We start from the raw sequence: 118,123 nt of genomic DNA, 5'->3' as shown, positions 1-118,123 counted from the left end.
TTACTTGACTTTTCCTCATTTGGGGGGACCTATCTATGAGTATTTTTTTTTTTCTGTTATGCGTTTACTTTTTGCAACACGCCGATTTGTACACTTGTCGTGTTCGGGTCACAGTGACCCGGCATCATTTTTTACAGCTGTGAGGCCATATTTTCAGTGAAATAAAGGAGTTATAACCTCAGTTGGGTCTATTTATTGCATCTACTATTGTATATCAGTTTATTTATTTCCTAAATTATTTAAATGGGGTCGTACACGCGCTCTGCCAGGTGTATGCATTGAGATCTGCGCACCATAAATATGGCTTTATATTGATTATTTTTGGTGCACAGTCTATACTAAAATGTAGAGCGCATCCAGAGACATCACTAGGTGTGCACTACATGTGTATATTCTGCGCAGAACGGACTGCGCAGAACGCGCTGTGTAAGAGGGCCTTATATTGTAAAGCTGAGCTCTAAAGGCCAGCAAATGATTTTTTTGGCTAAGTAAGTCTGTCTTCCTGGCTCATCTCCTTGTTTTCAGAATGGAAGGAGCAGCAGGCCTTGTACAGAGCATCCAGCAACATGCTCAGGAAAGTGAAACCATGGCCTCCACAAGCACTTCTACCCCCCTGGCCTCTACCAGCGGTGCTTCCAGAATAAAAAGAAAAAGGTGCAGCTATTGCCCTTATTCTTGTGAAAATAAATCAAGTATTACATGTTCTGGATGCAAAAAATTCTTATGCAAAGCCCATGTTTATTGTTCTTCATGCAAGAATACATAAATTTATATTACCATGTAAATATGTTCAAATTGAAGTGTTTACTGTATAATCTTTATTTTTTTTTCACAACATGTTTGATTTGCTTGTTTTAGTTTTTTTTTTTTTTACCACATATGTGTAGTTTGCTATTTCTCGTTTTGCTTATTACTAAGGTTTTTTTGAATAAAAAAAAATAAATAAAGATTTCAATTTCATTTTTCTTTTTTATTTCCAAACATGTTCCCATATAATCTAGTAAGCAAAAGGTATAAAAATAATTGAGTTCGAGTATCTAAAATCAAGATTTAATAAACCGGGTCATAGTGACCCAGGAGCAATACAAGTGTATAGTACATGGGAACAGAACAGCAGGGTTTTAATGAGTGGTACCACGTGACCGCTGAACACAGGAAGAAGCTGCGGGCGCCGGAGAAGCAGGAACGTGCAGAGACGCGTCGGAGCAGGTAAGTATGATTTGACAGATGCCACTCCCCCTCCCCCGCCGACCCCTGGGACAATGACTCGAGTATAAGCCGAGGGGGGCACTTTCAGCCAAAAAAAATGGGCTGAAAATCTCGGCTTATACTAGAGTATATATGGTAGGTAACCAAGACACTAAGTAGTGTTTGCTTTTTCCAGTTTTTGATGATTTTTTTGATTACTCATCAGTCAGCCGGGCATCCTGAGAAGTTGAACTCACCTGCCTATCTAGTCTAGACCCTAGCCATATTGTACATGGGAGATTATAATGTGAGGGATTATTTGGTGGCAGGAATAGGTGTTCTGGTGCCAAAGACACATAGGAAAAATGGCGTCCCTCCAGCATGTTCAATCAGGGTAGTAGCGGAGCACTTCTCTATAGCTGGCCATACACAAGAGACACAGTAGCTGTAGACCGGACAGTCATTCAGCAGACATCATATATTCCGCCATCCATACACCATTATACATCATCACTACTTATGGAATGATTATGATTATTTTTTCGACCAATGTCTCCTGATGACCCCAGACTGTAGAGGGGGAAACATGTAGACAATTGAATTAATTCATGTAGACGTATGAATTGGGCTAAGTGAGGGACACATGTAAATTATTCTGGAGGAATTCTGTATCTGTTTTACTATTAGCTAACCAAGATGCTAAGTAGTTGGGCTCCTTCTATCTGAGAAATGTCTTATGTTACTTAACTATTCCTAGCAATTTTCTTTTGGTTCTATACCATCCTGCGCCCTACTGTATAGTTCTGTGCATTTCTGCTGGTACTAGACACGACTGGAGATGCTACTTTGACATCTTTTTGCAGGTGATCTTTCTGCTTTCCGCATTGCTGGGTCGCTGTCTTTTCATTGTGAGAACACAATAAACTTGCTTCCTCACTACTTGTTGTGCCATCTTTGTGTGAATTTTACAGATTGTTTTATATGCAATAATTTTATATGTAGTTTTATTTTTGTGTTAAAAAACATAAATTATCAGCTATCCACTAAACATGTAATAACTGTATGACTGACAGGTCCCTGAAGTGCCATGAGAGATCAACATGTGCATGGTGATCTTTACCCTGGGCCTTCTCTATGGCCAGCCTACCTAACACCCATTATTACAAGAAGCCACAGTCTGTATCTCACCTTCTTATCTATGAAGCAGCTGAACCAAGTTTCTACCAAAGTGTCACCCAGGAAAGGCTGCAGATAGCTGTGAGGGAAAGGAGGCACCAAGGAAACCTCATGATTGCCAACTTTCCCAGATACCATCTATAGTCGAGCAGAGACACAATCAGCTCCCTGCTTCATCTTTGGCTAGACTACGGTAGGCCATAGTATACTTTTGGCCTATGTTCTGCCTGGCATGCACAGTGGGATTTGGACATGAGGCTGCACAATGCAGGAATATAGAAGACACTATGAACATGCACAGGTGGTCCTGTGGAGTGATGTTAATCCTCAGACTGCAGGGAGCAAGAAGATAGGAGACAACACCAGGGTGAAGTCAGTTTAAGGTTTTTCAATTGCAGTAAACACGAGAAGGCTATGTGGGATGCCATTGGGGAGCATTACTAATTGTCAGCACAAATAGGAGAATTTTACTAAGTGGGGCACAAATGGTAACATTTGCCACCGCACCATATTAATAATGCTCTTTGTGCTCCCACATAGTAATGTCTCCTGGTTGAGCCCTGTAGTGCAGCGGGGTTGGTGCAGTGTGACAGACAGGCAGTGACCCAGGAAGATCCTAAACAAAGTCTCTTTTAATAGTCAGCTTTTTCACAAAACAGAAAGTAAATAGAATCCTCCGGATCGCAGCCGGTAAACAAGATAGTCTGTAACCGTGACCTGTTACCGTGGGCGACTGCACAGCAGTGTACGCTGAGGGGTGTCAGGCTTTTGATTCTGCTTGGCTCCATGTTGCTTCACACAGGCTGAATTAATGGCAGAGCCTTCTGCAGAACAACACTGACAGACCCAACATGGAAAATCCAGCCGGGAAGGAAAACCACCGCCCCACTACCATCCTTTAGTCTGTTTCAAAATTTAAAAGCCCATGGCAGGTTTTCCTAAATCTGTCTTGGACAAATAGCTCACCCAAAACCAACACTTACTTTTATTTTGCATTGCAATCACAGCTATACCCTGTGACCAGGGCTGCCACTAGGAATTTCAGGGCCACATACTGGCAAATGTTCGGGGATCCCTTGAGACTCTGCCTAGGTTCCACCCCAGGCCCGTCTCCACCCCTTGAACCTTCCACAGTCATACCACCCACTCATAGAAAAACTCCTTATCTGCACCACGTCCTCACCAATCACACCTTAACAGTTCCCATCACCAGATCACATACATAGCCAGCAGCTTTTGTTTTGGCAAAAATATTTTTTAAGCCGCCACCACAAGGTAGACTCTTTTGGCTGGGTCCTACTCTACTCTAACCTATTTAAGATTTGTTTAAATATGCAATACAATTTAGGTGTATTTTTTACTTATTTTTAAATTTTTAAAATGACCAATAATATCACGTACAAGGGACAAATACCATCGCACCATGACCAGATCAAAAATGTATATGCAAGGAAAAAAGGAAGGGAAAATATTCAGCTCACCAGTTTGAAGTAGAAGTCCTGGTGTGCAAGCTTGCAGAGGAACAAATGTCTTGATTGACTCAGAATGAAATTCAGAGGCGTTGTCCACAACAGAAGAAAAACAGAAGTAAATCACCAGACGAAACACCTGACAGATGATCGGAAGACCACTGTGGAGAAGATGGCTCCTCCAACAACTCCAAAGGGGCTACAAGCTTTCCTTGGTCTAGTTTCGTATTGCAGAGCCTGGATCCCTGATGCCTCAGTCCTAATGCAACCCCTGTATGACTGCGTCAACGCAACCCCGTTCCTGCTAACAGATGTGGCCTTCAGTTCGTTCAAAAAGCTAAAAGACTCTGTAGTCTCAGCGCCAGCACTAGGCCTACCTGACTACAAAAAGCTATTCCGTCTCTACCTGATGGAGAAAGAAGGCCATGCTACTGGAGTCCTGACACAGACTCACGGGGGAAGACAGAGACCTCTAGGCTACTTCTCAGCTCGCCTGGATCCAGTTGCAAGGGGAGCCCCCTCCTGCATGAGAGCAGTATTTGCAGCACACGCCCTCCTGGACAAGACTGCTGACATCATTCTTGGACATCCACTGGAAATCCTGGCTCCACATGACATTTCAGCAATTCTCAACCAAACCCAGCCAAAACATCTATCCACCACAAGACATCTTCGCCTGCAGTGCTCCCTACTACTGCCCGATAATGTCACTATTTCCAGATGTACAGTCCTCAATCCGGCCACTCTACTCCCACTCCCAAGGGGGGATACGAATACGGACCCCTCAGATCAAAATCTGCGCGATACCTTCCACAAGGATCTGGATTTGCTCCGGACAGATGACCATGACTGCTTCAGCATCATGCAACAGGAAACAGCAGGACTACCCAATGTGGCAGAAGAGCCGCTGACCAACCCAGAGTTGATCCTCTCCGTAGATGGCTCCAGATTTGCAGATGATGAGAAAAGATTCCACACGGGATGTGCAGTGACCAGCAATCAAGAAATCCTGTGGTCCAGAAGTCTGCCGCCTAGCCTGTCAGCCCAGGAAGCAGAACTAATAGCACTGACGAAGGCCTGCCGGATGGCAGAGGGCAAGACTGCGAACATATACACCGATTCAAGGTACTCGCATGGCATAGCACACGACTTTGGACCCATCTGGGCTGCAAGAGACTTCATCACAGCAAGCGGAACAACCGTGAAGCATCATGGAGCCATTAAGGACCTGCTGAGCGCACTTCAGCTTCCAAAAATGGTGGCCGTACTGAAAGTCAAAGCGCATGGAAAACTGAACACAGTAGAGGCATGGGGCAACAACATGGCCGATATGGCAGTCAAAGAAGCCGCCAAAGGAAGACAATGCGGAGAAGTGGGAGAGGTCGTAGAGCCGGACGGCTACTACGTGGCAACTGAGGACAAGACACCAGATGAGATGACGTCCTGGAATCTATTCAAGAAGTTGCAAGAGCAAGCTCCAAAGGAGGAGAAAGAGAGTTGGATGCGGAAGGGTGCAACAAATCAAGAAGGAAGGGTATACTCAATGGACTATAAACCCTGTTTACCCCGAAGCATGTACCCTACGGTGGTCCAGTGGGCACATGGGCCCACCCACAGATCAAAGACACAGATGAATGATCTGATTGGTGCTTACTGGTTCGCTCCAGGGATCTCCACCCTAACAGCCAAGTTCGCAAGCAGCTGTCTGACCTGCGGCAAATGCAACCCTGGAAGAATGGAGAAAGTTCCCACCCATCATCTTGCCAGACCACTATACCCCTTCCAGAGGATCCAGATAGACCACATCCAGATGCCGCCAAGTGGAGGATTCGAATATGCCCTTGTGGTCGTGGACGTGTTTTCAGGATGGCCAGAAGCTTTCCCAGTGAGGAATCAGTCAGCAAAGACTACTGCAAAGAAGCTGCTTTCAGAGATCGTGTGCAGATACGGGGTCCCAGAAGTGATAGAGAGTGATCAGGGTCCCGCATTTACAGCAAACCTCACAAGGGAGATCTGGTCAGCAGTAGGGTCAGACTTAGGCCTACACACTCCCTATCACCCTCAGAGTAGCGGGAAAGTAGAAAGACTAAATGGGACACTTAAGAACAGGATGTTGAAAGTTGCCCAAGAGGCACGCAAACCATGGCACGAAACCCTTCCCATTGCACTGTTTAGTGTAAGGCACACTCTCCGGGGCCCAGAAAAGCTGTCGCCACATGAGATTCTGTTTGGGTCCAGCCCTAGGTTAGGGGTATTCTTCCCTCAGCAGTTGGCAATGCAATATGATACTTTGTCTGCTTATGTAATTCAACTGTCCAAAAAACTAGCTGATGTCCATTCTCAAGTTTTCTCTTCATTACCAGATCCAGGAGCGGTACCCGGTACGCACTCCCTGAAACCAGGAGACTGGGTGTTGGTAAAGAAGTTCGTGAGGAGAACACTTGACCCCAGATTTGACGGTCCCTTCCAAGTGCTGTTGACGACACAAACCTCTGTGAAACTAGAGGGAAAACCCACTTGGATCCACGCATCGCATTGCAAGAAGGCTCCCGTACCAGAAGATACGCCAAAGCCAGAATGATCCTGTATATCCTCTGTGTGATACACATTCTGTGGGGCAGAAGCTCCACGTGCCCCACCTCTGGGAGGGGAGATCACCAAGGATGGGGACTACACCATTTTCTGGTTCGATACGTCAGCACACATAATTACATACCTGTTTGATTACTGCGATGTGGTACACTGCCCACCCACACTGCTGGACAGCTTGGGGCATGGGACTCAGTATATTTGTGTCGCAGATAAATATTGGGGAGACAAATGTGAATACTGGGGAGCAGCAGCATGGAACACTGGTGACAGTTGGGGGTACAAACCCCCATCAGCCCTAAACAGAAAAGATAAAGATGGCAAGTCCTTAATTGACCGTATGCGCCTAACAAAGCAGGCCTTCAGGAAAGGGTGCAGCACCAGGGGGGAATGCAACCGACTCATACTTAGCATTGAAAACCCCCTCCCCAGGTGATGCCGATACTTATATAATGAGCAGTACACCTCCAAGTGGTGAACGCAAACCCCCTGTGCAGTACTCAGGAAAATTCAAGCTGGCAAATGTAGCTGACAAGCCCAATGTGACTCAGGAGACCCCTAGTAACGTAATGGTACTGACAGACCCGACCTATGAGGAGACTTTAGCAGTAGAGACTGGGTTCTCTGAAACCAATTACTGGCTAGAGTGGGTAAGATACACAGCCCAACAGCATAATGGGAGTGGCTGTTATGCATGTGCTGGAGCCAGACCCCATCTGGGCACAGTGCCACTTGACATCCCAGAATCCCAGCAGGCCTGTTTCCTCAGCATATACACTAACTCATCTCATTCTGCATCCTGTGAACACTGGAAGTCTAAGTACCCACTCATGACTAAAGACACCCCTCCAGGGACTGGGATAACAATATACTCTGGTAATTACACCTGTTACACACGCACAGGGGCTGGCAGGGATGTAAAAAACTTCACTAAGGCTAGGTTCACATTGCGTTAGTGGGTGATCGCTAACGGACAGCGTTGCACGGCGAAAATGTCGCAATTAACGCCGTGCAATGGGTCCGTTAGCGCACCCATTGACAGCAATGTAAATTTCGCCTGCAGCGCATCACTAGCGCGTGCCTTTTTCGGCTCGCGCTAGTGATGTGCCGTTCTTCTGTGACGCGCCTCGGACGCTGCTTGCAGCGTCCGCGGCGCGCCCGAGGTCCGTTCCCCGCTCTCGCAGATCGGGGATCTGCGAGAGCGGGGACGTTAACGCGACCCCTGAACGCGGCCCCTAAATAAACATTGCATTAGCGCAATCCGCTAGCGCTAGCGCTAAACGGATTGCCCTAACGCAATGTGAACCTAGCCTAAGGGGTTCTGCTCAGAGTACAGTACCACCACTGACAACTTAATTAATCATGTGGTTTCCCTAGGTGACATATACTGGATCTGTGGTGATATGAAGATACGTAGTAGACTGGAAGGTGTTTGGGTAGGCCAATGTGCACTGGCGAAAATTCTGATGCCCTTCCACATGTTTCCCTACACCCATGAGTCCTCACCCAGTACTGCAGTTAGCAGACCAAAGCGGGCAAAAGGCAGTTTTGATCCACATGTTTATATAGACAACGTAGGTGTGCCTAGGGGGGTACCTGATGAATTTAAAGCCAGGGACCAGGTCAAGGCAGGATTTGAGTCATTATTGCCAATAATAACTGTGAACAAAAATGTTGATTGGATAAATTATGTGTATTACAACCAGCAGAGATTTGTTAACTACACCCGAGATGCTCTAAAAGGTCTGCCAGACCAGTTGGGCCCCACTTCCATCATGGCATTCCAAAACAGGATGGCCCTAGACATGATTCTAGCTGAAAAAGGAGGTGTTTGTAAAATGATCAAAGACACCTGTTGCACCTACATCCCAGACAATACTGGTCCCAATGGTAAAGTCACGGTGGCGATACAGAAACTCACCGAGCTATCAGAGGAATTGAAACAAAACTCAGGAGTGAAAGATCCTTGGGACCAGTACTTTGGATGGATGAATGGGTGGCAAAGGTTGTTAGCACAGATTGGGGCAGCCATACTTGTTATTTTTGTTCTTGTGATAATTTCTGGTTGCTGCGTGATCCCTTGTATCCGCAGGATGATGGAAAAGACGGTCAAGGAAACCACAAACCTGATGCCACATCTCCTCCTGGACGAACCTATCCGAATCCAGATTCACCCACCTGATGGCTCCTCCAACCCCGATGAGGATGAATATGTGGAACTGATTGGAGAACTTCGCCAATATGAGACTATGCATGCTTCTACCCCCCTTTAGGGACAGATCTCCTGACCGCCCATTTGCGAAAAGTCTGTACGGTGTAGGGCATGTGCGTTAGGTATATGTCAGTTCGCCGACAGCACAAAAGAGTTGCAGCGCTTTGGGACAGGAGGCTAGGATTAGGGCAAGTGATATCTAAGGGGGGCTTGTGATAGAAATATATATATATTTCTATCACACTATGACCAACGCGTTTTGACCTGTTAAGGTCTTAATTAGTGATGAGCGAGTATACTCCTTGCTGGGGTTTTCCAGAGCATGCTCGGGTGATCTCTGAGTGTTTGTTAGTGCTCGGAGATTTAGTTTTTGTCAATGCAGCTTCATGATTTATGGCTGGTAGACAGCTTGAATACATGCAGGGATTCCCTAGCAACCAGGCAACTCCGACATGTACTCGGGCTGGCTAGCAGCCATAAATCATGCAGCTGAGTTGACAAAAACTAAATCTCCAAGCACTAACAAATACTCAGAGACCACCCGAGCAACGAGTATACTCACTCATCGCTAGTCTTAATCATACCATGACATCACTGCAGTAATAACATAGCCCCTATGATAATAATATCCCCCATCCTGGCCCCCAAGTGTCTCATTCCTGGCTTCATCCATATGTTCTGCCATCCTGCCCTCATGAGTATCCATTCTGTCCCCATGTGATATCACATCATGTCCCGTCTGTGCTATGAGCCTGCCCCATCTTTCCCATGATCCTGCCGCATCTTTCCCATGATCCTGCCCCATCTGTCCCATGATCCTGCCTCCTCTGTCCCATGATCCTGCCCCATCTGTCCAATGATCCTACCCCATCTGTCCCATGATTCTGTCCCATCTGTCTCCATCGTATCCATCCTGCCCCATATTCCTGCAGCTTCTGTCTCCATCCTGCCCCGTGTTTCCATCCTGCCCTCTGTGTTTCCATCCTTGCCTCTGTGTCTCCATCTTGCCACATGTCTTCATCCCGCCACCTGTGTCTCCATCCTGCCCTGTGTCTCCATTTTGCCCCGTGTTTCTATTCTGCCCGTGTCTCCACCCTGCCCCATGTCTCCATTATGCCCGCTGTGTCTCCATTATGCCCCCTGTGCCTCCATCCTGCCCCCTGTGTCTCCATCCTGCCCCGTGTCTCCATCCTGCCCCCTGTGTCTCCATCCTGCCCCCTGTGCCTCCATTCTGTCCCATGTCTCTATCCTGCCCCCTGTGTCTCCATTCTGCCCCATGTCTTCATTCTGCACCGTGTCTCTATTTTGCCGCGGGCTTGCTGCTTTCAATTAAAAAAAACAAAACACACTTTCTACTTACCTGGCCACTCTCCAGTGCCGATGTTCCACCCCAGGCATTTCAAGCGCGTACTCGCCGGTGAATGACAATGTCGTCATATGCCGGCAACATGCGCTGACGTCAGCTGCAAGCCTTTGATTGGCTGACGGCTTTTAACTGTTGCCGTGCTGGCCTGCACGGCAATAGAGTTTAACTGAACCTGTGCCTCATACACAGGTTCAGTTCCTGCACCCACAGAAGCCTGATGCTGGGGCCCGATCAGCAGAATGCTCATCGGGTACCATATGCCAGTCAGGGCAGTAATGCCCTGATGGCGGCTCTGAACACATACATACCCTCTGATCCCGGTTCAGAAACCGGCGAATCCCCACAGTGCGAGTGCTGGGGGATTAATAAGTCTGCAGTCACAAAGTGTGACTTGGTGTGATTTGGACACATCCCCTTCAATTTTTCTCTTTGCTCTACGTAGAAACAGGAAGTCTCTTGTTCCTGCATTTATCATTCCCTTCTTCAGTCTCTGACGCTGTTCCCTTCTCGCCCTGCCAGGGACTTTTGCAGTAACTCATGACTCGTACAGGGAAAATTGACCTTCTGTTTTTACATAGAGGTAAGAAGGATTCAGCTAGTCTGCTTTTAATTATGGAATTTCAGAGACTTATTGGAAAATAGAAGAAATAACTGGGTAGAAAGGCAAAATGAACAATTGTAAGTACACAGTGCTATAAATTAAGAGAATAAAACTTTGATGGGAGGAGTGCTTCTTTACTGTCATGTAAAGTCATGAGAAATAGTTAAAGGGAACCTGTCACCCGGTTTTTTTCATTATGAGATAAAAATACCATTAAATAGGGCCTGAGCTGTGCTGGACAATAGTGTATTTTGTGTACCCTGATTCCCCACCTATGCTGCCGAAATACCTTACAGAAGTCGCCGTTTTTGCCTGTCAATCAAGGTGGTCTGGTCAAATGGGCGTGGTGAAATCACTTCTTCTTCCCCAGATCTTGCTTATCTTTCCGTTGGTGGCGTAGTGGTTTGCGCATGCCCAACAGCGGAATGCACTGCGCAGGTGAAGAAAAAGAGCGCGATCTGCGCTATTCTCCGCTTTTTCGCTGGCGGCGGCCATCTTCTTGAGGAAGCGAGTTCGCCTCTCGGCTTCAGGAAAATGGCCGCCGCGATCCCCATCTGCGCACGCGCAGCATCCCAGGGCCATTTTCCTGAAGCCCAGGGCAGCAGAGCGCTCCATCTGCGCACGCGCGGCCTCAGGAAGATGGCTGTCGCCAGCGAAAAAGCGGAGAATAACGCAGATCGCGCTCTTTTTCTTCACCTGCGCAGTGCATTCCGCTGTTGGGCATGCGCAAATCACTACGCCACCAACGGAAAGATAAGCAAGATCTGGGGGAGAAGAAGCGATTTCACCACGCCCATTTGGCCAGACCACCTTGATTGACAGGAGAAAATGGCGACTTTGGTAAGGTATTTCGGCAGCATAGGTGGGGAATCAGGGTAAACAAAATACACTATTGTCCAGCACAGCTCAGGCCCTGTTTAAAGGGACACTGTCACCCCCTCCAGCCGTTATAAACTAAAAGAGCCACCTTGTGCAGCAGTAATGCTGCAGTCTAACAAGGTGACTCTTTTAGTTTTTGTTGCTGTTATTCCCACAATAAAGGTATTTATAAAGTAGCTCAAATACCTGTCTTTGTACCTGGAGGCGGGTCTGAAGCCTCCTCTTTGAAGCGCCCAACCGCCGTCAGTCATCTCTTCTGTGTTGATTTTCGCCGCCCCCTCAGCGCTGTTATTGTCTGAAATCCTGCGCCTGCGCTCTGCTCTTCTGCCTTGCGGGGGACCTGTGGAGCGTCTGACAAGCACAGTGCACATGCCCAGGAATCCCAGCCCCGCACTGTGCATAATGCATAACACAGTGCGGGGCGGGGATTCAGAAACAGGGTGGCCACACTGCCCGCACAGGCGCAGAACGGAACCCGGCACCAGCGCTAGGACGGCAAATGCTCTATGCGCCTGCGCAAGGCAGAAGAGCAGAGCGCAGGCGCAGGATTTCAGACAATAACAGTGCTGAGGGGGCGGCGAAAATCAACACAGAAGAGATGACTGACGGCGGTTGGGCGCTTCAAAGAGGAGGCTTCAGACCCGCATCCAGGTACTAAGAGAGGTATTTGAGCTAATTTATAAATACCTTAATTGTGGGAATAACAGCAACAAAAACTAAAAGAGTCACCTTGTTAGACTGCAGCATTACTGCTGCACAAGGTGGCTCTTTTAGTTTATAACGGCTGGAGGGGGTGACAGTGTCCCTTTAATGGTATTTTTATCTCATACTGAAAAAACGGGGTGACAGGTTCCCTTTAATTGAATAACAACATATTTAGTGAACACCTTCGTATCCTGGGCACGTGGTGTCGGTGCTTCACATGTAGGGAACATCTGCTATAGAGTTTTACTCTGTCATTGTGTCTCCTAAACACATTTATTAAGTTTTCATTAAATTTTTCTATGGCTTCCTATCATTGGCCCTTTGCTTGATTCCTGACAATGAAGATTTTATTGTGATTTAGACCTTTCACTTTTCTTTGCCCTAAAATCTGTGTATGTGGCCATGTGTAATAGGTGTCATTGAGGAAGCTTTTGGTAAGTGACATGACTTTGAAAAATCCTGTATCTCTTTTAAGGGGTCCTAGATGACAACCCCGAAAATCGGTACATTTGCCAAATAAATTAATCACAAATCACTGGTGGGTTGTGTGGATTTTCCATTTCTTTTATAATTAGATGTGAAAAAAAATCAACTGGCTTGTCAAGGCAATGAAAAATTTGACTGTCATTTAAGATCAGTGGATGACAGGTCAAGGATTAGTCATATTACAGGAGAATCTCCAAAACCCTGAATGCCTCCAAATTGCACCCTTGTAGGTTTCTGTCTGTTGCCATCACTCGGCAGGGCTGCCACTAGGAATTTTGGGGCCCTATACTGGCAACATTTTTGGGCTCCCTTGAGACTCCGCCCAGGCTCCCCCCCAGCCCCGCCTCCACCTCTCGAACCTTTAACAGTCCCACCACCCACTCATAGAAAAAGTCCACATCTGCACCACGTCCTCACCGATCACACATTAACTGTTCCCATCACCAGATCACATACATAGCTAGCAGCTTTTGATTTGGCCAAAAGATGTTTTAAGATGCCACCACAACAAGGTAGACTGTTTTGGATGGGCACTACTATACTCTAACTTATTAAACATTTGTTAAAATATGAAATACAATTTAGGCATATTTTTATTGATTTTTCAACTTTTAAAATGACCAATAATATCACATACAAAGGAAAAATACCATCACACTATTACCAGATCACATTTTACCACGACAGTGACTGGATATTACATACAAGGGACAAATACCACAGCACCATGTCCAGGCCACATATTACCACCACATGGTGACCAAATAACAGCACATACAAGGAAAAAATGCTGACACACCATGACCAGACAACGTATTATCACCACTTAGTGAATGAATACTACAATACTGATCATTAATACTTACATAGGTTACCTAACAAGGTACGAAGTGACACATAGAAAAGTGAATAAAAGTATGTTTGTCTCTATTGAAACAATATTTTAAAATCATGAATCATGATGTGAGGGGATTAATATATTCTGCTGTTTATTACAATAATGTTTTACCCCTTTTGGATATAAGACTGCCGAGGGTTTGTTTTAAAAAGAGACGCCTTAGGTCCACCCACATGCAAGTCTATATAATTGCCCTATAGGGATACTTTATAAGCACAGTTAGATTACATATATTTAAAAAAAAATCCATCTTTTTCTTTGTGTCACACCCTGACTTTTTTGGAGGTCCAATTTTTTCCATCTTCCTGTCTTTTAACGTTATGTGATTTTAAAATATTGTTTCAATAAAGACAAAAATACTTTTATTCACTTTTCTATGTGTCACTTCGCACCTTGTTAGGTAACCTATGTAGGTATCTATGACTGAAGTGCTGTTTAACTGCCTACACAATTTTGGATTATGGGATTAATACTGATCATTAATAAAAAAAACACAATACTAATATCACTATAAGTGCCATCATACATAGGAGATCTGTATATAGTGTATAGTGTACACTATATCCCCATATATACAAATCGTCCCCGCTGGATGATTTGCAGCTACTGGACAGCTTGATTACATGTGGGGATTTCCTACCAACCAGGCAACCCCCACATGTACTCAGCCTGGCTAGCAGCCGTAAATCATCCAGCTGAGGCACGGAAAGCTAAATCTCTGAGCAGTCATAAATACTCGGAGACCACCCGAGCGTGCTCGGGAAAACCCCAGCAACGAGCATACTCGCTCATCACTAGCTACAACCTCATGAACAAAGGAAACAAAGACTTGAAAACCATAGACAGGCTCAACAGAAGCACAGACAAGAGATAGTGAATCAGCGTAGAACACTACTGCAAGAGCACTGTATTGATTTAGTTCCACCTGATTACTTCCTGAGTCTACAAGACATCTGTGCAAGGAGGTGCCAACATTCACTTCCAAAGACATACTGTTGTGCTCGCTTATTACCGTATATACTCGAGTATAAGCCGAGATTTTCAGCCCAAATTTTTGGGCTGAAAGTGCCCCTCTCGGCTTATACTTGAGTCACGGCAGGGTCGGCGGGTGAGGGGGAGAGGGCGCTGAGGCATACTTACCTGCTTCCGGGGCTCCTGGCGCTGTCCCTGCAGTCCCACGGTCTCCGGGTGCCGCAGCTCTTCCCCTGTTCAGCGGTCACGTGGGACCGCTCATTAGAGAAATGAATATGGACTCCACTCCCATAGGGGTGGAGCCGCATATTCATTTCTCTAATGAGCGGTAATGGTGACCGCTGATAGAGGAAGAGGCTGCGGCACCGAAGACCAGCTGTCCGGGGGAAGGAGCGGGACGACAGGAGCAGGTAAGTATTACATATTCACCTGTCCGCGTTCCACACGCCGGGCGCCGCTCCGTCTTCCCGGCGTCTCTCCGCACTGACTGTGCAGGTCAGAGGGCGCGATGACGCATATAGTGTGCGCGCCGCCCTCTGCCTGATCAGTCAGTGCAGAGAGACGCCGGGACGGGACGCTGAGGAGCAACAAGCAAGAGAGGTGAGCATGTCATTTTTTTTTAATTGCAGCAGCAGCAATGGCACAGCTTTCTATGGTACATCTATGGGGCAATAATGAACGGTGCAGAGCACTATATGGCACAGCTATGGGGCAATAATGAATGGTGCAGAGCACTATATGGCACAGCTATGGGGCAATAATGAACGGTGCAGAGCACTATATGGCACAGCTATGGGGCAATAATGAACGGTGCAGAGCACTATATGGCACAGCTTTCTATGGTACAGCTATGGGGCAATAATGAACGGTGCAGAGCACTATATGGCACAGCTTTCTATGGTACAGCTATGGGGCAATAATGAACGGTGCAGAGCACTATATGGCACAGCTATGGGGCAATAATGAACGGTATGGAGCATTATATGTGGCACAGCTTTATATGGAGCATCTATGGGGCCATAATGAACGGTATGGAGCATCTATTTTTATTTTTGAAATTCACCGGTAGCTGCTGCATTTTCCACTCTAGGCTTATACTCGAGTCAATAAGTTTTCCCAGTTTTTTGTGGCAAAATTAGGGGGGTCGGCTTATACTCGGGTCGACTTATACTCGAGTACATACGGTACTTCCAGACAATGAAGTTAAAACCCACAGTGTTGGGAGTATGGATAAGGTATGTCCACATTGTTCAGCAAAGCTCTATTTAGGTGGTCGGTCGTGACCAATCTGCTTCCATCTGTTGCCACAAGGGAAAGGTTCAATTACATGCCATTACTGTTTGTAAAGAACTTCAGACACTTATTGAAAAGAATGGTCACGTAGCTCAAAACTATCTGCAAAATATACGGCAATTTAATAATGCTTTGGCTTTTGCTTCAGTTCAAGTGAACTCTGTCAATATTCCTGGCAGGGGGCCGTATTGTTTCAAAATACATGGCCAGGTTTATGACATGGTGGGAAGTTTACAACCACCTGAAGGGGTTAACCCAACTTACGCAGGCCTTTTCATTCGAGACTGACATCATCACCCCCTATGTTGCGTTTAAGGAGGTTTTATAACAGCAATATTTTATTTTGCTAAGACATTTTTTGGCCTCTACTTATCAAACCAATTTTTTGTATTAACAATCTACATATATAAATACCTGACTGTGTTCATCATGTCATTAAATACATTTACATTTGACCAGCTTACTTTTTTGGATATTGCCTGGGCCCCCGACGACCAATGTGCGAAATTTTGCACGGGCCAATTAGCTTAATCAATTATTGATAATACTAGATGGTGGCCCGATTCTAACGCATCGGGAATTCTAGAATATGCATGTCCACGTAGTATATTGCACAGCCCACGTAGTATACAGCACAGCCCACGTAGTATATTGCACAGTCCAAGTAGTATATTGCCCAGCCACATAGTATATTGCCCAGCCACGTAGTATATTGCCCAGTGACGTAGTATATTGCCCAGTGACGTAGTATACAGCACAGAGCCACGTAGTATATTGCCCAGTGAAGTAGTATACAGCACAGAGCCACGTAGTATATTGCCCAGTGACGTAGTATACAGCACAGAGCCACGTAGTATATTGCCCAGTGTATACAGCTCAGAGCCACGTAGTATATTGCACAGTGAAGTAGTATACAGCACAGAGCCATGTAGTATATTGCACAGTGAAGTAGTATACAGCACAGAGCCACGTAGTATATTGCCCAGTGAAGTAGTATACAGCACAGAGCCACGTAGTATATTGCCCAGTGAAGTAGTATACAGCACAGAGCCACGTAGTATATTGCACAGTGAAGTAGTATACAGCACAGAGCCACGTAGTATATTGCAGTGAAGTAGTATAGAGCACAGAGCCACGTAGTATATTGCCCAGTGACGTAGTATATTGCACAGTGAAGTAGTACACAGCACAGAGCCACGTAGTATATTGCACAGCGAAGTAGTATACAGCACAGAGCCATGTAGTATATTGCCCAGCCACGTACTATATTGCCCAGCTACGTAGTTTATTGTCCAGCCACAGGTTAAAAAATAAAAAATAAACATATACTCACCTTCCTTGTAGTTCTGTTGCCTGTGTGCAGTGCAGGCGGCAGCTTCCGGTCCCAGGGTGTGATAACGTCGCGGTCACATGACCGTGACGTCATGGCAGGTCCTTCTTGCGCAGGCGCGCAGGACCTGTGATGACGTCGCGGTCACATGACCGTGAAGTCATGGAAGGTCCTTCTCGTCATGGAAGATCCTTGCCACCGGAACGTGCCGCTTGCATGGAGCGGTCACCGGAGCGACGCGAGGAGCGGGAAAGGCGGCGTAGGTGAGTACATAATGATTTTTTTTTAATTATCATTATTTTTAACATTTGATGTTTTTACTATTGACGCCGCATCAATAGTAAAAACTTGGTCACACAGGGTTAATAGCGGCGGTAACGGAGTGAGTTACCCGCGGCATAACGCGGTCCGTTACCGCTGGCATTAACTCTGTTTGAGCGGTGACTGCGGGGAGTATGGAGCGGGCGCCGGGCACTGACTGCAGGGGAGTAGTAAGGGACTAATCGGACTGTGGCCGTCGCTGATTGGTCGCGGCAGCCACGACAGGCAGCTGGCGAGACCAATCAGCGACTTGGATTCCATGACAGACAGAGGCTGCGACCAATGAATATCCGTGACAGACAGAAGGACAGACAGAAGGACAGACAAAGACGGAAGTACCTCTTAGACAATTATATACCGTATATACTCGAGTATAAGCCGAGATTTTCAGCCCAAATTTTTGGGCTGAAAGTGCCCCTCTCGGCTTATACTCGAGTCATGATCGGTGGTGGGGTCGGCGGGTGAGGACTGTCATATACTCACCTAGTTCCGGCGTTCCTGTCGCTCCCCCTGCCCGTCCCACGGTCTCCAGGTGCCGCAGCTGTTCCCCTGAACGGTCACGTGGGACCGCTCATTAGAGAAATGAATAGGCTGCTCCACCTCCCATAGGGGCGGAGCCTGCTATTCATTTCTCTAATGATGGTGCCGGTGACCGCTGATAGAGGAAGAGGCTGCGGCACCGAAGACCAGCTGTCCGGGGGAAGGAGCGGGACGCCGGGAGCAGGTAAGTATGTCATATTTACCATCCCTCGTTCCACACGCCGGGCGCCGCGCCATCTTCCCGGCGTCTCTCCGCACTGACTGTCAGGTCAGAGGGCGCGATGACGCATATAGTGACGGGACGCTGAGGAGCTGCAAGCAAGAGAGGTGAGTATGTGTTTTTTTTTTTTTACTCAAAGTGGCCCTCGGGCGTATTAAATGCGGTTTTCCACTCATCCCCCTGCTTAATTCGCACCAAATTATACGCCCCACGGAGATCAATCTTAGAGAACCACTTGGCCCCCTTTATGCGAGCAAACAAATCAGTCAGCAGTGGCAACGGATATTGATATTTAACCGTGATTTTATTCAAAAGCCGATAATCAATGCACGGCCTCAAAGAGCCATCTTTCTTAGCCACAAAGAAAAAACCGGCTCCTAAGGGAGATGACGAAGGACGAATATGTCCCTTTTCCAAGGACTCCTTTATATATTCTCACATAGCAGCATGTTCAGGCACAGACAGATTAAATAAACGACCCTTAGGGTATTTACTGTTATGACCCCAATGGCGAGGGTCTCAGAGGAACGTGGAAATCTGCAGAATACAAAAATCCAGCTCATAGGGCAGTGGTAACTGGGTTGACCATATATCTACTCCTAACGCCAACACTAGAAGTAGCCGGGGATCATTCCTACGTTGATTCTAGATGACACGCGCCAGCCGGAGAATCTAGCTACCCCTAGTAGAGGAAAACAAAGACCTTTCTTGCCTCCAGAGAAGGGGACCCCAAAGCTGGATAGAAGCCCCCCACAAATAATGACGGTGAGGTAAGAGGAAATGACAAACACAGAAATGAACCAGGTTTAGCACAGAGAGGCCCGCTTACTGATAGCAGAATAAAGAAAGGTAACTTATATGGTTAACAAAAACCCTATTAAAATCCACACTGGAAATTCAAGAACCCCCGAACCGTCTAACGGTCCGGGGGGAGAACACCAGCCCCCCTAGAGCTTCCAGCAAAGGTCAGGATATAGATTTGGAACAAGCTGGACAAAAATACAAAACCAAAACAAATAGCAAAAAGCAAAAGGCAGACTTAGCTGATATAACTGGAACCAGGATCAGTAGACAAGAGCACAGCAGACTAGCTCTGATAACTACGTTGCCAGGCATTGAACTGAAGGTCCAGGGAGCTTATATAGCAACACCCCTAAGTAACGACCCAGGTGCGGATAAAAGGAATGACAGAAAAACCAGAGTCAAAAAACTAGTAACCACTAGAGGGAGCAAAAAGCAAATTCACAACAGTACCCCCCCCTTAGTGAGGGGTCACCGAACCCTCACCACGACCACCAGGGCGATCAGGATGAGCGGCATGAAAGGCACGAACTAAATCGGCCGCATGAACATCAGAGGCGACCACCCAGGAATTATCCTCCTGACCATAGCCCTTCCACTTGACCAGGTACTGAAGCCTCCGCCTGGAGAGGCGAGAATCCAAGATCTTCTCCACCACGTACTCCAACTCGCCCTCAACCAACACCGGAGCAGGAGGCTCAGCAGAAGGAACTACAGGCACAATGTACCGCCGCAACAAGGACCTATGAAATACATTGTGAATAGCAAACGACACAGGAAGATCCAGACGAAAAGATACAGGATTAAGGATTTCCAATATCTTGTAAGGCCCAATAAAACGAGGTTTAAATTTGGGAGAGGAGACCTTCATAGGAACAAAGCGGGAAGAAAGCCATACCAAATCCCCAACGCGTAGTCGGGGACCCACACCGCGGCGGCGGTTGGCAAAGCGCTGAGCCTTCTCCTGTGACAACTTCAAGTTGTCCACCACATGATTCCAGATCTGCTGCAACCTATCCACCACAGAATCCACCCCAGGACAGTCGGAAGGCTCCACATGACCCGAAGAAAAGCGAGGATGGAAACCAGAGTTGCAGAAAAAAGGCGAAACCAAGGTGGCGGAACTAGCCCGATTATTAAGGGCAAACTCAGCCAACGGCAAGAATGTCACCCAATCGTCCTGATCAGCAGAGACAAAACACCTCAAATAAGCCTCCAAAGTCTGATTGGTTCGCTCCGTCTGTCCATTAGTCTGAGGATGGAAAGCAGACGAAAACGACAAATCAATGCCCATCCTACTACAAAAGGATCGCCAGAACCTGGAAACGAACTGGGATCCTCTGTCTGACACAATATTCTCAGGGATGCCGTGCAAACGAACCACGTTCGGGAAAAACACAGGAACCAGATCGGAAGAGGAAGGCAGCTTAGGCAAAGGAACCAAATGGACCATCTTGGAGAAGCGATCACATATCACCCAGATAACAGACATGCCCTGAGATAGCGGAAGATCAGAAATGAAATCCATGGAGATATGTGTCCAAGGTCTCTTCGGGACAGGCAAGGGCAAGAGCAAACCGCTGGCACGAGAACAGCAAGGCTTAGCTCGAGCACAAGTCCCACAGGACTGCACAAATAACCGCACATCCCTTGACAAGGAAGGCCACCAAAAGGACCTGGCCACCAGATCTCTGGTGCCAAAAATTCCCGGGTGACCTGCCAACACCGAGGAATGAACCTCGGAAATGACTCTGCTGGTCCACTTATCCGGGACAAACAGTCTGTCAGGTGGACAAGACTCAGGCCTATCAGCCTGAAATCTCTGCAACACACGTCGCAGATCCGGAGAAATAGCTGACAAGATAACTCCATCTTTAAGAATACCAACAGGATCAGCGACTCCAGGAGCATCAGGCACAAAGCTCCTAGAAAGAGCATCGGCCTTCACATTCTTTGAACCTGGTAAATACGAGACAACAAAATCAAAGCGGGAGAAAAACAATGACCAGCGGGCCTGTCTCGGATTAAGGCGTTTAGCAGACTCGAGATACATCAGATTTTTGTGATCAGTCAAGACCACCACACGATGCTTAGCACCCTCGAGCCAATGACGCCACTCCTCAAATGCCCATTTCATGGCCAACAACTCCCGATTGCCCACATCATAATTTCGCTCGGCAGGCGAAAACTTCCTAGAGAAAAAGGCACAAGGTTTCATAACAGAGCAACCAGGGCCTCTCTGCGACAAAACGGCCCCTGCCCCAATCTCCGAAGCATCCACCTCAACCTGAAAGGGAAGTGAGACGTCAGGCTGGCACAAAACAGGCGCCGAAGTAAACCGGCGTTTCAACTCCTGGAAAGCCTCCACGGCAGCAGGAGCCCAGTTAGCTACATCGGAGCCCTTCTTGGTCATATCCGTCAAAGGTTTCACAATGCTAGAAAAATTAGCGATAAAACGACGGTAGAAGTTAGCGAAGCCCAAGAACTTCTGAAGACTCTTAACTGACGAGGGCTGAGTCCAATCAAGAATAGCTCGGACCTTGACTGGGTCCATCTCCACAGCAGAAGGGGAAAAAATGAACCCCAAAAAGGGAACCTTCTGCACACCAAAGAGACACTTTGAGCCCTTGACAAACAAAGAATTTTCACGCAAAATTTTAAAGACCAACCTGACCTGCTCCACATGCGAATCCCAATTGTCAGAAAAAACCAAAATATCATCCAGATAAACAATCAAAAATTTATCCAGATACTTCCGGAAAATGTCATGCATAAAGGACTGAAAAACTGAAGGCGCATTGGAGAGCCCAAAAGGCATCACCAAGTACTCAAAATGACCTTCGGGCGTATTGAATGCGGTTTTCCATTCATCACCTTGCTTAATGCGCACAAGGTTGTACGCACCACGAAGGTCTATCTTGGTGAACCACTTGGCACCCTTAATCCGGGCAAACAAGTCAGACAACAGCGGTAAAGGATACTGAAATTTGACAGTGATCTTATTTAAAAGTCGATAATCAATACAAGGTCTCAAAGATCCGTCCTTTTTTGCCACAAAAAAGAATCCCGCACCAAGAGGGGAAGAAGACGGACGAATATGTCCTTTCTCCAGAGACTCCTTGATATATGAACGCATAGCGGTATGTTCAGGTACCGACAGATTAAACAGTCTTCCCTTAGGAAATTTACTGCCTGGGATCAAATCTATAGCACAGTCACAGTCCCTATGAGGAGGCAGTGCACTGGACTCAGACTCACTGAAGACATCCTGATAATCAGACAAATACTCCGGAACTTCCGAAGGCGTAGAAGAAGCAATAGACACAGGCAGGGAATCCCCATGAATACCACGACAGCCCCAACTTGAGACTGACATAGCCTTCCAGTCCAGGACTGGATTATGGGTCTGTAACCATGGCAGCCCTAAAACAACCAAATCATGCATTTTATGTAAAACCAGGAAACGTATCACCTCGCGGTGTTCAGGAGTCATGCACATGGTAACCTGTGTCCAATACTGCGGTTTATTTGCTGCCAATGGTGTAGCATCAATACCCCTAAGAGGAATAGGATTTTCTAATGGTTCAAGAGTAAAACCACAGCGCTTAGCAAATGAGAGATCCATGAGACTCAGGGCAGCACCTGAATCTACAAACGCCATGACAGGATAAGATGACAGTGAGCAAATCAAAGTTACAGACAGAATAAATTTAGGTTGCAAATTACCAACGGTGACAGGACTAACAACCTTAGCTATACGTTTAGAGCATGCTGAGATAACATGTGTAGAATCACCACAGTAGTAGCACAAGCCATTCCGGCGTCTATGAATTTTCCGCTCATTTCTAGTCAGGATTCTATCACATTGCATTAAATCAGGTGTCTGTTCAGACAACACCATGAGGGAATTTGCGGTTTTTCTATCACATTGCACCGAATTAGGTGTCTGTTCAGACAACACCATGAGGGAATTTGCGGTTTTGCGCTCCCGCAACCGCCGGTCAATTTGAATAGCCAGTGCCATAGTATCATTCAGACCTGTGGGAATGGGAAAACCCACCATAACATTCTTAATGGCTTCAGAAAGGCCATTTCTAAAATTAGCGGCCAGAGCACACTCATTCCACTGAGTAAGCACGGACCATTTCCGAAATTTTTGGCAATACACTTCAGCCTCGTCTTGCCCCTGAGACATAGCCAGCAAGGCCTTTTCTGCCTGAATCTCAAGATTGGGTTCCTCATAAAGTAAACCGAGCGCCAGAAAAAACGCATCAAGATCAGCCAATGCCGGATCTCCTGGCGCCAGCGAAAAAGCCCAATCCTGAGGGTCACCCCGTAAGAACGAAATAACAATTTTTACTTGCTGAGCAGAATCTCCAGATGAACAGGGTCTCAGGGACAAAAACAATTTACAATTATTCACGAAATTCCTAAACTTAAACCTGTCTCCGGAAAACAGTTCAGGAATCGGTATTTTAGGTTCTGACCTAGGATTTCTGATAACATAGTCTTGTATGCCCTGCACACGAGTAGCCAGCTGGTCCACACTTGTAATCAAGGTCTGGACATTCATGTCTGCAGCAAGCATAGCCACTCTGAGGTAAAGGGGAAGAAGAAAAAAAAAAAAAACTCAGAATCTTCTTTCTTATAATCCCTCTTCTGCAATGCATTAAACATTTAATACTGGCCTGGCAAACTGTTATGACCCCAATGGCGAGGGTCTCAGAGGAACGTGGAAATCTGCAGAATACAAAAATCCAGCTCATAGGGCAGTGGTAACTGGGTTGACCATATATCTACTCCTAACGCCAACACTAGAAGTAGCCGGGGATCATTCCTACGTTGATTCTAGATGACACGCGCCAGCCGGAGAATCTAGCTACCCCTAGTAGAGGAAAACAAAGACCTTTCTTGCCTCCAGAGAAGGGGACCCCAAAGCTGGATAGAAGCCCCCCACAAATAATGACGGTGAGGTAAGAGGAAATGACAAACACAGAAATGAACCAGGTTTAGCACAGAGAGGCCCGCTTACTGATAGCAGAATAAAGAAAGGTAACTTATATGGTTAACAAAAACCCTATTAAAATCCACACTGGAAATTCAAGAACCCCCGAACCGTCTAACGGTCCGGGGGGAGAACACCAGCCCCCCTAGAGCTTCCAGCAAAGGTCAGGATATAGATTTGGAACAAGCTGGACAAAAATACAAAACCAAAACAAATAGCAAAAAGCAAAAGGCAGACTTAGCTGATATAACTGGAACCAGGATCAGTAGACAAGAGCACAGCAGACTAGCTCTGATAACTACGTTGCCAGGCATTGAACTGAAGGTCCAGGGAGCTTATATAGCAACACCCCTAAGTAACGACCCAGGTGCGGATAAAAGGAATGACAGAAAAACCAGAGTCAAAAAACTAGTAACCACTAGAGGGAGCAAAAAGCAAATTCACAACAATTTACTACCCGGAATCAAATCTATGGCACAATCGCACTCCCGGTGCGGAGGTAATAAACCAAGCTTAGGTTCTTCAAAAACGTCACGATATTCAGTCAAGAATTCAGGAATCTCAGAGGGAATAGATGATGAAATGGAAACCACAGGTACGTCCCCATGTGTCCCCTTACATCCCCAGCTTAACACAGACATAGCTTTCCAGTCAAGGACTGGGTTATGAGATTGCAGCCATGGCAATCCAAGCACCAACACATCATGTAGGTTATACAGCACAAGAAAGCGAATAATCTCCTGGTGATCCGGATTAATCCGCATAGTTACTTGTGTCCAGTATTGTGGTTTATTGCTAGCCAATGGGGTGGAGTCAATCCCCTTCAGGGGTATAGGAGTTTCAAGAGGCTCTAAATCATACCCACAGCGTTTGGCAAAGGACCAATCCATAAGACTCAAAGCGGCGCCAGAGTCGACATAGGCATCCGCGGTAACAGATGATAAGGAACAAATCAGGGTCACAGATAGAATAAACTTAGACTGTAAAGTGCCAATTGAAACAGACTTATCAAGCTTCTTAGTACGCTTAGAGCATGCTGATATAACATGAGTTGAATCACCGCAATAGAAGCACAACCCATTTTTTCGTCTAAAATTCTGCCGTTCACTTCTGGACAGAATTCTATCACATTGCATATTCTCTGGCGTCTTCTCAGTAGACACCGCCAAATGGTGCACAGGTTTGCGCTCCCGCAGACGCCTATCGATCTGGATAGCCATTGTCATGGACTCATTCAGACCCGCAGGCACAGGGAACCCCACCATAACATCCTTAATGGCATCAGAGAGACCCTCTCTGAAATTCGCCGCCAGGGCGCACTCATTCCACTGAGTAAGCACAGCCCATTTACGGAATTTCTGGCAATATATTTCAGCTTCGTCTTGCCCCTGAGATAGGGACATCAAGGTCTTTTCCGCCTGAAGTTCTAACTGAGGTTCCTCATAAAGCAACCCCAAGGCCAGAAAAAACGCATCCACATTGAGCAACGCAGGATCCCCTGGAGCCAATGCAAAAGCCCAATCCTGAGGGTCGCCCCGGAGCAAGGAAATCACAATCCTGACCTGCTGAGCAGGATCTCCAGCAGAGCGAGATTTCAGGGACAAAAACAACTTGCAATTATTTTTGAAATTTTGAAAGCAAGATCTATTCCCCGAGAAAAATTCAGGCAAAGGAATTCTGGGTTCAGATATAGGAACATGAACAACAAAATCTTGTAAATTTTGAACTTTCGTGGTGAGATTATTCAAACCTGCAGCTAAACTCTGAATATCCATTTTAAACAGGTGAACACAGAGCCATTCCAGGATTAGAAGGAGAGAGAGAGAGAAAGGCTGCAATATAGGCAGACTTGCAAGAGATTCAATTACAAGCACACTAGAACTGGAAAAAAAAAAAAAAAAATCTTCAGCAGACTTCTCTTTTCTCTCCTTTCTCTGTCAATTAATTTAACCCTTTTTTGGCCGGTCAAACTGTTATGGTTCTCAATGGCAAGAGAACATAGCCCAGCAAACATAAGAACTAGCTCTTGGAAGGATGGAAACTAAACTGACCATGAACTAAACCTGCCGCACAACTAACAGTAGCCGGGTAGCGTAGCCTGCGGTTTATCCCTAGACGCCCAGCGCCGGCCGGAGGACTAACTAATCCTGGCAGAGGAAAATATAGTCCTGGCTCACCTCTAGAGAAATTTCCCCGAAAGGCAGACAGAGGCCCCCACAAATATTGGCGGTGATTTTAGATGAAATGACAAACGTAGTATGAAAATAGGTTTAGCAAAATTGAGGTCCGCTTACTAGATAGCAGGAAGACAGAAAGGGCACTTTCATGGTCAGCTGAAAACCCTATCAAAACACCATCCTGAAATTACTTTAAGACTCTAGTATTAACTCATAACATCAGAGTGGCAATTTCAGATCACAAGAGCTTTCCAGACACAGAAACGAAACTACAGCTGTGAACTGGAACAAAATGCAAAAACAAACAAGGACTAAAGTCCAACTTAGCTGGGAGTTGTCTAGCAGCAGGAACATGCACAGAAAGGCTTCTGATTACAATGTTGACCGGCATGGAAGTGACAGAGGAGCAAGGCTAAATAGCGACTCCCACATCCTGATGGAAACAGGTGAACAGAGAGGATGATGCACACCAGTTCAATTCCACCAGTGGCCACCGGGGGAGCCCAAAATCCAATTTCACAACAGAACATGTAAGGGATATTCTTGCGGCCAAGGAGTACACTGATTCATCACTATTAAAAACGATCCCTAAACATTTTTGGCTTAACCATAACTGTGATGCTTCCCTCTTTCGGGCAAGGGGCATTGATTCCTTGGACAATAATATCCGTGGTGGCAGGATGTCCCAAAGACTTGCCCAGATGGAATCACGTTGGATCTGGTCTCTAAATACTATCCACCCCAATGGTCTAAATGAACAAATGAGCTTTGCCCCTTTTCTTTAGCTGGTGTCTGGCAGTCTCTGTTCCATCTTACGTTGTTTATCTTACATGTTTTATTTTGTTTTTTAATCCTATTTTAATATTGTAGGGTAATCCGTAACCCCACTTGATTCCTGGAATATCTTAAAGTACTAGTCCCCTTGGCTCAAGATAAATGAAGTGAATCTATTTTTCGTTTACCTGTTCACATCATCAGTGGTCCAGTGGATGGATTCATTTACCAATATTGTATACATCCTTGATTGTATCAACTATATGTTCTATATTATATAACGTTTGTGGATGTTCTTTATTATATTGGTATCATAATTGTCGCATTGTATAACTGCAGTTTGTATTTGAGGTTGCTTCAAGCATTTGCTGTGACTTCCTCACGTTATATCTAGATTCACCCTCTTCTCTGGTCCTCAAGGGGATCCCGTCTTCTGGCCCATCGCTCAGTACGCCTGCGCGCCGTGCCCGTCTGTGTCTCCTGGCTCCCGGTGTCTTCTTGGGGTCACGTGAGCCGGGTCATTTGTGTCCCGGCTCCGCCTCCCCATGACGCCGACTCCATCTGACAGAGCCCGGTTTTTGGCGGCGCATGCGTCGCTTAGTAGAGATGGACTACATAGGTTATTTATTTTACCGAAATATATACGCTGTTGCCGTATTTCATACTGTGATATATTTGACACATTTGGCCATATTTTGTTGTATCGGCCGTAAACAGCACAGCGTTTCTATGGTGACGGTTTAATACTTCCGGGCACTTACTGACTGGTTCCGGTTCTCTATTTAAACGTGCACCACGAGTTTTAACTATGCCCCCTGACGAAGGCTCCGCCGAAACGCGCGTCGGGGTGACGTGGACTTCTTTGTCGGCCCCCTCTTGCAATATCCCGGTGGTCCTTGGTTATTAACACAGGTATGCCATATCTCTTAATTATTTGTGTCTATATTATTTCTATTTTGTATTGGTGACACCACTATATTTTCCACTTGCTTCCTGTGGGATGTCCTTGGTGCTTCCACTGACTTATTACAATGCGTATTGCCAGGAGGGTTACAATTGTTAAATATTCAATATTAACTATGTGCCGCTATTAGTCCATGTCCCGCGTTTTTTCTCATGTTTGTTAACACAACTGTTTTGTGGTTTGACCCACTGTTATTTTCCTGCCTTAATTATATGTACGGTAATAAAGTTTTTTCAATTTTTTACAATCCTTTTCTGCCCTTCTTTGATCGCGTTTTGTGCTCTGGTTGTTTATTTATATAAGTTGCGATTGGGCTTATAATATGTCCATTCCTTCTGCGGCTATTTAAGTGAAAATATGGATTTTTACTCTCTATGATAATATCTTTTTTGATATAATGCTGCTTAATGGTTCATTAAGATTTTCTCTGAGTATATACGGTAGTAGATATATGGAAACAAATGGTCATAACTGTAATGGCTAATCACACACACTAATTCAGCTATGCATTTGAACCAATTTGCCCAGGCCAGAGCATCAAATGTAATAACTTACCGTAATTGTCAAATTAGAAGCATTACCAGCTAAATGCACAGATGATACTAGGGCTATAAACCATATGAGATGCTACAGAGACAAGCCTTGCATTCTGTGAAGCTGTAACTTACCCTTCAATTTTCACCATCTTCTGGTCCATAATTTGTGCTAAAGCTGCAGCAAGTTCTTTCCTGATGTGACCAACTTGTTCCCCATTAACATTCACTTTGACGGCGTTCTTGTCATACGGATTGCTCGGCTCTCGCTGGAGGGCTACCATTTCATTATTGTTTACCTGCAAACATTGACATAATGTATTATTTAAAAAATATGTATGTCCAGCTATAAAATGTCCTTAACCCCTTCACCCCCAAGGGTGGTTTGAACGTTAATGACCAGGCCAATTTTTACAATTCTGACCACTGTCCCTTTATGAGGTTATAACTCTGGAACACTTCAACAGATCTTGGATTCTGACATTGTGACATATTGTACTTCATGATAGTGGTAAAATTTCTTCGATATAACTTGCGTTTATTTGTAAAAAAAAAAAAAAGGATATTTGGCGAAAATTTTGAAAATTTCGCAATTTTCCAACTTTGAATTTTTATGCCCTTAAATCACAGTGATATGTCATGCAAAATACTTAATAAGTAACATTTCCCACATGTCTACTTTACATCAGCACAATTTTGGAACCAACATTTTTTTTTTGTTAGGGAGTTATAAGGGTTAAAAGTTGACCAGAAATTTCTCATTTTTACAACACTATTTATTTTTAGGGACCACATCTCATTTGAAGTCATTTTGAGGGGTCTATATGATAGAAAATAACCAAGTGTGACACCATTCTAAAAACTGCACCCCTCAAGGTGCTCAAAACCACTTTCAAGAAGTTTATTAACCCTTTAGGTGTTTCACAGGAATTTTTGGAATGTTTAAATAAAAATGAACATTTAACTTTTTTTCACACAAAATTTATTTCAGCTCCAATTTGTTTTATTTTACCAAGGGTAACAGGAGAAAATGGACCCCACAAGTTGTTGAACAATTTGTCCTGAGTACGCCGATACCCCATATGTGGGGGTAAACCACTGCTTGGGCACATGGCAGAGCTCGGAAGGAAAGAAGCGCCATTTGACTTTTCAATGCAAAATTGACTGGAATTGAGATGGGACGCCATGTTGTGTTTGGAGAGCCCCTGATGTGCCTAAACATTGAAACCCCCCACAAGTGACACCATTTTGGAAAGTAGACCCCCTAAGGAACTTATCTAGATGTGTTTTGAGAGCTTTGAACCCCCAAGTGTTTCACTACAGTTTATAACGCAGAGCCGTGAAAATAATTTTTTTTTTTTTTTCACAAAAATGATTTTTTAGCCCCTAGTTTTGTATTTTCACAAGGGTGTCAGGATACATTGGACCCCAAAAGTTGTTGTCCAATTTGTCCTGAGTACGCTGATACCCCATATGTGGGGGGGGAACCACTGTTTGGGCGCATGACAGAGCTCGGAAGGGAAGGAGCGCCATTTGGAATGCAGACTTAAATGGATTGGTCTGCAGGCGTCACGTTGCATTTGCAGAGCCCCTGATGTACCCAAACAGTACAAACCCCCCACAAGTGACCCCATATTGGAAACTAGACCCCCCAAGGAACTTATCTAGATGTGTTGTGAGAACTTTGAACCCCCAAGTGTTTCACTACAGTTTACAACGTAGAGCCGTGAAAATAAAAAATCCTTTTTTTCCCACAAAACTTATTTTTTAGCCCCCAGTTTTGTATTTTCCCAAGGGTAACAGGAGAAATTGGACCCCAAAGATGTTGTCCAATTTGTCCTGAGTACGCCGATACCCCATATGTTGGGGTAAACCCCTGTTTGGGTACACGGGAGAGCTCTGAAGGGAAGGAGCACCGTTTTACTTTTTCAATGCAGAATTGGCTGGAATTGAGATCGGATGCCATGTCCCGTTTGGAGAGCCCCTGATGTGCCTAAACAGTGGAAACCGCCAATTATAACTGATACCCTAATCCAAACACACCCTTTACCCTAATCCCAACAGTAACCCTAATCACACCTCTAACCCAGACACACCCAACCCTATTCCCAACCGTATATGTAATCCAAACCCTAACCCTAACTTTAGCCCCAACCCTAACTGTAGCCTTAACCCTAGCCCCAACCCTAGCCCTAGCCCTCGCCCTAACCCTTACCCTAGCCCCAACCCTAGCCCTAACCCTAGCAATAACCCTAGCCCTAGCCCTAACCCTAACCCTAATGGGAAAATGGAAATAAATAGATTTTTTATTTCCCTAACTAAGGGGGTGATGAAGGGGGGTTTGATTTACTTTTATAGCGGGTTATTTAGCGGATTTTTATGATTGGCAGCCGTCACACACTGAAAGACGCTTTTTTATTGCAAAAAATATTTTTTGCGTTACCACATTTTGAGAGCTATAATTTTTCCATATTTGAGTCCACAGAGTCATGTGAGGTCTTGTTTTTTGCGGGACAAGTTGACGTTTTTATTGGTAACATTGTCGGGCACGTGACATTTTTTGATCCCTTTTTATTCCGATTTTTGTGAGGCAGAATGATCAAAAACCAGCTAGCTATTCATGAATTTCTTTTGGGGGAGGCGTTTATACCGTTCCGCATTTGGTAAAATTGATAAAGCAGTTTTATTCTTTGGGTCAGTACGATTACAGCGATACCTCATTTATATCATTTTTTTTATGTTTTGGCGCTTTTATACGATAAAAACTATTTTATAGAAAAAATAATTATTTTGGCATCGCTTTATTCTCAGGACTATAACTTTTTATTTTTTTGCTGATGATGCTGTATGGCGGCTTTTTTTTTGCGGGACAAGATGACGTTTTCAGCGGTACCATGGTTATTTATATCTGTCTTTTTGATCGCGTGTTATTCCACTTTTTGTTCCGCGGTATCGTAATAAAGCGTTGTTTTTTGCCTCGTTTTTTTTTTTTCTTACGGTGTTTACTGAAGGGGTTAACTAGTGGGGCAGTTTTATAGGTTGGGTCGTTACGGAAGCGGCGATACTAAACATGTGTACTTTTATTGTTTTTTTTTATTTAGGTAAAGAAATGTATTTATGGGAATAATATATATATTTTTTTTTCCTTTATTTAGGATTTTTTTTTTTTTTTACACATCTGGAAAAATTTTTTTTTTACTTTTTTACTTTGTCCCAGGGGGGGGACATTACAGATCGGTGATCTGACGGTTTGCACAGCACTCTGTAAGATCACCGATCTGCCTCACAGCACTGCAGGCTTACCAGCGCCTGCTCTGAGCAGGCACTTGGTAAGCCACCTACCTCCCTGCAGGACCCAGATGCCGTGGCCATCTTGGATCCGGGACCTGCAGCGAGGAAGGAGGTAGGAGACCCTCGGAGCAACGCGATCACATCGCGTTGCTCCGGGGGTCTCAGGGAAGCCCGCAGGGAGCCCCCTCCCTGCGCGATGCTTCCCTATAACGCCGGCACACCGCGAGAATGTTTGATCGCGGTGTTCCGGGGGTTAATGTGCCGGGGGCGGTCCGTGACCGCTCCTGGCACATAGTGCCGGATGTCAGCTGCGATATGCAGCTGACACCCGGCCGCGATCGGCCGCGCTCTCCCCGTGACCGTGGCCGATCGCGTATGACGTACTATCCCGTCGGTGGTCATACGGTCCCACCCCACCTCGACGGGATAGTACGTCATATGTCAGAAAGGGGTTAAAGGGGTCAAAACAAAGACACTGTACTCATCACCCTCCCCAGGTTCAGCACTGAGCCGGTGTCTATTTTTGCTTGCCGTGCAGACGATGTGGTGACAGAGCGGGAGCCAGTGACCTGGCGGCTCCGAGACGCTTATCCAGTATACCAGGGCACAGCAGTGAGCTCACTTATTGGTTGTACACAATAAAGGCGGATGTATACAGATGACAAGCAGGAAAAAAAATTACTTGCTTTTTTTTCTAGATAAAGCTGAACAAGTTTTTATACACTCGTGTGAACCTACCTTAACAAACACTAGGAGTAGCGGGAGAAACTGGCAGACTCAAGCTGAACCCAGGAAGGGCAAGTAAAACAGTGTGTGGAGAAACGGGGGGCCATGGTCCCACTAGCCAAAACCACATGGACCAGGGATCCTCCCACAGCACGCCCGCTCTCCCTTTAACATAGGCATAACACTACTCAGACATCACAGGTTGAGGGTTAACAGTGTGGTAATGCTTTATTGAACAACAAAACAGGCAGATAACACGTAAAACAGTCCCAGCAAAATACCCCAAGATGGTGCACATTACAGAGTCTCACCCTTTCGCTGACTCGCGGGGATAATGGCAGCAGTTACTTCAGAGCTTCCAGGGTCGACTACCCACCTGTGGCACATACACAGAGAGGAGGTAACGACAAACGTAGGAAGATGACAGTCCACTGAGTTATAAGGCCAGTTGACCCGATGGTCAAAACCTGGCTTCTCCAAACGTATCCATGGTTCAGCGATGCTCAACTGAGCAGATCTGTATTCTTCCAACCGGGGCCGAGGTCCCCTTGGTTGTTTCCTGTAGAGTGATAGATCTGTGTCCTTTGTGATGGAGTCATGATATATTGGCTGCAGTACTGTCGAGTCCCTGGATGTCTTGGCAGAATCTCTGGCTGTCTATCTCTGTCTCTCAAGTCTATACAGAAGCATGTAACCTATTTTTATACTTAAAGGGAAGGTGCCGCAAATTTTTTTTGCATTAAAAATGATTGTTTATATAAACAATTATTTATAATACAAAATTAATTTTTTTAACTTTAAGCCACTGGGCGCCGCCATTTTGCTTTGCAGGAGTGTAAGTTTAGCTGCACGATACTTACACCCTGCAAATACGGCAGCCCACGGCATAGGAGTCTGCGGTCGGATGCCGACCCCATACCTATCATTGAGCTGCTCCCTGCTGTGATCTTGCCACGCTCCCTGGGCTGTCCACACATCACAGCAGAGGCAGGAGATCGGCGCCATCTTTCTGGAGCTGTGATTGCTGTGTATCTGTGAGCTCCACGTGAGAGCTGCGCTGTAGGAGGAGCAGCTCTATCTGCCTCCCCCTTCACACTATCAGCGGGCATTCTCTGTCGTCTTCTATGCTGCCTGCTGCGCTGGCTGTAATCTCTAGGGACGATGAAGTGTTGCGGTCTGATGTCATTATTATGAGCTGCAGAGGTAACGGATGGGGAGGGGGAGGCTCTGTGCTGCTCCTGTCCTGCCTCTCACTGCAGCTCCTCATCAGGACATCAGACCTTGGTGTTTCTATTCCTGCACTGTGCTGAGCCATGTATCTAAAGCTATTCTGTGTGACACTGTGCTGAGCCGTGTATCTAATCCTATACTGTGATACTGACTGCTAATCCATGTGCAGCACCCCAGAGTCCTGGTTGTTGCAGTACTGTGGCTCCGCCACTATGGGGAGCTGTGGTACGTCTGATTGCACTAAAGGAGTTTCTCTGACCAGGTACACTCACACCACACTTCACACTCCGGCCACCAGGGGGGGTGGTCCTATCTAGTAGGCCACTCCTCACAACTCTGGTAAAACTGGGGGTTGGACAGGAAGACAGAGAGAAGGAGCTGGGAAGAGCTAGTGAGAGGACCTGTCAGGGATGGGATCCTGGCAGACTCCTCAGAGCAGAACTAACCAGTAAACAACGGGAATACAGAAAAGGAGAAATACCAGAAGGGGTCCTGCTGCTAGACCGAGGCAACATCCTTCTGAGGCGCAAATAGTCGGTGGCCGGAACGCCGAGCAAGTAAGAGACTTTAAGTACATTGCAAACCACGGCAGGACAGCTAATTACAGGTTGGCTGTCTCACTTAACACCTAAGCAGACAACGGAGGCAGCTGCGGGAGAGGGGCGACTCTAGGGTCCCGGAAGAACTCCAGGCCTACCCCGTCATACGGGTGCGTCCTACCATATCATCTGGAGGACGGAGAAAGAACAGTAGAGACAGAAAGAAACAGTTGTGAGGACTATCCCGGGAGCTCAGCAGGGAAGAACTACAACACACAGCGCTAGAAGGTAGATACTGATTCCCACCTGTAAGGAGGAACTCCTGATGTGTCGTTGGACCGGCCGGTCTCTGAAAACCCAGTTAACAGCGCTCTGGACTGAGGTCTCCAACATCTTCAGTAAAGAGGTAAAGAGACTGCAACCTGGTGTCCTCATTATTTACCGCGACCTGCACCGTTACAACACCACTTATTGCACCGGACGTCCCCCACTGACAGACAGGGCCACGGACCGGGTCTAGCCACCGTGACAACCCCAGGACTGAGATCTCAGAGGCCCGGCTCCGGGTACCCCTCGGCCCTGCGGCGGTGCGGGGGCGCTCCAATTTTGGCGTCACGAACAGGATCTACTTAAGCCTGAAGAATCAGGTCATGTGTGCCTTGGAACCGTGATTTATCGTGCTTGGACTGTACTTTATTGAGAGAACTGTGTGCTACTGCTTGCCGCGGAGAGTTACCGCCAAAATTCGCCATTGCCGCGCGCGGAGGGAGGCGCCTTAGCTACGTGGGCGGGATCAGCCCAAAGAAGCGCGGAACGGAAAGCGCGGTAAGGCGCCAATCCCGGAAGAGGAACTCCGACCCCCAGCAGGTTAGTGGGAGGAAGGGACAGCCATGTCTGAGTCGGGAGGAGAGGAGGTGGCGGTCGCAGCCGCGGACGCAGGGGCAGCTCCGGTCCCCGCAGCGGGCGAAGCCGCAGCCCTAATACCGCCACTGGCTGCCGCAGGGCCCGCTGCCCCCATCAGCCAGTCGGACACCGCCGCTAACGCAAAAGCCATAATGCCCTTCTCCATGCCCTACCTGCCCGGAGCGACCTGGCTCCCACGATACTCTGGGGAGGCGCATACATTCACTGACTTTAAAGAAGGGCTCTGCAGCCTGCTCGAGTTCTATCCCCTAACCGAGCCCCAGAAAGTCCATATGATAACCGGCCAACTCTTTGGGGCGGCTCTTAGAGAATTGAAATCCTGGCCCGCTGAGGATAAAGGAACTGCACAACAGATTTTTGCCAAGCTTAAAGCCACCTTTGATACTCGCACTGCTACAGAAATTAAACTGATTTTTTATGGATGCAAACAAAGGTCACAGGATAGCTTGCGGGACTATGCCCTTAATCTCCAGGAAGCGATGCGGGCCATTAAGCAGAGTGACCCCGGCAGCATGCAGGATGAAGATAAAATCCTGAAGGAGCGGTTCATTGAGGGGCTCCTGTGCAGTCACCAGCGGGGCCAATTGCACTTCCTGGCTATGCAAAATCCAGACTTGACTTTTGTGCAGTTTAAAGATAAAGCTATCCAGGCATTGCAGGAGCGACAGCCCAGCCGCGCAGTAACACCCAGGCGCCCCGCTCTCACCTACCACCAGGAGGTGGCATCGGATACCCCAGTTGCCGCGGAGGCCGACGCCCAGAGCTTCGAGGACGACTCCCCCGCAGGACTTCGGCTCCAGATGCAAGAGCTAACTAAGAGCGTCGCTGCCCTGGCCCGGACGGTGCAGTCCCTACAGGAGGCCCCCAAAGAGAAGATCCAGTTGGCTTCCAGCCCGGAGGATGTCCCTTGGATGCGACAGAGGAGGACTCCGCCGACCAGGAGCCGGCCCGACGACCGCTTCCACCAGGATGGACGACCCATCTGCCGCCGCTGTCACCAGGTGGGCCATCTTGCAAGGTACTGTCCTTTAAACGAGCAACCCCTGGGGCAAAGGGCCAACCCCCAGGAGTAGGACGGTCAGGCCCGCAGCATTGGAGAACCAAGTATATTGGAGGACGACCAGTTCTCCCTGTAGTGATTGATGGAATCCCCTTGAATGCTTTGCTGGACACCGGTTCTCAGGTGACGACTATACCTTACGTGCTCTACAAACGGTATTGGGAGGACGCTGATATTACTCGTGGCCCTGACGATGATTTCACCATAATCGCCAGTAATGGTCAGCCGTTGCCACAAGTGGGGTATAAGGAGGTCACCATCAAAGTGGGGCGGGTGGAATTGAAAGCCCAAGGGATTGTGATTGTAGATATTGATCGTCGAGAATGTAATCCCATGATGACTCTTGGTACTAATGTTATAGAAAATTGTCTTGCAGAAGTGATTGTTTTGTTGCAACAGGTGGCAGAAAACGCTGGCCACAGTGAGCAACGTGCCCTGCAGAAGGAAATCAGAGCTCTGATGCAGAGACAGCAGGTAGAGCTGACTGGTGGTGAGATTGGTCGTGTCACTGTAAGTGATTCAAACCCCATCGCGATACCTCCCAAGAGTGAAATGTTAATATGGTGTTGAGCAGCCATAGGCCTCAGGGGTAGGGACTACCAGGCCTTGGTAGAACCTGTATATTCAGACAATAGGCCTACTGTTCTGACAGCCCGGGGGGTGGTCGACGTCCGACAGGGGAGAGTGCCCGTACGTGTCCTCAATTGTGGGGAGGAAGAGGTCCACCTAACCAAGTATACCACGCTCGCCAAACTGTTCACTGTCAATAATAGTGTAATACAGACACCTGGACCCTTGGTCCCGTCAAACGTGGCGGAGAACAAAGGTTCTGCAGAGCACTCGAAAGACTGGTGTCGGGAATTGCATGTGGGCACTGACTCTACCCCATCTCATCAAATACAGGGGGCTTACAGGGTAGTACACGAGTACGAGCAGGTATTCAGCAAACACCCCTCAGATTTTGGGCAGGTGAAAGGGATCCAACATCACATCCCCACGGGAGATCACCGACCCATAAAAGAGAGATATCGCCCTGTACCCCCAGCTCATTACCAGTGTGCCAAGGACATGTTGCGGGAAATGAAGGAGGCTGGGGTGGTGAGAGACAGCTGTAGCCCCTGGGCAGCTCCGTTAGTCCTCGTTAAAAAGAAAGATGGTACAATGAGGATGTGTGTTGATTACAGGCAGTTGAATCGCATTACACATAAGGACGCATACCCACTGCCCAGGATAGAGGAATCTCTGGCTGCTTTAAAATCTGCTAACTACTTCTCTACCTTAGATCTCACCAGTGGATACTGGCAGGTTCCTGTGGCGGAGGCGGACAAAGAGAAGACGGCCTTCACGACGCCAATGGGCCTCTGTGAGTTCAACTACATGCCCTTCGGATTGTGCAATGCTCCCGGAACGTTCCAGAGGATGATGGAGAGCTGCCTGGGACACCTGAACTTTGAAACCGTACTGCTATATCTGGATGACGTCATAGTCTTCTCTAAAACCTACGAAGACCATCTGAAGCACCTGGCCGAGGTGTTCGAAGCCTTGTCCAACTTCGGCCTAAAAGTGAAACCGTCCAAGTGTCATCTGCTGAAACCTAAAGTGCAGTACCTGGGCCATGTGGTGAGCGCTGAAGGAGTGGCCCCAGACTCCGACAAGGTCACAGTGATCAAGGACTGGCCAAAGCCCAGTGACCTCCACGAAGTCCGGCAGTTCCTCGGGTTGGTAGGTTACTATTGGAGATTCATTAAGGATTTCACCAAGAAGGCCGCACCCTTGCAAAATCTGCTGGTGGGCCAACCAAAGAAGACCAAGGGGAGGAAAACCCCCTTTGATTGGAACGAAGAGCTGGAGGAATCCTTCACCTGTTTGAAGTCGGCACTGAAGGGAGAAGAGATACTGGCTTACCCCGAATACGATCAACCGTTTGTGCTGTACACAGATGCCAGTAATGTGGGATTAGGAGCCGTGCTGTCCCAGGTTCAGAACGGCAAAGAAAGGGTGATCGCTTACGCCAGCAGGAAACTCCGTCCCACGGAAAGGAACCCTGACAACTACAGTTCCTTCAAACTGGAATTCCTTGCCCTTGTCTGGGCAGTGACAGAGAGATTTAAGCACTACCTGGCCTCTGCGAAATTCACCGTCTTCACGGACAACAATCCGCTAACGCATCTGGATACTGCCAAACTCGGGGCTTTGGAACAGCGGTGGATGGCCCGGCTGTCCAACTATGATTTCACCATCAAATATCGGGCAGGACACCAGAATGCCAATGCCGATGCTCTGTCCCGAATGCCCAATCTACCAGAAGTGGGAGAAGACCCGGAGGCACTTGAAGAGGTGGAGCTGCCTGCCTTCCATCGCCCCAAAGCCACTCAGAACTCTCACCATGTGAAGAACAGGCACAAGAACCAACCGGATGCCACGCTGAATCCCCTGCCCCACCACGGATGGGCAGAAACCCAGGATAGTGACCCCGCGGTCCGTCAGGTGAAGGAACTCTTGACGCAGGCTGGGTTGCACCCTGGCCCAGATGATCCACAAGAAACTCAACAGCTGTGGAAGGGGAGAAGCAAACTGTTTATCCATGATGGCAAGTTGTGCAGGAGGAGCATCGACCCACGTACTCATGAATTGGTGTGGCAGATAGTGGTGCCAAGGCGAGATGCGCCCATGGTTCTGGGAGCCTACCATGATGGAGCCGGACACTTCGGATGGAGGAAGCTGGAGAAGCTGCTCCGAGGGAGGTTCTATTGGATTGGCATGAAGAGAACCATTGAGAAGTGGTGTCGAGAGTGTGGTCCGTGTAGTCTGCGAAGGAAGGACCGTGACAGTTAACGGGCTCCCCTGCGGCCTATCATCACCAAACGGCCGCTCGAACTGGTCGCGCTGGATCATGTGAAGCTGACGCCTAGCCGGTCGGGCTATATCTACGCCCTTACCATCGTGGACCACTACTCCAGGTTTTTGGTGGTTGTGCCTGTCAAGGATCTAACAGCTAGGACTGCCGCCAGGGCCTTCCAGCAGCACTTTTGTAGACCCCATGGCTACCCAGAGAAAGTACTGACCGATCAGGGGCCTGCATTCGAAGCGGAAGTGTTTCAAGAATTCTGCCAGTTGTACGGGTGTAAGAAGATCAGAACTACACCGTACCACCCCCAAACCAACGGGATGTGCGAGAAGATGAACCAGGTAGTAATCGATTTATTGAAGACCTTGCCTGTGGAGGAACGGAACCTGTGGCCGACAAAGTTGCCTGACTTGGTGGATATGTACAACCACATCCCAGTAAGTTCCACCAACTGTACTCCAGCGTACCTGATGCGAGGAAGGTCTAGTCGGTTACCCGTTGATCTGGACATGGGGGTCCTAGTACCCGAAGATACCTCGCCGGAGGCAGATTGGGATACAGAAAGGCAGCAAAGATACCGCGAAGTACAGGAGTGTGTGGAGAGAAGTCTCGCCCAGGCTAGGCAGAAACAAGAAAGGGACTACAATCAACACGCTCCTGCGATTCCCCTGTCACCTGGTGAGCAAGTGCTTAAACGAAAGAGGAGGTTACACAAGCTTGATGACCAATGGGAAGCGGAACCGTATACCATCTTGCCATCCGACTTCGACAACACTAAGGTCTGTCTCATCAGCAAGGACAGAGGGGAGACCTCGACAGCGGTATCCAGGGATCACCTTAAGGTCTGCCCCGATAAGTTGAAAGAGAGGGGCACGGCCCCAGAAATCTCCCCGCCGGTAGAAAAGGAGAAGATGTTCCATACTGTCCTTGGTGACTTTCCCCAGTCCTGGACTCAGATAAATCAGGCCATCGCGGTACCTGTTCTAACGTTTCCACAGCCGGACCCACCAGAAACAACGGTGGTACCAGATCATCCGGCCCCGCAACCTCAACAAGCCTTGCCTGAAGAAGCCATGCCAACCGTTGAACCGGCAAATCCTCCCTCTGCTATCAGTGAGCCTGCCGTACCCACTGTTGATAGCAGCAGCTCTGAGAGCCCCAACCTGCCAGTGCTACCCAGACTCACTAGAAGTGTAGTTAGAAGACAGCGCACTACACCAGCGGTAGCAAGCATAGCGGGCCCTGTTAGGCCAATAGCAACCCCTGCGCTGCGAAGGTCCACACGCAGCACTCAAAATCAAACTCCCCTCCGCTACAAACTTTGGAGGTATTAATAAGGGCTGCTATTTAATTGAAAATGTTGTATATATATCTTTTTGTTACAGGTTTTTAAATGGACAATAGAGTAATGGACGGTGAATTGCTCAAAAACTTTCAAAAAGGGGGGCCCCTTTGTTTACCCGGGGTCCCCGCTGTTTCAATCACTGAACTGAGAGTCATAAACTGTGCATGACCTAACTTTTGCAACGTTCAAGAATCCTCACCTCCCGTAAAGGGAAGCCTTGTTATGTTCAATTGTTATGCTATTTCAAAAGTTTGTGTGTTTCCTGTTAACATGTATTATTGTTCTTGTTTTCCCAGTCCCGGAGTACTGGATTTAACCGGGGGGGAGTGCAGCACCCCAGAGTCCTGGTTGTTGCAGTACTGTGGCTCCGCCACTATGGGGATCTGTGGTACGTCTGATTGCACTAAAGGAGTTTCTCTGACCAGGTACACTCACACCACACTTCACACTCCGGCCACCAGGGGGGGTGGTCCTATCTAGTAGGCCACTCCTCACAACTCTGGTAAAACTGGGGGTTGGACAGGAAGACAGGGAGAAGGAGCTGGGAAGAGCTAGTGAGAGGACCTGTCAGGGATGGGATCCTGGCAGACTCCTCAGAGCAGAACTAACCAGTAAACAACGGGAATACAGAAAAGGAGAAATACCAGAAGGGGTCCTGCTGCTAGACCGAGGCAACATCCTTCTGAGGCGCAAATAGTCGGTGGCCGGAACGCCGAGCAAGTAAGAGACTTTAAGTACATTGCAAACCACGGCAGGACAGCTAATTACAGGTTGGCTGTCTCACTTAACACCTAAGCAGACAACGGAGGCAGCTGCGGGAGAGGGGCGACTCTAGGGTCCCGGAAGAACTCCAGGCCTACCCCGTCATACGGGTGCGTCCTACCATATCATCTGGAGGACGGAGAAAGAACAGTAGAGACAGAAAGAAACAGTTGTGAGGACTATCCCGGGAGCTCAGCAGGGAAGAACTACAACACACAGCGCTAGAAGGTAGATACTGATTCCCACCTGTAAGGAGGAACTCCTGATGTGTCGTTGGACCGGCCGGTCTCTGAAAACCCAGTTAACAGCGCTCTGGACTGAGGTCTCCAACATCTTCAGTAAAGAGGTAAAGAGACTGCAACCTGGTGTCCTCATTATTTACCGCGACCTGCACCGTTACAACACCACTTATTGCACCGGACGTCCCCCACTGACAGACAGGGCCACGGACCGGGTCTAGCCACCGTGACAACCCCAGGACTGAGATCTCAGAGGCCCGGCTCCGGGTACCCCTCGGCCCTGCGGCGGTGCGGGGGCGCTCCACATGTATCTAATCCTATACTGTGCTGAGCCATGTATCTAAACCTATTCTGTGTGGTACTGTGATGAGCCATGTATCTATTCCTACAATGTTTAATAATTATACATTACTGTGTTCTGCACAGGTTCTTTTCCTTACCATCCGGACATGGATTTCAAAACCAGAGAGTTATCATGGCAGGGACAGATTAATGCGACTATTCCCGGGCTCATAGATTTTCTGGTGGTTTCCTATCCATGGTGGTTTGGTATTTGTCTATTACAGTGGTTTCCACTGGTGATGTTTCACAGCATACCCTAACCACGGGTGAATTCTGGTCCATTAGTGATATTCTCTAGAGTAATAATATAATTCTGTGGATAATTCTGGGTATACTGTGTTTAATAACTACACTGTGTGATGCTGTCTGCTGAGCCGTGCATCTAATCCTCTCCTGTGTGACACTGTCTGCTGACCCATGTACCTAAACCTATCCTGTGTGATACTATCTGTCGAGCCATGTATCTAATCCTCTCCTGTGTGATGCTGACTGGTGAGCCGTGTATCTAATCCTCTCCTGTGTGATTCAGTCTGCTGAGCCGTGTATCTAATCCGCTCGTGCGATACTGTCTGCTGACCCGTGTATCTAAACCTATCCTGTGTGATACTGTCTGTTGAGCCGTGTATCTAATCCTCTCCTGTGTGATACTGACTGCTGAGCCGAGTATCTAATCCTCTCCTGTGTGATACTGACTGCTGAGCCGAGTATCTAATCCTCTCCTGTGTGATACTGACTGCTGAGCTGAGTATCTAATCCTCTCCTGTGTGATACTGACTGCTGAGCCGAGTATCTAATCCTCTCCTGTGTGATAGTCTGCTGAGCCATGTATCTAATCCTCTCATGTGATACTGTCTGCTGACCCGTGTTTCTAAACCTATCCTGTGTGATACTGTCTGTTGAGCCGTGTATCTAAGCCTCTCCTATGCACTCATCTCCCCCCTGCATGTCTTTCCCCATTGCACACACAGCTCAGTGCGTGCGATAACAGGAGCTGCTGGGGTCATGCTGTATTATGGCATTATGTGTGATCTACTGTATATGACCGTATTATATGTGATCTGTATGGTGGTATTATGTTTGATCAGTATTGTGGAATGATGTAAAAGGCATTTGATGGTATTATATGAGAACTATATTGTGGGATTATGTGTGATCTATGTGGCAGTATTACGTGAGAAATATGTGGCGGTATTATGTGACACGTATATGGCGGTATTATGTGAGAAGTATATGGTGGTATGTGAGAACACTATGGCGGTATTATGTGAGATCTACGTGGTGGCATAATGTGAGAAGTATATGGCGCTATTATGTGAGAAGTATATGGTGGCATGTGAGAACACTATGGCGGCATTATGTGTGATCTATATGGCGGTATTATGTGTGATCTATATGGCGGTATTATGTGAGAACACTATGGCAGTATAATCTTCAGAAAGGGGGTAATAAAGGGGGCAGCATGACCTCCAGTTAGGTGCAGTCAGGGGAGGGCTGGTGAGGCAGGTGAAGAGAGGGGTCTCATGTTTATCGTTACTATATGGCTACATTTCCCCCCAGCGTCACCCCGTACTTCGCCTGTCGCCTCGCTTTCACACATCGCCAGGACAGGATGGAGAAGACAGGATCTGAGGAGGGGAATGGGGTCTTTGCGTGCAAAGTCTGGATCAGAACAGGCCATCAATCAGCAGAAATGTTTCCTGGATTTCTGAGGAGCAGACAAGCAGACAGTCCATCCATGTGTATAAAAGACAGCGCTCTATGTAAATCCCTGGCTGCTCCGCGCACCGAACAGGGTGCCCCCCCATAGACCAGCACACTGCTCTCCTGAAATACTCTGTGCTGCTGTCACCCTGCTCCCTCGGCAATATATCTCCCAGAATCCTTGCTGCCTGTCATCCTGTCTACTTGTCAGTATAAGGCTATGTGCACACGATGCAGATTTAGTGCGGATCCGCAGCGCTTTTTTCCGCACAGAAACGCTGCAGATCTGCACTGTGATTTACAGTACAATGTAAATCAATGTAAAAAAAAAAAAAAAAGCTGTGCAGATGGTGCGGAAAAAACAGTGCGGAATTGCTGTGGATTTAAAAGAAGTGCATGTCACGTCTTTTGTGCGGATCTGCAGCGTTTCTGCATCCTTCCATAATAGAAATCCGCAGTGGTAAAAACTGCAGAAAATCGGCACAAAATCCGCACTAAATCCACATAGAAACCACGGCAAATCCGCAGCTGCGGATTCTGCCAGGAGATGCGGATTTTGTGCAGAAAATTCTGAACCCCTTTCCCTACGTGTGCACACAGCCTAAGGGTAAGTTCACACAGGGCGTTTTTGCTGCTTTTTTTTCTGCAGCAAAACCTGATCATCTTGGCAGGAAAGAAGCTGCGTCAAAAACGCAGGTTTAGGTGCGTTTTTGATGCTTTTTTTATTCCGTATTTGGTACCTTTTTTTTCCCCTTTGTCCATGCTAATGTCCATGGATTTTCAGCAGCAAAAACGCAGGAAATAATAATACCTGCGTTCTTGCTGGGTTTTTTTCAACACCCATTCAAGTCAATGGGTGAAAAAACGCAGCAAAAACGCAGAAAGAAGTGACATGCTCTATGTCTAAAAAACGCAGCAAAGCACAAAACACTGATCGAACAAAAAAAACAATGTGTGCGCATGAGATTTCTGAAATCTCATAGGCTTTGCTCGTATTGTAAAAAGCAGCTGAAAATTAGCATAAAAAAGGCAGCAAAAACGTGTGAACTTACCCTTACTTTCCAATCACCAACAAAATGGCGTCTCACTGTGTTCCTGAATCCTCTCTTATCCCTTAGCAAACACCCAAAAGGGGAGGAGAGGAGTGACATCACACATATCAGCAGACTCCGCCCATAATTACTGCAGTGCTGTAATGTGAGCTAATTGTACACACGGTTTTTGTCAAATTTCAGTAACTGCTCCCCCTAGTGTTTAAAAGTGGAAATGCCAAACCTTTTCAAATTATTTTTCATATTTTCCTAAACTATAAACAACTGATAATATTTTTTAAGAAAATGTAAACATTAATTCTTTACATTTTTTCAATTGCTGTAAAAAAAAATTATTTGATTGCACCTTCCCTTTAACAAGTGTCGTTCATTCAGTATTTACATAAAGGGTAAGAATGGAGAGGAGATCAAGAGTTGCTTGATTATGTAATCTATTTGCATAGTTTTTCCTCTGTTTTCGAAGTAAAAAAAACTATCTAACCTACACAATACATAATTAGCATGTCAGTAAACATAACTAGTCATCAAGGAAAAGAGCACACTATGTTATATGAAATATCACCTTACAAGTCAATAGTCCAGGTTACCACATGCAAAAGTCTGTTTTCTTGACCAACCTGAAATCAACACTTAAATTCAAAAGTCATCATTAGTGTTGAGCATTCCGATACCGCAAGTATCAGGTATCGGCCGATACTTGCGGTATCGGAATTCCGATACCGGGATTCCGATACTTGCCGCGTATCGGATACCGGAATCGGAAGTTCCAAGATTCAAAATGCAGAAATTCAGCCAATGAGAATGATTCCAAGTGTGGGCACATCCTGTTTAGCATGGAGGGCATGAAACTACTGGCAAGGCTGTGATTGGCTGCTGAAATGATGTCATGATGCAGTTTAAAAGTCGCTGGCGCCATTTTGCGATCACTCTGCTGTGAATTCAGTTAGTGACAGGACGCTGTTTGCTGACTGAGGGACAGTTTAGAGATAGCGATTTGCTTCTTTGTGCTTTCCAAAGGCTAATTTAGCAACCGCTGTGTTCACCTACTATTCACCTTGCTTTTGCCTTGTAGCGCTGTTTTCACAGCGATCTGCAAGGTCTGTGTGTGTGTGTGTGTGAGTGCAGCCCACTCTCTAGTCTGAGTGCAGCCACATAGGCCATCCATAGCTGGTTGTATTCAGTTCAGGGAGGGTGGTTCATTGCCTCATACTGTTCTTTTTTTTTTTTTTTTTCAAGTAGTGTAGTCTGCTGCTAATTTATTCAAAAAAATCCTATTAGTGTCTTTCCACCCGTCTCCAGCTAATTTGTGGAAAAACACTACATAGGATAAAGTAGAGGAGGGTTTTTGGGCCTTGCAGCGCCGTTTACGGCTGTCTGCACGGTCTCCGTGTGACTGCAGCTCGCCCTGTAGTCTGTGAGCAGCCATAGCCTGGTTGTCTCCAGCTCAGGGTTCTTCACTGCGTCATACCGCCAAATCAATTTTCATTTTGTTTTAAGTAGTGCAGGCTGCTGCACATTTTTTCAAAAAATTCCTATTAGTGTCTTTCCACCCGTCTCCAGCTAACTTGTGGAAAAACACTACATAGGATAACGTAGAGGAGGGTTTTTGGGCCTTGCAGCGCCGTTTACGTCTGTCTGCACGGTCTCCGTGTGACTGCAGCTCTATCCGTTGTCAGTTCAGCCCCCAAAAAATAAATAAATAATAAAGTTCACCAAACACACCAGTGACACCACTTTACATTTGTGTAGGCCACATTAGCTCATATTAAAGTCTAGTCCACACTTTAGAAAATTAGTGTTTCTTATACCTGTTAGGAGGAGTTGCTCAGGAATAAGCACACAAAGCCGTTAGTACTTTTCTGCTTATCTTTATCAGTCAACCAAGATGAAGAAGGCAGTGAGTAAGGCACGTGGGCGTGGGCGCGGAGCAGGGAGGGGACGTGGGGATTCTGTGCCTGCTGCGGGCACCGGTGACTCATCAGCACCCACATTCACCAGGCAACAGTCGTTCATGCGCAGCTTTGTGTCAGAGCGCCGTACACCGCTGCTGCGTGAAGAACAAATTGAAGCCGTTGTCGGATGGATGGCAGCTAATGCATCAACTTCAATTAGTGCCACATCCTCTCAGACACAGAGCACTGGAGAGCAGCCATCTGTCTCTTCACCACCTGCCAAATTGCCCAGGCAGACAGAGAGCCCAGGACAGGAGCCGTCTCTACTTCTGTTCTCTGAATCTCTTGGCTTGGAAACAGGGGGCCAGCCAAGCAGCATTGGAGAAATGGAAGAAGAGGCAGGGTGCAGTGATGCCCAACAGCTTTTTCTCTCTTCCTCTGAAGAGGCGGGTGGGCCAGTGGCTCTGGTCACCACATCGCAGGCCGCATCAGCTGATGATGACACTCAGGTGCCACTTACTGGTGCGTGCTCTGCTGCTGAGACTACCCAGGAGGAGCAGTTGGGGGCAGAGGGTAGTGTAGATGATGAGGTCCTTGACCCATTTTGGCGTGAGGGACAGGAAGGTGGTGGGAGCAGCTCTGAGGAAGAGATTCCCCGTACGGCCCAAAGAGGGAGAGGGAGGGGGAAGACTGCGGATCCTGCAGCCTCCGCTTTGGCACCCGTTAGGAGCATGTCTCTTCCAAAAGCCAAAAAGTGCGCTCCCAAGACTTGCAGTGCCTGGTCCTTTTTTGACACAGTTGCAGATGACATTTGCTATGTCAGATGCAAGGTGTGTCATCAAAAAGTCAAAAGAGGTCGAAATGTCAGCAACCTCAATACCTCCAACATGTGGAAACATGTGCGCAACAGGCACCCGGCGGAGTTAGAAAAACACACTGAAGAGCTAGGCCAACCAACAGCGGCAGCTACCACCTCTTCAGCTCGTGTTGCCTCTTCCTCTAGCTCACACACAGCTGGTTCGGCTTCCTCCCAGGATCGCCGTGGAAGAACCTCTGGCCCTGTTGTCCAGAGACCCGCTGTAATTCCACCCGCAGCACCACTTTCCCAGTCATCCACACACTCCCAGCCCAGTCTACAGCCATCGGTAGTACAGGCATGGGAGAAAAGGCGGCCTTTCTCGTCAAACCACCCACGAACACAGGCTCTGACTGCAGGCATTGCCAAACTTCTTTCACTGGAAATGCTGTCATTCAGGCTGGTGGAGACTGACAGCTTCCGTGACTTGATGTCATTGGCAGTCCCACAGTACAATGTGCCCAGCCGCTTTTACTTCAGCAGGCAAGCCGTCCCTGCCCTGCACAAGCATGTGGAGGGACACATAAAACACGCGCTACTGAACGCCGTCAGTAGCAAGGTCCACCTCACCACCGATGCGTGGACCAGTCAACATGGACAGGGGCGATACCTTTCCCTCACTGCCCATTGGGTTAATGTCATTGAGCCGGGTACAGATCGTGCGAGTGGCGCAGGACGTGTCCTGCCCACTCCAAGGATTGCAGGAATCCATTCTGTACGCATTGACTCCTCCTCTTACACCAGTTCCTCAGAATCATCGCTGCAGGAGCCGTCACAGTCCACCTCCACATGGACCCGTGATGAACGTGTACCTGTTACGACCGACATGAGCACAGCCGTGGCCAAACGTCAACAGGCCGTCTTGAAATTAATTTTTTTGGGGAATCGTAGCCACACAGCGCAGGAGCTCTGGAATGCCATCAAGCAGGAGAGCGATGTGTGGTTTGTGCCAGCGAATCTCCAGCCAGGCATGGTAGTGTGTGATAATGGCCGAAATCTGGTGGCAGCTCTGGGCCTCGGCAACCTCACTCACATCCCATGTCTGGCACATGTGCTCAATTTGGTCGTGCAGAGCTTTTTGAGGGACTATCCGGATCTTGATGTACTGCTGCACAAGGTCCGCCTAGAGTGTGCTCACTTGCGGCGTTCCAGCACGGCAAAAGCGCGCATTGCGGCTCTGCAGCGCCGACACCGCCTGCCGGAACATCGCATCATATGTGACCTACCTACCAGGTGGAATTCCACGTTACATATGTTGGAGCGGTTGTGTGAGCAGCAGCAAGCTGTAATGGAGTACCAGCTGCTTCAGGCGCAAAGAAGTCGCAGTCAGCGCCGTACAGACTTCACAACCACAGAGTGGGCCACTATGAATGACGTCTGCCAGGTTTTGCGTCCCTTTGATTATTCCACGCGGATGGCGAGTGCAGATGATGCACTAGTCAGCATGACTGTCCCCCTTATCTGCCTGCTTGAAAAATCACTGCAAGCACTAAGGGATGATGTTGTGGAAGAGGTGGAGGATGAGGATTCACCATTTCCATCATCTTCTGGACAGTCAGCGCCACGTGGTTCCTCACAAACGCGTAGGCAGGGGACAGTTTGTGAGGAGGATGAGGAGGAGTCAATGGAGGAGGAAGACATCCGACCAGAGGAGGGAGTTACCGAATTGTCCAGTACTCAGTGTGTACAGTGAGGGTGGGGTGATGACGAGCAGGCAGAGATCACGCCTCCAGCAGGGGACAGCGTTTCTTGGGCAGTTGGCAGTCTGCAGCACATGGTGGATTACATGCTGCAGTGCCTGAGAAACGACCGCCGCATCGCCCACATTCTCAACATGTCTGATTATTGGGTGTTCACCCTCCTCGATCCTCGCTACCGGGACAACGTAGAAAGCCTCATCACACCGTTGAACCGGGAGCGAAAAATGCAGGAGTACCAAGACACACTGGTCAATTCCATCATCTTCTCCATTCCAACTGAGAGAAGTGCTGCTAGTGCATTCCAAAGCAGCTCAGTGCGTCCAGGCAGTGGTGGAGGCTCTGCACAAAGAGGGAGCAGAAGCAGTGCCTCTGCCCAAGGCAAGACCAGTATGGCCCAACTGTGGAACAGTTTTCTGTGCCCCCCACAAAAGTCTACACCATCACAGACGGCTCCAGTCAGCAGGAGGCAACGGTTCCGTCAGATGGTGACAGACTACATGTCTTGCCCTCTTGCTGTACTCCCAGACGGCTCTTCCCCTTTCAAGTTTTGGGTCTCAAAGCTGGATACATGGCCAGAGCTAAGCCAGTATGCATTGGAGGTGCTGTCTTGCCCTGCGGCCAGTGTATTATCGGAACGTGTCTTTAGTGCTGCAGGTGGTGTACTAACTGACCGTCGCATGCGACTATCCTCCGATAACGTTGACCGGCTTACTTTCCTGAAAATGAACAAGGCCTGGATCTCGCAGGAATTTGCCACTCCTCCTCCTGATTAAATAATTAGGTCACTGTATACGTTATCCAGGTCTCCTGTTGTGTTCATCTTTCTACCACCTGAACTTAAATTCCTGGGCTCCAACACCGCCAGTTGAGGCTCAGAAGTGCCGTCTGCACAGTCAAAACATACGACCCAGTGTTATTGGGTTTCAGTAACGTCAGCTGATCCCCAGCTGTGTAGCCGGCAATGTGTCATGCGACCGCCACGCTGACACAACAACTGAAATGTAAGGGAATCTGTCCCCCCTCCAAGGTGTTTGTTACTGAAAGAGCCACCTTGTGCAGCAGTAATGCTGCACAAGGAAAAGGTAGCTATTTTGGTTTAGCTCCTTGCACACGCAGAACTTAACACTTATAAAATGTGTCCACTGATACCGTAAAACCGTCCCGGAGGTGGGACTTTCCTTCGTAATATGACGCAGCACAGCCGTCATTCCTACCCCCCCGGCGCCGCGCCCCGGCTCCTCAGCGTTGTTTGATTCCGTCCCGGAGCCTGCGCTGTTATCTTATCCCGTGGTCAGGCACACTTAGCGCTGCCCGTCTTCTGGCATCATTTGGTGTCAGGATGGCTGCGCCTGTGCGGCCGCGCTGGCCGAGAGCCCGCCTCGCAGTGTCTTCTGATTTAATCCCACTGGGGGCCTGGGATCCATGGACATGCGCAGTGCATATCTGAACCTCCACCTCTCACTCATCTCCCTATGGCTTCTTCAGACTATTCGGTGTCAGCTGGTCCCTAATAGCATGCCACGGCCGTGACACCGCACAGTCTTAAGAAGCCGTAGGGAGGGGAGTGAGAGGCGAGGATATGCACTGTGCATGGCCATGGATCCCAGGCCCCCAGTGGGATAAAATCAGAAGACACTGCGAGGCGGGCTCTCGCACAGGCGCAGCCAGCCTGACACCAAATGATGTCAGAAGATGGGCAGTGCTAAGTGTGCCTGGCCAAGGGATAACATAACAGCACAGGCTCCGGGACGGAATCAAACAACGCTGAGGAGCCGGGGCGCGGCGCCGGGGGGGTAGGAATGACGGCTGTGCTGCGTCATATTACGAAGGAAAGTCCCACCTCCGGGACGGTTTCACGGTTTCAGGGGACACATTTTATAAGTGTTTAGTTCTGTGTTTGCAAGGAGCGTGATGAAAAGAGCCACCTTTTCCTTTTGCATCTTTTGTGCTGCACAAGCTGGCTCTTTCAGCTACAAACGCCTTGGGGAGGGTTAAAGGTTCCCTCTCGACTTTCTCAGGCTTCGGCCTACATTGTGTTCCTCTGCTTTTCCACCTGTCCCTGGGCTCCAACACCGCTAGTTGCCGTCCAGAAGTGCTGTCCGCACAGTCACAACAGTCGCTCCTCTGTTATTGGGGTTCAGTAACGTCAGCTGTTCCCCAGCTGTGTGTGTGGCAATCCCTCCTACCTCCTCCTACCTCCTCCTCCTCCACCTGTCCCTGGGCTCCAACACCACCAGTTGCCATCCAGAAGTGCTGTACGCACAGTCAACAGTCCCTCCTCTGTTATTGGGGTTCAGTAACGTCAGCTGTTCCCCTGCTGTGTGTGTGGCAATCCCTCCTACCTCCTCCTACCTCCTCCTCCTCCACCTGTCCCTGGGCTCCAACACCGCCAGTTGCCGTCCAGAAGTGCTGTACGCACAGTCAACAGTCCCTCCTCTGTTATTGGGGTTCAGTAACGTCAGCTGTTCCCCTGCTGTGTGTGTGGCAATCCCTCCTACCTCCTCCTCCTCCACCTGTCCCTGGGCTCCAACACCGCCAGTTGCCGTCCAGAAGTGCTGTACGCACAGTCAACAGTCCCTCCTCTGTTATTGGGGTTCAGTAACGTCAGCTGTTCCCCTGCTGTGTGTGTGGCAATCCCTCCTACCTCCTCCTACCTCCTCCTCCTCCACCTGTCCCTGGGCTCCAACACCGCCAGTTGCCGTCCAGAAGTGCTGTACGCACAGTCAACAGTCCCTCCTCTGTTATTGGGGTTCAGTAACGTCAGCTGTTCCCCTGCTGTGTGTGTGGCAATCCCTCCTACCTCCTCCTACCTCCTCCTCCTCCACCTGTCCCTGGGCTCCAACACCGCCAGTTGCCATCCAGAAGTGCTGTACGCACAGTCAACAGTCCCTCCTCTGTTATTGGGGTTCAGTAACGTCAGCTGTTCCCCTACTGTGTGTGTGGCAATCCCTCCTACCTCCTCCTCCTCCACCTGTCCCTGGGCTCCAACACCGCCAGTTGCCGTCCAGAAGTGCTGTACGCACAGTCAACAGTCCCTCCTCTGTTATTGGGGTTCAGTAACGTCAGCTGTTCCCCTGCTGTGTGTGTGGCAATCCCTCCTACCTCCTCCTACCTCCTCCTCCTCCACCTGTCCCTGGGCTCCAACACCGCCAGTTGCCGTCCAGAAGTGCTGTACGCACAGTCAACAGTCCCTCCTCTGTTATTGGGGTTCAGTAACGTCAGCTGTTCCCCTGCTGTGTGTGTGGCAATCCCTCCTACCTCCTCCTACCTCCTCCTCCTCCACCTGTCCCTGGGCTCCAACACCGCCAGTTGCCGTCTAGAAGTGCTGTACGCACAGTCAACAGTCCCTCCTCTGTTATTGGGGTTCAGTAACGTCAGCTGTTCCCCAGCTGTGTGTGTGGCAATCCCTCCTACCTCCTCCTACCTCCTCCTCCTCCACCTGTCCCTGGGCTCCAACACCGCCAGTTGCCGTCCAGAAGTGCTGTACGCACAGAGCCAAACACCTCGCCAATGTGTTAGTGGGGTTCAGCACCGCCAGCTGTTCCCCTGCTGTGTATACGGCAACGTGTACTGCGACCGCCACGCAGGCACAACAAGTTAAATTTAAGGGAACCTGTCCCCCCCCCCAGGCGTTTGTTACTGCAGGAGCCACCTTGTGCAGCAGTAATGATGCAAAGGGAAAAAGTGCCTCTTTTCGTGGTGCTCCTTGCACATGCTGAACCTAACACTTATGAAATGTGTCCCCTCACAGCGTTAAACCGTCCGGTAGGTGGAACTTTCCTTTGTCGTGTGACGCAGCACAGCCATCATTTTTACCCCCTTGGCGCCGTGTGCCGCCTCCTCAGCGTTGTTTGAATCTGTCCCGGAGCCTGCGCTGTTAGGTTAGCCCTTGGCCATGCACACATTTTGCGCTGCCCGTCTTCTGACATCATTTGGTGTCAGGCTGGCTGCGCCTGTGCGGGTGCGCTGGCCGAGATCCCGCCTCGCAGTGTTGTCTAATGTAATCCCACCGCGGGCCTGGGATCCGTGGCCATGCGCAGTGCATATCCTCGCCTCTCACTCCCCTCCCTACGGCTTCTTCAGACTGTGCGGTGTCAGCTGATCCCTAATAGCATGCCACGGCCGTGACACCGCACAGTCTGAAGAAGCCGTAGGGAGGGGAGTGAGAGGTGAGGATATGCACTGCGCATGGCCACGGATCCCAGGCCCGCGGTGGGATTACATTAGATGACACTGCGAGGCGGGATCTCGGCCAGCGCACCCGCACAGGTGCAGCCAGCCTGACACCAAATGATGTCAGAAGACGGGCAGCGCAAAATGTGTGCATGGCCAAGGGCTAACCTAACAGCGCAGACTCCGGGACAGATTCAAACAACGCTGAGGAGGCGGCGCACGGCGCCAAGGGGGTAAAAATGATGGCTGTGCTGCGTCACACGACAAAGGAAAGTTCCACCTACCGGACGGTTTAACGCTGTGAGGGGACACATTTCATAAGTGTTAGGTTCAGCATGTGCAAGGACCATAATTAAAAGAGCTAAGTTTACCTTTTCCAGCATTAGTGCTGTACACAATGGCTCTTTCAGCTACAAACGCCTGGGGGGGGTTAAAGGTTTCCTTTCAACTTGCTCCGGTGCAGGCTTCGGCCTACACTCCGCTCCCCCTGCTCCTCCTGCTGACCCTGGGCTCTAACACCGCCAGTTTTGGCCCAGATGTGCTAGCTGCACAGAGAAAAACACCAGCCAATGTGTCAGTGGGGTTCAGCACCGCCAGCTGTTCCCCTGCTGTGTAGCCGGCAACGTGTCCTGCGACCGCCACGCAGACACAAGAACTGAAATTGAAGGGAACCTGTCCCCCCTCCCCCAGGTGTTTCTATGTTTTACAGCCACCTTGTACAGCAGTAATGCTGCATGTGTGCAAGGTGGCTCAGAAACGTATTCTCCTTGCACTCGTGGAACTGAACACGTCTAAAATGTGTCCTCTGTGACCATTAAAACGTCCCTCAGGTGTGATTTTCCTTTGTATTGACACGCAACAAGCTCCTTGGTAATGCTGCCCGTCTTCTGGCATCATTGTTTGGCTGGGTGCGCCTCTGCGGCCGCCTTGCCCCACACAACGCCCCTCGGTGTCTTATTTATTTTGACTGCGAGGGTGTGATTGACGGGCATGAACGGTGCATTTCTTCGCCTGTCCCTCATCTCCTTCCGCCTTCTTCAGACTGTGCGGCTTCTTGGCCGTGGCATGCGATAAGGGATCAGCTGACGCCGCACAGTCTGAAGCGGGTGTAAGGACCCGAGTGTGAGAGGCGAACATATGTGCTGCGCCAGGCCATGAATCCCAGCCCCGCAGTGTTTTAACAATGTTAAGACACTGCGGGGCTGGGATTCATGGTCATCGCGAACCGCACCGGCCGACATTAAATGATGTCAGAAGATGGGCAGCGCTAACAGCGCTAGGCCAGGGGATAACACGACAGCGCAGACTCCTGTACAGCAAATAACAACGCTCAGGAGGCTGCACCCAGCACCAAGGTGGGATTCTTGACATCTGTGCTGCGTCTCATTACAAAGGGAACTCGCGCCTCCAACACAGTTTGACTGTATACAGGGCTAAATGTTATACGTGTTTCATTCAGCGTGTGCAAGGAGCAAAATTAAAAGAGCAACCTTTGACTTGTGCAGCACTACTGCTGCATAAGCTGTGGCTCTTCTACTTTGTAACCCCTGAGGGGGGGTTAAAGGTTACCTTTGAAATTGGTTCAAGTAGGCTTCAGCCTACACTCTGCTCCCCCTGCAGAGCCCGGGCTCCAACACCGCCAGTTGGGGCCCGGTACTGCTAGCTGCACAGAGCCAAACACCAGCCAATGTGTCAGTGGGGTTCAGCACTGCCAGCTGTTCCCCTGCTGTGCAGCCGGCAACGTGTCCTGCAACAGCCACGCAGGCACAACAGACCCAAAGCTGCCGCCAGTGCAGGCTTCGGCCTACACTCTGCTCCATCTCCTCCTCCTTCTGACCCCGGGCTCTAACACCGCCAGTTGGGGCCCGGTACTGCTAGCTGCACAGAGAAAAACACCAGCCAATGTGTCAGTGGGGTTCAGCACCGCCAGCTGTTCCCCTGCTGTGCAGCCGGCATCGTGTCCTGCAAAAGCCACGCAGACACAAGAACTGAAATTGAAGGGAACCTGTCCCCCCTCCCCCAGGCGTTTGTACGTTTTTAAGGCCACCTTGTACAGCGGTAATGCTGCATGTGTGCAAGGTGGCTCATAAACGTATTCTCCTCGCACATGTGGAACTGAAAACACGTCTGAAATGTGTCCTCTGTGTGACCATTTAACCGTCCCGGGGGTGTGACTTTCCTTTGTAATGACACGCTGCAACCCCCTTGGTAGCGCTGCCCGTCTTCTGGCATCATTGTTTGGCTGCCTGCGCCTCTGCGGCCGCCCTGACCCACACAACGCCCCTCGGTGTCTTATTTCTTGGGACTGCGAGGGTGTGATTGATGGGCATGAGCAGTGCATCAGTTTGCCTGTCCCTCATCTCCTTCCGCCTTCTTCAGACTGTGCGGCTTCATGGCCGTGGCATGCGATAAGGGATCAGCTGACGCCGCACAGTCTGCAGCGGGTGTAAGGACCCGAGTGCGAGAGGCGAACATATGTGCTGCGCCAGGCCATGAATCACAGCCCCGCAGTGTTTTAACAATGTTAAGACACCGCGGGGCTGGGATTCATGGTCATCGTGAACCGCAGCGGCCGACATTAAATGAGGTCAGAAGATGGGCAGCGCTAACAGCGCTAGGCCAGGGGATAACACGACAGCGCAGACTCCTGTACAGCAAATAACAACGCTCAGGAGGCTGCACCCAGCACCAAGGTGGGATTCTTGACATCTGTGCTGCGTCTCATTACAAAGGGAACTCGCGCCTCCAACACAGTTTGACTGTATAAAGGGCTAAATGTTATACGTGTTTCATTCAGCGTGTGCAAGGAGCAAAATTAAAAGAGCAACCTTTGACTTGTGCAGCACTACTGCTGCATAAGCTGTGGCTCTTCTACTTTGTAACCCCTGAGGGGGGGTTAAAGGTTACCATTGAAATTGGTTCAAGTAGGCTTCAGCCTACACTCTGCTCCCCCTGCAGAGCCCGGGCTCCAACACCGCCAGTTGGGGCCCGGTACTGCTAGCTGCACAGAGCCAAACACCAGCCAATGTGTCAGTGGGGTTCAGCACCGCCAGCTGTTCCCCTGCTGTGCAGCCGGCAACGTGTCCTGCAACAGCCACGCAGGCACAACAGACCCAAAGCTGCCGCCAGTGCAGGCTTCGGCCTACACTCTGCTCCATCTCCTCCTCCTGCTGACCCCGGGCTCTAACACCGCCAGTTGGGGCCCGGTACTGCTAGCTGCACAGAGAAAAACACCAGCCAATGTGTCAGTGGGGTTCAGCACCGCCAGCTGTTCCCCTGCTGTGCAGCCGGCATCGTGTCCTGCAAAAGCCACGCAGACACTTGCTCTTGTACCTTCTGCTCCCCATCCTGGTTCCAGTACCGTCAGCTGGTTCCGGGCAGAGCCTTTGGCTTAGGTGCCTCCCTCTGGGTATCCGAGTTCCACCAACGTCAGGTGGTCCTTGGTAGTGCTTTCAGGCACGGGTACCTCCTGCTTAGTAACCGGGTTCCAGTAACGTCAGCTGGTCTTCGGTAGTTCCATTGGCTCTTGGACCTTCGGCTACCCATCCGGGTTCCAGCACCGTCAGCTGGTTCTCGGCAGTGTCTTTTGCTCTTGTACCTTCTGCTCCCCATCCTGGTTCCAGTACCGTCAGCTGGTTCCGGGCAGAGCCTTTGGCTTAGGTGCCTCCCTCTGGGTATCCGAGTTCCACCAACGTCAGGTGGTCCTTGGTAGTGCTTTCAGGCACGGGTACCTCCTGCTTAGTAACCGGGTTCCAGTAACGTCAGCTGGTCCTCGGTAGTTCCATTGGCTCTTGGACCTTCGGGTAGCCATCCGAGTTCCAGTTCCATCAGCTGGTTCTCGGCATTTTCTCAGCCTTCTTGTACCTTCTGCTACATTTCCAAGTTCAAGAGACTAAACACGATGACCCGGAAGACCACCCCTAAGATGACGACGACACCAGAGACGACAACCACCGTGATGACGACGACCCTGGAGACGATGACCCCGAAGACCACCCCGATGACGACGACCCCGGAGACGACGACCCTGAAGACCACCCCGATGACGACGACCACGGAGACGACGACCCTGGAGACGACGACGACCTGGAAGACCGAGAAGCAGAAGAACAAGAGGCTGCAGAACAAAGAGCAGAAGAACATTAAGCATAACACTAAATATCAGAGCAAAAAATATTATCTAAATTATAAGCAGAAGAAGACTAAGCAGTGTATGGGGGTGAGTCCGTTCCTCCTCGTGGTGCCCCTGGATAAAGCCTGATGCTGCAGGCCAAACTGAACGCGGACAAATGTAACTCTTTTGTGACAGGCAGAACGGAAGGTGTAATCTTCAAACTTTTATAGATAACAACTACGGGAATGCCTGTCACAAATAAGAATATGATGAAGAAGTAGAATATGATGAAGATAATAGTAAAATAAAAAGAATATGAACAATGTAACCAAAAAAATAATAGGTAGAAGATGAAGAAGAAGATGAATAAGGTGAAGAAGTTGATGTCAAAGAAGCTGATGATGAGGATAATGAAGAAGAAAGTGTGGGAGAAGTAAAAAAGAAGGTGAAGGGCGTGGAAGTAGTGAAACATCAATATCTGACAAAATAAAAAAAAATTTACATAGTCAAAATCTTTCTAACGCCGAACGTCATAAAAAAAAACAAAAACCTGCTATTCTATTACATTGGGCTAAACCTCTGTGCCTTTAATGTCTCCGCCACGTCCCCCAATACATCCTACATTATTCTTAGTTGTTTTCCTTCATGTAGAATGAACCTACAAGTTTATAAAGGGTTTATTTTAATTCCGATATTTTCGTCCCATTGACTTGCATTGGGACCGGGTATCGGTATCGGATTAGATCCGATATTTTGACGGTATCGGCCGATACTTTCCGATACCGATACTTTCCGATATCGGAAAGTATCGCTCAACACTAGTCATCATATAGATAATCTAACCTTCCTGGCTTGCTAAAAAAAAGGCGTCTGGTTAATTAAGATACAATGATGTGTCTCCACATAGTGTTTTGCTTTTTTCACCAAAAAAATAAAACCACAAGCAGCATCAGAGGGACATGGGTTTTCCCCCTGCAGTGTGAGCATATGATGTCTTTCTGGTGGGTTCTGCCAAGAAACTGCCTGTAAAGCCTATCAGAAAACGCTCCAAAAGGATGAAGATGTGCATTTCAATGGAAAAGAGACTTGCTGTGCACCTGATCAGGCTTTGCATCCGATATATGCTACTGCGCAGTAGCAGCCATCGGATCACCTCTATATACACAGATAGCTGCTACTGCGCAGCCGCTACGGACGCCATGTTAAAATTGATTTTTTTTTTATACTCTTCAGGAAAACAAAGCACATTTACTTCACATTAAACATGCGATTATGCTGCAGAGCATGTGCCATGGCTGGCACCTGCCTGCAGAAGGGTTTTTTTTTTTTTTAAGTATGTACATCTGGGAGGATGACCCCGCAGCGCTCTGACTGACAGTCTTACCGGCGGTTGCATTGCCGCAGATAAGAACCACCACGTCGGTGTCTCCCACACTGTCACACAGATGACAGAGTGGAAAACACTATAGAAAAACGGTAAAACGCAATACAAAAACTCAGCAAATCTGCAAACATTTTTTTACCTGCGTTTTTGCTGCAGATTTGACTGACTCAATTGAAGTCAATGGGTGCGGAAACACAGAAACGCAAAGAGAATTGACATGCTGCAGAAAACCCGCAACTGCAAATACGCATGGAAATTTACTGATTATGTGGACTATCATTGAATTACCTTGCAGAAGGATTCCATTGCGTTTTTGGACCATTTCCGCACAGAAAAAAAAAACGCCCCGAAAACGCATCATGTGCACATAGCTTTAAGCTGCAGCAGCTGTCACCAAATTCTACAATACACACTGAATACATTGCCTTTCTCACAGGTCCATGTCTGCGGTACGTGTGGTGACAGTTTTCACACGTACCAGAGACATTTACACATGTAGACCCATTCAAGTGAATGGGTCTGTGCACGTCAGTGTGTTACCACGGACCATGTGTCCTTGGGCAAAATACGCTGACATATCCGTTTTTTAACAGCAGCACGGGCCGCAAAACGTCCCACACATGTGTACACTGATGACACACGTGGATGTCATCCATGTGAAATGTCCCAGCGCCTGAGAAGCAGCGGAACAGTAAGCGCTGTTCTCTGGTGCTGAAGACCGCTCTCATCATTCTCCCCTGCTGACAATCAGCGCGAGCACAGTAGAAAGATGAGCGTTATATTCACCTGATATCAGCGACAGGAGGCAGCGGCTGATGGGAGTATTCATCACCCGACGCCTCAGCTATAAATAAATAAAATATCCGGAGTGGGTTCCCCTGTATTTTCTATAACCAGCCAGGCACAACTCACAGCTGGGGGCTGCAACCCTCTGCTGTCAGCAAGACTGGTTATCAAGAATAGAGGAGTCCCATGCTGCTATTCAAAATAATTTAAATTAATAATTAAAAAAAAAAAAATAAGCGGAGAGAGTTCGAAATGCATCGCTCTTGACTGCTCAGTTTTTTTGTTTGTTATTTTAAATCATTTTGGAATTTTAAGAAGCTGGGAAATGTTCCTTCTTTTGTTGGATTGTTCATGTGAAGTCACACGTTTTGCCCTTCTTATACATGCCGAGAGCCACCAAGGTGAGCTGGTTACTATTAATACCTACAACTTCCATGCACTACATGGTTGGCTGTTCAGCAGGAAATAATACATTTTCCCTTGCAAGGAATAGGAATGATGACCCCCATCCTCTGACTCATGGGTGATTTTTGCCCGTCTCCACTCTGCTTTACATTGTAGGCTGCTATGCAAAATACAAGGTCAGCAGAAGATCCCCATCCTTGGCACATAGATAGCCAAATTATCATTTATTACAGTCAGACTTATTATAAACTATGAGCAACTAAAGCACCCGTATAACGAGATGAATGATGAGTAACCAGTACACACACACTGAGCCAAATCAGCCAATGTAGAGATGACCTGTCTCCAGACCAATAGTGGACAGCTTCTGCTCTTATATTATTCCCGCTGATCTCCTGAGCATTCTGCTTTATTAAATCCAACATCCTGTTCTCAAAATATTGGCCTCTTCATTTAGTGCTATTTTTATGGTCTTTAAAAGGGATTCTGAGAATTTTAACAAAATAAATTAAATACATCTAAATATCAAACATTTTACTAAATACAAGTGATTTTCACAAAATTAGAATATCAAGAAGTTAATTTATTTCAGTTCCTCAATACCAGTTTATTGTAATTGTCTATATTTGCCTCCTTTTCACATGTAAAGCGCCATGGAATAAATGGCGCTATAAAAAATGTATAATAATAATATTAATAATATAGAGTTATTACAAACAGAGTGATCTATTTCAAGTGTTTATTTCTGTTACTGTTGATGATTACGGCTTACAGCCAATGAAAACCCAAAAGTCAACTCTCTCAGTAAATTAGAATAATTAACAAAAATCACCTGCAAAGGCTTCCTAAGGGTTTAAAAAGGTCCCTTAGTCTGTTTCAGTAGGCTCCACAATCATGGGGAAGACTGCTGACTTGACAGATGTCCAGAAGGCAGTCACTGACACACTCAGGGCCGTATTTCCCACTAGGCACTCAAGGGCACGTGCCTAGGGCGGGGACAATGCAGGGGGCGGCACCTGAGCAGGTTTTTTTTTTTGAAATTATAAAGTCCGGTCCGGCCGTGGTGGTCACCTTAAGACAGCGACCCAAAACCCCGCCCACCCCCCCCCCCCCCGGCGCCGCCACTGATGCCTCCTGTCTGACTGTCATTATACTCACCTCACCTGCTCCAGCGGTACCGGCTGGTCTGCTCTCAGCGGCTGCACGACTGCAACTTGCCCTGTGTGAGCGGTCACATGGTGCCGCCTCATTAAGATGATGAATATGCATCATGCATATTCATCATCACCTTAAATGAGCGGTACCACCTGACCGCGGCGCTCACACAGGACAGGGAACGGTGCACCGTGCTGCGCAGGGACAGAGCTGGAGCCGTATTGTGCTGCGCAGGGACAGAGCTGGAGCCGGATTTCGTTCTTCTGCGCGGTGTGTGAGGTGACGGTGAATGTATGAATGATGACAGCCAGGGAGGATGGGGGGAGCCGGGGAGGATGAAGGAGGACCGTGGTGGACGGGGAGCCAAGCCGTATGATACAGGATGGGAGCGTCGCGTCGGGGAGCCGTTGAGCCACGCATACAGCCAGGCCCAGGGCCCCTGGGCCTGGCTGTATGCGTGGCTCATCTCCCCCCCTGGGCCTGGCTGTATGCGTGGCTCATCTCCCCCCCTGGGCCTGGCTGTATGCGTGGCTCATCTCCCCCCCTGGGCCTGGCTGTATGCGTGGCTCATCTATCCTCCCTGGCCCTGGCTGTATCATATGCGTGGCTCATCTCCCACCCTGGGCCTGGCTGTATTCGTGGCTCATCTCCACCCCTGGGCCAGGGGGATAGATGAGCCACGCATCGCATACTGCCAGGCTCAGGGGGATAGATGAGCCACGCATATGATACAGCCAGGGCCAGGGGGGGATAGATGAGCCACGCATACAGCCAGGCCCAGGGGGGGAGATGAGCCACGCATACAGCCAGGCCCAGGGGGGGAGATGAGCCACGCATACAGCTAGGCCCAGGGGTGGAGATGAGCCACGCATACAGCTAGGCCCAGGGGTGGAGTCGGGAGATGAGCCACGCATACAGCCAGGCCCAGGGGAGGAGATGAGCCACGCATACAGCCAGGTCCAGGGGGGGAGATGAGCCACGCATACAGCCAGGCCCGGGGGGGGGAGATGAGCCACGCATACAGCCAGGCCCAGTGGGTGAGATGAGCCACGCATACAGCTAGGCCCAGGGGGGGAGATGAGCCACGCATACGGCGGGGCCCGGGGGGGAGATAAACCAGTGCCCGAGCCACTCACGCAGATACAGGGAAGGGGAGATGAGCCACGCATACAGGGGGGGTGGGGGGGAGATGAGCCTGTGCCTGAGCCACCCATGCATACAGGGAGGGGGAGATGAGCCACGCATACGGGGGGGGAGATGGGAGATGAGCCAGTGCCTGAGCCACTCATGCATACAGGGAGGGGGAGATGAGCCACCTATGCATACTGGGAGGGGGAGATGAGCCAGTGCCCGAGCCACCCACGCAGATACAGGGAAGGGGAGATGAGCCACGCATACAGGGGGGGTGGGGTGGGAGATGAGCCTGTGCCTGAGCCACCCATGCATACAGGGAGGGGGAGATGAGCCACGCATACAGGGGGGGGATGGGAGATGAGCCAGTGCCTCAGCCACCCATGCATACAGGGAGGGGGAAATGAGCCACGCATACAGGGGGGGGGAGATGAGCCACCTATGCATACAGGGAGGGGGAGATGAGCCATGCATACATGATGGGAGGGGGGTGGGCCATTATACAGTATGCATGGAGCATCATGTGGCCATTATACAGTATTGAGCATCATGTGTGGCCATTATACAGTATTGAGCATCATGTGTGGCCATTATACAGTATGAAGCATCATGTGTGGCCTTTATACAGTATGGAGCATCATGTGGGATCATTATACAGTATGGAGAACTGTGTTTGGCCATTATACAGTATGGAGCATCATGTGTGGCCGTTATACAGTATGGAGCATCATGTGTGGCTGTTATACAGTATGGAGCATCATGTTTGGCCATTATACAGTATGGAGCACTGTGGCCATATTTTTTCGTTTATAATTATTGTATATAAAACAGTGTGATCAGCAGTGCTAAATGGCTGTGGTTGGAACATGGATATGGGTGTGACTAGTTGTGAAATGGGTGTGGTCAGAGGCGTGGCCTAAAATTTGCCACGGCGCACTACGTGCGCCGCAAACTTTATGCCTCCTTCCCTTCTTCAAAAGTTGGGAGGTATGGTACCGGATTTGCCAGATCATGGCAAGTGCCGCAAATCCCATAGGGAATGAATGAGGCCGAACGCAGTGTTGCTGTAAGTGATCCGTTACGCGGCAGATGCAGAAAAACTGCCGGATCTGCTGCAAAAGGCAACTTTCACATCAGCGATTCTTGCCAAAGTCACTGCCGATAGTGTCATACTCACCAAAGGGGGAGGCAGCGCTAAAAGTGCCTAGGGCAGCAGAAACTCTAAATACGGCCCTGGACACACTCCACAAGGAGGGTAAACCACAAAAGGCCATTGATAAAGAAGCTGGTTGTTCACAGTGCTGTATCCAAACATATTAATAGAAAGTTGAGTGGAAGGAAAAAGTGTGGTAGAAAAAGGTGTACAAGCAACCGGGATAACAGCAGCCTTGAAAGGATTGTTAAGAAAAGGCCAGTCAAACATTTGCGGGAGATTCACAAGGAGTGGACTGCTGCTGGAGTCATTGCTTCAAGAGCCACCACACACAGATAATCATAACATAGTCATCATCAACATTAACAGAAATAAACACTTCAAAAAAGGAGATAAAAGAGATTACCGCGCTGAGAGGTACTTGTGGATATCCAGATGATCCTGTGTGTGATGGTCAAGATGGCGTGGAAGCTTCCTCCCCACTCTCCGTTCGTGCCAAAAGCGGGAGCGTCCTCCCAAAGGCCGAAGAGCTCACGACCGCTCACTGCCGAATACCACCGCGGCGCGCCTCGGCCGATAGCGCCGCTGTCAGGGTAGCGTGGTGAGCAGGGGGCGTGATGGATGAGAGGCGTGGGGCGTGGTTGTGTGGTGACGTCACCTGTCAGTGTGTAACAGATGTATGTGTAGGCCAACCCGACGCGTTTCAAGGGAAACGTCCCTCTTTCTCAAGGTCTGGCTGCTACACTGCCGTTACTCCCTTTATACCTATCCACGCCTCCCCTATATTCCATCCACCAATCACAAAAAATTACTGAATTGCACCAACCAGTGCAAGTTATCCCTGTATGTCCCTATATCTCTCTGAAAATACCTAAACTCACTTAAAGCAGCCCCTACTTACTAGGAACTGTGTTGTGAATTAGACTTTTTTGGCTCCCTCTTGTGGTCACTAGTGGTATGACTCTGAGATTGTCTTTCCCTAGTTTGGCACCCACCTGGGTCGTTAGTCCAGGGGTGTTGCTATATGAACTTCCTGAATTCTTAGTCTGGTGCCTGGCATCGTTGTAATCAGTCCTTTCTGTTTGCTCCTGTCTGCTGGTCCTGGTTCTTGCAAAATTAAGCTAAGTCCTGCTTCCTTGTTTTTTGGTTATTTGTATTGCTCTTATTTTTTGTCCAGCTTGTACTAAATGTGATTCCTGATTTTGCTGGAAGCTCTAGGGGGCTGGTATTCTCCCCCCGGGCCGTTAGACGGTTCGGGGGTTCTTGAATATCCAGCGTGGATATTTTTGATAGGGTTTTTGCTGACCGTATAAGTCATCTTACTATATTCTGCTATTAGTCAGTGGGCCTCTCTTTGCTAAATACCTAGTTCATTCTTACGTTTGTCTTTTCTTCTTACCTCACCGTTATTATTTGTTGGGGGCTTGTATCCAACTTTTGGGGTCTTTTCTCTGGAGGCAAGAAAGGTCTATATTTTCTCTTCTAGGCTTAGTTAGTTCTCCGGCTGGCGCGAGACGTCTAGAACCAACGTAGGCACGTTCCCCGGCTGCTGCTATTTGTGGTGCTAGGATTAGCTATACGGTCAGCCCAGTTACCACTGCCCTATGAGCTGGTTTTTTGTGTTTGCAGACTTGGTATTTATTTCTGAGACCCTCTGCCATTGGGGTCATAACAGTATGCCAGGCCAAAGTTGAATGTTTAATGCATTGCAGAAGTGGGATAATAAGAAAGGAAATTCTGAGTTTTTGTTTTTTTTTCCCTCTCTTTCTTCCTCCCCTTTACCTCTGAGTGGCTTAAGCTTGTTGCAGACATGAATGTCCAGACTCTGATTACAAGTGTGGATCAGCTTGCTGCTCGTGTGCAGGGCATACAAGATTTTGTTACCAGTAGTCCAATGTCTGAACTTAAAATGCCTATTCCTGAACTGTTCTCTGGAGATCGATTTAAGTTTAGGAATTTCAGGAATAATTGTAAATTGTTTCTTTCTCTGAGACCCCATTCGTCTGGAGACTCAGCTCAGCAAGTTAAAATTGTTATCTCTTTCTTGCGGGGCAACCCTCAGGATTGGGCTTTCTCGCTAGCGCCAGGAGATCCGGCATTGGCGAATATTGATGCGTTTTTTCTGGCGCTCGGATTGCTTTACGAGGAACCCAATCTTGAAAATCAGGCAGAAAGAGCCTTGCTGGCTATTTCTCAGGGCCAGGATGAAGCTGAAGTGTATTGCCAAAAATTTCGGAAATGGTCCAGTGCTCTTCCTCCTCATAGGGACTGTGACTGTGCTATAGATTTGATTCCGGGTAGTAAATTTCCTAAGGGAAGATTATTTAATCTGTCTGTACCTGAGCATACCGCAATGCGTTCGTATATCAAGGAATCTCTGGAGAAGGGGCATATCCGTCCATCCTCTTCCCCTCTTGGTGCGGGATTCTTTTTTGTGGCCAAGAAGGACGGATCTTTGAGACCTTGTATTGACTATCGGCTTCTGAATAAAATCACTGTTAAATTTCAGTATCCTTTGCCTCTGTTGTCGGACTTGTTTGCCCGGATTAAATGTGCCAAGTGGTTCACCAAGATAGATCTTCGTGGTGCATACAACCTTGTGCGCATTAAGCAAGGAGATGAATGGAAAACTGCATTTAACACGCCCGAAGGTCATTTTGAGTACTTGGTGATGCCTTTTGGGCTCTCTAATGCTCCTTCAGTGTTTCAGTCCTTTATGCATGATATTTTCCGGAAGTATCTGGATAAATTTATGATTGTTTATCTGGATGATATTCTGTTTTTTTCTGATGATTGGGACTCGCATGTAGAGCAGGTCAGGATGGTGTTTCAGGTTTTGCGTGAGAATGCTTTGTTTGTTAAGGGCTCAAAGTGTCTCTTTGGAGTACAGAAGGTTCCCTTTTTGGGTTTTATTTTCTCCCCTTCTGTGGTGGAGATGGACCCAGTCAAGGTCCGAGCTATTCATGATTGGACTCAACCCACGTCAGTTAAGAGTCTTCAGAAGTTCTTGAGCTTTGCTAACTTCTACCGTCGTTTTATCGCTAATTTTTCTAGCGTTGTTAAACCTTTGACGGATATGACCAAGAAAGGTTCTGATGTTGCTAACTGGGCTCCTGCAGCCGTGGAGGCTTTCCAAGAGTTGAAGCGCCGGTTTACTTCAGCGCCTGTTTTGTGCCAGCCTGATGTCTCACTTCCCTTTCAGGTTGAAGTGGATGCTTCTGAGATTGGGGCAGGGGCCGTTTTGTCACAGAGAGGCCCTGGTTGCTCTGTAATGAGACCATGTGCTTTTTTCTCTAGGAAGTTTTCGCCTGCTGAGTGGAATTATGATGTTGGCAATCGGGAGTTGCTGGCCATGAAGTGGGCATTTGAGGAGTGGCGTCATTGGCTCGAGGGTGCTAAGCATCATGTGGTGGTCTTGACTGATCACAAAAATCTGATGTATCTCGAGTCTGCTAAACGCCTGAATCCTAGACAGGCCCGCTGGTCATTGTTTTTCTCCCGTTTTGACTTTGTGGTCTCGTATTTACCAGGTTCAAAGAATGTGAAGGCTGATGCTCTTTCAAGGAGCTTTGTGCCTGACTCTCCTGGAGTCACAGAACCAGTTGGTATTCTTAAAGAGGGAGTAATCTTGTCAGCCATTTCTCCGGATTTGCGACGTGTGTTGCAGAGATTTCAGGCTGGTAGACCTGACTCTTGTCCACCTGACAGACTGTTTGTTCCTGTTAAATGGACCAGCAGAGTCATTTCCGAGGTTCATTCCTCGGTGTTGGGAGGGCATCCGGGAATTTTTGGCACCAGAGATTTGGTGGCTAGGTCCTTTTGGTGGCCTTCCTTGTCACGGGATGTGCGGTCATTTGTGCAGTCCTGTGGGACTTGTGCTCGAGCTAAGCCTTGCTGTTCTCGTGCCAGCGGGTTGCTCTTGCCCTTGCCTGTCCCGAAGAGGCCTTGGACACACATTTCCATGGATTTCATTTCAGATCTTCCGGTGTCTCAGGGCATGTCTGTCATCTGGGTGGTATGTGATCGCTTTTCCAAGATGGTCCATTTGGTATCTTTGCCTAAGCTGCCGTCCTCTTCCGATCTGGTTCCTTTGTTCTTTCAGAATGTGGTTCGTTTACACGGCATTCCTGAGAATATCATGTCTGACAGAGGATCCCAGTTTGTTTCCAGGTTCTGGCGATCCTTTTGTGCTAAGATGGGCATTGATTTGTCGTTTTCGTCTGCCTTTCATCCTCAAAATAATGGACAAACGGAGCGAACTAATCAAACTTTAGAGGCTTATTTGAGGTGTTTTGTTTCTGCGGATCAGGATGATTGGGTGACCTTCTTGCCGTTGGCTGAGTTTGCCCTTAATAATCGGGCTAGTTCCGCTACTTTGGTCTCGCCATTTTTCTGCAACTCTGGTTTCCATCCTCGTTTTTCCTCGGGACATGTGGAGCCTTCTGACTGTCCTGGGGTAGATTCTGTGGTGGATAGGTTGCAGCAGATTTGGAATCATGTGGTGGACAACTTGAAGTTGTCACAGGAGAAGGCTCAGCGTTTTGCCAACCGCCGCCGTGGTGTGGGTCCCCGACTTCGTGTTGGGGATTTGGTATGGCTGTCTTCTCGATTTGTTCCTATGAAGGTCTCCTCTCCTAAATTCAAGCCTCGCTTCATCGGTCCTTACAAGATATTGGAAATCCTTAATCCTGTGTCCTTTCGCTTGGATCTTCCAGAGTCGTTTGCCATTCACAACGTGTTCCATAGGTCTTTGTTGCGGTGGTACGTTGTACCTGTGGTTCCTTCTGTTGAGCCTCCTGCTCCGGTGTTGGTTGAGGGCGAGTTGGAGTACGTGGTGGAGAAGATCTTGGATTCTCGTCTCTCCAGACGGAGGCTTCAGTATCTGGTCAAGTGGAAGGGCTATGGTCAGGAGGATAATTCCTGGGTGGTTGCCTCTGATGTGCATGCGGCCGATTTAGTTCGTGCCTTTCATGCTGCTCATCCTGATCGCCCTGGTGGTCTTGGTGAGGGTTCGGTGACCCCTCCTTAAAGGGGGGGTACTGTTGTGAATTAGACTTTTTTGGCTCCCTCTTGTGGTCACTAGTGGTATGACTCTGAGATTGTCTTTCCCTAGTTTGGCACCCACCTGGGTCGTTAGTCCAGGGGTGTTGCTATATGAACTTCCTGAATTCTTAGTCTGGTGCCTGGCATCGTTGTAATCAGTCCTTTCTGTTTGCTCCTGTCTGCTGGTCCTGGTTCTTGCAAAATTAAGCTAAGTCCTGCTTCCTTGTTTTTTGGTTATTTGTATTGCTCTTATTTTTTGTCCAGCTTGTACTAAATGTGATTCCTGATTTTGCTGGAAGCTCTAGGGGGCTGGTATTCTCCCCCCGGGCCGTTAGACGGTTCGGGGGTTCTTGAATATCCAGCGTGGATATTTTTGATAGGGTTTTTGCTGACCGTATAAGTCATCTTACTATATTCTGCTATTAGTCAGTGGGCCTCTCTTTGCTAAATACCTAGTTCATTCTTACGTTTGTCTTTTCTTCTTACCTCACCGTTATTATTTGTTGGGGGCTTGTATCCAACTTTTGGGGTCTTTTCTCTGGAGGCAAGAAAGGTCTATCTTTTCCCTTCTAGGGTTAGTTAGTTCTCCGGCTGGCGCGAGACGTCTAGAACCAACGTAGGCACGTTCCCCGGCTGCTGCTATTTGTGGTGCTAGGATTAGCTATACGGTCAGCCCAGTTACCACTGCCCTATGAGCTGGTTTTTTGTGTTTGCAGACTTGGTATTTATTTCTGAGACCCTCTGCCATTGGGGTCATAACAGAACTGCTCCCACCCCATCCTAATTGCCAAGAGTTAAAAATACATATATACCCCCAATAAAATTTATTTTTATTCAATACATCACTAAAAAACATATTAAAAAGAAGAAAAGAACCCCTACTTAAATAACGCCTAAAATTAAACAAAAATAATTGCTTAAATATGTAAAAACCAATAAAAACATTAAAAACTAGAGGCAATCATGAATTCCCCATAAATCCTAAAGAGCATACAATTCAATTTCCTGATTCAGTCCCTTAGGGACTAAACTCTCTAATGTGAAAATCCATCTTGATTCAATACGGGACATATTCCTAATGTAGTCCCCCCCTCTTGGATTTTTCGGGACAGTTTGAATTCCGCAAAATGAGATTCCTTCACATGACTTCTTATGTTTAACTGCAAAATGACGTGAGAGGGGGTGTCCCTCAAATCCCTTTACATCATTGTCCAGATGTTCCTTAATTCTGTCCCTCAATCGTCTCTTGGTGCGGCCTACATATATTTTATCACAGGGACATCTGATCATATAGATAACTCCCGTGGAGTGACAGGAAATATTTTCTTTAAAATGAAATTCCCTACTCTTATTCATATTCCAAAAGGATTTTTGTATTGTTTTTGGGCATTTAATCCGTATACAGCATGGACAATTGCCACAATAGATAAAACTCCCCCTACTGGGGTTCACACTATTTTTACCCTTAAAGGTCTGGGAACCCAGACCCATTTTTATAGTGGGTGCTACAATATTTCCAATATTTTTTACCTTTTTATACACAAATCTTGGTTTGGCCGGCAATAATTCCCCCACAACCTTATCTTTCTGTAAAATAGGCCAATATTTTCTGATAATCCTTGAAAATTTCCCATGATCTACGTGGTATTGAGTAATTAAAGGGATCTTGCCAATTTCTTGTGCCACAGATGAAGGATTACCCTTGGGTCTCCCTATTCCATGGATCAAATTATTCCTTGGTATAGCTCTAGCTTCCTGACTAGCTTTTTCAAGGGATACATGATCATAACCTCTCTCTGCAAATTGTTTTTGCAGCACCTGCGATTCTATCTCATAGTCCCTCTCTCTTGTGCAGTTTCATCTGATCCGAATAAATTGACTTTTTGGGATGTTACGAAGCCATGAGGGGAGATGACAACTATCCATCTGGATGTAACTATTACAGTCTGCCTCCTTATGATGGCATTTCGTGTACAAAGTGTCATTTTCAACAAAAATATTCAAATCCAAAAAGCTAACCTCTGTTTTGCTCATGGTGACTGAAAATTCCAAACCATATTCATTATCATTAAGGCCACCCACAAATTCTCCCAAGAGCTGCTCAGAGCCTTCCCAAATGAAAATAATATCGTCGATATACCGACGCCACATAATCAGACCCTCACGTAATTGACCATCCAGGAAAATACGGGACTCCTCCCATTTTCCCACGTACAGATTGGCATAGCTAGGGGCAAATTTCGTCCCCATAGCCGTTCCCCACATTTGCAGATAGAATTGCTTCCCATACACAAAATAATTGTGTTGGAGAATAAATTTCATACTCTACAATAAATGCCGTTTGTGTGGGATTGTAAATACGTGATTTATTTAGAAAGTATTCAGCGGATTCACACCCTTTTTCCTGATTGGATATAAAGTCCCTTTATACAGTAATCAAAGTCCCAAGGGTGTATTTATCAGTCCACTCGATACTTTCCAAAGCCCTAATGGTGTCTCGGGTATCTTTAAGATATGCTGGGAGTGATGGAACACATTTTTGTAGATGTATATCCACATATTCCGATAAATTTGCCGTTAGGCAATTAATCCCTGATATAATTGGTCTCCCCGGGGGACATTTAGAGTCCTTATGTATTTTAGGGATATGATAAAATATGGCCAAACTTGGTGTTTTATTGTAAATAAATTCAAATTCCTTTTTATTTAAAATCCCCGCTGTCTTTCCTTTTGTGGCCAAAAGATACAATTTTTTCACAAACCGGGGGGTAGGGTCTCCCAGTAATTTCTTATATGTAATGCTGTCATTCAAGAGTCGCAAGGACTCCTCATGATATTGACTACGGTCCAACACTACAATACTTCCACCTTTATCCGCACTGCGGACCACTATATCATTATTATCCTGGAGTTGGATGAGAGCTTTCCTTTCCTCCCTAGTGAGATTCTGTGAGCTATATCTCGGGTTCCCTTTTTTCATCTTTCTTATATCTGAAGTAACCAAGGTCTCAAATGTATGGAACGCATTTGAATACTCACTAATAGGATTAAATGCTAACGGTTTGGCCAGTGTGGTGTGGGCATATTCACTTACATTATGAGGAGTTAGATTAAGTCCTGCTATTTCTTTCTTCAGGAAATATTTCTTAAGGGCTAAATTCCGAAGGAATTTCTTCATACACACATAAAGATTAAAAGGGCTTGTGCGTGCGGTTGGGGCAAATTTCCAACCCTTTTGGAGTAGGGAATTTTCACTCGTCGTTAAGACATGAGAACTAAGATTATAAATTTTTTGTGTATATTCATCCTTTTTTATGTCTTTCTTTTTGGTGAATTTCCTACCTCCCCTCTTCCCACGTTTGGTTTTTTACCTCGGACCTGGAAAAAATTTTGATACCCTTTTTGGTAGTTTTTTGAGGTCTCCCCTTTCCCAGGGAGGGTTCCTTTGGGCTGGGTTTTTCTTTGCACCCGATTTTTAAACGCCCCACTGTTAAATGATGTACTTTTTTCTTTCAAACTTTTATGTGTATCATTCCATAGGGAGGTCTTGCTCTTCCCTATCTTTTGTGTTTGTCTCTTACTAGATATCGCAGGAAAATTACCTGTATGAGATGTTCCTGGGTTCTCTGTAGCTTTAGACAGTTCTGCATACCTATTCTCTGTTGAAATCTCAAAACTGATAGGGATACTACCATTCAACTCCGGGGTGTCAACTTGTGACCCCTCCCCAAGGTCCTGACTCAAATACTCAGATATCACTCCCGGGGTTTCTTCCTGTGTGACCAATCTTCTATCAATCACGGGAGTGTATTGAGTGGAATTCGAATTAGTGTCTGACTCAAATACTCTGATATCACTCCCGGCCTGACTCAAATACTCTGATATCACTCCCGGCCTGACTCAAATACTCTGATATCACTCCCGGCCTGACTCAAATACTCTGATATCACTCCCAGCCTGACTCAAATACTCTGATATCACTCCCGGCCTGACTCAAATACTCTGATATCACTCCCGGCCTGACTCAAATACTCTGATATCACTCCCGGCCGCAGTGCGGATAAAGGTGGAAGTATTGTAGTGTTGGACCGTAGTCAATATGAGGAGTCCTTGCGACTCTTGAATGACAGCATTACATATAAGAAATTACTGGGAGACCCTACCCCCCGGTTTGTGAAAAAATTGTATCTTTTGGCCACAAAAGGAAAGACAGCGGGGATTTTAAATAAAAAGGAATCTGAATTTATTTACAATAAAACACCAAGTTTGGCCATATTTTATCATATCCCTAAAATACATAAGGACTCTAAATGTCCCCCGGGGAGACCAATTATATCAGGGATTAATTGCCTAACGGCAAATTTATCGGAATATGTGGATATACATCTACAAAAATGTGTTCCATCACTCCCAGCATATATTAAAGATACCCGAGACACCATTAGGGCTTTGGAAAGTATCGAGTGGACTGATAAATACACCCTTGGGACTTTGGATATAAAGTCCCTTTATACAGTAATTAATCAGGAAAAAGGGTGTGAATCCGCTGAATACTTTCTAAATAAATCACGTATTTACAATCCCACACAAACGGCATTTATTGTAGAGTATGAAATTTATTCTCCAACACAATTATTTTGTGTATGGGAAGCAATTCTATCTGCAAACGTGGGGAACGGCTATGGGGACGAAATTTGCCCCTAGCTATGCCAATCTGTACGTGGGAAAATGGGAGGAGTCCCGTATTTTCCTGGATGGTCAATTACGTGAGGGTCTGATTATGTGGCGTCGGTATATCGACGACATTCTTTTCATTTGGGAAGGCTCTCAGCAGCTCTTGGGAGAATTTGTGGGTGGCCTTAATGATAATGAATATGGTTTGGAATTTTCAGTCACCATGAGCAAAACAGAGGTTAGCTTTTTGGATTTGAATATTTTTGTTGAAAATGACACTTTGTACACGAAATGCCATCATAAGGAGGCAGACTGTAATAGTTACATCCAGATGGATAGTTGTCATCTCCCCTCATGGCTTCGTAACATCCCAAAAAGTCAATTTATTCGGATCAGACGAAACTGCACAAGAGAGAGGGACTATGAGATAGAATCGCAGGTGCTGCAAAAACAATTTGCAGAGAGAGGTTATGATCATGTATCCCTTGAAAAAGCTAGTCAGGAAGCTAGAGCTATACCAAGGAATAATTTGATCCATGGAATAGGGAGACCCAAGGGTAATCCTTCATCTGTGGCACAAGAAATTGGCAAGATCCCTTTAATTACTCAGTACCACGTAGATCATGGGAAATTTTCAAGGATTATCAGAAAATATTGGCCTATTTTACAGAAAGATAAGGTTGTGGGGGAATTATTGCCGGCCAAACCAAGATTTGTGTATAAAAAGGTAAAAAATATTGGAAATATTGTAGCACCCACTATAAAAATGGGTCTGGGTTCCCAGACCTTTAAGGGTAAAAATAGTGTGAACCCCAGTAGGGGGAGTTTTATCTATTGTGGCAATTGTCCATGCTGTATACGGATTAAATGCCCAAAAACAATACAAAAATCCTTTTGGAATATGGATAAGAGTAGGGAATTTCATTTTGAAGAAAATATTTCCTGTCACTCCACGGGAGTTATCTATATGATCAGATGTCCCTGTGATAAAATATATGTAGGCCGCACCAAGAGACGATTGAGGGACAGAATTAAGGAACATCTGGACAATGATGTAAAGGGATTTGAGGGACACCCCCTCTCACGTCATTTTGCAGTTAAACATAAGAAGTCATGTGAAGGAATCTCATTTTGCGGAATTCAAACTGTCCCGAAAAATCCAAGAGGGGGGGACTACATTAGGAATATGTCCCGTATTGAATCAAGATGGATTTTCACATTAGAGAGTTTAGTCCCTAAGGGACTGAATCAGGAAATTGAATTGTATGCTCTTTAGGATTTATGGGGAATTCATGATTGCCTCTAGTTTTTAATGTTTTTATTGGTTTTTACATATTTAAGCAATTATTTTTGTTTAATTTTAGGCGTTATTTAAGTAGGGGTTCTTTTCTTCTTTTTAATATGTTTTTTAGTGATGTATTGAATAAAAATAAATAAATTTTATTGGGGGTATATATGTATTTTTAACTCTTGGCAATTAGGATGGGGTGGGAGCAGTTCCTAGTAAGTAGGGGCTGCTTTAAGTGAGTTTAGGTATTTTCAGAGAGATATAGGGACATACAGGGATAACTTGCACTGGTTGGTGCAATTTAGTAATTTTTTGTGATTGGTGGATGGAAAATAGGGGAGGCGTGGATAGGTATAAAGGGAGTAACGGCAGTGTAGCAGCCAGACCTTGAGAAAGAGGGACGTTTCCCTCGAAACGCGTCGGGTTGGCCTACACATACGTCTGTTACACACTGACAGGTGACGTCACCACACAACCACGCCCCACGCCACTCATCCATCACGCCCCCTGCTCACCACGCTACCCTGACAGCGGCGCTATCGGCCGAGGCACGCCGCGGTGGTATTCGGCAGTGAGCGGTCGTGAGCTCTTCGGCCTTTGGGAGGACGCTCCCGCTTTTGGCACGAACGGAGAGTGGGGAGGAAGATTCCACGCCATCTTGACCATCACACACAGGATCATCTGGATATCCACAAGTACCTCTCAGCGCGGTAATCTCTTTTATCTCCTTTTTTGCATTGTACACATACAGGCCGGTGTTCACGCCACACCAGTCCGATTACCTGCTGCTTTGTTTTTCTGGTTACCGTGCTCAGCACTATTGTAATATATTGTTGTAGAAATAAACACTTGAAATAGATGACTCTGTTTGTAATGACTCTATATAATATGTGAGTTTCACTTTTTGTATTGAATAACTGAAATAAATTAACTTTTTAATGATGTTCCATTGTGAGAAGCACCGGTACCTGTGCTCTTTCGGGATTTTAAATGTCACATGCTATAGCAGTTTCCAACTGACAGGTACTAGGACGGGCTGGGTAAAAACATCTGCTCCAGACAGACGTCGGGTGAGAGCAGCGTCCTCCTCTACTCACTGAGCCTGACAGGAGCTGCTGGAATTCACTGTCTTCAGCCGGACAGGGCATTTCTGCTCAGTCTGACAGAATCCTCTCTGTATCAAGAGTAATCTGAGTAAAAGTGTACGGTAAGTGTTGTTTATTCCAGCAGCTCCATGCCGTCCTGCCCTCCACTAAACCGATCTCGAAGAATATTTTCAGCTAAGGGCACAGATGGATACTAAGAATTACAAATATCATATGTATCTTCAATATTGTTCATCTTCTGATTTACCCAATATATAGAAGCTTGTGCTGATTTGTAATTTTTCTTTATATAATTATGCCTACCACTCCTGTATAGTAACGCAATCCAACCACACTGCCTCTCAGCACACCGAATAACAGCAGAGAGTCCAGATCTTCCTCTCCAGATGCAGAATCATCCGCTGAAGATGTAATGTCTTGTACGTCATCAAAAAATATTTTGGGAGAAGCGTGCACCACATGGCTACCTCTTCTGTTATACTGCGGAGACTGCAGGAACTTCCAAGCTGAGCCCCTGGTGAATTTGCAAGAGGAACAAACAGTTAATTAGGATGTGCAGGACTGATGAGCTACGCTTAAAGCCGTGGTCTAAGGCCGGAGTCACACTAGAGCATAATACGGACGAGTGCTGTGCGATAAAAAAATCCCATAGCACTCGGACCAGTGTTATTCTATGGGGCAGCTCGCATCAGGCGTAATTTTCTTGGCCATATTATATGTGTGTAGGAAACCCCAGCATGCTGCGATTGTCACCGTATTACGCCCGAAATACGCCAATGAAAGTCTATGGGTGCGAGAAAAACTGGCACACCACACGGACCATCAGTGTGACTTGCCAGAAATAAGCATCGGTGTCCTATAGAAAAGCCGGCAATTCAGTGCGATGTACAGTAAAATCACACTGACAGGTTAAAATAGAATAGATAAAACAAATGTCTACACATTGTATAGGTGTATCTACTATATAATTGTCTAAGGGTCACTTCCGTCTTTCTGTCTGTCCTTCTGTCTGTCACGGATATTCATTGGTCGCGGCCTCTGTCTGTCATGGAATCCAAGTCGCTGATTGGTCTCGCCAGCTGCCTGTCATGGCTGCCGCGACCAATCAGCGACGGCCACAGTCCGATTAGTCCCTCCCTACTCCCCTGCAGTCAGTGACCGGCGCCCGCTCCATACTCCCCACAGTCACCGCTCACACAGGGTTAATGCCAGCGGTAACGGACCGCGTTATGCCGCGGGTAACTCACTCCGTTACCGCCGCTATTAACCCTGTGTGACCAAGTTTTTACTATTGATGCAGCGTCAATAGTAAAAACATCTAATGTTTAAAAATAATTTAAAAAATAAAAAATCATTATATATTCACCTTTCCCGCTCCTCGTGACGCTCCGGTGTCCGCTCCATGCAAGCGGCAGGTTTCGGTGCCAAGGATGGTCTGCGAGAAGGACCTGCCATGACGTCACGGTCATGTGGCCGCGACGTCATCACAGGTCCTGCGCGTCTGTGCGAGAAGGACCTGCCGTGACGTCACGGTCATGTGACCGCGACACGGTCATGTAACCGCGACGTCATCACAGGTCCTGCGCGAGAAGGACCTGTCGTGACGTCACGGTCATGTGACCGCGACACGGTCATGTGACTGCGACGTCATCACAGGTCCTGCACCTGCGCGAGGAGGCACAGGACTACAGGCACAGGACTACAAGGGTACCCTCGGAAGGTGAGCATATGTTTATTTTATTTTTTTTTAACCTGTGACTGGGCAATATACTACGTAGCTGGGCAATATACTACGTGGGCTGTGCAATATACTACGTGGCTCTGAGCTGTATACTACGCAACTGGGCAATATACTACGTGGCTCTGTGCTGTATACTACATCACTGGGCAATATACTACGTGGCTGGGCAATATACTACGTCACTGGGCAATATACTACGTCGCTGGGCAATATACTACGTGGCTGGGCAATATACTATGTGGCTCTGTGCTGTATACTACGTCACTGGGCAATATACTACGTCGCTGGGCAATATACTACATAACTGGGCAATATACTACGTCACTGGGCAATATACTACGTGGCTAGGCAATATACTACGTGGACATGCATATTCTAGAATACCCGATGCGTTAGAATCGGGCCACCATATAATATATATATATTTCATAGAGAGCTGGATAGCAGAATAGCCGATAATTCATTTGTCGGGTTCTGTAAAATCACTGCAGAAGCCGATAGGATATGAGACATGGTTTACAAACAGTAAACCATTGCATATCTGTTAGATGCTTATATGTCCCTCGCTAACAATGTTAGTAGTGTGTGTGTGTGTGTGTGTGTGTGTGTGTAAAATTTTGGAGCTGTAGGTGTTAAATGAAAGGGTTAATTCACAGAAAAAAATGGCTCCCGAGCCATTTTCTCCGCCAGAGAGGGAAAGCCAGTGACCGAGGGCAGATATTAATAGCCTAGAGAGGGACCATGGTTATTGCCCCCCCCCCAGCTAAAAACATCAGTAGGATGCACCAATTCTGCCACATAGCCTCTCTATTCCCACTGCTCTGTAGGGGTGGCATATGGGGTAATAAGGGGTCACCATGCTATTGTAAGGTGACATTAAGCCTGGTTAATAATGGAGAGGTGTCAATAAGACACCTATCCATTATTAATCCAATAGTATGAAAGGGTTAAAAATACACACACATTAAGAATTAAGTCTTTTAATGAAATAATTAAACACACAGGTTTAACATATTTATTGCACGCTCAATACAAGCGAAGCCATCGTTCTTCTGTATAAAATTCCAAAATAAAAAAGCAACAATATCCCATACCTGTCCGCCGTACAGTCAAGTCACACGCTGTAATTCATCTCAAGTAGCATTAGCAGCTCTCCAGGTTGTAAACTAATTAAAGGGGTTGTCCACTACTGCCTGCTACAGTGACAGTGAGTGACACATTAGCCAATGATGGGACATCCGGCTAATGTGTTGAATGTAAAAACAAACAAACAAAAAAAAAAACACACACACATATACAGTACATACATACATAGAACATACATACAGAGCATGCACCATGCGACATGCAGCATGCAACATGTGACGACATGCAACATGAGAATGCAACATGCTACATGTGACGACATGCAACATGAGACATGCAACATGCTACATGTGACGACATGCAACATGTGACGACATGCACCATGCAGCATGCGACGACATGCAGCATGCGACGACATGAAGCAACATGCGACGACATGCAAAGTGACAACATGCGACATGCAGCATGCGACGACATGTACCATGCGACGACATGGAACATGCGACGACATGGAACATGTGACAACATGCGACATGCACCATGAGACATGTGACATGCAGCATGTAACATGTGACAACATGCGACATGCATCATGTGAGCCCACTTCAAAGCCGCAACATGTCAGCTGTTTTCAGTACAACAAAAAAAATGTACATGATCGCTAAACGGCGTAGCGAGAAAAAAAATGAAAAGCCAAAATTATGTTGTTTTGGTCGCTGCGACATTGCATTAAAATGCAATAACGGGCGATCAAAAGAACGTACCTGCACAAAAGTGGTATCATTAAAAACGTCAGCTCGGCGCGCAAAAAATTAGCCCTCACCCGACATCTCAGAAAATATAGACGCTACGGGTATTGGAAAATGGCGCAATTATTTTATTTCTTTTTAGCAAAGTTTTGAAATTTTTTTTTACCACTTAAATAAAAAATAACCTAGATGTGTTTGGTGTCTATGAACTCGTAATGACCTGGAGAATCATAATGGCAGGTCAGTTTTATGCTGTGTGCACACGTTGCAGATTTGGGTGCAGAATTTTCTGCACAAAATCTGCATCTCCTTGCAGAAAACGCAGCTGCGTTTTTTATGCATTTTTTTCACGGGTTTTTCATGTTATTTGCGAGGTTTTGATGAGGGTTTTTTGTGTGGTTTTGATGCAGTTCTTGGTGCGGTTTTTGCGCGGTTTTTACTCCATTTTTGCTGCAGTATTTGGTGCGTTTTTTTGCCTGGATTTGTTTCAGGTTTTTGATGCTTTTTTATGCAGTTTTTGGTGCGGTTATTATGCAGTTTTTTGGTGCGGTTTTGATGCAGTTTTTGGTGCGGTTATGATGCAGTTTTTTGGTGCGGTTTTGATGCAGTTTTTGGTGCGGTTTTGATGCAGTTTTTATGCGTCTTTGGTGCATTTTTGATGCAATATTTAGAGCAGTTTTGATGCAGTTTTTGGTGCAGTTTTGATGCTGTTGTTGGTGCGGTTTTGATGTAGTTTTTTGCTGCGGTTTTGATGCAGTTTTTGGTGCAGTTTTTGCGCGCTTTTGATGCATTTTTTATTTTTTTGGGTGCGGTTTTTGCATGTTTTTTGTGCGTTTTTGTATGTGTTTTTGAAAGCTAAATAAAGATGTATTATTGAACAACAAAAAAGATTTGTGATGTCATTATTGTCCAACCTCCTCTTTTACATTTGTCCAACTCACACTCAATTACACACAGATAGATAGACATATAGATGATAGATGAAATGGATAAACAGGGCTACATATAGATAGATCTATAGATGCATACATCTATCTATTCCTATACCTATCTATAGATATATCTGGATAGATATATCTATTGATACAGTAGATGTATGGATAGTGTAGGGTGCGTGTCCACTGTCCAGATTACATCCGAATTAGCTGCAGATTGGATGCTGCGTACTTGTAGTCCCATCGGATGATGCCTGCACACACACCCCAAAAGACCCCCCGCACAGCCCCGCACACACCTGAACAGTCCTGCACACACCCGAACAGTCCCGCACAGCGCCGCACACATCCAAACAGTCCTGCACACATCGAAACAGACCGCAGACCCCACATACACCTGAACAGTCCCGCACAGCGCCGCACACATCCCGCAGACCCTGTCCGCACACACCTACACGCACACCGTCACCGCCCACACACTTCCCTCCTTCCGAACTGCAGCGTTTCTCGGACCCACATACTCATCTAAACTGCAGATCTTTTTTACATCTGCGGTTTTGCTGCGGATGTGCCCGACTCAATGAAAGTCTAAGGGTGCAGAAACGCTGCAGTTCGGCACAAAAGAAGTGATGTGCATAACAAGTCTGCGGCTCCCATAGACTTACATTGGTTGAGCACTACAATGCGGATTTGATGCAATTCTGTGCAGCAAAAAACTCTGCGGATCTGCAATCAAATCCGCAACGTGTGCACACAGCCTTAGCATTTAGTGAACCTAGCAAAAAAGCCAAGCAAAAAACAAGTGTGGGATTGCACTTTCATCACACTTTGACTTTTTTTCACATTTTCTGTTACACGACATGGTAAAACCAATGGTGTCGTTCAAAAGTAGAACTTGTCCCGCAAAAAATAAGCCCTCACATGGCCATATTGACGGAAAAATTATGGCTCTGCAAAGAAGGGGAGCGATAAACAAAAAAAGATCCGGGGAGAAGGGGTTTAGAAACATGGATATAGACATATCTATGGAAATAGACATAGATATATAGATCTATCTGTATGTATGTATCTATCTATTATCTATCTATCTATCTGTGTAATGGAGTGTGGGTTGGACAAATGTAAAAGAGGAGGTTGGACAGAAATGACATCCCACATCTTTTTGAAGATAGAGGAGGGAGAGGAGGGAGGGGTTTGGGTGTGTTTTGGAGTGGGTGTGGTAGGTTCGGGCTTAGTGGCCAGTGCAATGCATCATGGAACTTGTAGAATTAGAGCACAATAACTCAGGAGAAAGGAAGTTGTCGATTAACCCCATGAGAGCTGGATCCAGCACTGAAGATGTGCTGCTACAGCATGATAAAAGGTAATATTGCTAAAATAAAGACAGTGGATGTTTTCAATGGCACATAATAGCAAGATTTATGAAAAAATAAAATTATTGTAGTGGACAACTTCTTTAACCTCTTGAGATGGATTTACAGCATGGGACGTGACTGTACGGCGAACAGGTATGGGATATTGTAGGTTTTTCATTTTGGATTTTTTTTTTACAAAAGAACGAGGGCTTCGCTTGGATTGAGCGTGCAATAAAGATATTAAACCTGTGTATTTAATTATTTCATTAAAAGACTTTACTCTTAATGTGTGTGTGTATTTTTAACCCTTTCATACTATTGGATTAATAATAGATAGGTGTCTTATTGACACCTCTCCATTATAAACCAGACCTAATGTCACCTTACAATAACAAGGTGACATTAACCCCTTATTACCCCATATGCCAATGCCACTGTCATGATCCATTTTTTGATTTGTGGCAGCTCTGGTTCCACACACCTTAAAACTTTTTTCCTTTCAGGACATTGGGGGTTAAATGCAGTTTTTTCCCCGCTGGCAACCTGGTGTTACTGTAGTGTTGATGGGGCAGCTGATGTTGCTGGTGACCACTCCCACATCCTTTAAAAGGTCACCTGATGCATCAGCTGACTGTTGGTGATACAGGTCCTTTCTGGAGACCAACCTAGCAGGAGCAGCTCCCTGGTGTCCGCTAAGTCCGCTGTTTGGAGTCCTGTTGCTCTGCTATCTCTGGTGTGTAGTTTAGCAGCAGTGTGCACAAGCCAAGTGCTGAGTTTTTGTTAAATTGTCCCTTTGTTGTTTGTGTATTCCCCTTTGGGTATTGTGTTCCCCTCACTCTCATATTGTGTCATCCTGTTTATTTGCTTTTTTGGTGCAGTTTACATTGTTCACCTCCTAGGGTGGGGGTTGGGGGTTTAGCTCAGGGTTTAACAGTAGATAGGGACAGGTCGGTGACTTGGGCTTCCCTACCTTCAAGGGTACCCCCAAGTTAAGGGGCAGATCAGGGGCCCAGATCCCTCATCTCCTGTTTTCCCATTATTGCCCCATGACAGCCACAGGGCAGTGGGAAGAGAGTAGCTAAGTGCCGGAATAGGAGCATCTGACAGATGCGCCTTTTCTAGGGTGGCTGGGGGCAGATGGTTTTAGCAGGGGGGGGCAATAACCATGGTCCCTCTCTAGGCTATTACTATCTGCCCTCAGTCGCTGGCTTTCCCTCTCTGGCAGAGAAAATTGAGTGGGAGCCCATGCCAGTTTTTTCCGTGAAATAATCCTTAAAATTAACACCTACAGCTCCAAAATTTTACACGCAAACACACCTCTAATACATTATTAGGAAGGGACATATAAATAACTAATGGATATGCCATGGTTTACTGTATGTAAACCATGTCTCATATCCTGTTGGGTTCGGTAATGATTTAGCAAAAGCCGACAAACGAATTACCGGCTTTTCTGCTATCTAGCTCTGTATGATATAATGTTTTCGCGAGTATTTGATCCCATGAATCCATTATAGGTCCATTTTGCAAGCTGGTGAGAAAATCTCACCATACGGATGTAACACGGATACTTTTTTGAGAAAAAAAAAAATCACATCCTCGCATTGCACACAGATGACATACGGATCACTGTTCGGGAACATTTCTGCGGATGTCGGCCGTAAAAAACGGATCGTATTTTTATAAGTTATGTGTGACGTCGGCCTAAAGTTTTCATACCGATACAAATTTTGTTCTACTTCTATGGTTACACAATTATATAGAAGCGCAAATTATAACCATTCCATAAATTTTTAAGCTTTTATTAACAAACACATACCGTAAGTTTATGAAAATACTTAAAGGGGTTTTCCACTAAAAGGACAATTTCATCTGAATCTGAATGTTTGCCCAGGTTAAAATAAAAACCTCTGGTTTCAGCACCATTCCAGTGGTGTCAGCACTCGCGTTCCAGAAGCCCATGTTTGGTTGCTACGTCCCGTGAGCCCTGCGCCCAATCAGAACTGGAGTCACCATCTCCGCCTTCGAACAAATCGAACATCAAGGGCATGTCGGAGAGCAGCCGCAGCCCTGGCTTCCTGATGTTCGATTCGGCGAGGACAGTGAAGCCGGCGCTCATTGGGCACAGATGACGTAACTACCTCACGTGAGCCCCGGGTACTCGAGTGCTGAGACCGGAGCGGAGTAGAAGTGTTTGTAACTTAATGCGGGCAAACAATCAGCTTGAGAAGGGGTTGTCCTAGAGGAGTACAATGCCTTTGAGATTATGTTTTGACCCTTATTTTTTAAGACTTCTGCACTTCACTCTGACGTTAGGTATTGGCTTCAGGGCCAAATTATGATTTATGACAACCTATTCTTGCCAAATCAGTGCTTATACTTTACAATTATCATTTTTTGTTCGTCCTCCAGTAGGATTGAGATCTGGGGTGTTTCCTGGCTGTGGACCCAAAATTTCAATATTTTGTTCACTGAGCACTACGTAATCACGTTTGCCTAGTGACATGGCCTCCACTATGCAGGAAGATGCATCCACATTGCTCCTGGAGGATGCTTCAATGTTTAGATCCTATTCTTTATTCATGACAGAGTTCTTAGGCAAAATCAAGCAAGAGCCCCCTCCATGGACGAAAAGCCCCCAAACATGAATGGTGTCAGGATACTTTTCAATTGGCATGATAAGACTCACGGTAGCGTTCACAAGGTCAATCATTGCAGATGTCCCAAATAGTCTGATGGTCTTGATCACAGATGGCCTCTCTACCCCAGTCCAATCCCTGTAGTTCCTGCAAATGTCAATCTGTGGTGCTTCTATGGGACAGAAGAGGCCGTCCTGTCACCCGGCCAGCAGATGACGTCACACCGACCTGCTGATATTTCTGAGCACAGTCTGCGCTGGAGTTAAACTGATCCTGGAGCTGAATCCTCTTTTGAAGATGGTCCTGGCACTTACTGAACTTTCTTAGGAGACAGCTGGGACCCCCTTAAAGGGAACCTGTCACCAGGTTTGGCCGATAGGAGATATGGCCACCACCTTGCAGGGCGTATATACAGCATTCTATAATGCTGTATATCAGCCCCCAAGCCGACTTGTAAGGCTATGTGTACACGTTCAGAGTTCTTTGCAGAATTTTCCTGAACAAGACCGGACTTTTTCTGCAAGAAATACACTGGCGTTTTTATCGTGTTTTTTTCACAGATTTTTCCGGAGCTTTCCACTACTATATTATATAGCGGCAAATCCGGAGATTTTCTGCAAAATTAATGAACATGCTGCGGTTTTTTTGCAGAAAAAAAACACAACATGAGCACAAAAATTGCGGATTGCATTCTAATAATAGGATACTTAATGTAAGCTTTTTTCAGCGGAAAACCACCGAAAAAATGCGAAAAATCCTGAACGTGTGCACATAGCCTGAAAGTTATTTTTCATCTCTTAGGCTATGTGCACACGTTGCGGATTAAGCTACGGATCTGCAGCTGTTTTCCATGTGTTGTACAGTACCATGTAAACATATGGAAAACAAAATCCGCAGTGCACATGCTGTGGAAAAAAAACACGTGGAAACGCAGCGTTATTTTTTCCCGCAGCATGTCAATTCTTTGTGCGGATTCCGCAGTTGTTTACACCTGCTCCTCAATAGGAATCCGCAGGTGTAAAACCGCAGGTAGAATCCGCACAAAAACCACGGTAAATCCGAGGGTAATCCGCAGTGCGGTTTACCTTCGGATTTTGCAAAAACAATGCGAAAAAATCCGCACACCAATCCGCAACGTGTGCACATAGCCTTATTAGGCTATGCGCACACGTTGTGGATTGAGGTGCAGAATTTTCCGCACAAAATCCACATCTCCTGCAGAAACCACAGGTGCGGATTTGCCACGCATTTTGATTCGGAATTGATGAGGATTGTGTGCGGATTTTCTGCGGTTTTTACCCCTGCGGATTTCTATTATGGGAGGGGTCAGAAACGCTGCAGTTCCGAACAAAAGAAGTAGCATGCTATTTCTTTTGTTCCGCAGCGGTTTTCATGCGGATTTTTCCACACCATTAGCACAGCCATTTTTTTTTCAATTGATTTACATTGTACTGTAAATCACAGTGCGGAACTGCAGCGTTTCTGCGCGGAAAATCTGCAGCGGATCCGCACCAATTCCGCATCGTGTGCACACAGCCTTATACTTACCTGCGGGGCGGTCCAATCCGATGGGCGTTGCTGGTCTTGGTCCAGCGCCTCCCTTCTTTTGATGCGTCCTTTTTCTTGGTTTGTGTGAATGACACGTCTCCTCGGCACCACGCTCCTGCGCAGGCGTATTTCTCTACACTGTCGAGGGCAGAATAAAGTACTCCAGTGCCCTGGGAAAGGTCAAAGAGCCGAAGGGACGCGTCATCCACAGGAAGCAAGCAAGACGGCGGCATCGCAAGAAGAAGGGAGACGACAGACCAAAACCAGCGATGCCCCTCGGACCGGACCGCCCCGCAGGTGAGTACAACAAAAGTTACTTTTCTTCTCTTGCAGGTCGGCTTGGGGGCAGATATACAGCATTATAGAATACTGTATCGGTGGTTACTGCAGGTTGTAGGCTTGTTGGAAGAGGTGAGTCTTCAGGTTCTTTTTGAAGGTTTCGATGGTAGGCGAGAGTCTAATATGTTGTGGTAGAGAGTTCCGGAGTAGGGGTGATGCGTGGGAGAAAGCTTGTATGCTATTGTGGGAAGAGGAGATAAGGCTACGTTCACATTTGCGTTGTGCGCCGCAGCGTCGGCGCCGCAGCGCACAACGCAAACAAAAATGCGGCAAAACGCACGCTAAAACGCTGCGTTTTGCGCCGCATGCGTCGTTTTTGGCCGAAAGTTGGACGCAAAAAAATGCAACTTGATGCGTTTCTTGCGTCCAACGCTTGCGGCCATGCGGCGCAAAACGCAGCACAACGCATGTCCATGCGCCCCCATGTTAAATATAGGGGCGCATGACGCATGCGGCGCTGCTGCGGCGCATGACGCATGCGGCGCCGCTGCGGCGCCCGACGCTGCGGCGCTGACCGCAAATGTGAACGTAGCCTAAGAGGGGAGTAGAGAAGGAGATCTTGTGAGGATCGGAGGATGAGTGCAGGAAAATACCGGAGACAGGTTGTGGATGGCTTTGTATGTCGTGGTTAGTATCTGGGTAATGGGGAGCATGGAGTCTCTGGGTAATGGGGAGCCAGTGAAGGGATTGACAGAGGGGAGAGGCTGGGGAATAGCAGGGGGACAGGTGGATTAGTCGGGCAGCAGAGTTTACAGATTGGAGGGATGTGAGAGTGTAAGGGTACGTGTCCACGGTCAGGATGGCCGGCGGTATCGCCGGAGCGGCAAAGCCGCTCGGCGCTAAGCCCTGCCCCCTTTCTGGGACGCGATGATGCCCGATGTGTTAACTGTACACATCCGGGATCATCGCACCCTCGCATAGCGCCCTGTGATATTACTTGCGGTGACGCAGCGTCACCGCAGGTAGCACGGACATGCTGCGATCTGAAAAGACGCGCATGTCCGGAGTCGCAGGGAAGTCGGATGTGTGTTTCCACGCATAGTGGACACGGGATTTCATAAAATCCCCTCCACTATGCTGGAACATCTGGACGCTGCGTGTTTGACGCTGCAGCTCTGCGCAGCGTCAAACAAGCAGCGTTTACTCACCGTGGACACATACCCTAAGGGTATGTGTCCACGTGCAGGATTGCATCAGGATTTGGTCAGGATTTTTCATCAGTATTTGTAAGCCAAAACCAGGACTGGAACAATTAGAGGAAAAGTATAACAGAAACATATGCACCACTTTTGCATTTATCACCCACTCCTGGTTTTGGCTTACAAATACTGATGAAAAATCCTGACCAAATGCTGATGCAATCCTGAACGTGGACACATACCCTTAGGGTATGTGTCCACGGTCAGTAAACGCTGCTTGTTTGACGCTGCGCAGAGCTGCAGCGTCAAACACGCAGCGTTCAGATGTTCCAGCATAGTGGAGGGGATTTTATGAAATCCCGTGTCCACTATGCGTGGTAACACGCATCCGACTTCCCTGCGACTCTGGACATGCTGGGCGTCTTTTCAGATCGCAGCATGTCCGTGCTACCTGCGGCGACGCTGCGTCGCCGCAAGTAATATCACAGGGCGCTATGCGAGGGTGCGATGATCCCGGATGTGTACAGTTAACACATCCGGCATCATCGCGTCCCAGAAAGGGGGCGGGGCTTAGCGCCGAGCGGCTTCGCCACTCCGGCGATACCGCCGGCCATCCTGACCGTGGACATGTACCCTTAGAGGGGAGGCCACAGAGCAGGAGGTTGCAGTAGTCAAGCAGGGAGATGATGAGGGCATGGACTAGGGTTTTTGCAGATTCTTGGTTGAGGAATGTACGGATTTGTGAAATATTTTTGAGTTGAAGGCGGCAGGAAGTGGAAAGGGCTTGAATATGTGGTTTGAAGGAGAGATCAGTGTCAAGGATTACCCCGAGGCAGCGAGCTTGTGGGACTGGGGAGAGCGGGCGGCCGTTTACTGTAATGGATAGGTCCGTTGGGGGGTCGCGTGAGATGGGGGAAAGATGATGAGTTCTGTTTTGTCCATGTTAAGTTTTAGAAATCTAGTGGAGAAGGATGAAATAGCGGACTGACATTGAGGGATTCTGGTTAATTGTAAAATAAAGTTTGTCATCGCCACAACCGTACAGTCCTGGAGAATCAAGTATCTGGGTCATTTTTATAGCACAATGAACGCCATAAAAACAAAAAAAAATGGCAGCTTTGCGTCTTTTTTAAGCATTTCACGTGGTGCACACTGTGAGGTAAAGTCACTAACGCCATTCAAAGCTACAACTCCGCTGATTCGATCACAACTCCCGGCCGCAGTGCACACTGCACTTACACGGCGTTACCTCATGAACCCCGACATGTGACACACACGACAGCCGCAGCGGTACAGGCCACCTTCCCGCTCTCACAGTCCCAGTGCACCCCTCAAGTCACAGCCAATGAGCGCGCAGCAAAGATCCCGACACCCAATTAAAGTCACAGGAATACAATGTTATCCAATAAGAAACGGGCGGGGGCGGAGCCATGATTGGAGCCGGGGTGATGCGAGCAGTGTTCACAACCGGAGCACTGCAGTCCGGTGTTATTTGTGTCCTGGTCACGTCTCGGTACACGGGGCTGAGACTATAAATGTATCCGCCTCCTCCCGTGTGACTGACAGCGGAGGGTGACGGGCCTGAGGGCGTCTCTCATTACACAGACTAGACACACGCCAACAGGGACTTGTTTAGGATAAATCACGTGGTCTATATGTCACGTGACCGCACTTACAGGGTAGGGATAGAAGGAAGGCAAGTGTAGAGGGGCTGGGAAGGGGGTTGGGTTGAGGGGAAGCTGCTGAGAGAACAGAGCAGCCAGGGAGAACGGGATGTGGAGGGGCCACGGGGAGCAGTCCATGATATGGAGGGGCCACGGGGAGCAGTCTGTGATATGGGGGGCCACGGGGAGCCGTCCATGATATGAAGGGGCCACGGGGAGCCGTCCATGATATGGAGGGGCCACGGGGAGCAGTCTGATATGAAGGGACCACGGGGAGCAGTCCATGATATGGAAGGGCCACGTGGAGCAGTCTGTGATGTGGAGAAGCCACGGGGAGCAGTCTGATGTGGAGGGGCCACGGGGAGCAGTCTATGATATGAAGGGACCACGGGGAGCAGTCTGTGATGTGGAGAGGCCACGGGGAGCAGCCTGTGATGTGGAGAGGCCACGGGGAGCAGCCTGTGATGTGGAGGGGCCACAGGCAGCAGCCTGTGATGTGGAGGGGCCACGGAGAGCAGTCTGATGTAGAGGGGCCACGGGGAACAGTTTGTGATATGGAGGGGCCACAGGGAACAGTTTGTGATATGGAGGGGCCACAAGGAGCAGTCTGTGAAATGGAAGGGCAACGGGGAGCAGTCTGTGAAATGGGAGTGCTATGGGGAGCTGTCTGTGAAATGGAGGGGCCACAGGGAACAGTCTGATGTGGAGGGGCCACGGGGAGCAGCCTGTGATGTGGAGGGGCCACGGAGAGCAGCCTGTGATGTGGAGGGGCCACGGAGAGCAGTCTGTGATGTGGAGGGGCCACGGGGAGCAGTGTGCGATATGGAGGGGCCATGGGGAGCAGTCTGTGATGTGGAGGGGCCATGGGGAGCAGTCTGTGATGTGGAGGGGCCACGTGGAGCAGCCTGTGATGTGGAGGGGCCACGGAGACCAGTCTGTGATGTGGAGGGGCCACGGGGAGCAGTCTGTGATATGGAAGGGCCAAGGGGAGCAGTCTGATATGGAGGGGCCACGTAGAGCAGTCTGATATGGAGGGGCCACGGGGAGCAGTCTGTGAAATGGAGGGACCACGGCGAGGAGTCTGTGAAATGGGAGTGCTACGCGGAGCAGTCTGTGATATGGAGGGGCCACGGGGAGAAGTCTGTGAAATGGAAGGGCCATGGGGAGCAGTCTGATATGGAGGGGCCATGTGGAGCAGTCTGTGATATGGAGGGGCCACGGGGAGCAGTCTGTGAAATGGAGGGGCCTCAGCGAAGAGTCTGAAAGCAGTCTGATATGGAGGGGCTACGGTGAGGAGTCTGTGAAATGGAGGGGCCATGGGGAGCAGTCTGATATGGAAGGCTACGGGGAGGAGTCTGATATGGAGGGGCCATGTGGAGCAGTCTGTGATATGGAGGGGCCACGGGGAGCAGTCTGTGAAATGGAGGGGCCTCAGCGAAGAGTCTGAAAGCAGTCTGATATGGAGAGGCTACGGTGAGGAGTCTGTGAAATGGAGGGGCCATGGGGAGCAGTCTGATATGGAAGGCTACGGGGAGGAGTCTGTGATGGACACATCACTCACATAGTGAGAGAACATAGAGGAGAGGTGGTCACATTGAAGTGTACAGAGCTTCCAGTGGCCACGAATTGGAAAGGTCCAGGAGATTCATTCTTCTGATTGGTGTCTGGATCTTGCCGAAATCCTAAGGCTATGTTCACACTTTGCGTTTTTTGCTGTGGATCCGCAGCGGATTTGCAGCTGCGGATCTGCAGCAGTTTTCCATGCAGGGTACAGTACAATGTTACCCTATGGAAAACAAAAACCGCTGTGCCCACTTTGCGTTTTTCCGCTTGAAAATCCGCGCGGATTTTCTGCGGAAAAAAAGAAGTAGCATGTCAATTCTTTCTGCGGATTCCGCAGCAGTTTTCCACCTGCACAAATAGGAAAGTGCAGCTGGAAACTCACAGTGGAATCCGCAGTTGAAACCGCACAAAAAACCGCAGTGAAAACCACCGCGGTTTTGCACTGCGGTTTTTCCAAATCCGCAGCTGAAAAATCCGCAGCAAAAAAAGGAACGTGTGAACAAGCCCTAATAGTATGAATTATATTGTTTTCAGTTATATTGCATTAACCCATTAGTGACAGAGCCAATTTGGTACTTAATTACCAACCCAACTTTTACAATTCTGACCACTGTCGCTTTATGAAGTTATAACTCTTGAATGCTTCAATGTATCCCACTGATTCTGATATTGTTTTTTTGTGACATATTGTACTTCATGTTAGTAGTAAAATTTCTTCAATATAACTTGCATTTATTTATGAAAACAATGGAAATTTGGCAAATTTTAAAATTTTCAAACTTTTAATTTTTGTACCCTTAAATCAGAGAGTCATATTGCAGAAAATAGTTAATAAACAACATTTCCCACATGTCTACCATATATACTCTAGTATAAGCAGAGACCCCTAATTATGCCACAAAAAACTAGGAAAACTTACTGACTCGAGTATAAGTCTAGGGTGGGAAATGCAGTAGCTACTGGTAAATTTAAAAAATAAAAACAGGTACCAATAAAAGTAAAATTGATTGAGACATCAGTAGGTTGTGTTTTTGAATATCCATGTTGAATCAGGAGCCCCATAAGATGCTCCATACAAAAATATGCCCCATATAATGCTGCACAAAGGTTAATAATGGCCCCATAAGATGTTACATATTAAAATATGCTCCATATGCTGCTCCATAATGGTTGATTGCCACATAAGATGCTCCATAGAATAATATGCCCCATATAATGCTCCATAAGGCTACGTGCACACGTTGCGGAAAGTCTTGCGGATTTTTCCGACCTGATTTTGGTAAATCCGCAGGTAAGCAGCACTGCCGATTACCTATGGAATTACCGCGGTATTTCACCTGCGGTTTTACACCTGCGGATTCCTATTATGGAGCAGGTGTAAACCGCTGCGGAATCCGCTCAAAGAATTGACTTGCTGCGGAATAAACAAAGCAGCATTTCCGCGCTTTTTTTTCTGCAGCATGTGCACTGCGGATTTTGTTTTCCATAGGTTTACTTGGTACTGTAAACGCATGCAACTGCTGTGAATCTGCAGCGGCCGATCCGCAGCGTGTGCAGATGCCCTAAAAGTTGATGACCTCATAAGATGCTCCATAGAATAATATGCCCCATATGCTGCTGCTGCGATTATTAAAAAAAAAAAAAAAACATACCTCATCGCTGGGCGCCGAGTGCCGGTGTCCTGAGCATGCGGGGACACCAGCGCGCTATAGGGGCCAGGTGCCGGAGTCTCCGCTGGCTCAGGTCCCCAGCACTGGCGATATTCCCCTGTTCCCGTTCCACCGCCGCACGCCGCTGTGTCTTCCGGCTCTCTGCAGTGACTGTTCAGGCAGAGGGTGCGCACTAAACACGTCATCTCACCCTCTAACCTGAATGTCACAGCCAGAGGAAGAGGTAGACAGCGCGGCGGTGGAACGGGGACCGGTGAATATCGCATGGCTCACCCTCCCCCGTCATCCCATCCTGGTGCGGTCTCTGCACTTCCCTGTTTCTCCGATGGCCTCCGGTGTGCGGCGGCAGCTTGTTCCTGTGTTCAGCGGTTACATGCTACCTCTCATTAAAGTAATGAATATGCGTTCCATGCCTATAGGAGTGGAATCACGTCCATATTCGTTACTTTAATGAGCGCTACCATGTGACCGCTGAACACAGGAAGAGCTACAGGCACCAGAGAGCATCTGAGAAGCAGGGACGTGCAGACGTGTCAGGTGGGGGTGAGTTTGATGTGACAGCCGCCACTCCTGCAGCTTCCCCTCCCCCGCCGACCCTTGGGGCAATGACTCAAGTATAAGCCAAGAGGGGCACTTTCAGCCTAAAAAATGGGCTGAAAATCTCGGTTTATACTCGAGTATATACGGTACTTTACATCAGCACAATTTTGGAAACATACGGTAATTGTTTTCTGTTAGGACATTTATAAGGGTTAAAAGTTGACCAGCGATTTCTCATTTTTCCAACAAAATTTACACAACCTTTTTTTTGGGATCACCTTACATTTAAAGTGAGTTTGGGGGGTCAATATAACAGAAAATACCCCAACCCTTCAGGTTCTTCATGAGAACTAAAGCAATGTGAAAGGATAAATGAACATTTTACTTTTTTCACACAAAATTTACTTTGGAACCAAGTTTTTTTTCACAAGGGTATCAGTAGAATATGGACTAAAAAACTTGTTGTGCAATTTCTCCTGAGTACGCCGATACCCCATATGTGGGGAAAACCACTGTTTGGGTGCATGGCAGGGCTCAGAAGGGAGGGAGCACCATTTGACTTTTTGAATGCAAAATTGGCTGAAATCAATGTGCCATGTTGCGATTGAAGACCCCCTGATGTACCTAAACAGTGGAACCCACTCAATTCTAACTCCAACCCTAATGCCATCACACCCCTAACCCTAAACCCAACCATAACCCTAATCAGCCCTAACCCTAATCCCAACCCTCACACACCCCTAACCGTAATCCCAACTCTAACTTTAGTCCAACTCTAACCCTAATGGAAAAATGGAAATACTTTTTTTTTTATTATTATTATTTTTCCTAACTAAGGGGGTGATAAAGGGGGGTTTGGTTTACATTTTTTTTTTATTTTGATCAATGTGATGATGTCAATCACAGTGATCAAAATAAACCAATAGGAAAAATTTCCTATTGCATGCGCCCACCATTTTCTCCCAGAGGAGAACAGCGGCAGCCCGTGGTACTCCAATACTCCAAGGGGGGTTGCAGGGACAACAGAGGCACCGGGGGGGGAGAATTGGGAGAGAAATAAAATGTGAAATCAGACTCTTATTTTCTTTGCTGTCGTTGTTATTCCGTTAATAACAGAGATTGCAACACTGAGGTCGGCAAAAACCAACCCGAATCATGTTCTCTGGGGTCTCAGCTACCCCCGGTAGCAGAGACCCCAGAAAAATTCAGACTCTGGGGGTGCTATACACTTACCGTATTTTTCGGACCATAAGCCGCACTTTTTTTCCTCCAAATTTGGGAGGAAATGTGGGGTGTGTCTTATGGTATGGATGTAACGTGGGGAGGGGGCAGCGGCAGGAGGGATCCCACTCGTAGGAGGCAGGAAAATGTCCCCACTGTAGGAATCCAGCGCTGTGGAAACCACGTGGTCCCGATGCTTAAAGTGAAGGAATATTCATTAGCTGCTTCCCCACCCACCCGTCAGCAGTGAGCAGCAAAGGAATATTCCTTCACTTAAACAGCGGACACACATGGTTTCCCCAGCGCCAGGTTCTTGCAGCGGCTGGGGAGATCGAGTGTCCGGTGGAGGAGGGGGCAGGAACAGGGTGCCACAGGAGAGAGGGATGCCGCATACCTAACAACACAGCCCCGGACCGGGCTGTGCTGAATGCTGAGTGCTCCAGCATAGGACCTGTGTGAGGTCATGAAGAGGGTGGGCTGGAGCATCACATGACAGCACAGAGCACTCTCTCTTCATGATGTCATCACAGGTCCTTCAGACATGGCACTAGAAACTGCATGCTTCCTCTTATGACCTGTGGAGAGGCAACAACAGGGAGGGCTCTGTGCAGTCAAGGGATGCTCCATCTGTCAGCATGGCTGGCTGCAGGACCTGCACAGCCTGAACAACTAAGAATTAAAAGGCTAGTCATTACAACACACAAAAAAAGCACTCTGCCACTCCTGCGGTGAACTATAACTCCCAGCATAGAAAAGTAGGAGACAAAAAAAGCGCAAATAGGGTCTTATCCTCAGGATTGCTTCTAATCAATTATGAGAGAACTGCTCACCTGGTGGTACACAGTAAAGGCGTGTAGTTTGTCAGCTGCTGCAGATCCACAGGTCGGCGCTGCGACCTCTTAGAGACGTTATAATAGATAAATGTGGATAAAATCCGCGCTGCTGTGACAAATAATGGATCCAGATATAGTTATAAGGTGTTCGGGTGGTTTATTCAACGCGTTTCGAAGCTCATGGATTCTTCAGGAAGTTTCCACACAGAGACAGGTGTGGAAACTTCCTGAAGAAGAAGCCATGAGCTTCGAAACGCGTTGAATAAACCACCCGAACACCTTATAACTATATCTGGATCCATTATTTGTCACAGCAGCGCGGATTTTATCCACATTTATCTATTATAACTCCCAGCATGGTATAGGATCTGCAGGACATGCTGGGAGTTATAGTACTCACATGGGATCATTAAGCAGCACTCCAGTGTTATTTTTCAGTGCTGGAGTGGTGCTTTAAATATACAGTGTGTGTATATATATATATATATATATATATATATATATATATATATATATATATATAGTACAGACCAAAAGTTTGGACATGCCTTCTCATTTAAAGATTTTTTCCGTATTTTCATGACTATGAAAATTGTAAATTCACACTGAAGGCATCAAAACTATGAATTAACACATGTGGAATTATATACTTAACAAAAAAGTGTGAAACAATTGAAAATATGTCTTATTTTCTAGATTCTTCAAAGTAGCCACCTTTTGCTTTGATGACTGCTTTGCACACTCTTCGCATTCTCTTGATGAGCTTCAAGAGGTAGTCGCTGGAAATGGTTTTCACTTCACAGGTGTACCCTGTCAGGTTTAATAAGTGGGATTTCTTGCCTTATAAATGGGGTTGGGACCATCAGTTGTGTTGAGCAGAAGTCTGGTGGATACACAGCTGATAGTCCTACTGAGTAGACTGTTAGAATTTGTATTATGGCAAGAAAAAAGCAGCTAAGTAAAGAAAAACGAGTGGCCATCATTACTTTGAGAAACGAAGGTCAGTCAGTCTGAAAAATTGGGAAAACTTTGAAAGTCCCCAAGTGCAGTTGCAAAAACCATCAAGTGCTACAAAGAAACTGGCTCACATGAGGACCGCCCCAGGAAAGGAAGACCAAGAGTCACGTCTGCTTCTGAGGATAAGTTTATCCGAGTCACCAGCCTCAGAAATCACAGGTTAACAGCAGCTCAGATTAGAGACCAGCTCAATGACACACAGACTTCTAGCAGCAGACACATCTCTACAACAACTGTTAAGAGTGGAGCAGGCCTTCACAGTAAAATAGCTGCTAGGAAACCACAGCTAAGGACAGGCAACAAGCAGAAGAGACTTATTTGGGCTAAAGAATACAAGGAATAGACATTAGACCAGTGGAAATCTGTGCTTTGGTCTGATGAGTCCAAATTTGAGATCTTTGTTTCCAACCACCATGTCTTTGTGCGAAGCAGAAAAGGTGAACGGATGGACTCTGCATTCCTGGTTCCCACTGTGAAGCATGGAGGAGGAGGTGTGATGGTGTGGGGGTGCTTTGCTTGTGACACTGTTGGGGATTTATTCAAAATTGAAGGCATACTGAACCATGAAAAGAAAAAAGGTTGAGGAGCCAGCCCACTGATCCTGGAGAGAAGCACGGAAGCAGTCCCAATGGAGCGTAGATAAATAGAAAAAAACGAAAATTTCCAGCTTGCTCTTGATAAAATACAAAATTTTAATCCAATAAATTAAAATAAGAGTACAGGCTCCATGGACCCACCATAACCCCCAGAGGGTGAGCGACGCGTTTCGACTGACAAGCAGTCTTTATCCAAGCTAATTTTCCCTATACAGACACCGTTATTTAAGGACCTGACAACCAATAAGAATGCCATGTGAAAATCACATGGCATGATCAATCAACAGGTCCTAAGGAAGTATGTGTCATTGAAACACAACTACAACAATTAAAATACAAGAATTACAAAAGAATTTAACATATATGTACAAAAATAAACATGAGAAATAATGTGCAAATATACAAGACAAAACATAATCCAAACTATATAATATATGTACAAAATTAGAAAAAGACGGATATCAGTAATGAAACATAATCTCGTTTCTGCGGTTGAGTCCGTCAGGGAATCTTGTGCCCAGCATGAAGATCCAATACGCCTCCCGGGTAAGTAACGTTCTATGTAAGTCACCTCCACGATGAGATCTATTCACCCTTTCAATGCCAGAGACTCTAAAGGATGAAATATCCCGTGAATGATGATCTATAAAATGCTTAGCTACAGAAGAAATATTACGAGTAAAATTTTCTTTCATTAGAAATATCGTGCAAATGCTCTGAAATCCGATTTTTTAGCTTACGAATAGTGCAACCAACATAAGACTTATTACAAGCAGCACAATCAATTTTATATATTACATACCGGGTATTACTGAACCAGCATGGCTACCACAGCATCTTGCAGTGGCATGCTATTCCATCTGGTTTGCATTTAGTTGGAGCATCATTTATTTTTCAACACCAAACGCACCTCCAGGCTGAGTAAGGGCTATTTGACCAAGAAGGAGAGTGATGGGGTGCTACGCCAGATGACCTGGCCTCCAGTCACCAGACCTGAACCCAATCGAGATGGTTTGGGGTGAGCTGGACCGCAGAGTGAAGGCAAAAGGGCCAACAAGTGCTAAGCATCTCTGGGAACTCCTTCAAAATTGTTGGAAGACCATTTCCGGTGACTACCTCTTGAAGCTCATCAAGAGAATGCCAAGAGTGTTCAAAGCAGTCATCAAAGCTAAAGGTGGCTACTTTGAAGAACCTAGAATATAAGACATATTTTCAGTTGTTTCACACTTTTTTTAAGTATATATTTCCACATGTGTTAATTCATAGTTTTGATGCCTTCAGTGTGAATTTCCAATTTTCATAGTCATGAAAATACAGAAAAATCTTTAAATGAGAAGGTGTGACCAAACTTTTGGTCTGTACTGTATATATACATACATACAAACATACATATATATATACACATACATATATATATATATATATATATATATATACTGTGCGTGTATATATGTGCAGCGCCCCAGAGTCCTGGTCGTTGCAGTGCTGTGGCTTCGCCGCTAAGGGGAGCCATGGTACGTTCGATGGCACCGAAGGAGTTCCTCCAATCAGGTATCACAGACACCAATATGTTTCACAGCTGGGCCTCCGGGGGGAGCTAAGGGTGCTATTCATTAGGCCACTCCCCACCATAGTGGGTAAACTGGGGGTCAGGCAGGAAGTTAGAGAGAACGCTGACGGGATTGAACGGAGCAACACCCTGTGGCAGGGGGTGTTGTGAAGGGAGAGACTTTAGGGTCTCTGCCAGGGGTGGGATCCTGGCAGAGGCTTGGCATTGAAAGAACGTAACGGGTCCGCGCAAGCTCCTGGAAGCGGCGGGACTCAAGAAAGGACTAGAAGCGAGACAGATTGTGCTGAGTGAGAAACGAGATCAAGCAGAAGGAGGATACCAGCAGGGGTTGTGCTGAAAGAGGCAGCACCTTGCTGAGGCGCAATACCGGTGGCCGGAACGCCGAGGGAGTGGATTAGAATATAGCTTCAAGCCATACTCCAAACAGCGGCAGGACAGTCGGTCTCAGGCGGGCTGTCTACCACATATCACCTATGAAGTCTTGGGGGGCAATTGCGGGAGAGGGGCGACTCTAGGGTCCCGGAAGAACTCCAGGCCTACCTGACAAACGGGTGCCATTCCAACCTGAATACAGGGAAGGGGTGGATTACAGAGGAACATCAAATCGAGTTGTGAGGGAACTTAAGAAACAGACACAACCGTTGTGGGGTTACTTTCCGTAAGCACAGCAGGGAAGGACTACAACACATAGCGCTAGAAGGAAGGCACAGATTTCCACCTGAGAGGAGAACTCTGGAGGTGCCATTGGACCGGCCGGACTTGCGTAGCCTGGTGAACCGTGTTCTGGACTGAGGACTCAGAGATCTCCAGTAAAGAGGTAAAGAGACTGCAACCTGGTGTCCTTGTTATTTACCGCGACTTACACCCCACAACCGCACCGCTACATCGCTACCATTACTACCACCTATTTCACCGGACGTCCCCCACTGACGGACAGGGCCACGGACCGGGTCTAGCCACCGTGACAACCCCGAGACTGAGAACTAGAGGCCCGGCTCCGGGTACCCCTCGGCCCTGCGGCGGTGTGGGGGCGCTCCAAACTTGGCGTCACGAACAGGATCTACTTAAGCCTGAAGAATCAGGTCATGTGTGCCTAGAGACTGTGATTTGTTGTGCTTGGACTGTACTTTATTACAAAGACTGTGCTGCGCCAGTTGCCGCCAAAATCCGCCGCCATTGCAGCGCTGAGGAGAGCGCAGGAAGAGAAGAGGGGCGTGGAGTGGGCGTAGACGAGCTGGAGAGCGCGAAGAATAATGGCCGCCCAGTCTAAATATTTCTGTGCAGTGAGGACGTGTCCATCAGCAGCAGAGATCCGCCTCCTAATCCTTAATGGGGGGCGGAGGCAGAGAAAACGAAACTGCTCACGCAGGAGAGAGCGGGAAAAAGACCAGGAAGCGACCCACGTGGAGGACGCTATGGCCAGCAGCTCCGAACCCGACAGCGGGGTTGAAGTGGAAGTCTCCCCTGACTACCCGGGTGAGCCCAGCAGCCTGTCCTCCGTGGATAACACCAAATTCCTGAGAGCCGAGATGGAGGATTTATATAACCAGCTCCTCCAACTGCATGTAAGAGTCCAGGCCCCGCATCAGGTGGGACCGGCAGTGGATTCCCGGACATCGGAAGAACCAGCGGGACCTGTTGCGGAAAGTGGAATCGTACCAGTGGGTGAGTCCGCCGATCCTGCCCCACCAGCAGAGGGTGTGTTAGTGGGTCCCGTAGCAGCACCACCTCTCCCGGGGACCCATAGACTTCAGCGCCTGTTACCATGGGAGGAAGCCACGGGCATGGAACACCGTATGCGAGCCCCAATCACCCCTACTCCCTTGCCGTGTGAGGTCAGCGCGGAGCGCACGGTGTGCCGCTGGGTGAACCCTGGATCCAATCTCATGGGGTTCCCCGGGGTGGAGACCCAGAAGGGAGAAATGGTACAGGCCCTAAGCTGGGAAGAATACCAGATCCAGCTAGAACAGCGGTGGCGAGAGGAAGAGGAAACACATCAGGCTAAACGGGAGGCCTACCATCAAAAAGATTTGGCGGTCAAGGACCGGGCCCGTAAGGACCCCACCACTCACCAGGCCCCGCGCAGGCAGGGCATCATCACCGTCTTTAAACTCCAAGGAGGCTGGGGCTTCATTAAAGAACCGGGGCTATACGCGGAGGTCTTTGTTAACCGACGGGATGTCGAGTCACACCTTAGAGAGGGTCACCCCGATCGAGACCTCTATCCGGGAGACAGTGTTACCTACACCCGGCATCTTGGGGAAAAGGGGTGGTTCGCTCTGAACGTCTACAAGAAAGAGAAACCAGCCCCTGTGGCCAAAGTGCCGCCGTGTGACCGATCTGTAACCACCCTGGTCGGCCCCACCTGCCTGACCACAGAACTTGCGATCTGCCACCCGATCGCCGCCACCACCGTCGTGCCTAAGGAGGTGCCCCTTCGAGTGACCGATGTTCCGGATGTACCAGCACAGAGAGAAGTGGGGACACAGACCTTGATCGCCGCGCACGACCTGGTCGTGCAACAGACCCGAACCCATGGGGTGTATCTGGCAGCGGGAGTGGACCTGAAACCTGAATTGCAGGGGTCCGCCCGCCAGGTGGCGCCTCATGGAAACTTCTGAAAGAAGAGTAAGATTTCGCTTTGTGGAAATGTAAATAGTTACTGTTTGTTCTTTTAAGTTGCTGCTAAACCTGTCCAGGGTTAATGGATCCCTTTGTTGACCCGGGATCCCCTTTGTTTGTTTTTCTTTTTCTTGAAGTTTTTGCACCAAGTTACACAAACTGCAGTAATCATGGACTGTGCATGATTCGAACTTTCTTTTGTAAATAGTTTGCATCTTCTTAAAGGTGCTCCCTACTGGTTTTAGCCAAAGACACTTTGCGAAGATATTTGCCCTATTGGTTTGAGCCAAAGACACTTTGCGAAGATACCATACCGGAACCTTTGCGTGGGCTGGTAGGCTGAGAAGACGAGCTACCTCAGAAAGACTTGGTCCCCTCTTAAAGGGGATGTGTGAAATTGAACTTGAGAAAGATACTGTTGCAGAACAGTAATGTGATAATGAAGCTTGAAAAAGAAATGTAACTGTTTTACATGCTAAGTTATATGTGTTGAATTTGTTTGAAATGTGAAACCTGAATAATGTTTTGAAAGGTGCAGAGAGCCCGTAGGGGTAGATATAGAGATCTGCATAGCTGAAAGTAAGGAAGTAATGATGAAGGTGAGGATAGAAGGTCAACCCTGCGTCCCCATAGAAAGTTACTTTGTTACTAAGGACAGAAGGCGAACCCGTAGGGGTTAGAGAGTGAGTCCTTAAAGGAGCCGAGTAGAGCGGGCTCAGAGTTCTTTAAACGAAAGGAATGTTATGTCTATACTATGTATAGTAGTGAAAGGCAGTAGGCCCTGGCTGAACGGGGCGGTCCTGTAAAAGAAAGGAGAGGCAGTATGTCTGGTGCCATAGGGACAGGCGGTCCTGCAGGTTCAAAGTAGGAGAATGTGAAGTTACCTTACCCTGTAATGTGATTATAGGAAGGCCTTTGGTAAACTAAGAGTGTATGTTTCTTAAAGGCAATGTTAATTTATTGTTCCAGAATTTGCACTAAGTAGAATACCCGGTTGGGTAACAGGAGTTATGCATAGCCTGTAATTTATAATGTTGACTATGTTTGTAACATTAGAAGTGTCCTCACCTCCCATAAAGGGAAGCCTGTTCAAGTATACTTATTGTTTTGCACTCAACAAAATTGTATGTCTGTTTACTAATCTGTATTGTTGTTTTTCTTCCCAGTCCCGGAGTACTGTGTTTAACCAGGGGGGAGTGCAGCGCCCCAGAGTCCTGGTCGTTGCAGTGCTGTGGCTTCGCCGCTAAGGGGAGCCATGGTACGTTCGATGGCACCGAAGGAGTTCCTCCAATCAGGTATCACAGACACCAATATGTTTCACAGCTGGGCCTCCGGGGGGAGCTAAGGGTGCTATTCATTAGGCCACTCCCCACCATAGTGGGTAAACTGGGGGTCAGGCAGGAAGTTAGAGAGAACGCTGACGGGATTGAACGGAGCAACACCCTGTGGCAGGGGGTGTTGTGAAGGGAGAGACTGTAGGGTCTCTGCCAGGGGTGGGATCCTGGCAGAGGCTTGGCATTGAAAGAACGTAACGGGTCCGCGCAAGCTCCTGGAAGCGGCGGGACTCAAGAAAGGACTAGAAGCGAGACAGATTGTGCTGAGTGAGAAACGAGATCAAGCAGAAGGAGGATACCAGCAGGGGTTGTGCTGAAAGAGGCAGCACCTTGCTGAGGCGCAATACCGGTGGCCGGAACGCCGAGGGAGTGGATTAGAATATAGCTTCAAGCCATACTCCAAACAGCGGCAGGACAGTCGGTCTCAGGCGGGCTGTCTACCACATATCACCTATGAAGTCTTGGGGGGCAATTGCGGGAGAGGGGCGACTCTAGGGTCCCGGAAGAACTCCAGGCCTACCTGACAAACGGGTGCCATTCCAACCTGAATACAGGGAAGGGGTGGATTACAGAGGAACATCAAATCGAGTTGTGAGGGAACTTAAGAAACAGACACAACCGTTGTGGGGTTACTTTCCGTAAGCACAGCAGGGAAGGACTACAACACATAGCGCTAGAAGGAAGGCACAGATTTCCACCTGAGAGGAGAACTCTGGAGGTGCCATTGGACCGGCCGGACTTGCGTAGCCTGGTGAACCGTGTTCTGGACTGAGGACTCAGAGATCTCCAGTAAAGAGGTAAAGAGACTGCAACCTGGTGTCCTCGTTATTTACCGCGACTTACACCCCACAACCGCACCGCTACATCGCTACCATTACTACCACCTATTTCACCGGACGTCCCCCACTGACGGACAGGGCCACGGACCGGGTCTAGCCACCGTGACAACCCCGAGACTGAGAACTAGAGGCCCGGCTCCGGGTACCCCTCGGCCCTGCAGCGGTGTGGGGGCGCTCCATATATATATATATATATATATATATATATATATATATATATATAATGTACTAGATGGTAGCCCGATTCTAACGCATCGGGTATTCTAGAAATGTATGTAGTTTATTTATGAAGATTTTAGAATAATACATTGAATACACAGGATTCGGCCGGCCAGGCACGACCAATTAGCGAAGCGTGGTTCAAATCCCGCACCAATTCGTGGCCGGACTGCGCCTGTCGCTGATTGTTCGCGGCCGGCCATGTAGTATATAGCTCAGCCACGTAGTATATAACAGCCCACGTAGTAAATAGCACAGCCACGTAGTATATAACAGCCCATGTAGTATATAGCACAACCATGTAGTACATAGCACAGTCACGTAGTACATTGCACAGCCACGTAGTATATTGCACAGCCACGTAGTATATTGCACAGCCACGTAGTATATTGCACAGCCCACGTAGTATATTGCACAGCCCACGTAGTATATTGCACAGCCACGTAGTATATTGCACAGCCACGTAGTATATTGCACAGCCACGTAGTATATTGCACAGCCCACGTAGTATATTGCACAGCCCACGTAGTATATTGCACAGCCCACGTAGTATATTGCACAACCCACGTAGTATATTGCACAGCCCATGTAATATATTGCGCAGCCACGTAGTATATTGCGCAGCCACGTAGTATATTGCACAGCCCACGTATATTGCACAGCCCATGTAATATATTGCGCAGCCACGTAGTATATTGCGCAGCCACATAGTATATTGCGCAGCCACGTAGTATATTGCACAGCCCACGTAGTATTTTGCACAGCCACGCAGTATATTGCACAGCCACGCAGTATATTGCACAGCCACGCTGTATATTGCACATTCACGCAGTATATTGACAGCCACGTAGTATATTGCACAGCCCACCTAGTATATAGCACAGCCCACGTAGTATATAGCAATGTGGGCATCATATACCTGTTAAAAAAATAATTAAAATAAAAAATAGTTCTATACTCACCCTCCGTTGGCCCCTGGATCCAAGCGAGGCGTTTACCGATGCTCCTCACGCGCTCCGGTCCCAAGAGTGCATTGCGGTCTCGCGAGATGATGACGTAGCGGTCTCGCGAGACTGCTACGTCATCATCTCGCAAGATCGCAATGCATGGACCGGTCACCGGAGCATTGCGAGGAGCCGGAAAGGCCTATTCTGGATCTGAGGGGCCGACGGATGGTGAGTATATAACTATTTTTATTTTTTTATTCTTTTTAACATTAGATCTTTTTACTATTGATGCTGCATAGGCAGCATCAATAGTAAAAAGTTGGTCACACAGGGTTACTAGCAGCGTTAATGGACTGCGTTACACCGCGGCATAACACGGTCCGTTAACGCTGCTATTAACCCTGTGTGAGCGCTGACTGGAGGGGAGTATGGAGCGGGCACTGACTGCGGGGCGTAAGGAGCGGCCATTTTGCCGCCGGACTGTGCCCATCGCTGATTGGTCATGGCAAATCTGCGACTTGTGATTTCCGTGAAAGATAGACAGAAGGAAAGACGGAAGTGACCCTTAGACAATTATATAGTAGATATGTATATAGACTCACATATACACATACCCCTACCTACCTGGATAGATATTTCAGTAATTTCATGCGCGATATCCAGTAGGTCAAGACCTGCACAACCCCCTGGAATAATATAAAACTGCACTCTTTAGTGCCTTGCACATGGAGCTTATTGTACAGCTTTGTATGAAGCTGATAAATAAATGAAAAAAAAGATGTTGGGGGGGGGGGCCAAATCAATTTTTTTTTCTTTTTTAACCAGCAAAGGTAAGGCATACAGCTGTGAGATATTATCAGTCTGGGAAAGTCTGTGGTTCTTGGGCCCTTCCAAACCTAAAAATACCAGCTCTCAGCTGCCCCAGAAATGGAGCATCACATTAGATGTGCTAATTCTGGTGCTTCACCTTGGTCCTTCCTGATTCCCTAATGCGTTGGTAATCCGGGTAATGGTAGTGCTTGGGGTTGATGTCTGTTGAGAAGTGTCCAGAATCACAGATGACATCAAGCTCTGGTTTTCATAATGGAGAGGTGTCTATTAGACACCCCTATTACTAACTTAGTAATATAAAGGAAAAAAACACAAAAAATATTTTCCATAAACACGCCCCCACACTTTCCATGGTTTGTCACTGTATTAAAAATAAAAAAAATTGCATGCAGGTCTGACAGTCCACTGTGTCTGTTGTAATCAGTAACGTTTCCTCTCTTCAGAATCGCCGGGTCTCGCACAGCGCAGCGTGACATGGAAGTAGCTATTGCTAAAGCCTATGGGGCATCACAAAAAGGCTCCATAGGCCTTGTACATTGGGTTCGGGGAACTACGTCAGATCTGCATATGGGAGTGTGTTTCAATGAAATATTTTCTCTATTGCTTCATTTTTGGACACAGGAAACCATGGGCGCATGCTGCTGCCACTAGGGGGCTGACACTATGCAAATACGTTAGCTCCTCCAAAGCAGTCTACACCCCACCGAGTGGCACAAAGTGAATCAGTCAGTAATAAAGCAGTAGGAGAATCCAACTTAACTGTATACAATGGGGGGTGCTGTGTCCCCCAATGAAGGGTCAGAAAAAAGACCTTTCTACCAAGGCGTAGGTGTGAACCCTGTAGAACTTTGTGATGGTATGAATGGAGGACCATCTAGTAGCGGATGTCTCGGGTGGCCCCCCCACTGAGCGAGCGGAGTGAGCCCGTGACCCTGAGTGGACACACTCTGTCCCTTATTAGATGTGCTTCCAGAATGGACCCACCGGGCAAACTTAGACCTGGAAGCAGGGAGGCCTCTTCTAGGACCTTCAGGAGTCCGCTCGTCTGAAGGGTGCCATTCTGGAAAAGTAGAGATGAAGGGCTCTCACCAGGTCCAGTCTGTTTAGTGACTGAGGATGAGAGGGATATGGACAAAAGGAAGGAAATATGATATCTTCATTGAGCTGAAATGAGGAAACCACCTTAGGACGAAAAGATGGGATCAGATGCAGCAAATATGCAATCATTTTTATATCTGTGTTTTTTTATGGACTTCATTAAAGTCAATGGTAAAAAAAAAACACTGCTTCAAGTCTGCAAATCACAAGTAACAACGTGTGAATGACTCTTCAGGATTCTCATTCACTTTCCTGGCATCAGGAATCACTCCAGGTTTTGTGACTTTTCCGCATGGAAAAAACACAAGGTAAACATGACAAAAGCAACATGTGCACATAGCCTAAAGGCCTAAATACTAGTGAATAATTTTGCCTCTTTCCCATCCTCCCGTTATCCTACATGATGGCGGTCTCACTCCTTATGTTATATATGGGGCAAAAGTCAGATTCTTTATTCATTACTATTCGAGGCTTGATGTGACTCTCGTAGGAGTGCACTCAGATTCTAGGCCGAAAGGAAGATGCTCTACGAGGGTCAGAACAGTCATGTAGGACACTGGATGGACCGGAGCCAACCTTATAATTCACAAAGTGCTTAGTAGGAAAACAAATTTACGTAATTTATTATGATCAGCGTAAGGATAATTTTTCTAGGTAGTAAGCCAATTTTCATTGTTATTTATTTTTTCCCTAGTCTTTGTGTAACAAACCAGAGGATGATGATAAACCACAAATACTTGTAGATTTTTGGGAAGCTGTTCTGTCCTCGTATCCTCCAGAATCCATACTCCAGAACGTGCTGTCCAAGCTTACATCTCACTATGTGTGCAGGATTTGCAAACCACAGCACGTCTGTGTCACGTATCTCCGAGGCCCAGAAGATCTGGTAGGTGTTGTGATCTGTCCATGCGTTCCTATCATCTGTACCCTTTCACCCTGCCGCTGTTTTTGTTGCACTTTCAATGTTCTTTCTGTGTAAGGAATCTGTCTTTTCAGAGGAATTCCTGCAGCCATTTTGGAGTGATCAGCCCTTGGATAACAAAGATGACGTCTTCAGAACCTGCGTCATGTGCGGCCTGTGGGGACTTGGTGAAATTACAGGTTTGTGTTAATCTATTTGTAGGAGGAGGACATCCCAGTGTTCATCCCAACCTACTGCTACTGTACTAATAGACAGGGGTGACACCGGGGAGAGGACTGATGTCTCTTTCCTTTCATCCTTTTGTTACTTGCTTTTTCACTATTGAATCTGTTATTAGGACTTCTAGTACTGATAATTTGGACTACAGGACTAGAGCTATAGCCAGAGTAGGAAAAAATATAAAACCCTGTCTTTTTTTTTTTTATTCCAATTTTGTTTTACTTTGCATTCAGTCTCTCCTGTGTGGTCCTTCACTGGATATTGTGTCGTTTCTTCCATTTCTGGACTCCATACCGGATAGCAACAATTCGTATCTAAGCAATGTAAGCATTCACATAATTTGTGCAACGCGGCTCCTGAATTACGAGGGCTCCATAGAGAGACTTCTAGATCGGTGTCCAGAAGCCGTTACCTTGTATGCACACCATGAGATAAAAGATGGAAGTCAGGTAAGATCACGGATCAGATGAAAATCCTCACAAATCAGTAACATTAACCTCTTCACTGATATTGTATATATCCTCTCTATTTAGTTTTTACCTATTTTACTTGTATAGCCCATTAATTTCCACAAAAAGAGATCAGCGCCACTATTCTCACTGGAGCTCACAATCTGCATTCCCTATCAGTATGTCTTTGGAGTGTGGGAGGAAACCCAGAGAACCCAGAGGAAACCCACACAAACACGGGGAGAACAAACAAACTACTTGCAGATATTGTCCTTGGTGGGATTTAAACCCAGTACTGCAAGGCAGCAAATATATAGTGCTAACTAGGGTTGAGCGAAACAGATCGGACAAATTCAAAAATCGCTGACTTTCGGCAAAGTCGGGTTTCATGAAACCCGACCCGATCCTAGTGTGGGATCGGCCATGAGGTCGGCGATCTGCGCACAAAAGTCGCGTTTCGTATGACGCTTTCAGCGCCTTTTCTCAGCCAATGAAGGTGGACGCCGAGTTTGGGCAGCATGATGACATAGGTCTCGGTCCCCACCATCTTAGAGAAGGGCATGACAGTGATTGGCTTGCTGTCTGTGGCGTCACAGGGGCTATAAAGGGGCGTGCACGCCGACCGCCATCTTACTTCTGCCGATATTAACATAGGGAGAGGTTGCTGCAGCTTCATCAGAAGAAGGGCTATAGTTAGGGAGGGAAGATTAACCCCAAACTACTTGTGCTGTAGCGATTTCCACTGTCCAACACCACCTTGTTTTTGCAGGGACAGTGGAGGCTTTATCTTTGTGCATCAGCTCTGTAGCTTATTAGGCTGCATTATAAGGCTCCCTGATAGCTGCATTGCTGTTTGTACGCCTCTGTGCAAACCAACTGTTTTTTTAAAAGCAAAAATCCTGTTGCTCCTTTCTGCACAGTTATCTTGTTTATTTGTCCACATTTTTGTGTGCAGCAGTCCTTTTTTTGCTGCCATACTTGTCGAGATCATTGTAGGGAGATTGAAATTGTACTACAGTCCTTGTATTTTTTCATATATCTTCCAGCCACTTTCTGCCACTTACATTGTGTTGTTTTATACACTGGGCCTGAGTTTTGGTTCAGTCTCCCACAAAAAAAGGGAGATTTAAATTCTCAACAAGTTTATATACACATTCTACCTTGTTTTACAGTACCATATAACGGTTGTTATTTTGGTTAGATTTTCCAAAAAATGAGGAAGTCTGGTGGAAGAGCCCGTGGGCGGTGTTTGCCAGCTGGTACTGATGGTGGTGGTGGTGGTGCATCTGGTGGTAGTGGCAAAAGCACAATAGCACCTAAGACTGGAGGTGTTGAGCCAGCGTCATTGTCTGGCTACACAAGCTGCTGAATGTCCACCATAGGCCATTTTTATACCTCCCTAAATGGGCTGACTCCCCCCACAAGGCCGTGGTCACCACCTGGCGCAAGCACCCGTGCGAGTGCCGTTTGCCTGGACAGGTGGGTGGGCCCACTCTCGAGCGACGGCACTGGCACAGGGTCCCTCATAGTACAATGAAGTGTCTGACAGTGGTGGTGCAGAACCAACGTCAGACACACCGTCGTAATATGAGGGGCCCTGTGCCAGTACCGCCGCCCACGAGAGAGTGTTCCCCCCCCAGCTCGAACAATGCTCTATCACTTGCAATACTTACCTCTCCCTGCTCCACCACTGTGTAGTCTGTGCTGTTAAATCCTTCAATGGCACTGCCAATACAAATTTGTTGAAATGATAGATGATAGTTAAAATATACTGGGGCCCTGGCCTCCATTTAGACCAGTTAATACTTTGCGCCTACTACCACTGTCTGCTACTCAGCTGAGGAGCCCACCCCTGTACCTAGCTATGCCACCTGTTTATTTATGAACAATTTTTTGGCAGACATTTTGCCCACTTTATTATTTGGGCCTACTAACTGTGTGTGCCACTCATTACAGTTTACCTCCACTGAACAAAGCAATGCCGCCTGTTTAGTCCTGTTACCAATTTTGAACTGCATTTAGCCTACTTTATTATTTGGGCCTACTAACTGTGTCTGCCACTCATTACAGTTTTCCTCCACTGAACAAAGCAATGCCGCCTGTTTAGTCCTGTTACCACATTTGAACTGCATTTAGCCTACTTTATTATTTGGGCCTATATCTGTGTTTCCTCCTCATCCTGCCCATTGCCCAGCCACTGCTAGATGAGTCTGCTGGTACATTGACCCAGACCACTACATTCCCCTTGCGCTCTACACAGCCAGAATCTGACCCTGCTGAAAGTCAGGTTCCCCTTCCCGCATACTATACCACCATACACAGGGACAAAGAGGAAGGTGCAGATGAAAGTGCAGGTTCCTTCATCAGGTGGGGGGGCATACTCGTTGGCGACGTCACTGGCACAGGGCCCCTCATAGTACGCAAAAGTGTCTCTGCCAGTGGGAGGCACCACCCGCCGTCAAACACACCGCTGTACTATAAGGGGCCCTGTGCCAGTGACCTCGCCAACGAGTATGCCCCCCCCCACCTGATGAAGGAACCTGCACTTTCATCTGCACCTTCCTACGAACGAGTGGGCCCCCCTGCTTGCTCAGGATCACAGCACCTACAAAGTTGAAATACTTACCTCTCCCTGCTCCACCGCCGTGACGTATTCCGCGTTTCCTGGGCCCACGAAAATCTTGACCAGCCCTACCCCCCCACAACTTTAGCCAAATGACCCCCAGTTTTCAATGCCTAACTATTAGTATAAAGTAAATTAAGATTGACAAGCTTTAGTAATAAGAATTGATGTTTTTGGCATTAAAATGGGCACTGTAGGTGTTTTCCTGTCCTCCACTCACTGCCGACTTTGATTCCCCATTGTTTCAGTCGGCCCCTGACTTTTCTCAATAATCGGCCGATTTCACCCGACCCGATTTCGCGAAACCCGACTCGATCCGAAAAAAGTAAAAGTCGCTCAACTCTAGTGCTAACCACTGAGCCTTCTTACTGCTCTATCATTTGCGTTTACCACCGCTATACATGTATATGGCACACAAATCATTGGGTCTCATGAAATAAAAAAAAAACCTGTGATTCATTGCTTATTGATGCCACTATGTAACCAGAACCTGTGATCTTTACTTTTCAAAAGAGAAGAAAGACTTCAGCTTTCCTATATCGGTTTACAATATGATTATAGAGAGAGGAGTAATGGTACATTGGAATTACAAGAGTTATAAATACAAAAAAAATCTTTTGCAGCTGCTGCTTGACATTGAGGGCTGCTGCTTAGCTTACTTGTAACCAGAATAGAAGTCCGTCTTGTTCTGTACTCCCTAGTATATTTCCATTGGATATGTACGATGCCATACAATTACTCCAGCCTAGGTGCTCTACATTTATCAACATTAGCCTTGTTTTTGCCCACGCGACCAGCTTATTCTGGTTTTTCTGTAATACAGTATTATTCAAGAATGAGTTTAAGAATACTACAAAGTGTTGTACCATCACCAAAAGCGATGAAAAAAAAATTAGGCCCAACTGATTCCTGTGGCCCCCCACTGCTGACTTTTAGCCCATGGTGACAAGCATGCAGACTTTCACGTACTACCTCGTACAAAGCAAGCATGTTGATTAGGCACAACCTTCTTTTACTGAATATATTGGAAGTATACTAAATTAAATTATTTTTCTTCACTCTTATAGTGCCTTAAAATATTCTACTTGCTACACACCCTAGTTACACAACTCTAGCTTTGTACCCTTTCTAAATATGATCCATTAGCCGCCATGAAATCCTGTGGCGCTGCCTGTTATTCAAGAGACTGAAAAAGTAAGATACATTTATCTATTAACTAGCTCAGTCTCCTAAATACTCATGGGTGAATTACATGAACTTCCACTTTGTTTATATAAATAATTTTGTTTTGTTTTTTTCAGGTTTATCGTCGTTATTACTGATTTTTGTTTTTTTTTGTGACTAATTTTTCTCACTTGATTTTAATTTTTAGATTTTCTGTCAAGATCTTTGTACTTCATTATTATTTCTGTTTTGGATTGTAGGCCCTGTGGGGGAACAAGTTGTTACTTGAGCTCTGCAATAAGGTTCGTGAGAGTGAAAACACTAATGAAGTATTCATTTCTTCTTTAAAAGGTAAAGTTATTACTTTGTTGGGTCATCTACATTTGATGCTGGCGCTGTAAGCTACAATTATGATTTGCCAGGAATGGCAAATGCCGTGTGGCAAAACATAAACTTCACCACACATTGAGGTGACAAGTAAAATGCCACATGTTGTTACAGTCTGATGGCCTTCAGTGTGAAGGGGTTACCCTACGTTTTGAAGTCCTTTTTAAAGGGTCTTTTTACTTAGCACTCTTGCTCTGACTCTATTACCTGGCATAACATATTATTCCAAATTACCAAAGTGGAGGAAACCTTTTCTGATGACGGGTTCCAATTAATAAAACAATCTGTGGTATCTAATTTCTCTTCTGTAGGGTTGAGCAATTCATTTTGTAAAAGGGCCATGTGAGAGACTGTGGCTCTTGTGCAAGGCCAATCTAATAGGCTAAATTTAATTCTGCTCATTTATTAATATTTTCTATCACCTAGTATTGAGCTAATGTGATCTGTTGCAAATCTACCAGTTCCCTGACTGCTGATCTCTGTATAACCCCGCTCACACCACTGATTGGCAGCTTTCTGCCTATGCACAGTGTACACAGAAAGCTGCCAACAGTGGTGGGGCGGGGTTATACACAGCTCATGAATATGGAGGACTACATGGCAGCAGGTTTACTAGTTCTCTGGTAATGATCTCCTGCTGCTTAAACTGATTTTTATCAAAGCTGCAGCAAGCAGCCCAGTAAGGGACACTTCGCTGAAGTCGGGGTCTTTGTCTTGTGCATTAAGCTGCTCTCAGATTAGGAGGAAAAACCCTGTGACAGATTCACGTTAAATATGAAGTATAGATGTACCTTCATCAACAACTTCCCCTCCCCCCCACACACATACACGATGGTCCCCAATAGTGACCTAAAATAACACTACTCCCCTAACCGTGCTCTTCGATGCACTGCTCCGGTCTATGTAGAGTATGGACTGAGGCTCCGCACAGCAGGCACGATCTAGTGACGTTGTCAGGTCTGTTGCAATGAGACACAGTCTCCTCTTCGAACATTGTATCCGCAACCTGAGGATGTAGATATCTTGGAAATTGAGATGTAAGGCGATGTAGGAGAAAGAGGGCCGTGTGGGGCAGTAGTCCACTGTTTCCTGCTCTTTGTCTGTGCCAGGCAGGAAAAGACAAAGGCGCAGATGTGGCCCATGGGCCGCACTTTACCCACATTTGCTCTTCTGGAATCAGGGTATTGTTACATGGAATGAGCGGTCACTAAATGATCTTGTACCAGATGTGTGAGAATCTGTATTAATTTTAGGTTTGTCTCTTTTTAGAAACTTTAGATGTTATCGCCGCTGAACTTGACCTTCAAGATTTCCTCACCCTGCTGCCCGACGATGGAAATGCAGCATTTTTCTTGGATTATCTTTTGTACCAAAGCCAGAGAAAATTTGTATCGTAAACTGTAAACTATAGTTTGTATCTTGAGAGAACTTATGTTACATAGAAGGCACTCCGAAATCTGCGGTGTCCAATAAACCATACAAAAAGGTAAAATGTGAACATACTGATCAAAAATTGGTTATTAAACTATATTGAATCAAGAAGTGTTTCTCTCTTTTTTTGAATAAAATTACCGTATATACTCGAGTATAAGCTGAGATTTTCAGCCCATTTTTTTGGGCTGAAAGTCCCCCTCTCGGCTTATACTCGAGTCATACCCAGGGGTCGGCAGGGGAGGGGGAGCGGGGGTTGTCTAATAATACTCACCTGCTCCTGGCGCGGTCCCTGCAGGTCCCTGGCTTCCCGATGCCCCAGCTTCTTCCTGCACTGAGCGGTCACATGGTACCGCTCATTACAGTAATGAATATGCGGCTCCACCTCCCATAGGGGTGGAGCTGCATATTCATTACTGTAATGAGCAGTAATGGTGACCGCTCAGTACAGTTAGAAGCTGCAGCGCCGGGGAAGCAGGGACTGCACCGCGTCAGGAGCAGGTGAGTATAACGGGGAGGGGAAGCGCTGCGCTGCGCGATATTCACCTGCTCCCCGTTCCGGCGCCGCTCTGTCTTCAGCGCCTTCTGCAGTGACGCTCAGGTCAGAGGGCACGATGACGTGGTTAGTGCGTGCCATCTGCCTGAATGTCAGTACAGAAGACGCTGAAGATGGAGCGGCGCCGGAACGAAGTCAGGTGAATATTGAAAGTGCCGGGGGCCTGAGCGACGGAGAGGTGAGTATGTGATTTTATTTTTTTTATCGCAGCAACAGCAAATGGGGCAAGTGTCCGTATGGAGCATCTTATGGGGCCATAACGTTTGTGCAGCACAATATGGGGCAAGTGTCTGTATAGAGCATGTTATGGGGCCATAATTAATGTTTGTGCAGCACTATATGGGGCAAGTGTCTGTATGGGGCCATAACATTTGTGCATCACTATATGGGGCAAGTGTCTGTATGGGGCCATAACGTTTGTGCAGTACTATATGGGGCAAGTGTCTGTATGGGGCCATAACATTTGTGCAGTACTATATGGGGCAAATATCTTTATGGAGCATCTTATGGGGCCATAATCAACATTTGTGCAGCATTATATTGGGCAAATGTGTCTATGGAGCATCTTATGGGGTCATTATTAGCCTTTATGCAGGGTTATATGGGGCATATTTTAATATGGAGCATCTTATGGGGCCATCATAAACTTTATGGAGCATTATATGGGGCTCCTGATTCAATATGGATATTCAAAAACACTTAACCTACTGATCTCTCAATTAATTTTACTTTTATTGGTACCTATTTTTACTTTTGACATTTACCGGTAGCTGCTGCATTTCCCACCCTAGGCTTATACTCGAGTCATTAAGTTTTCCCAGTTTTTTGTGGCAAAATTAGGGGGGTCGGCTTATACTCGGGTCGGCTTATACTTGAGTATATACGGTACACCTTTATTTAAAGGGAAGGTGCCGCATTTTATTTTTTGTATTAAAAATGATTGTTTATATAAACAATTATTTTTAATACAAATTTACATTTTTTAACTTTAACTTTTTTATTATTATTTTTTTTTCAGCCACTGGGCACCACCATTTTGCTTTGCAGGAGTGTAAGTGTAGCTGCACGACACTCACACTCTGCAAATATGGCAGCCCTGGGCATAGAGATCTGCAGTCGGCGTCTGACCGTATAGTTTACATTGAGCTGCTCCCTGCTGTAATCTGGCCACGCCCCCTGAGCCGTCCACACCACAGCAGAGGCAGGAGATCGGCGCCATCTTCCTGGAGCTCACAGTGCATCTGTGAGCTCCAGTTTCCCAGTATAATCGCAGGAGCCCTGCGGTTATAGGAGGAGAAGGAGGAGACCAAGGATGGGAGGGAGAAAGGACTCAGCAGGGAGCCATGAAGTAAGTATCAGTGGGGAGGGGGAGAGGTAATCTAATCCTATCCTCTGTGATGCTGACTCTGAGCAGTGTATCTCCTCCCATGTGTGTTACTGTCCTGACTGTGTATCTAATCCTCTCCTGTGTGATACTTTGCTGAGCTGTGTATCTACTCCTCTCCTGTGTGATACAGTCTGCTGAGCTGTGTATCTAATCCTATCCTGTGTGATACTGACTGAGCTGTGTATCTAATCCTCTCCTGTGTGATACTTTGCTGAGACGTGTATCTAATCCTCTCCTGTGTGATACTTTGCTGAGCTGTGTATCTAATCCTCTCCTGTGTGATACTGTCTGCTGAGCCATGCATCTAATCCTCTCCTGTGTGATACTTTGCTGAGCTGTGTATCTAATCCTCTCCTGTGTGATACTTTGCTGAGACGTGTATCTAATCCTCTCCTGTGTGATACTGTCAGCTGAGCCATGCATCTAATCCTATCCTGTGTGATACTGACTGAGCTGTGTATCTAATCCTATCCTGTGTGATACTGTCTGCTGAGCCGTGTATCTAATCCTATCCCGTGTGATACTGTCTGCTGAGCCGTGTATCTAATCCTATCCTGTGTGATACTGTCTGCTGAGCCATGTATCTAATCCTATCCTGTGTGATACTGACTGAGCTGTGTATCTAATCCTCTCCTGTGTGATACTGTCTGCTGAGCCGTGTATCTAATCCTCTCCTGTGTGATACTGTCTGCTGAGCCATGTATCTAATCCTATCCTGTGTGATACTGACTGAGCTGTGTATCTAATCCTCTCCTGTGTGATACTGTCTGCTGAGCCGTGTATCTAATCCTCTCCTGTGTGATACTGTCTGCTGAGCCATGTATCTAATCCTACCCTGTGTGATACTGTGCTGAGATGTGTATCTAATCCTGTCCTGTGTGATACTGTCTGCTGAGCCATGTATCTAATCCTACCCTGTGTGATACTGTGCTGAGATGTGTATCTAATCCTGTCCTGTGTGATACTGTCTGCTGAACCATGTATCTAATTATCTCCTGTGTGATGCTGTCTGCTGAGCCGTGTATCTAATCCTATCCTTTGTGATACTGACTGAGCTGTGTATCTAATCCTCTCCTGTGTGATGCTGTCTGCAGAGCCATGTATCTAATCCTATCCTGTGTGATACTGACTGAGCTGTGTATCTAATCCTCTCCTGTGTGATACTGTCTGCTCAGCCGTGTATCTAATCCTCTCCTGTGTGATGCTGTCTGCTGAGCCATGTATCTAATCCTATCCTGTGTGATACTGTCTGCTGAGCCGTGTATCTAATCCTATTCTGTGTGTTACTGTGCTGAGATGTGTATCTAATCCTCCCCTGTGTGATACTGACTGCTGAGCTGTGTATCTAATGTTATCCTTTGTGATACTGACGGCTGAGCCATGTATCTAATCCTATCCTGTATGATACTGACTGAGCTGTGTATCTAATAATGTCCTGTGTGATACTGACTGCTGAGCTGTGTATCTAATCCTCTCCTATGCACTCCTCTCCCCCGTTATCTGTGATCTATATGGCGGTATTATGTGAGATCTATATGGCGTCGTTATGTGAGAAGTATATGGCGGTATTATGTGTGATCTATATGGCGGTATTATGTGAGATCTATATGGCGGTATTATGTGTGAAGTATATGGCGGTATTATGTGTGAAGTATATGGCGGTATTATGTGTGAAGTATATGGTGGTATTGTGTGCTCTATATGGCGGTATTATGTGTGCTCTGTATGGCGGTATTATGGCGGTATTATGTGTGATATATATGGCGGTATTATGTGTGAACACTGGCGGTATTATGTGTGCTCTATATGGCGGTATTATGTGTTCTCTATATGGCGGTATTATGTGTGCTCTAAATAGCGGTATTATGTGTGCTCTATATAGCGGTATTATGTGAGATCTATATGTCTGTATTATGTGAGAACACTATGGCGTCGTTATTTGCGATCTACACTCACCGGCCACTTTATTAGGTACACCATGCTAGTAACGGGTTGGACCCCCTTTTGCCTTCAGAACTGCCTCAATTCTTCGTGGCATAGATTCAACAAGGTGCTGGAGGCATTCCTCAGAGATTTTGGTCCATATTGACATGATGGCATCACACAGTTGCCGCAGATTTGTCGGCTGCACATCCCAAAGATGCTCCATACAAGGCAGGATGGATCCATGCTTTCATGTTGTTTACGCCAAATTCTGACCCTACCATCCGAATGTCGCAGCAGAAATCGAGACTCATCAGACCAAGCAACGTTTTTCCAATCTTCTACTGTCTAATTTCGATGAGCTTGTACAAATTGTAGCCTCAGTTTCCTGTTCTTAGCTGAAAGGAGTGGTACCCGGTGTGGTCTTCTGCTGCTGTAGCCCATCTGCCTCAAAGTTCGACGCACTGTGCGTTCAGAGATGCTCTTAGGCCTACCTTGGTTGTAACGGGTGGCGATTTGAGTCACTGTTGCCTTTCTATCAGCTCGAACCAGTCTGCCCATTCTCCTCTGACCTCTGGCATCAACAAGGCATTTCCGCCCACAGAACTGCCGCTCACTGGATTTTTTTTCTTTTTCGGACCATTCTCTGTAAACCCTAGAGATGGTTGTGCGTGAAAATCCCAGTAGATCAGCAGTTTCTGAAATACTCAGACCAGCCCTTCTGGCACCAACAACCATGCCACGTTCAAAGGCACTCAAATCACCTTTCTTCCCCATACTGATGCTCGGTTTGAACTGCAGGAGATTGTCTTGACCATGTCTACATGCCTAAATGCACTGAGTTGACGCCATGTGATTGGCTGATTAGAAATTAAGTGTTAACAAGAAGTTGGACAGGTGTACCTAATAAAGTGGCCGGTGAGTGTATATGATGGTATTATGTGAGAACTATAGGAGAGTATTGTGTGCTCTATATGGCGGTTGTGTGTGCTCTATATGGTGGTATTATGAGTGATCTATATGGCGATATTATGTGTGATCTATATGGCGGTATTATGTGAGAATACTATGGTGTCGTTATTTGCAATTTATATGATGGTATTATGTGAGCACTATAGGACAGTATTATGTGTGATATATATGGTGGTATTATGTGAGAACACTATGGCAGTATTATCTTCATAAAGGGGACCTATTCTAGGGTGGTCCTGGCTGAGCAGCTGCACACGGGTCTGGGGTAATAGAGGGGGCAGCATGACCTCCAGTTAGGTGCAGTCAGGGCTGGTGAGGTAGCTGAAGAGAGGGGTCTCATGTTTATCATTACTATATGGCTACATTTCCTTCCCAGCGTCACCCCGTACTTCGCCTGTCGCCTCGCTTTCACACAGCGCCAGGACAGGATGGAGAAGACAGGATCTGAGGAGGGGAATGGGGTCTGCATGCAAAGTCTGGATCAGAACAGGCCATCAATCAGCAGAAATGTTTCCTGGATTTCTGTGGAGCAGACAAGCAGACGGTCTATCCATGTGTATAAAAGACAGCGCTCTAT

General features: G+C 47.2%; 2 protein-coding genes across 2 annotated transcripts; one reads left to right on the top strand and one right to left on the bottom strand.

The window, feature by feature from the left end:
- Positions 1 to 28,630: 28,630 nt before the first annotated feature.
- LOC143804017 (helicase-like transcription factor) lies at positions 28,631 to 88,230 on the bottom strand. Its single transcript, XM_077281763.1, has 3 exons — positions 88,199 to 88,230; positions 75,722 to 75,932; positions 28,631 to 28,798 (listed from the first exon to the last, which is right to left on the bottom strand). Exons 1-3 carry the CDS (start codon positions 88,213 to 88,215, stop codon positions 28,631 to 28,633), a joined length of 396 nt encoding a protein of 131 aa, XP_077137878.1. The 5' UTR covers positions 88,216 to 88,230.
- Positions 88,231 to 96,575: 8,345 nt separating this feature from the next.
- LOC143804016 (BLOC-2 complex member HPS3-like) lies at positions 96,576 to 107,124 on the top strand. Its single transcript, XM_077281762.1, has 4 exons — positions 96,576 to 96,599; positions 106,208 to 106,399; positions 106,510 to 106,614; positions 106,888 to 107,124. Exons 1-4 carry the CDS (start codon positions 96,576 to 96,578, stop codon positions 107,122 to 107,124), a joined length of 558 nt encoding a protein of 185 aa, XP_077137877.1.
- The last annotated feature ends 10,999 nt before the right edge of the window (positions 107,125 to 118,123 follow it).

This window comes from Ranitomeya variabilis, chromosome 2, assembly GCF_051348905.1.
Source record: "Ranitomeya variabilis isolate aRanVar5 chromosome 2, aRanVar5.hap1, whole genome shotgun sequence".
Classification (NCBI taxonomy): Eukaryota; Metazoa; Chordata; class Amphibia; order Anura; family Dendrobatidae; genus Ranitomeya; species Ranitomeya variabilis.
The sequence above is the reverse complement of the archived record's forward strand: the minus strand, read 5'-3'. Positions and strand labels throughout refer to the sequence as shown.

Coding starts and splice junctions, on each gene's coding strand:
- LOC143804017 (XM_077281763.1), bottom strand. Junction 28,799..75,721: donor TGCGTTACTATACAGGAGTG/GTAGGCATAATT, acceptor CAATGTTTGCAG/GTAAACAATAATGAAATGGT.
- LOC143804016 (XM_077281762.1), top strand. CDS start 96,576: ATGAAGATCCAATACGCCTCCCGG. Junction 106,400..106,509: donor TCCGAGGCCCAGAAGATCTG/GTAGGTGTTGTG, acceptor CTGTCTTTTCAG/AGGAATTCCTGCAGCCATTT. Junction 106,615..106,887: donor GGGACTTGGTGAAATTACAG/GTTTGTGTTAAT, acceptor CTTTGCATTCAG/TCTCTCCTGTGTGGTCCTTC.